General features: G+C 43.8%; 1 protein-coding gene across 1 annotated transcript; it reads left to right on the forward strand.

Annotated features, from left to right (window-relative positions):
- The first annotated feature begins 6,394 nt into the window (after positions 1–6,394).
- LOC116938487 (inactive phospholipase C-like protein 2) lies at positions 6,395–97,163 on the forward strand. Its single transcript, XM_032945618.2, has 6 exons — positions 6,395–7,169; positions 58,113–60,605; positions 62,519–62,722; positions 80,436–80,511; positions 84,662–84,771; positions 91,194–97,163. Exons 1-6 carry the CDS (start codon positions 6,819–6,821, stop codon positions 91,458–91,460), a joined length of 3,501 nt encoding a protein of 1,166 aa, XP_032801509.2. The 5' UTR covers positions 6,395–6,818; the 3' UTR covers positions 91,461–97,163.
- The last annotated feature ends 47,016 nt before the right edge of the window (positions 97,164–144,179 follow it).

Genomic DNA, 144,179 nt, shown 5'->3' on the forward strand with positions numbered 1-144,179 from the left:
CACCTTTATTCAAGGCATCATGTTTGCAATGTCTGAGACAACTCTGATAATATTAGAGTTGTCTTTTTTGTTTGCATTTTGACTGCTTGTGTTGTGGTTATTGCAAACATGATGCCTTGAATAAAGGTGTCAGTTTTTGTGCCAGTTAAAAGGGTAAAACCTATTCCTATATCTTGTTACTGGCAAAGGAGGTCTCATAATGTAAAAAACCGTAGAACTATTAAAATGTTTCGCGAAGTAACACACAAGGGAGACACATTTCTTCCTAATTAATGAGTATGTATTTGTTTTAAAAATGGAAATAAATGATTGCTGAACGGAAATTGATGTGATCATGTTACTGTATCTTTGTTTTTTTGCAAGTACCCAAAACATAATCAACCGTCTTTAAAACGTCTGAGAAAATTGTATGAAAGGCTCAGATGCTAAGATGCAAGCTCCAGTATGCAACTGGAATGGCATCTCTAGATTTGAAGCTTTCGTGACTGCAAGGATCCATACTCTTTGGTTTTATTCGGTAAAGTCACGTGACTTTACCGAATAAAACCAAAGAGTATGGAATGGCATCCATTGTATGTTCATTAATAGGTCCATGAACAAAGACATGCAGACTAAATTTTGATTTAAAGCTTTCGTGACTACAGGGATTCATATTCTTGGTTCTTTCGGTAAAGTCACGTAGAAGGGAAATAATAAAATATTGTTTCCCTTCTACGTGACAATAAAATATTGTTTCCCTTCTACGTGACAGTAAAAATATTGTTTCCCTTCTACGTGACTTTACCGAAATAACCAAGAACATGCAGACTACTTTCACCTCTTCACCCATGGGGTTTGATGAACTATGGCAGTTGGAGTTTTGCAACAGAATGTAAAAAAAGCACTTGATGTAATTTATGTGTGAATTCCACGTATAATCTGTACATTCCAATGCGTATCATTTAGTAACCTTATTGTCACAATCTTTAATATGAATTGGAAAATGTGAAAAGGTAATACCAGAAATTTTAAGTGTAGCCTTTGAAATCTTTGTCGCAAGATATGCATATCCGTTTTGAAAACTGATAACCCAGTAATTGTGCATTTAGTTTAACAATTGCAGATCCAATTGCAAGTATTGATAATCTTTTTGTCCTATGAACTCTAACCTCTTGTCCATCTGTGTATTTCAGCATTTTGAATCTTTATAAAGGTATTCTTTGGGTTAGATTGCGTAAATATAAATGTGTTGTTCAATTCGCCACCACCGCGAAAGCCTACGTGATAAACTGATTTGATCCTTGTCTGCCTTATATAATTGTGTTTCTCATATGTTGAACTTCTTTTGCACCATACGTAGCCAACCGTGCTAATCGGCCTCAATAATTTTTAATTAAATTTTGATTTAAAGCTTTCGTGACTGCAGTGATTCATATTCTTGGTTCTTTCGGTAAAGTCATGTTGAAGGGAAACAATAAAATAATAAAATATATATAAAACAAAATTCTCACGACGTTTCGACTGCAACACAAGCAGTCATCATCAGGTGTGAAAACCAACGGCAAGAACATTTGAAATGTTTTCTAATAGTGAATATTCTACTCTGCAACATACCATTGTAGCTGAAGAATAATTTTTTCATCACTGTATAATACCTACTATAGCAATGATTTATTTAAAACATAGAAAACTAGAAAGAAAATTGAGCAAAAGGTGAAATGTGCACAAACAAGTGTGGAGAGATGCATGCTTGAAATTACCTCGAGAGACAGGGAGGAACACATGAATTAGTCGAACGTATTCAAGTTAGAGAAATCATGTTTACTGTCAAGAACAAAATTGATTGTAACAATCTGGCCAAATGCAAGATTGTTGCATCGTAAGACCTTGAGAGATGATGATGGTTGGGGGAGGTCTTCATCCAGCAGTGAATTGATATTGGACAATGAATGATGCTTATTTGAAAATTGGTGGGTCAGCTGTTTTCCTGTATATCCTCCTTCCTCCACAGGTTTCCGATCGCCATCAGTCAGCTACAATATTACCTGCTTGTGCCACCGCACCTGTACTTTTGGTCATCCATTGTATCTCTCTTCGCTCCTGTGATACTAAAATACAGCCCATGGTAGAAATCTCCCCAGGATGACTCACAACCTCATCTCTATATTAAGGACCAGGACTGTCACTGCCAGGTGTTGTTTCTCCACGGCAGCCCCCGTTGTCTGGAACGCCACTCCGCTGCAAATTCGCAGCATGCAATCTACAAATACTTTTCAGAGACCTAAAGGTCCACTTTGTTTGGTTGGCAACACTGTGCTTGGCTCCGTGCCTCAGAGTCACGGTCATTTATGTCTGTGAAATATTGCACGTGCTATAAATTGCACTGTTATATGTATTGAATAGTATTTATGTGTTTTTTTTTCTATTGCACAAACAGCACAAAGAGGGAACAGTGAAAATAAAGGTACAGCATGGTCTCACTAATCTCGATGAATTTGGGCCGGACCCCAACTGGAATAATGAAAAATAAACTATTGCATGGTGGACGAGCATGATTCTTGCCAAACGAAAAAATATGTATGATAACAGAAATATGAGAAACATTCCAACGTCAAAGATGTAATGGACAGAAGTTGGCTACCTTGGAGCAAACCTATTTTCTAGGGTATAGTAAGCTGTATTAAGCATAGTTACTTGATAATTTTATAAAGTGATGTAAATAGCAGTTTTGGAGGGGTTTTGGAGCATGGATAATAAGCGTGTTGGAATCATTTTGGATAAAATATCACACGATTTGTGAATGAACAAAACGTTGCCGAAACTGAACAGTGACATGTCAAAATATATACTGTAAATCATGCTGAGCCTATATTAGACTTGGGTGGCAGGGTGATGCAATGATAACGCTTGCGCCTCACTGTAAGATGCACCTGAGTTCCATTTTCGATTTGTGTGCCTTTCCATGTGGAGTTTGTATATTCTCCTACTGTTGTTCATGTCTTTCCTCTGGGTTCTCTGCTTTCCTCCCAAAAGCTAAAACAAATAATAAAATTAGTGTTGGTCCAACATCTCAATGCTGAAAGGTGACTGGGAAATTACTCTATTGGAATTACATATAACGATATTATCCCCATTCTTAATCTATTGATCGATAACAGTCCCTCCATACCATGTTGGAAATGGTGACTGACCATGATTCACCATACTGATGCTAGCTGTGGGTGGGAGTTGAACGCAGGTCAGAGAGCAGGGACGGAGCCGGGGGGGGGGGACAGGGGTGACATTCTGCGTATAAGTGTACGACACTCGGTCTGACGGACTCCGTGCAACTGCATTGTCAGAGTGTGTCGCCAACCGATGGCGTCTAGTTCAACAGCCTGACTCTCTAATCATTTTTTAAATTAAAATTTGTTGAATGTCACCCCGGCCTGAAATCCTGGCTCCGCCCCTGTCAGAGAGTGTATATCTGGTGTGCCACTGTGCTACCCCAACAATACAGCACTACAATACTGGTCTGGATACAGTAATTTTGTTTAAAATTTTATTCATGGAAACACATTAACAGTTTTTTTTTAAATTCTTTAAGATTTTAACTGTGGTCATGGAGTTGCAATCTTATACATGTACTTAGGGTTTTGAGTACAATAAACTTGAAACCGTATTCTTGTCTGCAATTTTTGGATTTCTCTTGGTGGTAACCCTTTTCTAGATATTCCATCAGGAGCTTGCCTATCCATTTTAATCCATTATATGCATTTTCAAAGTTTGTTGCACAATACAATAGTTTTGATTTATATGACTTCACTATCAAAATTCTGTACAGTACAGTGGAACATGGGTATCCTGGGGAAAGAGGGGACACGTATTTAGTATGGAGAAATAGACCAGTCTTGAACCTACATTTGAACAGGCGCAGGGATTAGTCACCGACGGCTGTGGAAAGAGAGTTGCAGACATTGGGGGTATTAGAGGGGAAAAAGTGAACTCCTATTGAGTGACGGTTGACAGGGGGCTTTTACAGAGTGCTTGGTGGGGGTGGGGGGAGGGGTTTGAGTTAGATGAGGGACAAGTCCATGGATAATCTTAAAGATGCTGATTGTGAGCTCGAAGTTGATCCTGGATTGGATTAGAACCAGTTGTGTTTTCGAGGGATTTGCTCATGTTCATTCGTGTTACTAAGAGGTCTGGCAGTGGCATTTCGGAGCAACTCGAGTATGGAGATAAGGGATTGGGGAAGGCTGTAGAGGCAAACGTTGCAATAGTCGAGTTTAAATGTAATGAAGGCATGGTTGAGGGACTCGGCGGCAGATGGTAAAAGGAAACGGTGGATGTGGGAGATGTGCAATGGAGGGATAACGTCCTGCAGACTTGTGTTATGTGGGAAGAGAACGAGAGCTCATTCTCAATGTCAATTATAAGTACTGAACACCGTTTGCCAGAGTTTAAGAGGTCCACGTGTTGTTTGAGCTATGCTTTTGTAACCTAAAGTTGCAGTATCAATTGTCGCTTACCTGGTTGTAAGTAAAACATATATACAAATGACTCTCCTTCTAAAGTCAATTACTTTGGAATTTGACTCTTTATCACAGTTTAACTTTCTAAATGTTCACTTTCTTCCAGTGATTGAACATTAATTTGCATGGCTCTGGTTCACCTGATCAGCATATGAACACACGTAATGTTTATGTAGTAGTTTCCACAATGATCTTGCAATATTAACAGCTTTTTAGTCAGGCGAGATAAAACGAATTAAATACGGGAAGAATGTGAATATTAATATGTTGAATGTATGCTTTTGTGTGCTCTTTTTCATCACGTATTTTTTTATCTTATGCAGCGTATTGATAATTATAATTTGTGGTGACCAATATGCACTGCCACATGGTGCATGTAAATATGTCACAAGGTTATACAATATTTTATTTAAATTCAAAGCACGTGTTTTTTGAGCCATTTTATGAAAATACAATTAAATATTCTCAAGAGATGTATTTGTACTATACAGTGACCTCTGATAAGCACGGTTGGCTACGTACGAAAGAAGTTAAACATACAATGCCAAATGATGATGCAAGCACTCTGACAAAAGTATTCATGACTCACAAATCACAGCTGTGATAATTTATGTATGTTGAACTTACTTCACGCCGTACGTACCCAACCGTGCTAATAACAATAATGATGTAGGAAGTCTCCCAAAGCATACAGGACTAAAATCGCAGTCGTGATGATGATGACAATACATGGTGTACTTATATCTAAAGGTGGTTCAGTTTTTTTCTGTTTCATTTATTTGGTATAGCCCTTGAGCCATTCGGCTCTTGAATCGCCGAGCAAGAAAAACATCTTAAAGTGACTACGCGCAACAGAAAAATCCAGGAAAAAACAGCAAAGTCCTCCAGAAAAAGCACCGAATATCAATGCTGTGTGCAAAAATCCCAGTGGGATGCAAGTCAAACAATAACAACCATAAGACAATTTAGATTAGAGTTATCAGTCTAACACTGTACTACAACAAACAAACATGGCTAAACCATAGAGTCTGCCACTAGCATGCAGAACTTATATCACATCTGTGATTTACAGCACATCTGTGATATAAGTTGCCACAAGTGTGCAAGACCCATATCGTCACAACTCCAAATATGATGCAAGGAGTCTGCTACAAGGGTGCAGGACTTGCACCTTTACGATTGTGATGATGGCGATGATTACATCTGAACGAATAATATGGTGAACGATTGATGATGATTATGAATATCTAATGATTAGATGGTTATTAATGATTAGCTGACGATGATTTATTCCTGATGCTGATGGTGATATATTCTGGTGATGGAATGGCAGTCAAAGGTGGTAAAGCGCCCAAGAGCAAGACTTCCGAGATGTAATGATGATATAATCTCAAGTGCAGGAGCGAATTAGCTTGTGGCATCGCAAGACCGTAAGGGATGGTGATGACGTGTGGAATTATATATCAAGCAGTGGATAGATCATGGATGACGAGAGACGCCGTTTTATGCTGATGAAATGATTCATGCTTCATTGATGATGAACAATGGATTAAATTCCTGATTGTATGATTAATGATTGATGCTGAATGATGCATAAAACGAACGATTGTCTGACGATTATGAAATGAACGATCGGACGATGATTATGACGAATGATGAAATTCATGGGCGAATTATTACATGTATTCCTTGATAATGATGATGAAATAAATTATTTGTTGAATTCTGAAATCATGTGATGACGAATGAAGATTGTTTTGACGACGACGACGATGAAATTCACGATCTTATAATAACGAATGATTGGATGTGGATGATGATGATGATTGCCATATTCTGGTAGATAACAATCCCACCCACCACCGCTCCGCCCCCTTAGCACGATCGAGGAGCAGGAGGGGGAGGGGCGAGAGGCGGGTCTCGGACTGCCTCCCGCTCCCTCCCGGCCGCTCCCCCGGTACCCCTGCATCACCCAACCCGGTCCCGTACCCGGGTCCCGCTCGCCTCCTCCTCCTCACCCACCCCGCCTCGCTCCGCGCCTTGTTCCTCCCCGAAGCAGCAGCAGCAGCAGCAACAGCGAGCGGTGGGGGTAAGGGGGGGTGGTGGTGGTGGGATGCGCGCTGTTGGCTTTGGGTCGAGAGAGGGGACTCTGCTTCAGCTGTCGGTGCCGCTGACCGCCGCGCGCACACGGGCATCGTAAGCATCCTCACAACATCACCATCTCATCATTGTCAGCACCACCAACACCAACACCGCCACCACCACCTCCTCAACCGCCGTCGTCGTGGTTGCAACCGCGAGGAGTTGCGTGGCCCCGCTGGGCACATGGAGGAGGAGGGAGCCACGCAGGAGCGCGGCCCGGCCTCGGGTGCCCTCGCGCGACGGAAGCCCTCGCCACCGACGGCTCAGCCGGACCGGGAAGCCGCGGCCCTCGAGGCCACCGTCGCGGCCGCCGCCGCCGCCGCCTCCGCCGCCTCCTCCCCCGAGCACCCTCGGGCGGTGGCCAACGGCTGCTGCGGGGGCCCCGAGGAGGCGAGCGCCGGGGATGCGGTGCCCCTCAGTCCCCTGAGTCTCCGGGACGCTCCGAGCCCCGTGAGTCCCGACGCAGAGGGATGCGAGAGCCCTGCCGAGCTCGGCGGCAGCCTGGGTCTGCCGAGGAGGAGCAGCATCATCAAGGTGAGAGGAGGACCTGTTCGCTTTCGTGTGTTGCGGTGCCCCCGTAGCCCAACAGCATTCCAAGGATGGGATGGGATGGGGGGGGAGACGGGGGGTAGAAGACGCCTGCCATGCGCAGGGCCGAGCGCGTTCAGCGGACGTTGAGCCTCGCTGCTGCTCATCTCGCGCTCGGGTTGTTCCACGAGTGCCGAGGAGCAATCTTCCACACATTAGCCCACTTCATTTAAGCACCGTGCACTTCACACACGGATCATCAACCTGCCATTGTTCTGCAACCCCATCCTTCGTATTCCCAACCGCGGGCGGTGTTCAAGATTTTAACGACGTTTGTCCATCACTACTGCCAGGCTGAGAACACCTCGCATCAATCATCGTTATCGTCTTCGTCACTGGCGTTCTCCTACACCTCGTCACCCTTTCGACATTTAGCGTTGATCTAGTTTGTGATCATCATCGTCACTGTCATCTTCATCACTTAGCATTCTTACGCCTGTGTCGTCATCCTCGTAGCCCAAGTCGCCTGCTGGATCTCGCGTGCTCCGGAATCTTCATCATCACCATCACCTAATATCCTACAACCTCGCGTCATTCATCCCCACGCATTCCCTTACATTTCGTAGCCATCGTTGTGTCGTCTAGCTATCTCATAAATATGTCATCGATTATCCTAGCCATCATCTTCACTAGTTAGCGTCCTTTAACTTCATCGCCCGATGTCCATCATATCCACAACATAGTTGGCATCTTTTACGCCTCCCACGCTAATTCATCATTAGCCAAACATTTGCATAAACGTCTTCATTAACAGACCTATCTTTGGACACTTAACATTAATAATTTAACGTCATTCTCTACCAGTGCTTCATCATAAATGTGATTGACGTTTAAAAAAAAAATAGTGACACATTATAAGCTTCGTTCGGAACTACATTTCAAAGACCACACCCATTAAAGGACTTCGGTGTACAGTACATGGCTTTGATGTTAGTGAATAGTTAGTTGGCTAGCGTATTGTGGGAACCTCCTCTTATTGATTATGGTTGCAGGCTGCTAGAGCAAAATGTCAAAGCCGGCAGTTGTGGAGACTTTCGGTGGGTGGGTTTAGTGTGTCTCTTACTGGGCCAGATTATCAATGACATGCACATTCAAAAGCCCCCTTTTGGCAATTCACTGCTAGATGAGGGTCGTACTCGCACCTTTTTCGGGTGGTTGTGGGGGGGTATATGCCCATTGCCCATGCTTCTCATCATGCTCCGCTGCGTGTTTAATGACAACGGTGATCCAAATACATTGGGTGCATGGTACAGCACAATTAATGTTGTTCCAGTTGCTCACTGTTGGTCGCAACGTAGCCAAACATCCCCCCACGCTTGTTCTACGCACGCAACACCACACTATCCAGGCTAAAACGTATTGCTTTTAACTTCTGATATCTGACGAAATTGGGGGCATTTATTTCAGGTCATTTGGTCGTAGGACGTCATTCTAGGTAATTTGGTTGTAGGCCATCATTAAAACTCCCTTCTGCAGTAATTTGAAAACCCCATAATAAGGTCACTTTTGGCCAAAAGGGGGGGGGGGATCCTCGTTCTGCAGAGCCCTCGGCTCATTTGGGGCTGGCCACGGCCAAATCTGCATGCATCACACCGCAGCCAAGGCGCTCGGTCGGTGAAGTTTATTTGACATTGCCACCGAGGCAGTTCGCAAAGTCAACACCTGCCTGTGTGCTGTGTGGGAAGGAAAAGTATGTGCTCCTCGCCACCGAGTCACACAGGCGCACATTGATCCATGCACGTGGGAAGCACCCTGGTACTGGCGTGAGGATACATTGCCGATGCTGGCATCAGGAATGTACAGTTACAAAGGAAAGCCATTAGGAATGTATTTATGTAAGTGCACAAGAGCTCCCTGATGTTGGCGCAGACTGGTGTTGGCCACTGATGTTACCATAAATAATAATGATAGTTACACAATTACCAATTACTATCAATAGTACACTGATAAGAGTGTGAGTATATACGGATGTGAGCCACGCAATGGTTATTTGACGTTGGCACACACTGTTGTGAATAATTTACAACGTTGGTGTGCATCATCACTTGCCGAGCACGTTCGGTCAGAATTCACGTGGGCATAGAGGACCCAAAATAAGCAATGTCGAGCAGATTAGATGGTGATATATTGCGTGTGCGGTGGTGCACAAGCTAAAAACAACAAGACACTACACACATTTGTCAATAACCACTGCCTTAAAAGTAAAACAATATACGGTGGCTTTTTGGGCTATGAACAAGGATCAAGTCATTGCCGAAAATGTCACCTATTATATTTTCCCCTTTAAGTCCACAAGTGTCATTGACAAAATGTCTTCAGTTGTACGTTGAGTGGGCTTTTATGACTTCGTAATTTTATTGTTACATGTTTATCGCTTATTCGATTAAAATTTTTATTTTAGACGTCTGTTGTAAGGTGTGCATGCACACCAGTAAGTTTCCAGTGAGCGGGGCTCAATTTTTTTAATTAAGCGCTCGAACTGCGCCGTTTTACATTCGGAAAGCACGCTGATTTACAAAAAAAACAGATGCGGTAGAATAGCTGCCGTGCAACGTGGCGTAACGAGGCTTCTTGTAAGGTGTGCCTGGAGGTGCATGCGTATTCAGCGTTGGAGGCTGCTTGAGTACCTATTGCTTTGACGAGCCGTTAACAGCTGTATAGGTATACACCGCTTTTTTTCATCAAGTGCCTCTTTGCTGGTAGAAGGCGAAGACCTTTTGCTAAATTGTGCCCGAGGCAATCTACGCTGAGGAGTGTGTGTGTGTGTGCACGTGGTTTGCAGTTTTACACATGCGCAGCAATGTGTATTAAATTAATATATAAGCACAAATACTGTAAATAAGAAGTCGGTTCGATTTCATGCAAGTGCCTGCATGAGTCCATCCCGTGACACACGTTCATAAACCAGAATAAGTTTCATTTTATGGCTTTTCGTGTTCTTCCCGTTAAAGTCACGATTTTACGGTCCTGTACTTCTAAATGGTGCATTGAAATATATCCGCGTTGTTAATACAGTGCATGCTATAATTTGAGCTGGAGTCGTACGTAAATGTAAATGGATACGAACAGAACACCGTCTTGATGTGACCATTGCTACATGCGACGTGCATGCTCCGGCAAATAAAACCTTACTAAACTGGAGAAAAGAACTGACGGTGAACGTCGACGGAGTTGTGACGCTCCTATTTCAAACAAAATTTGTACAGTCCCAGTACTACGGTGATAGCGGAGCGCAAGTGAAATGCCATACATTCTCTCGTTTGCCTCTTTTAGGTGCCAGAGAGGAATTAACCCTCAGCCCTTCGCACTCACATTGCTTCACACGCACCACTTGTTGTTCTGCTGGTGCAGTTTTATTTACCATGACGGTGAACCGTCTCAAGGTGATTAAGCCTTTATCTAGAAGCTACAAGTCCCCCCTTGCACAAAACCAGTTCTCGGCATCTCTGTTAAAGAATTTCGCCAAGATTTCTTAGTAGAAAGCCGCGGGATGCATTGATCACAGGTCACAACACCAGTTTGATCGTGTTTTGAAGCAGACATCGTGAAACAAAACTGTCAAGAGAGTTGTAGAGAACAGTGTGGATGCAATGAGGCCACATTCATCATCAGATGAGCCCTTGGTGAGCCGTGTCTGTGTTTCTCACTTTTCTATTAATTTTCATGATTGTGCCTCGTACTTTTGATATGTTAATAGATCAGCCCATGGGCCATGAGGGCCACGTGACATTTCTCCAATCCTATTCTATCACCACGTACTGTTCATGTACACATTTTGGTTGGAATTGGAGCGTCACATTGCCTTAACGTTCCTTGTGAGAAAGATACATTGGGACATAGTTGGACTCTGGAGATAATGGGAAAAGAAGAGAACATACATTTAGATAGTGGCAAACCTCACAATCATAATTGCAGATATCAAAAGGGCAGTAAAATCGGTTGAATAAAAACAAATTGCTGATCAGTTTATAAAATGTATACACAAATGAAATACTTTTAATCGTGAAACAATGCTGCCTCCATCACTCATCTATGTAAAAAAAACAAGCCAGAGCTGTCTGAGAATTAGACCCATTCTCCTCTTGTCACATATATAATTTGTTCACGGAGATCATAGAGATTCAAATAATGGACAATTTAAAGGTCAATCAACAAGGTGAGAGCTGGATTTAGAACGGTTTTACTACATTAACCACATACCCACTATCGATCATATGCTAGAAAAGACAAATGAATATGAAAAGCTATTATGCCTGGCTTTTGTAATCTATGAAAAGACATTTGATTGAGTAGAAATTGATGCCGTCAAGTAAGCTGTCACAGATCAGGACCTCAAAAAAAGTTAGAGAATTTCTGGAAACATCTATATAAAGGTGAGATAGCCACACTGAGAATGAATTCAGAAATCAACAGAATACACATCAGAAGAGCAGTTCGACAATGAGATACTCTCTCCAAAGCTATTTAAAGTGAAATTTGAAAGGAAAGGGTATATTGAATAAATAAACCCCAAAACATACACGAGGAAAGTATTAATGATCTCAGATTTGACAATAACAATATCATAACGATCGACGGAAATGACCTACGCGAAATTATGTAATAACTTTACACAGAAAGTAGCCAAGTTGGGAAGTAGATGAGGAAATCACAAGTCCCATGCAACAAGTTCACAACTGGAAAACATAACAGTGTGTTTATATCGATATGTTGAAATAATGTAGAAAGAAAGAGATCAGCATAAGCACGTTTGGAAAACGAAATGTGATGGAAAAAAGTAACATAGCAGCATGCCTAAAGAGGAGAGTGCTTGCCCAATGCCTTTTGCCCACTGACACATGTACCCTTGCAAAGAAAATGGAACAAAAAAATGTTAAGTACAGTAAAACCTTGGATTGTGAGTAACTTGGTCTGCGAGTGTTTTGCAAGACGAGCTAAATTTTTAAAATAAATATAAATTTGATAAACGAGCGAGGTCTCGCAATACGAGTAGTACGTATACGCTTTGTCTGCCGAGCGTCACGTGATCACAACTGATATGCGAGTGCTTTGATATACGAGTGCTTTGGATTACAAACACGTTTCCAGAACGAATTATGCTCGCAATCCAAGGTTTTACTGTGTTCAAAGAAGCACGGAGGGATGCTTGCTTGGATTGGGTAAATGAAAAAAAACGATTGGTGCTGACCCCCAAATGATTCGTCTGTGTAATAACGATACTCTTTTTGGATTATCTGCACAGACCAGCCATTAGGCAGCGTTAAAGAAGATCTCGACATTAAAAGCTTAAAAGATCATGTTGGTAGAGTACTTCAAATAATTTCCAAAACACCTGTCTTGCCGTGTACAGTGAATAGTGAATATAAATGCAATGCAATGTAACATTCACATGATAAAAAGAGAAGTGCATTCCTATTATCTACAACTATTACAACAAAACTGGCGTAACTTACTTACCTCATGTCAGTGCTGTGGGTGTGCGTTCTCGCGAAAGCATTGCGTATTCATGTCATAGCAGGCATATTTATTTTGAATTCCTCTCTCCAATGTGGATGATTTTTATTTGTTGTGTAACTCACTGCACAAAATCAGACTTGGCCAGACCAAACCCCTGTTGTCCACATACCATTTCACATACCCACAGAACAGGCATTGATGGCTGTTCCATGAATGATAATAACCCCTAATGTACAATTGTAGAGGGCATATTTTGTACTTGGGGCTTGGAACATGTTGTGGGAAGTGGCACACTGTTTACTGTTTTCTCACACATCTTCCTGTGCTCATGGTCGAACCAAGGACATCCTTGAGGCACATTCTCTAATCACAAGGCCACTACAACTAAGGCTAACCATGCTGTCTCCGTTCTCCCAACTTATGTGATGTCTTCTACGGCTGTTAATGTTTATGATATTTTCGAAGTATCCATTCCAACAACAGGGCAGTACCTTCGTTTTTGGTATTGCACTTGTTCCCAATTTTACAGTGAGTTTTTGCCTCTAGCTTGAGTCAAAATTCGGTCCTGTCACTGATCCTGATCGGGAGTAATCCGTAATACCTTCATACCTGATTTTTTTCCCCCCCGTCATCTCCGCGTGCAGGGAATACGTAATGTGCAGGGAATACAGTACGTGGGGTGGCATTAAATGTCAGTATTCCAAACGTATGCTTATATTTAATAACAATTTTTTGCAGATATAGGTTGGAGGAACCTGTATGATGTAGTCAAATTAAGTGTGCGAAACGACACTGAATGAACCAGTGGCATATATTGTAGAATTTTTGGGACACACTTAAATAGGATAAGCAATAAGTCGGTATCAAGAAACATTTCTTTTTTTACCCCTCATTCCTGAATAACTTCTCTTCTAATATTTCATATGACGTTGAAGTGAAAAACAAAATTTGTTTTTTTTCTCGACTTTATTCATGCATAAAATAACCATAATCTGGCATTTCACTGCCTAAAACGGGGAGTTTATAAGTGTAAATATACGAGTCTGTTTACTGTGGTAAGATAATTGGATCTCGTGCTTTAGGGATTTTGCACTGCAGAGGTGGTTAGATTTTTGGGTTGTCATTTAACCAGGTGAAACCCCATTGAGATTCGTTTCATATTTGAGGAAGGGGAGACCGCTGTAACCATAGCTACTGAGTGGTAGATGGCATTTTTTGCAATTGAGTTTCACTTTGCTATTGTAACTAGGACAGCCATGCACAATAGATTGCTCTTTCAAGTAGTATTGCTAACTTTGTTCTATTGTGTTTTTAAGCAGACTGTGAGCTTTGGTGATTGTGCAGAATTAGTAGGTAGCTGCTGGAAGAGATATCTAAGCTTTAAAGAAAAGTGGCTTACTGTTGATCATGGTAACCAATCGGGCTATTTATTAAGGGTCTAACGATTGGATCGATTAAGCCCACGATACATGCATTGAACTACACATGCAAAAACATTATTTTGCAATTCCTGCGTGTTGAATGAATATAATCGGATGACGTGACCCCCTCCAGCCACTGGAGGCCGCTACATTAAGCACGGCGTTAAAAAAAAAAATATTCTGAATAGTGAAAATGTAATCACTCATAAGGTTTGGCCAATCTTTGCACCCATGCATGCGCATGGGCCCTCCTGTCAATCCACTTCTAAGTGAGGGTATCCCCACGCGGTGCCATATCCTGACCAAACTTCACGACGCTGATTAGCGCGGGTTGATGTAGGTGGAGCATAGACGTGGGATCGTAGCACGGTATACTTCATTTGTGCACTGCTCTACTGTCCATAACGTGGCCCCCACCGTGGGACATACAGTGAGGGGAAACAAAGTATTTGATCCCCTGCTGATTTTGTACGTTTGCCCACTGACAAAGAAATGATCAGTCTATAATTTTAATGGTAGGTTTATTTGAACGGTGAGAGACAGGATAACAACACAAAAATCCAGAAAAACGCATGTCAAAAAAGTTATAAATTGATTTGCATTTTAATGAGGGAAATAAGTATTTGACCCCCTCTCAATCAGAAAGATTTCTGGCTCCCAGGTGTCTTTTAAAGGCAACAAGCTGAGATTAGGAGCACACTCTTAAAGGGAAGCAATCAATTAATCAGATTCCAAACTCTCCACTATGGCCAAGACCAAAGAGCTCTCCAAGGATGTCAGGGACAAGATTGTAGACCTACACAAGGCTGGAATCGGCTACAAGACCATTGCCAAGCAGCTTGGTGAGAAGGTGATAACAGTTGGTGCGATTATTCGCAAATGGAAGAAACACAAAAAACTGTCAATCTCCCTCGGCCTGGGGCTCCATGCAAGATCACCTCGTGGAGTTGCAATGATCATGAGAACGGTGAGGAATCAGCCCAGAACTACACGGGAGGATCTTGCAAATGATCTCAAGGCAGCTGGGACCATAGTCACCAAGAAAACAATTGGTAACACTACGCCGTGAAGGACTGAAATCCTGCAGCGCCCGCAAGGTCCCCCTGCTCAAGAAAGCACATATACATGCCCGTCTGAAGTTTGCCAATTAACATTTGAATGATTCAGAGGACAACTGGGTGAAAGTGTTGTGGTCAGATGAGACCAAAATGGAGCTCTTTGGCATCAACTCAACTCGCCGTGTTTGGAAGAGGACGAATGCTGCCTATGACCCCAAGAACACTATCCCCACCGTCACACATGGAGGGGGAAACATTATGCTTTGGGGGTGTTTTTCTGCTAAGGGTACAGGACAACTTCACCGCATCAAAGGGACGATGGACGGGGCCATGTACCGTTAAATCTTGGGTGAGAACCTCCTTCCCTCAGTCAGGGCATTGAAAATGGATCATGGATGGGTATTCCAGCATGACAATGACCCAAAACACATGGCCAAGGCAACAAAGGAGTGGCTCAAGAAGAAGCACATTAAGGTCCTGGAGTGGCCTAGCCAGTCTCCAGACCTTAATCCCATAGATAATCTGTGGAGGGAGCTGAAGGTTCGAGTTGCCAAACGTCAGCCTCGAAACCTTAATGACTTGGAGAAGATCTGCAAAGAGGAGTGGGACAAAATCCCTCCTGAGATGTGTGCAAACCTGGTGGCCAACTACAAGAAACGTCTGAACTCTGATTGCCAACAAGGGTTTTGCCACCAAGTACTAAGTCATATTTTGCAGAGGGGTCAAATACTTATTTCCCTCATTAAAATGCAAATCAATTTATAACATTTTTGACATGCGTTTTTCTGGATTGTGTTGTTGTTATTCTGTCTCTCACTGTTCAAATAAACCTACCATTAAAATTATAGACTGATCATTTCCTTGTCAGTGGGCAAACGTACAAAATCAGCAGGGGATCAAATACTTTTTTCCCTCACTGTACAGTACGACAACGCATACCTAACTCAACCGCCTAAAAGTAGAGTTAATTTTGAGGCAGAGCACATTTACTCCCATAGACGTCTTTAAGGTTGGACACTTTGCAAACAGAATGGCATTACATCCGATCTCCTCCACTTGAAAATCATGCGCCCTCGGCACTACACGTAGCTTGTTTGCACCTGGTGGCCAGGTGATCTGCAAGGGGCTGAGCGATTGCACAGCACCTACACAGAGAACACAGCTGCAGTCGCATCAGCACTTTTTTTTCCAGCAAGTCGTGCTCCGTACCCACACAGTTGGAAGAAGATTCGCCGACTTTGTATGTGTGCATCTGCAATGCGTCTCACTTGTCAGGTTTACATTTTTGTAGGCACAGTGATGTATTACTATCAGATAATTGGCTAATATATGGCACATGATGAATTATTTTACTGTATAAATGAGACGCAGCATTTTGGTTTTGTGTGTCATTGATTTGCTGTACTGTATATATATTTATATTAAGACAGCCTGCTCTGTTGTCTTGAGATGGGTCCAAGACCTGTTAGTTCTCCATATGGCCTTTGGCCTTTCAACACCGGTTGCGTTTTTGGAACACCGTCGTTTCCCAGTCTGCCCGCGTTGTTGCGAGAAAACTCAATTCTTTTCCAGGAATTGGTGGCACACCCTTCATTGTCTACGATTGATCCTGCGGAGCGTTTTCCTCCGCTGGCAAGCATGGCTTAAACAGACATGGCATGAAAACGTCCCCTTGATTCCTTCATCTTGGAACACATTGCACGTAATGTAACCCGACTGCTTCTGATTTATGCAGATTGCAAAACAAATGGCAGTTTGTTTTTTTGGCTTTGGGCAATGAATAATCCATCAAACTCATGACATTGGCCATGAAGCCAACTTTGTGCCAGAAAATGGCATTGGGTTTTCAATATTTAATCCACTCTGCACATCAAATACGGTACATTGCAGTTGCCAGTATGTGATATTGACTTAAATAGTGTATAAACGTCCTCTTCGTAAATTTGCTAAATACAAATATACTCTTTGAAACCGATTTAAATACCATTTGTTTTATATTCTGGTTTAAAATGGTCAGCTCATTTATGTTTCACAGACTGTGAAACTGCTATACAGAGCTGGCCGAGTGTCCACAAGCTGGGCTGTTACAAGGCGTAAAATACGGTAATGTCATTGGCACACTGATGTGATTAAAAAAAGCATAAGTTGAGAATAAGGGCACTGGCTCTTGTTTTGAAAATGATTGAGCTTCCATGAGGACATGTTCTTTGAATTTAAGATTAAACTGACACGTAGCTCAGATTAACTTTCCTTAATGTCATTATGTTGTTCAACTCCGCTCCATTTCACCTTTAAAATAAGGGCTTTGGCAAAGTCAACTTGTCAAAAATTATTGGCAGTACTCATCTCCATGGAAGGAAAACAAATCAAGAGTAATTCCTGCTCAAATGACGATTGGTGCAAAGATAATCTCCTGTTTATAGCCCTGAGCCAGTCCTGGATATTCTAATTTTCTATGGTAGGGGCTCATAATACATGGGACAACAACTCTCGTCTTTTTCACAAAGTGGTAAAATTGTATTTACCGTGTAGAGATGATGGGCTGAGTCAACCCCCAACCAGGATTTGAACTCGCCACCTTCTGATTGCGAGCCGCTCGTTAATGTTGAGCCACCTGGTACTTATCTGCATTGGGAGTAATAAACCAGTGTAGCACATTCCATACTTCCACCGATTTTGTCATTCGACAACTGCTTACCAGGTGGTACTAATATCAGTTATGGAGGGATGTTGGGCTGACAGAACTATAGATGGGATTTCAACTTACATGTTTATGATTGAGATTCTGCCATTCTGTCACGTGAAATATATCCTGGATTTCTAGCAGGATATGCTTAAACATGTCTGCGAATCAGATTTTCACTGTTATAGGTACACGCCCAATAATCCAAAGTCATTGACAATCAATGGATGTTAAGTTTGAAGTGTAATTATATTCGTAATTATACATTTTCCAATGGCTGCATGAGTTTAGAATAAAAAAAAACACTCTGGCAGTTTTTCTTTCAGGGGGTCATATTGTGTGCATCCAATGGTGGAGCCAGGATTTTCAGGTAGGGGTGGGCAACCCCTCCAGCAATGAAAAATGATAGGAGTTGTTAGTAAGTAAGGAGTTGTTAGTAAGTAAGGAGTTGTTAGTAAGTAAGGAGTTGTTGGTAAGTAAGGACTTGTCCCTTGCTTTTTATTCGACGCGTGTGCGGCGATGGCGCAGCCATCGATCGAGGGTCGAATTCGAACCGCGTGGTGTGGTCGGCATCGCACTCGCTGAAGGTGAATGCCTTCAGGGAAGTCGTGGACTGTATACGCAACTGCGCACAATTCTGAGTCACTTATAACTGCTTTGCCAGAGAGTCCCTGGCACGTAATAATATGCTACTTAGTGGCAGTGGGGGTCGCAAAATGCCGATTTATTACTAATAAACCCCAAATGATCCGATCGAAATTAGGGATTTCGATCGGATCATTAGGGGGGGGGGGCACGTGCCATTTTCACTCCAAAATGTATTGAGTCAAACGACATTTTTTTGGAAGAATAATTCCAATCAGTGGCTTTACCTGTGTTTGCCATTTCATTGAATCTTTTGAGTTATTAATGGAAGCTCGCTCATGCATTCCTTGTATGGTCTCCACGTGTTTACGTCAGGCAATTTTGAAATAGCGCGTTAGATGAATTTACATTTTTATTTTCGTTATGTTCAGTACGACAACCACAAGCGCAGACAGCATCAGCATCTCCTCGCGTACCAGTTTGAAGTTCTTGTCCGCGTGAACTTTGTCTTGTTTAAATTATGTTTGATTTACGTGATTTTTGATTTACTCGTCGTTTTTCAAGAACACAACTCCAGCGTAAAACGAGAGGTAACTGTTTCGGTTCAACTTGATATTGTACTTGTATCCCACCCACAGTGGCCACTTGAGGCTTCCTCATAGACTGGGTCAAGGGCAAACCGTGAATTTGGTGGGAGGCAATGCCGAAGCTTTCTCATACTTTTGAAGGTCGGAGTGCTGTGCCGGCACCACTGACATTCTGGGTTAAAATCGAGGTAGTCGCCCGTAACTAAACTGCGTTCTCAAGTGTGGTGAGTTGATGGTCTCAGCCGGGGTCACCCAATCAGGGGCGGAGCCAGGATTTCAGGCCGGGGTACCATTCAACAAATTTTAATTTCAAGAATGATTAGAGAGTCAGGCTGTTGAACTAGACGCCATCGGATGGCGACACACTCTGACAATGCAGTTGCACGGAGTTCGTCAGACCGAGTGTCGTACACTTATACGCAGAATGTCACCCCTGTCACCCCCCCCCCCCCCCTGGCTCCGCCCCTGCACCCAATGACTGCTCAATGAATAAATACTATAAATTTATAGTCGGTTACAGCTCTGCACAATGGCAGCAATCTCTTGGCATGGGTATATGGAAAAAGGTGTGCTCCCTACTATGTAGAGGAAGAAAGGTCACTTGAAATCCAGTTGAAATCCCTCTGATACATGGGGTCCTACTATAACACACAGGGTGCACTTTTCTGACATGTCAGGAACATAATTGCAATGAATTGAGAAAACAAATACAGCTACTACTGCATCTACGGTTTATTGGTCCATATCTGATTAACATGTATAGTCATTTGGCAAATGCTTTTGGAAATATGCAGAACATAGCGTGACTGAAATTAACGCACATAGCCCTCGCTCTGCGAACGGCAATAATCTTTTGGCACCTCCCAATGTATTTGTACTCAAAAGCTGAATATGACCAATTTAGGCAGAAACGTGCATTTATGGCAGTTTTCCATGGTGACTGGGATGAGAGATTACATTTTCTGCTTAACAGAATCCTTCAAAACTGCACCAGAGGATTGCATACACTACAAAATGCAGGAGTACTCCACGTGGACGCAGGAGTTCTGCACGTGATTGCTTGTGCTGTCCTCAAGATCTTCTAAAGTTTCTTTTTCGGAGGTCCTGGCTTGGAATGTATTCATGATTACTGCATCGTTATGCCTGTGGCCACCATCTGTCATTGAGTCATTAAACTTCAAGCGATGCCCTGTGGATGTAGTGGTTCTCAAAAAATATACAATTCTTTATTTTTCTTCAATTTATTATGATTGAGCCATTAGCATTGTGCCGTTAGACAAATAACTCATTCATGACAGTCAACCCGATATTTTTAATTCTCGGAACTGATATTTGGCCAAATTTAGTGCAAAACCAAATCTAGTACGGTTTTTTTGTTTCTTGCGTGCAGTCGTTGGTGACCAGGTTGAGTCACATCGATTCGCTACGAATCAGAACCTGATTTAATCACAGCCTGCTGAAATCTGCATGCAAAAAACAGAATGTCAGTGATGCTGGATCAGTGTTCCTGACCTCTGAGTCAACTGGCCACCACCTTCATTAAGTTTTGCATGAATATATATATTTCTTGTTTACGCAGCCAAACATGTAATTCATAGGCAGCACATGGAAATCATTGACAACTATCAGAAACAGATTAGCACCATGTAAATTGAAGGCAATCGCGCTACCTATTTGTTGTTACCCAAAGAAGAAGGCCACTTGACAAGCAGCGATAATGTACGAGCGAGTGCGAAATGTTTAAGCCTCATTAAAAATGAGTCGCTTGAAATCTCTTGCCAGCTTTACGTCAGATGAACGCTTGGCTCCTGCTCGCACTATTCGGGTGCAATCATAGCCTGAAATAAGCGCAGCTTTTTTTTTCATGCCGCATGCTGGGTAATGCATCTGCTGTTTACGCGAGATGTGGTGGCCTTTGAAATCGCTCAAGTAGAAGGGGCCATTGCCCGCAGTCAAAGTAATGCACCGTCGCTGGGTCAAAATTCACTGGCCGTGCTGCGACTTGATTCGGGTTGGAGACGTCGTAACACTGCGCGCACTTCAGAGAACATGCGTGCATTTTGGTGTCCGTTCACGTGGAAGCAGTTTGGTTCTGTAGTAAATCGTGCGCAAAAGCTGGGTTGATGCTGCCAGGGTATGACAAATAGCATTATCGGTTATTAGTGAGGTTCTTTGGTTAAATCAAGTCCAAATGGGTAATCAATTGTACACAATAGTCCTGCTATGCCATTTAATCATTCAAAAATGAATAGGCAATTAGTAAAATTGCATACATCAATTACATTAACAAAATGTTTTTATACACTGATAAAAACAAACATTTTTTTTGGTCTCGATGCTCTGCATGGGCGCAGTATATACACGTGTGATCGACTTTTGTGTGCTTATGCATGTTGTTAATGTATTTGGAGGTCTTGATGATCCATCTGTGTTTTATTTGCCGTGAAGACTTTGCTCAGGAACGTTTTTTTTTGCAGCGTGGTTTGCTTTTATGCAGAACAGAAGAACAAAACGGTCCATGTAATGTGGAAAAAAAAAGCGTTCTTTAATTTACATTGGGTGATATTTAAAACTCGGCCCATAAACTGATTGTTAGCCATCTTCTTTGGCATGGAGTCTCACTGACATGTACCACTAGTAACACTACTATTTAAGAAACGGGAACCTGGCGCATTCAGTGGTTGCATGGTGTTAGTCCGGGTCCAACAATTCTTACCTCTCCTGATTCAACTCTTGGTCACAATTAAGGGTCACAGAGAATCGATACATTTTTAACACTGCAGTGAATATAACCACCCCTAGTGTCTGGAGACCTCACATTAACTAATCACCATCTGCATGGGACTCAAACTGGTCACATGAATCGAAAGCATCAAGACTCTCACCGAGCCCCGATGCGTGCCCACGGCCACCAGTACAGAAACAGCACATTCGCCACGAAGCGACGGTGAAATCACCACAACACTTGTGCCAGGCTTGGTGTACTTTGAGACCATGTGAGGTATCAAAGGCTCACTGTTAGGAGTGTCACAGAGGAAACCCTCCAGGTGTTATGGGTTAACAGACTGAGATGGCTTGCAGATGCACGATGCTCCCCACTGTACCGACATGTGGTACACACATGTAATTCAGGACAGAACACGAACATTCTGGATTTACAGCCTACAAGAACTGGTGCACACGTATTCACACGTCCATCCACATTCAAACAAAGATAAACATCTCCCGTATGAATTTTGATTTAAAGCTTTCGTGACTGCAGGGATTCATATTCTTGGTTCTTTCGGTAAAGTCACGTAGAAGGGAAACAATAAAATAATAAAAATATAAAACAATAAAATTCTCACGACGTTTCGACTGCAACACAAGCAATCATCATCAGGTGTGAAAACCACAGCAGTGCTGTATTCTAACCGCGACACCACCACTTCTCACTGTTTAAACAAACAACACAAACAAAGATCCCCCGTGTAGCCTTAACAGACTGGAGGGGCAAGTGCTGTTAGCGAGCGCCTATGAATGCCGGAACGGTACACGAGGGGGTGGGTGGCCAGCACCACGCCCGGCCGCCTTTGTTTCCCCAGTGGCGATGTTTACACACCGCACCAGGTACTCATTTAAGGCTGAGTCGACCTAGGGGAGGCCCAGGACCGTTTCAGATTATCGTCACTGGTGTTGACCGTGAGCGGGAATCGAACCCGGGTCGCCAGGTTCGTAGCGCAGCGCGCTAACCGCTACACCACCGCTCCCCCAAACACACACATGCTTACATACATGAACCATATCCATATCTACACATGTCCCCACCTGCCCTCGTCCCCTCACTGTCTCCTGGGGTAATGTTTCAAACCGTGTTGCTGCTTACATGCCGGTGTATGACGTTAAGCACTCTTTAGACCGAACTCTATTGGATATTTAGCTCTGTACTGCCATCACAAATTCACAGCCAAGGTGTTTTTCTTTCTGGAGTTCCCGAGGTGATGCTCTCGCTGGGAGCATGTCCACACGAGGCGGAACTTCTTCCGTAAGCGAAGCTTCGTCGTGTGGTTCCAGGGATAATGGGGAGACTATTTCGGTGTCCGATTTGATTTCCCGCCTTATTTCTTCTGTCCAGCCGTCCGTAACGCAGTCGTCACTGGGGACTGTCTTCTCATGCTCGGTGCTTTACCCGTCTGCTTTTCTATTAGAATGACGTCCGCTTTTCTCGTGTCCGCTCGCCGATATATATATGTGGGCATGTTTGTACAGTCGTCCCTCAGTTAAGTGACATCGGTTTATGGTGTTTCAGTTCACGTTTTGCCTCGCATAGGACACCATGGTTTCAACTAACGTGTAAACTGTGATTAAATGTATGTTTTTTGGCAGTGGAAAGAGCTCTCTTGCAGACTCAGTGATTTTTTTTGTACTTATTTTTCAATTTATTAGTGAATTCGATTTAACAGTTATTTCGGTTAACAGTAGTTGTTGTGGAACAGATTAAAAACGTTTACCGAGGGGCTACTGCATACCAGTTGAGTTTGACCAAATCGTTACCATATTTCAGTCAGCACGGATGGCTCTGGAAGGGAATTTTGCTTTGGGAAAGGCAGAAGTGAATGAGTGACTGTCTGCACAGCCTAGGTTCATTTTCCCAATGTTTCTCTTTTTCAGGTGGCCTGTAGAGCTTGCACGACTTCCAGAACATCAGTCTGGCCATGGCATTAGTTACGCCTGCGAGTGTAGAATCCTGCCATTAATACTTTACACCCAACTGTCATGTGTGACATGGTCTCAAATCATCATCTTCACTACTACGATCCATGGGCAGATAGCCCTTGGTGTCAATTGCACATTTTGTCTTGGCTTCTGCCAATATGCTCAAGTAGTGGACATCTTTATGCCACCAATGTCACTTATTTTCATCTGTTGTTTTGTGACCTATGTTGCACGATATGTATTGTCAATGAAGGGTACTTGACACATTACCCAGGCCCATTGGAATTCTTGTCCAAAGTCGATTATTGAAGTGGATGGTGATGTTTTCCTTGGGTGGTTGCAGATATAAATGTAGCTGTGATCAATTTCATTGAACCCCAGGCCCCTTATCATCATGGGGCACACACAGACAGCCTTGGGACGTGCTGTATTTCGCGAATGACTCCGAGCATGTAGACGTTTTCTTATCCCCGAGTGTCCGAGTGATTTACAGCGTTGTGGCCAGTCCTATAGTCTATTATCACAAAGGTTTGCAAAGCTATTGCAGTGCCCAACTCTGTGAATTGCGTGTGTATTCTTTAAGGCTGTTGTAGAACTTTCCAGGACAATCTTTCCTCTCCTGATCTATTCCTTGCTTCCTTTCCACCTCGCGTCTGTGTGCCTGATCGCCACTCCCTATGTCACTCTCTCCATACCCTTCCGCCAATGTCGTCCACCGGCTTTGGCTGGACACTTGTGACAAAGAACCTGGTACCTCGATCGGGCTTTTTCAGCTTAAATAACACCTCTTTGTCAATATCTACACATATATATTTATATGTCAACCTGTACCGGAGTTAAAAAAAAGTAATTTTTTATGCTCGAGTTCCGTTACACTGCACTTGGCATCCAGATGAATGCCCCCCCCCTGTTAGTTAGCTTGCCCTTTGGCAAGTCTGACCTCGTTGCATTCCTGCAGTAAAATTTCCGTTGTTCTATCATCAGAGAATGAGCTTGCTGTCTTGATTTGCTCCGATTGTACTTTTTGATTTCAATTGTGCAGTTTAAGACTGCGTGTCGAAACACTCGGTTTTGGTCTTCTTTGGGGTAATTCTCCCCCTCGTGCATTAAAGTAGAATGCATCTCATTAATAAGTTTGCCTAGTGGGCTGAGGCGAGGACGAAGCAGTAGGTCAAACAGTGAATCACCTTGGAAAATTCCTCTTCTGGTATATACATCTTTTGGTGTTGATTTGCCCGTCACCGCCCCCACCCACCATGTAAGATCGGTGTGGTGTTACAGCTCTTCGTAGTTTCACGCTGAGAAGTTAATAATCCCCGAGTAAATTTTGCTTATTTTTTAAGGCATTCAATAGGCCACAAATGTGGATCACTGTCAAATGTGTTTTTTTTTCCTCATCTATTCAAAACAAAAGGTTGGTGCCGTGTCAATATTTCATGTGCTTGCAAAGCATCAGTTGTTTTTGTGAGCCTTAGCATCAGTATGAATAAATTCATTAATGCATGCTTCCACTTGTTTGTATTCGAGTCGGACGACATTTTTTTGGTTAAAGCACTCCCCTCACACAAGGTTGCGAGTTGAAATCCTCGTTGAAGGCTCGGTTAGGCTTTCCATGACGCTATCGATTCTACGGCATCGATAAAATTAACGCAACTTCGTGGAAAAGTCAGCAGTGCTTATCTTATGTGAACAGGCCCCCTTGCCACAGCAATGTTTGGAGAGCCCTTGTCGATCGAGCCCGTCCAAAGGAGAGTCGCGTGCCACAGCAACAACAACAGTGCTCCTTTTGAGCACGAAGCACCCTTGAGATTTTTTTTTTTACACCTCCAAAACAAAAAAAAATGTGGATGCCCAATGCATTTGTCACCTGTTTGACAATGGTAGGCTTGCTTTTTAGCTTTGCGCCGCATGCCATTCGCGAGTTCTGGCAGGAATGCATGCACGCAGGAACTCCCGAGCGGGGTGAACGGCATCGCTAGCGAGCGACGCATCGGCCGAGCTTCTCGCTGCACCTACACTTGCTCGGGGTTTTTTTTTCTTCCGCCCCGACGCCAAGGAGACCTTGTGAGATCGGCGGCGCTCGTGATAATGCAATCTGAAAGGGACCTATTTTCAAATGCAAAGGCTTTCCCTGTGCAGGAATTACATGCACGTGATGCGGGAAACGGTCGTTTTATTCATTCGCGCAGAGTACAGTACTCCACTGCTCGATACCGCGTGGCATAGAAAATGACAATGATGCGTCTACATGAATGGGATATATGGATTATTTCCGGCTTCCTGTTTTGGGTTCGATGCCAACCCTGACGCCTGCATATAGGAGTTTGCGTGTCTCTCTCCCCGTGGTCGTGTGGATTTTTCTCCTTGGTCCCCCGGTTTTTCCCTCCACATTTAGAATCAACGTGCGCTCAGAGCATTTGGCTCCTGCCTTACATTTCCACGTGATAAGCCACTTCGTCGAGCAATCATTTGTGACCAGGTCACTTCTGAAAAAGAGATTACTGTATATACAGTGAGGGGAAAAAAGTATTTGATCCCCTGCTGATTTTGTACGTTTGCCCACTGACAAAGAAATGATCAGTCCATAATTTTAATGGTAGGTTTATTTGAACAGTGAGAGACAGAATAACAACAAAAAAATCCGGAAAAACGCATGTCAAAAATGTTATAATTTGATTTGCATTTTAATGAGGGAAATAAGTATTTGACCCCTCTGCAAAACATGACTTAGTACTTGGTGGCAAAACCCTTTTTGCCTATCACAGAGATCAGACGTTTCTTGGAGTTGGCCACCAGGTTTGCACACATCTCAGGAGGGATTTTGTCCCACTCCTCTTTGCAGATCTTCTCCAAGTCATTAAGGTTTCGAGGCTGACGTTTGGCAACTCGAACCTTCAGCTCCCTCCACAGATTTTCTATGGGATTAAGGTCTGGAGACTGGCTAGGCCACTCCAGGACCATAATGTGCTTCTTCTTGAGCCACTCCTTTGTTGCCTTGGCCGTGTGTTTTGGGTCATTGTCATGCTGGAATACCCATCCACGACCTATTTTCAATGCCCTGGCTGAGGGAAGGAGGTTCTCACCCAAGATTTGACAGTACATGGCCCCGTCCATCGCCCCTTTGATGCGGTGAAGTTGTCCTGTCCCCTTAGCAGAAAAACACCCCCAAAGCATAATGTTTCCACCTCCATGTTTGACGGTGGGGATGGTGTTCTTGGTGTCATAGGCAGCATTGCTCCTCCTCCAAACACGGCGAGTTGAGTTGATGCCAAAGAGCTTCATTTTGGTCTCATCTAACCACAACACTTTCACCCTGTTGTCCTCTGAATCATTCAGATGTTCATTGGCAAACTTCAGACGGGCATGTATATGTGCTTTCTTGAGCAGAGGGACCTTGCGGGCGCTGCAGGATTTCAGTCCTTCACGGCGTAGTGTGTTACCAATTGTTTTCTTGGTGACGATGTTCCCAGCTGCCTTGAGATCATTGACAAGGTCCTTCCGTGTAGCCCTGGGCTGATTCCTCACCGCTCTCATGATGATTGCAATTCCACGAGGTGAGATCTTACATGGAGCCCCAGGCCGAGGGAGATTGACAGTTCTTTCGTGTTTTTTCCATTTGCGAATAATCGCACCAACTGTTGTCACCTTCTCACCCAGTTATTTGGCAATGGTCTTGTAGCCCATTCCAGCCTTGTGTAGGTCTACAATCTTGTCCCTGACATCTTTGGAGAGCTCTTTGGTCTTGGCCATGGTGGAGAGTTTGGAATCTGATTGATTGATTGCTTCTGTGGACATGTGCCTTTTATACAGGTAACAAGCTGAGATTTGGAGCACTCCCTCTAAGAGTGTGCTCCTAATCTCAGCTCGTTACCTATATAAAAGACACCTGGGAGCCAGAAATGTTTCTGATTGAGAAGGGGTCAAATACTTATTTCCCTCATTAAAATGCAAATCAATTATAACATTTTTGACATTGTTTTTCTGGATTTTTTGGTTGTTATTCTGTCTCTCACTGTTAAAATAAACCTACCATTAAAATTATAGACTGATCATTTATTTGTCAGTAGGCAAATGTACAAAATCAGTAGGGGATCAAATACTTTTTTCCCCTCACTGTAGCTCAGTGGGCCTTACCTGGTAAAATAAAAAAAAAAGCTGAGTAAGTTTCTTATCATCCTCAGGTTATGACTGCAGGAGCCTGTTGCTCCCTGCAGAGAACGGCATGCCCAGCGGTGCAAGGAGACGCCGCTTGGCCCAGGGGGGGGGGGCATAGATTGGGTTTAGAGCCCAGTGAATCCGGAGGCCTGGAGATGAGCATTCTCTCTCATCCTCTCTCGCTCTCTCTCGCTCTCTCTGGGTCTATCCGAGTGCTCCAAGGGCGTACAGTTGCATTATTAGCACTCTCATTTTGCATTTAAGAAGGTTGATTTCCTCATCGTAGAACACAGCAGCGGAACCCGCCTTAATGTCACTGCTCGTGCACAACCGTTGCGTAACCAACTTCAAGGCCTGTCAATCCGATGTGGATTCGTGTGCGGATGTTACTTTTCTGGCCGATTACGTTTGCGGGCTGCTTAGGGAGTCAGATTCCCAAGGGCCATTGTTTCAAAGGTATCCTGAGCAAAGTTCACAAGGTAGTGATGGATTTGGAGGACGATAGTAATGGGTATGGTAGAAACCAAACTGCAGGAAAAATGCAAAAAAATATTTTTACATTTAAGTTCAACTGGCTGAAACTGAACCCATTGAAATGTGACTTGATTTGGGGTGCACATTGCTCGTCGCCAACAGCATCTGAGCAGAGCCTCGCAAATGTTCAGAGGCACATCTATCGTGCCGCGCTTTTCTTCTGTGACCTCGAAGTCAGAACGTTAGCAGACGCTTCTTTCAGCTGCGGCGAATCAAGAGTTGTGAGAAAGCGCGCTACCCTTTGAAGTCGACAAGACTATAGACTATAGTTAACAGCCTTGTAGTCTCCAGAATTGGAAACTGCAACTGTCTGCTGGCCCCAGGCACTTCAACGCCTACTTTCAACACTTCAGCACCCAAAAAAAAAAACTTGATCGCCTACAGTAAGTCTATGAACGCTGCCGCGGAGTTGATCAACGACGGTCAGAAGCATGACCATGTTTACCTGTCTCCTGCGCGACAATCTACGTTGGTTTGCGAGTCCCGCTGAATGTCCAGGTCAAACTTTGTCTGCTGACCTACAAGGCACTGCATACTAACGAGTCCAGACGTCGCCCCGAGGATCTGCTGCACACGGTGACCTCCATGTGCCAAAGATGAAAAGCGATGTTCGACGGCCACAGCTTTGCCATCGCCGGCCCTCGTGCCTTGAACAGTCCTTGCCACTGAACGTCCAAGCCGCTGAGGTCCCTGCTGTTATTTCCAAAGCTCACTCCCAACTCAACCTTGTCAATAGCCATGTGTGACGCTCCATCTATTTCTCACTGCAATGTACTAATGACTCATATTGAATGTTTTTTTGCCATTTGTTTGGCGCCATGGTGATTGCATGCCATGATGCGGCACGATAAAAATTGTTATTTATAATTATTTTTAATAATAATCAAGCTGGTTACTTCTGACTTTATTTTCCTTTTTTTATACATAGCACTCTGAGATGCATTGATTAAGGGCACCTTATAAATCCAAATTATTATCCATGAGGCATTTTTCTAAAATACTAGAGCTTTAAATTGCAGCTGGAATGTTTACTTTATCTGGGTGTAGAATTTTCTGAGACAATGTTACGATGTAGCACCGATAATTGGCAGTGATTATGCATCATGGATTTAAATTGCATAACTAAAAGGCGAATAGTTGTGGCAGTGTGTATCATCAGAGTAAAACGTTGTGGCTATTTCCCATAGTTCTGACAGTGCACATTGCGAACAAGTATTGGCAGCATCAGGGGGATGCTTTCAGAAAGCAAGTGCTTTTGTTTACCATCAAGAAGATAAAATAACACAGCATAAACTTACATCTTATATTTGACTCAGATCAGAGATTACATCTTAATAGATGTATTGTTTCTGAGAGTGGAATGAAGATGAGGGAATTCTTATGATCTGCGATTTTGTGGAAATATTGCATGATTATTAAGGCTACGTATATTCCTCATCTGCCATATTTGCTGCACACAGTTGAGCATTAAAAAAAGCACAATTTAATGGTTTTTGTAACCATAATTTTAAAGTATTTTTTGTTATGGGCACAATGTTCTCTTTGCTATATACGACAATGCATTTTTACATATTGTTTTTCTATACTCGTTTTTCTATACGACGTTTCGGCCACAACACAAGCGCTTGTGTTGTGGCCGAAACGTCGTGATTTTTGTTATTTAATTTTTTTACCTACGTGACTTTACCCAATAGAACGAAAGAGTATGGGTCCTTGCAGTCACGAATGCTTTAAATCTAGAATTTCTTTTTCTGTTAACAACTTCTAAATATTCAGCAGCTACAAAGAATGTGAAAATATATTTTTTTCTCAGCAATAATTTAGCACACCGGAGTTATACAGTGAGGGAAAAAAATATTTGACCCCCTGCTGATTTTGTACGTTTGCCCACTGACAAAGAAATGATCTGTCTATAATTTTAATGGTAGTTTATTTGAACAGTGAGAGATAATAACAACAACAAAATCCAGAAAAACGCATGTCAAAAATGTTATGAATTTATTGGCATTTTAATGAGGGAAATAAGTATTTGACCCCTCTGCAAAACATGACTTAGTACTTGGTGGCAAAACCCTTGTTGGCAATCACAGAGGTCAGACGTTTCTTGTAGTTGGCCAACAGGTTTGCACACATCTCAGGAGGGATTTTGTCCCACTCCTCTTTGCAGATCTTCTCCAAGTCATTAAGGTTTCGAGGCTGACGTTTGGCAACTCGAACCTTCAGCTCCCTCCACAGATTTTCTATGGGATTAAGGTCTGGAGATTGGCTAGGCCACTCCAGAATCTTTATGTGCTTCTTCTTGAGCCACTCCTTTGTTGCCTTGGCCGTGTGTTTTGGGTCATTGTCATGCTGGAATACCCATCCACGACCTATTTTCAATGCCCTGGCTGAGGGAAGGAGGTTCTCACCCAAGATTTGACGGTACATGGCCCCTTCCATCGCCCCTTTGATGCGGTGAAGTTGTCCTGTCCCCTTAGCAGAAAAATACCCCCAAAGCATAATGTTTCCACCTCCATGTTTGACGGTGGGGATGGTGTTCTTGGGGTCATAGGCAGCATTCCTCCTCCTCCAAACACGGCGAGTTGAGTTGATGCCAAAGAGCTCCATTTTGGTCTCATCTGACCACAACACTTTCACCCAGTTGTCCTCTGAATCATTCAGATGTTCATTGGCAAACTTCAGACGGGCATGTATATGTGCTTTCTTGAGCAGGGGGACCTTGCGGGCGCTGCAGGATTTCAGTCCTTCACGGTGTAGTGTGTTACCATTTGTTATTTGGTAACGATGGTCCCAGCTGCCTTGAGATCATTGACAAGATCCTCCCGTGTAGTTCTGGGCTGATTCCTCACCGTTCTTATGATCATTGCAACTCCACGAGGTGAGATCTTGCATGGAGCCCCAGGCTGAGGGAGATTGACAGTTCTTTTGTGTATCTTCCATTTGCGAATAATCGCACCAACTGTTGTCACCTTCTTACCAAGCTGCTTTGCAATGGTCTTGTAGCCCATTCCAGCCTTGTGTAGGTCTATAATCTTGTCCCTGACATCCTTGGAGAGCGCTTTGGTCTTGGCCATGGTGGAGAGTTTGGAATCTGATTGATTGATTGCTTCTGTGGACAGGTGTCTTTTATACAGGTAACAAGCTGAGATTTGGAGCACTCCCTTTAAGAGTGTGCTCCTAATCTCAGCTCGTTACCTGTATAAAAGACACCTGGGAGCCAGAAATCTTTCTGATTGAGAGGGGGTCAAATACTTCTTTCCCTCATTGAAATGCAAATCAATTTGTAACATTTTTGACATGCGTTTTTCTGGATCTTTTTGTTGTTATTTTGTCTCTCACTGTTCAAATAAACCTACCATTAAAATTATAGTCCAATAATTTCTTTGTCAGTAGGCAAACGTACAAAATCAGCAGGGGATCAAATACTTTTTCCCTCACTGTAAGCAGTGTATCACCAGTTTCCTTCACATGGAGTCAATTATGGCTCTCTCTTTTCAAAGCTCAGCCAAGTGGCTTATCACGTGGGAATTTTTAGCAGCCAAATATTATATACGCGTGCTTCTAAACGTGGAGTAAAGAAAACCGGAGGACTCTGTATACCAGGAGAGGTGGTTAACATCTCACCACCGCGGATCTTTGTGGGATGGGGGGCGTGGAACAGCATACGGAGTTGAGCTTGGTAAAATTAAAAGTTGTTTAGGGAAACTGCTTTTCTGCAAGGTAATCCGATTGAAATAGTTGAGTTTCACCGAGCGGTTGACATTTGTCATAATTTACCAATGCCGCAGAAACCGAATGTGGATTATTTAGTAGAATCCCAAGAATCTCCATTCTAATGTCAAACAGATGAAATCTTCCACTGAGAACCTGTCGGATTCGGGACATGCCGATCTTGACATTCCACCTTAACTGCCAGATTTTTTTTTATATACATTCACTCCACTGTATTATGATCAGCTCAATGTATGATGTGGTTCTTTCCCCTTTGGGGTATCATGCTCTTGAAAATATATTCAGAGGCAGGCAGACAGGTTAAGCATTAGCATTTATCGGGACTATCTCACCAGACCTCCCAAGTGTACTGCATATCACAACTGTGTATTTATTAAAGGAGCAATGATAGTCTTCGGATTCTTAATTTCCATCAAGAAGTGAAAATTCTCACTACCTGTGAATATTTATTCGTCGACAAAACACTGCATCATGTTAGATTCGTATGCTGTGCTTGAGGTCATGGAACATAACGGTGACGCATATTAATTGAAGAGTTTTTCTCGTATGCCAAATATGTACACAGGCAACAGGGCTTACAGTGAGGGAAAAAAGTATTTGATCCCCTGCTGATTTTGTACGTTTGCCCATTGACAAAGAAATGATCAGTCTATAATTTTAATGGTAGGTTTAGTTCAACAGTAAGAGACAGAATAACAAGAAAAAAAATCCAGAAAAACGCATGTCAAAAATGTTATAAATTGATTTGCATTTTAATGAGGGAAATAAGTATTTGACCCCTTCTCAATCAGAAACATTTCTGGCTCCCAGATATCTTTTATACAGGTAACGAGCTGAGATTAGGAGCACACTCTTAAAAGGAGTGCTCTTAATCTCAGCTTGTTACCTGTATAAAAACACCTGTCCACAGAAACAATCAATCAATCAGATTCCAAACTCTCCACCATGGCCAAGACCAAAGAGCTCTCCAAGGATGTCAGGGACAAGATTGTAGACCTACACAAGGCTGGAATGGGCTGCAAGACCATTGCCAAGCAGCTTGGTGAGAAGGTGACAACAGTTGGTGCGATTATTCACAAATGGAAGAAACACAAAAAAACTGTCAATCTCCCTCGGCCTGGGGCTCCATGCAAGATCTCACCTCGTGGAATTGCAATGATCATGAGAGCGGTGAGGAATCAGCCCAGAACTACACGGGAGGATCTTGTCAATGATCTCAAGGCAGCTGGGACCATAGTCACCAAGAAAACAATTGGTAACACACTACGCCGTGAAGGACTGAAATCCTGCAGCGCCCGCAAGGTCCCCCTGCTCAAGAAAGCACATATACATGCCCGTGTGAAGTTTACCAATGAACATCTGAATGATTCAGAGGACAACTGGGTGAAAGTATTGTGGTCAGATGAGACCAAAATGGAGCTCTTTGGCATCAACTCAACTCGCCCTGTTTGGAGGAGGAGGAATGCTGCCTATGACCCCAAGAACACCATCCCCACCGTCACACATGGAGGTGGAAAGATTATGCTTTGGGGGTGTTTTTCTGCTAAGGGGACAGGACAACTTCACCGCATCAAAGGGACGATAGACGGGGCCATGTACCGTCAAATCTTGGGTGAAAACCTCCTTCCCTTAGCCAGGGCATTGAAAATGGGTCGTGGATGAGTATTCCAGCATGACAATGACCCAAAACACACGGCCAAGGTAACAAAGGAATGGCTCAAAAAGAAGCATATTAAGGTCCTGGAGTGGCCTAGCTAGTCTCCAGACCTTAATCCCATAGAAAATCTGTGGAGGGAGCTGAAGGTTCGAGTTGCCAAATGTCAGCCTCGAAACCTTAATGACTTGGAGAAGATCTGCAAAGAGGAGTGGGACAAAATCCCTCCTGAGATGTGTGCAAACCTGGTGGCCAACTACAAGAAACGTCTGACCTCTGTGATTGCCAACACGGGTTTTGCCACCAAGTACTAAGTCATGTTTTGCAGAGGGGTCAAATACTTATTTCCCTCATTAAAATGCAAATCAATTTATAACATTTTTGACATGCGTTTTTCTGGATTTTTTGTTGTTATTCTGTCTCTCACTGTTCAAATAAACCTACCATTAAAATTATAGACTGATCATTTCTTTGTCAGTGGGCAAACGTACAAAATCAGCAGGGGATCAAATACTTTTTTTCCCTCACTGTATTTTGACCCACGCATTAATGCCGAAGTTTACAGATTCACGTGCATGGAATTATCCCATTCAGCTTATGACATATGCTGTATATCGATGTATTCACGACCAAATTATGTTGAGATTCTTAATCACCACCGAACACAGGCTTTCAAATTTCGATTTAAAGCTTTCGTGACTGTAGGGATTCATATTCTTGGTTCTTTCGGTAAAGTCACGTAGAAGGGAAATAATAAAATAATAAAAATAAAAGAATAAAATTCTCACGACGGCTGCTTGCGTTGTGGCCGAAACGTCGCGATTATTTTATTATTATTTTATTATTTTCCTTCTACGTGACTTTGCCAAAAGAACCAAGAATAAGAGATGGCTTTTATATCTGAGTTTGTGGTCTTTCTTCTTGCTGCACTGCTTGCCATCCTCCAGTTGATGCAAATGTTTTCCTGACTTTTTTTGTAGGAAATCACATTTCCCAATCCTCAAGCAGGTGGTTATCCATAATATTGCCTTTTTTGAAGTACTTGCATTCAAGATTTTGCCCATTTGCAATTGTTGTTGTGATTGGTATCTTTTATGCTACTGTGTCATGAAGGTACATTCATTTGTTGGTAAATGTTGTTCAGTTTACTGCAGATGTCAATGACCACTTGACTTTATTAGAGACTTTAACTGGTGGGTGTTACCAGGAATTAAGCATATTCTAGTCCTCATTTAATCTTCTCAAAAAACGGTGCCCTGTTTCATTTTGATCATGTAGTGTTTGTGGAAGCATCACTTATATCAGGCAGTGGTGGTCTCGGGGGAGGGGTCAGAGGTAGTCAGATAGCAGAGCCACAGATCAACTCGAGCACAGTCTTCTGTATGTATAACGACGCAATACCAGATCCACAAATACGAAAGAGACATTGCAGTGATACTACTCCGCTACTCCTGACGCCGTTATCTGTGGCTTGACCACCTGAATGTTAAAGTGTAGTTGTTGCTCTGCATCTACATCGGCCGTATCAAAGAAGGTAGAGAGTTTAACCACGAGGTGGGGCCCACAATAATACAGTATTGCCTCGCTATTCATCAACTTGATTTCCGCGATTTTTGGATATCCACAAATCGCATCTTGAGCTCCTCCTGCACGACTGCATGGAGAGCGAGAGAGAGAAAAAGAAAGTGATGATACAAAGTGATGAGAGAATGTGGTGCCAAAAAGTGATGCGATAAAGTGATGAGATAAAATTCATAATGTAAAATTTAGGTTTTTGTCGGCTGATATCATTATTGAGAAATTTGCTATTTATGAGCATCTCCAGAACTTATCCCTCGCAAATAACGAGGGAATACTGTAATTGAAAAGTTTATTTGTGTTGTAATTATTACGTTTATCTACAAGGCTCGTTGGCTTAATATTTTTTATATTCAACATGAAGGGACACTGAGAACTAGGTCATAACTGCCCCTGCTATTTCATACCGAAGTTCCTGCTGCCAGCTCATATTTATAAGTTCACCCTTGTAAAAGCCAAAGTAAACACATGCCTAATGCTGGAATTAGGCTCACAACAGACGAATGTTGTATGGCAGTAGGCCCCAAGCAAAACAGGCAGAAAGCCTAGCAATGGCAGCAAAGAAACACAGCTGTGAAGTGCAAGGCCAATATTTGTGTTTTAGAATTTGTCATAATTTATGTAACTGTGTTAAGTATACAAATGTTAATCGCATAAACAAAATACAGTGTACGTTATCCAGTGTTGTTTGTAGTTAAAAGTCAATTTTTGTAAACACTGGTTTAAAAGTGATTTCCCCAGTCACAAATTAAAAATAGCTTTTTAAACTGCTACCTACTGTATACTTTGTGCCTAAAAATGTTAACACTTTAAAAGAGACAAAGTAAAGGGGGGGGTGGGGGAGTGTATGTGATGTTCAGGAAAGGCTGTTTAAGCCATCATGATTACACAGCCCGGGCAGACACCACACACTCCCTTGCAGTGCGTCTCTCTCCCGTGCAGTGCGTGTTTGGGTGTGCGACATCGTGGCAAGCGGCGGAACTTCCCCCCACCCAACCCCCGCTGCCCCAAAGTCTCACACGGGCCATCTTTTCCACGCACATTGCACACCTGTGGTGCAACACAGGGCACAGTGAAATCAGCGGAGTTTCAGGCTTCTGTGCCAGTCAAATCAACACAGCCCTGCTGCTTGGCAATCCAGCCTTTCTGCGCCCTGATGCAACCACAGATACGCAACTGCAGGAAACGCAGACCACTGCTGCGGTGACCGCTGCTCAAGGACTGCAGTAGCCATGGCAGCTGACATTTCCCCCCCCCCCCCCCATCCTTCTTAACAGAGCCGCAATTTGCACAAAAAATTAGTGCACTTGAAGCTTCTTGCTGTGCAGCGTAACAACTCGTTGGCTGTAAAATGGAAAATTGGCTTGAGCCGTTGCACAGCAGCTGTATTTAGCACATGCTTAGTGTTGCTGTGAAAAGTAAGCATTGATGTTTTTTTTTTGCCAGAACGATGAGAATTCTGAAGCTCTCACGTGGATGCACATTTGTGTTGAGTGCACGCACTTCAAACCGCAGCAGGAAATTTGCAATACGCACGATTGGTAATCCAGCAGGCTCGGTTCAGACACCGAGTCTGTGTTTTTCTGTACGGCCTAATTAAATCACAATAACATTCGTTGTGACATCCCGCTGATGGAGGCCATTCGAACGGGTTTGGGGAAAGTCGTTTGGCAGAAAGGCAAATGGGAAGCAAGCTCATTGTTATCCAACATTGGAATGTCGGTCGAGCAGCATGTTGACCTTATCGTTTTGACATCACATGTTGTGATGCATTTAATAAATCGGGTTGTCTCAGTGAAATAGACGTGGACATTCTAATTTCAAATGTGCAATTGCAATACTGTAATTGCACTTGCTAGCTGTCGTGTCTTTCTTGAGTACCGTACTTCAAAGGTCCGAGTTTGCTTTGGTCCATGTTGAGAAAATGTGCTGGTGAAGCCCACAAAATATTTGAAAGCGAAGCTTTGAAAACATAAAAAAGGGTCATTGGTAAATATTTCAAATGCCAACGGATGGTTCTTCAAAACGTTTCCATGAGGTGGCTTCTGACGCCAGATTGTATTTACTTGTTATCAGTGTTGTTGGTGTTTTGGGAGGTTTAAAATAAGACGACCGTGTTCGTGCTCTCACATGGAGATCATGACTCCTGCAAGAGGAAAGTGTGATTTCGACCACAAGGTCACGGCCGTCAATGACGATGAACATCACCGCATGCTTGTTTTGAGCACAAGGGGGGAGTGGGGGACGGGACGGGACACTGTGACTTTGAGCGTACTACTCTAAACACTCGTGCTCTGCTTTGTGTGTAAATCGGACGAAGAGAGCCGCATTCAACTATTCACATTTTCTGAGCAGGGTAATCGTGCATGGACGGATGCGAGTTTTTTTGTTTGTTTAAGAGTCGGTGCTAATGCTGAGTTCTTCTCGGTCCTTGTCACGGTGTGACGGAGCCTGTGCAAGGAGGAACTGACCGTCGCATTTCCTTGTTCGCAGAACGAGCCCCTTCGCCTTGAGTTTAGCCAAAAAACCTGAGAGCTCTCATTCGCCAAAACCGTTTGACTGCTCATCACATCGCTGATGCCCGTTTGCACCGTCTGACTTACGACTGAACCTGTCACCCTGAGCGTACATTCCACGCAATTGCAGTCAATTTGTTTTCTCGCTGATATTTCAATGTGGGTCAGAAGGCTTAGATTTGTTTGTTTTCAAATAGGCAGGGGAAACATCGGACGTTGTTCAAAATACAGGATGCAGAGTTGTTTTCCTTTGTGGTGAGAAGGCGGCTCTTTGTGTATTAGTTTTAAATGGGGTTTTCTCTCAATAATGTTCTTTATATGTCTTTACAGCAGTTCTGTATTGTGCAATAAGAGATATTCCAAAACTTTAAACTCATGAAGATTTATTTATTAAATATAGAAGATTGCTTCTACCTCGTGCATTATAGAGCAACATGACCTCTGTGGCATTTTCATTTTGTGCTTTTGTAGGTACCAATTTTTGCTATTATTTACGTGGTGGAAAAGCAATTCAGTGCGGTAATTATTAATTTAACGTGTGAGACCTTGGCATTTTTTTGTTCATCAAAAAGTCTTCGCTACTTAATACTGCCTTATGAGATATCCCATAAAAAAATAAAGAATGCATATCAGACGGTTTTTACTTGGTTAAATATAGGACGTTGAATTTCGTTTTTTTATTCAAACGGAACACGTTGCACTGTTGTGGGCATCCAATGACTTATGTCATAATTAGATTTTTTGTCGTTTTTGACATTGAAAATATGTATATATAGATGACCCAATGTCTGCGTTTTTGTGTGCCTGATTCGTATTAAGCCATAATAATTTGAGCTTTCATCTTGATGTAGTACATTCTGGTTTACTTGCACTTACAGAGATTGTCAATATAAACCCTGAATTCCTCCAAATGCACAAGTACTGTGAATCGTAGTTGCATTGTGCAGATCAACAATAGTATGATGACATTACATCGCATGTAGACATAAGGAAGTATAAGAAATGGCACAGCTGTTGCGCTGGCAGTCTGCAACTGCACCAGGGCTCATCGGAACTCGGAATATTTATCTACATTGGAGGAATCTGATGAGCTACAAAGCTCTTTTTTTCAGAGATGTCCAGTAAAATGGGTTGGAATGGCTCAGGCATCGGCCTACGGAAGAGGGGAGGGGAGGCAGAAATTGGGCAGGGGAGGTGGGTGGGGGGGGGCGATTTAATTCCTTGCACCCGGGCCCCATGCCAACCACACAATGCCACCGGCCATTGGCTTCGCATTCTGACACTCAACTGTCGTGACAGGACATTAAGTTTGGTTTGTTTCATTCCCGCGTTTGCAATTGTGTCCGTACAACTTTTAAGTAGTTGCTACATATGTAGGCTATCTGCCAAATTGTATTAGTTTTGAACTCGTCACTCTCTTCCATAAGGCATCACTTGGCATCTGACAATGAGGCTTGATGGACATCTTTTCTGCTCCTTCCTTTCTTTTGTCACGGCGATTGCTTCTCGTAGACCCACGCTCTCTTTTATATACCGGACATCTTTGAAAAAGAGCTTCATAGCTCATCAGATTACTCCAGTATAAATACATATTCTGATTCTAAGTCGTCATCCTCTATGCCGTCGGTCCACCTGTTGGGTCAACAGCCTCCATTTGTTGGCTCCTTCCACATGGCAGTGCAAGGCCGTTGATGGCAGTAATTTGTGTGCATTTTTGGAGTTTACTTTATGATAATACATCAAGAAAAACGGAATCGAATCCAAGTAATCTTTGACAAGGAAATGCCAATCTGCGGTGATGCTGTTGATGAGTTTGAAATTTTCACTCCGCTTTTAACTTGTAATGCAATATGTAATGCTCAAAACAGATCACTCGCAAAACATATAATTAGAAAGATAAACAGAAAATTGCACTTCGCAACCTATTACTCGGTAAACGTGTAACAATATTTGTAAATCCTTTCTGTTTTGTTCCATGAAGAGGCTCCCAGAATGTGGAATGAACCGTCGAACATCATGCCGACCAATGGGCTTTTTAAGCCAAAATAATCTCCCAAGAGCTATACAGTACCTCTGTAAAAACCCACGCAGTGGGCGTTTTATTTCAGCGTTCTGTTATTAAATTGGTATAAAGAGCATTAAAAAAATTATGTTGTAGGCTTTATCTCTTTGATTACGATCACAAAGAACGTGCATTGATGTGGCTGCTGCATTGTCCTGGTTTTGTGTGTATGTATTCAACCTTTAATCCTTTTCCTATACATAGCCAGATATGCCGAAGTGTGGTCTGAATCACCATTCTTCTGGGCTGCTGGGCAGATTCTACAACACCAGTGGCTTTTTATGGATAAACGCAGTGAGGCCTCCTTGAGGTGGAATGTTACAAGCATGTTCCGTATCCATTTCAAACCCTTGAGCTGTAAATGTTTAATTTAATTGATGCGTGTGTAGCTGATCAGGACAGGCCAATGTAGTAACAGCCAGGCTATTATGAATCAGCCAAGTACACGCCTCGACTGAGTTGTGAAAGAGAAAGGAGAAAATTATAGTGGGTGAAGGGAGGCGTGGGATGGGTGGTTTGGCTTGGTTGAGGTGACCTGGAGATTTCATGGTCTTGCTTGGATATCCATGGTGCTAGTTGAGGATGGTAGGAGGCTGTGAGCAACCAGTGATGATTTGCGTAACACTGCATTGCAATAAGCAGAGTGGAGAATGTGGGGGTTGTGCTATTTTTTTTTGCAATGATTCAGTGTGGTTTGGTTAAAAAAAAACCCAACAAAACTTATCGTTCGTGTGCAACCCAGCCGGGTGTCTCTACGGCAAAGTGCACTTTGACGTACAGTAGGCAGTTTTGCGTGGACCAGATCTTGGCAGGGGGCTCAACTCGGCCGTTATTCCTCTGGTGTTGATCTTAAAATGAGTACCACTTTTGTGGAAAGTCAACTGCGGGTTATCCAATGGAGATTTTGGTTTCCACGCACAGGAGTGGCATTTCCACTAGTGGCTCAGGGCTGCTGATGGAGATGAACACTTTTCACTTCTCGTTTGACACCAAGTATGCAGTTTAATATTTCAGAGTTGCAAAAGTTGCGTGGCACGTTTTAAATGTTTGCTCAAGATCCCAATTGTGTATAATCCCACACACGGACAATATAAATTGGATTGACTCATGTTAAATGCAATTGTACACTTCTAAGCAATCTATTTAGCAATAAACAGAGCCTCAAAATGGAAAATATATTGGGCAGAAAATGTAAGCATTGATTGAGAAGAAAACCATTTATATCATTGCTGCTGTGCACATTAAGTAACATTATCCGTTGGTGAAAACTGAAAGCAATTTTCTCCATGGAAACTTCAATAGCTTTTACCATACAATTACCATACTTAGTAGATTGCCATGAGAATGATGCTGCTGTCTGCTGGATACGTGGGATGTTTATTATTTTACTTGATCTCTGCGGAGATTTGAAAAAGCTTCTGCCCTGCCGAAAATTGAAGGTTGGGTGAAGTGGGCGGTGTTGCGGAGAGGGAGGTGCAGTTTTGAAGGTAAATATTTTCTCAGCCATGCCCCATGTGAACTTGGTTAACCTAGGAAAATGATTCCTTATGGCGTTATGGAATATCAGTTCCTGAGAGCTAAAATCGGCCCGCACACGTAGGTGTGCGCTGGGGCGAAAGGCAGATGTGCCGTTTGTATCGACGGTGCAAAACGAGATGTGTGGGGCTGTTTGTTTTCGCCCCCCCCCCCCCCCCCTCGATAAATGTACGAGTTGTAAATGTCAACTGAAAACATGGCAGTGCTGAGATACAAACTGGGACTAATTGTCTTAACTAATCAGTCCAAGTGCTGTTAATTTGATGGCATGGCGCAATCAACATGTGAGGCTGCCCAATAATCAAGTGCCAAGTGCTACAAAGGCAGCCATGCTGACCGGCTGGTGAATAGCATTGGGGCACATGTTGAGAATTTATTCCATGTTCTTGCATGCATTAGTCATGTTATTTATTTTATCTCTAATTGCTTTAAGAGCTTATAATTTCATATTTATAATTTTCTGCATAAGTGTAATTATTATAAAAAATATAACAACATGCATAAATGTTATTTGTGTTTTTTTTTCTTCACATTTTAACCCCCAAAAAACCCCCTTTCCCTTAAACCAGCTATGAATCTTTAGATGATCTACTTGGTCACTGAGTGACATAATTAGATAGATACATTTACGGATAGTAAATGTGTATATCTAATGGATGGAGGGCCTATCCACACCGTGCGGGTCGCGGGGGTTATTTGGCCATACTACGCTGGTCTGTTTGGGTTGGTGAAAGTGAGGAACATAGAAGTACAGTACTACAGCAGATTTTTCTACACTGCTGTTTGCTGCCCATAATGCTTATAACACATGTTTTTTGTTAATACCCGGCAGTTGCCCATCCAACCCAAGCACTACCTAAGCCTCAACTTGCTCAGCTTTTTAGCTCTGATGATATGGGTTGCATTTGAAGTGATTTGGTCAAAAGGAATTGGCAATAAATGGTACAGTATAACAAAATGTCTTCATTTGGTACCCAAAAACCCACTTCCCTTGCCCATCTCAACATGTGCCCCCAGTAAACTTGCATCTTTGGGCCAACGGAATATGGTCGGAATCTTTGCTACAGCATTGGTCCAACGGTTGGACCAACGTTCCACGTTTACTGAGTGGGGGAATTACGTTGAGGCTACCGTTTTGCGAGGTCCTTATTTGCGCTGTGCGAGTTTAATTTGGGGTGGCAGCTTTTCGCCCTAAGTAGCTAGGGGGTGTTGGTTTGGCAGCGGGTGAATCATGAGCGCTGAGCAGTCCCTTGTGCATTATTAAAGAGGTCATTGCAGCATCAGCATTTCATTAGCAGCAACTATGTGAGGATTAGATAACGCTGAGGATCACAAATAACATTCCAGCAGCATAGATGGGGGGCCTTTTGCATACATTTATGCTGAGCCACTAAATTGTAAACATATTGTTCATTGTTGTTGAGTACTCAATGCACAGTATCGACAGTCCTCGACTTACGATCGGGTTACGTTCCTGAGACGCGTTCGTAAGTCAATTTGTTCGTATCCCTGAACTCAATGTTAACTTGCACATAAAATGTGTTATGGTTCAACAAGAAAGGGAAGCATTGTTAAACTCCTAAATAAGATTAAATATTGTACATTTCCATGTAATACAGTAATACATACCATATAGTAAATAAAACTAAAGAAAGTAACATGTTCACTTGCCTTGAGCCAAACAGTTCACTGTCGTGCATAACACGGAATGCTGGGACTCAATGCAGCCAAACGTTCGCAAGTCAGATGGCGGTTCGTTCTTATGTGCGGATGTTCGTAAGTCAAGACGTTCATATCTCGCGGGTCCGCCTGCGCATACGTAATTGATGCATTGTGGCAATACACGTGAAGGGGAATTCATTTTTTATCGTAAGGCAAAATGCTTGAAGGATAAGAATTGTGTTGGTGCATGAGATTTTGCGGCCGTGCCGCGAAGCTCTCCGCGTGGTTGCGGGTTGTGACGTCCGACGTTTCGGTTCCACATTGCTGAAGAGGTACCCAGCACGTGGAGCAAAACGTTGACTCTCACGCCAAACAACCCGACGACGACGACATATCGGGAGTGCGCTAGGAATTTATATTTCTTCCACAGTGGCTCTTTTACTTTTCCACCGTTGCTTTCCCTTTCATTGTTTTTTTTTTCGCCCAAGAGCTCAAAAGGCAGGTTTTGGCTTTCTGGCTCGACTCTGTCACAGCATGGTTTCCAACGCCACCTTCGCATGTCGTCTATATGTATTCTTGGTTCTTTCGGTAAAGTCACGTAGAAGGGAAACAATAAAATAAAAAATATATAAAACAATGAAATTCTGATGATGATTGCTTGTGTTGCAGTCGAAACGTTGTGAGAATTTCATTTTTTCTATATTTTTATTATTTTGTTTCCCTTCTACGTGACTTTACCGAAAGAACCAAGAATATGAATCCCTGCAGTCACGAAAGCTTTAAATCAAAATGTCGCGTATATGTTCCCAATCCTGCTTTTCTCAAAATTTGCATTCTGCCAATCCCGTTGTAGAGACGCACTCGGTGATGTGCCATGAAATGGAACTACTCTTAAAAATCTCGCTTTTTGTTTTCTATTTGGTGTATGCACTGTAGCTGCTTGAATGAACGCCTCCCTTGCAAGTTGGTGAAATAAGTATTTCATAGCTCGTGCTTTTGTTAGGTACACCCGTGTGCAAGTCTAACGTGAGCTTGCGTCGGCACTTATTCACAGCTTTACGTACTTGCTTGTGTGCAGGCAGTGCAGTCAAGCTAATATCATGCCTGCCTCCATATGTATACATCTGCTTATCATAAGGGCTTTGCTTGTATGCGCTTTATTTATTTGCGTTCAGGACAATCATAGGTAGCTGTGAGTCAGGTTGTAAAAAAAACTTTGGGAGCCTTCAGTGCTGGGCACATGCATCTGTCTTCTCTGCTCTGGGTACATTGATTATATTGAGGGGTGTGGTTTTTTTTATAGAGCATTTGTTTAATGTCAACATTTTCATGAAATCAATACCTCCAGCTACAGTGTTCATACTAAGCATCATGGTTTCCTTGTTATTATTAACAGCCTTGGTCTAAGAGTAGCTGTAGTCAATTTGTGATTCACAGGAACATTGAGCATGAGAAAAAAAATCTACCAACATTTTTTTCTCTCCTTAAAAGAAGACATTGCATTCCTGGGAAGATTTGAACACAAGTCGGTGCACAAAGGCATGACATTTTCTGGATTCATTTTAAATAGGTTATTATATTTACACCAAAGCCTTCTCAGTGGCTCTTTGCCCATTATATGTAAACTAACAGTTGTGATGTGAACAATAGTCCCCAGAAGGAAAAAAAAAGCATTTCTGGATTAAAATGTTTCCAGAACCTCGGCATGTTTCCTCAACGCGTGTCGCTCAGGAAGTGACTCGTGCAATATGCTGATGTGCATCGTTTTTCTGTGCTGGAAAATAGCCAATGGCACTTTTTGTCGTGGTTTGGGGAATAATGGCGCACAAAATTCCCTTTTTGGGGTGTTTGTCATATGGGGTTGAAATCTGAAGGTCACGTGCCTTTCATCGGCGATTAGGGCCTTCCAATGTTCGGCAGACGGGAGAGAGTGCCTTTTGAGATGTTGTGTTCCCTACGCTCGGTGTGCTCATGAGAGAGCGCCTTGTTGGATTCTGATCTCGGCAGGTCGTCATGGCCCTAAATGTCATTGGTGCTTGTCGATGGGCGAGAGTGAGCGATGCAACGGGATGGCCTTTGTGTGACGATCATCCAGCGATCGCAGCATTGTGTTGTAGGTGCTCATACTTGCTTAGCTTGCCATACTCTACGTGTGCGTTTGTTAAATGCTGTGCTCGGTGGTTAGGTGAAGGAATATCATGAAGGCACTTGCCGAGGGTAGCTCGGGTCACCGTCATTAAAGGTGACAGCATTCTGTAATGTTAAGTGGTGTGGGTTTGGTACCGTGGAGAAATGGTAATTGTTATGGGTTTGGCACCACTGATGAATACCACACACCTTATATTATGACTGTATTATTTCAAAATTTATAGCTGTGCTGCTAACGGCTTTGAATTATAGGAGTGTCAACCGCAAGGAAATGTTGATGCATGCAGCTTACTTGCTGGGTCTGTGTGGGAGTCGGTGGGACCACGGCTGTCCTAACCGTGCAATAGTTAGACCTCTAGTAAACACACATTCCTGATTTAGCATCAAAGTAAATTGAGGATTCCATCGTGATTATATAAACCACCCCGAAAAATGTCAGAGTAGGACATAATGACCACGATTACGTGGGTTATTAAAGAACAGCACTGGCTTTGGAACCCAACAGTGTTTGCCTTGCCACCAGGAACTATGTGTGTGTGTGTTGTGTAAACTGTGTTGCGACATATTCATTCATCCGGCCCGTGCCACAACGGCACTGCTGGCGAATTGTCGGTGGATATGACCGGGTACACGGTGGCAAGATGTTACCTACCTCGCCCGGTATACAGAAGGTCGTGGGTTCGATCACAACACTGATGCCTGCATATTTGGAGTTTGCATGTCCCCCTCTCCCCGTGATCGCGTAGGATTTTTCTCCGGTTCCTCCAGTTTCTCCCCCACCCCCCCCCCCCCCCACATTTAGAATCAACATGCGTTTAGAGTATTTGACAGCGTTGATTAGCCATTTGTGGCCGGGTCTCTTCTGAAGAAGTGCTGCATAGCTCAGTGGGCCTTTACCTGGTAAAATAAAAAGTTTCGTTTCATAGTTGGTACTTTACACGCGGATCGACCGCGCGGGTTTGGCATCGCCGCTATTTCCGCCGTCTTCATAACGTGTCGCGTGTCTCGCGGGTTGCTGCGCTTGTGCCTGCAAGGGCCGGTGGGTGGATTTTTTTTTTGTCCCAGAAATGTGACCTCTTGCCATCTTTACTGTCAGCTATTAACACCGCACTGTGCACTGCCTCTGGGAGGCCGGGGGGAACGGGACCACCAGTTGCATTAAACCAACAGCAGTAAACTTTGTGAGCTGCTGGCTGTTGCTGGCCGCGGCTGTTCCGTGGCTGTGTTATTAGGAAGCAATGGACGCGTCCTAAGGGGGGCAATTATGGGTGTTTTCGTTGTTTTGGAGGGTGGTTGTCGAGTCATAAAATGAGGGTGTCCCAGGTTTTTTTTTCTTCTCCTATGAGTAATGTATGCAAACATGCCGTTCGGGCATTTGAATCCGCTCACTGCAAATATGCAGTGCACGCAAATAGGCGCACTGGAGTTGGAACACATTCGAACCTGGCAGCCATGTGGCTGGTTCTTAAGCCAGAAAACTAGACCGTAATGTCAACGTCTTGAGTTTATCCAACAACAGCAACAGAGTTGCTCACACTCTTTATTTTTATGCAGGTAAATAGAATAGGTATGTGACCCGCTGCAGGCAGTGTGTGCACAAGCTTGCACACACACAAACACGCTTGTACGTTTAGTGAGTATGCAAATTTGCAATCTCCTCGATCTCTGCCTCCTACACTCCTTTTTTTCTTCCAGTGGCCACATCCCCATTCTTTTCCCTCTCTCGCCTGGCACATGTGCTGTTTAATTCATGAAAAAATGAGCAGTTGTTGAAAACATTGTAAATACATACAGCAGGGTTACGTAAATTGTCAGCAAGTGTACATATGTGTGTAGCGCTTTTTGTTGTTGTTTGCTTGAGCCATAATTTCTGTATGTGCAGTGGCAGAAAATAATCTGCGGGATCGTGAGAGATAGCGGTGGCTTGATGAGGCCTTCATCCAGCAGTGGATTGACAATGGCTTATGGAGATGACGATGCACTCTTGTATTTTGCTCATCGACGTAGTTCTTTTTAAAATATCCCATTCAATAAAAAAAGAAAGGACTCGTCAGCAGTCAATGAAAAACTGTATCATTTGGGTCAAGAATCGCTTTCCATCGATGCATTGCAATGGATCTCATGATGTTCTCTTACTCACTTTGCAAACGACACATCACTGCTGTGCACTTGCAGGATGTTGCTTTGAGCCAACGCTTGCCATGTACGTCAATGACGTAAATTAAAATTAGCGACATTCAAATCATATTTGTGTAGACCGGAATACAACATGAACAAAACAAGATTAGACCTGAAATGAAAAAAAACCGTGTCCTAGGGCTGTCCATTTTGCGTAATGTTCCGAAAAATAGTGTCCTGATATCAACTGTGACCTCTTTGGAAGCAACAGCGAGCTTTGAAAGCCGTCTGCTCGCAAAGCTTTCATCCGGAACGCAAACGCATCCTCTCAAAGCCACTGGTGTCACTGCACGGGCATGTGGGCAGGCAGACCACGTGACACAAGGTGAAAGTTCGCACTGTGCCATGTGGCAGATTTGCTGATTGATGTTTTGTAGATGTTCTAGCACTCGTATATCGTAACCCGATACGAAGCACATATGCTGCTTTTGTGCTCGTACAAAAAAAAGGGAAATGTATAGTTCCAAGTATTTGTGCAAAAAAACATTGCTTGACATTTTCTGTATTTATACTTTGCTCGGATTGACGCGCAAAAAGAATGGGCCACGTGCATTTCACATATTTGATGTTTAAATGCACATGTTGAGAAAATTACGTTAAATGTTTAACTCATTGATGGAGTCTCCGTGGCGATGATTGCATCTGTCAAGCGAGCCGCTGATCTGTGCATTGATCGGGTGATGTTTGGGCCTATTCTGAGAGATGGGCACGCGGATTTAGTTTCTCCTCCATCTCTCAAGGACAAACGCTGACAGCTGGAAATCCGGCATATGGACAGAAAGCGCCACACCCAGCTGCAACACATGATCCTTTAATCAAAGGACTTGTTAATGGTAAAACGGGAAGTAAAGTTGTTCGTGGAAATAGTGGCACGCTATTTTTTACGTGTGTGTGCTACAGTATGCATATTGGCCTGTGCTAATTTGTAGAAAAAAATCTGAAGGTTTCACCTATATGCTTTAAATATCAATTCTTAAAATATAGTTTCATTGGATATAATCTTAAATCTAGTTTTGGCCACATATGAGGATGGCCTCCGCTTGCTTGAATGTCACGGTTTTTATCTCGAGAGCCAGATTGTGGGCATATGCGGATTTGTTTCATGTATTTAGGGTACTGTGATGGCGAGATCTTAGCTACCTTTCCTGGTATACAGGAGGCCATGGGTTTGATCCGACCCTGATGTCTGTATAGTTGGAGTTTGTATGTTCTCCCCGTCGCCGTGTGGACTTTTCTCCGGGTCCTCCAATTTTCCCTCCACATTTAGAATCAACGTCCGTTTAGAGAATTTGGCGTCTATACATTTCCATGTGATAAGCCACTTCGTTGAGCTATAATTTGTGGCCAGGTCGATTCTGAAAAAGAGCTATATATGACAGTGGGTCTTACCTGGTAAAATAAACATAGTTTTATCGTTTTTAATACAGAGATTCAAGAGGTATGGGGCCGTAATGATCCCTGCAGCATGCATTGTCAAATGTGACTTCATCAACAACACCACCGCCATTATCATCATCATCATCATTAATCCACAGCGAAAGTACCCAGATTATCACGAATATTAGAATGAATATGCCACACAACTCCTCTGACCAGTGAAATAGCTGCGGATGACATAAGTCGCCTCCACTTTCCCGTGACTTGGCTTGCCCGAGAAGTAGCCGTGGCACAATAACAATCTATATCCTTTCGATTTAAAGCTTTCGTGACTGCAAGGATTCATCTTCATTGGTTCTTTCGGTAAAGTCACGTAGAATGAGAATAAAATAATAAATTAATAAAATAAAATGACACAATAAAATTATCACGATGTTTCGGCCACAACACAGGGATGACAGGTCTGTTCCTTTCACCTGAAGAAGGCCACTTGTGTTGTGGCCGAAACGTCGTGAGAATTTTATTGTGGCATTTTATTTTATTATTTTATTATTTTATTCTCATTCTACGTGACTTTACCGAAAGAACCAAAGAAGATTAATCTATATCCTGTGCATAATAGCAGTTTTTGCAGATCGATTCTGGTCATGGATTCCAGGAGTTGGGGTTAGGGGGTTAATCAGGTCACGGGTAAGAGGATAGACGCATCCTCTTGTGGACAGACAAGGCCCCCACAAGTACTGGTGTTCTTTACAGGGAGTAATTGTGAAGAGCAACCTCGTTTTGAGAAATCAAAATACTTCCTGGCCAGTTTTGATTTTCACATATGGTTTCCACACTGCGTGACTGTATGTTAATACATTTACATTAAAATAAATGTTGCCCAAATTGTGAAGAAAGAGTGTTTATAAACCTCTGGTTTATTATAATCACCATGGTATGCAGTATAACTTCGGCCCTCCTCGTGTAATTATCTCCGAAAAGGTCACTGGTCTTAAAATAAGTAATATTAAAAAACTGTTTTAAAAACACGCTTTAATGAAATGTACCATCCTAGTAATGGAAGAACTCCACGACTCCAGGAAGTGGCCCCGAAGCTTGCCACAAAGTAAGGGACCTTGGTGATTTACAGCCAACGTCAGTTGATTGTGGACAATTAGACCCAAGCCGAAACATAACATATAAAAAATAATGTTAAAAATATATATTGTATTTTTTATGGTAGAATATAGTATTGTCATCAGTATGACATAAGTATACTAAGTTTGCAGTCGATACCACATTGGGAAGTGTGTAAAAATTGAGTTACATGATTTGAGGATACAACAACAGACAGTGAGTTAATAAAATCGTGTAAAAAAAGCTTCAGAGCGGCCATACATTTAAATCTATACATTTTTACAATACTATCTTTGCAATAGATCACTAGGAGCGAACGCTCAAAGGCGTGATAATTTATTATTATTTTGACATGATAATTTTTCAAATGAAGCCCGTACACAATAGGAACATTCGTTGCAACACATACAGGAAATACAAACAATTATGAGATAGTTAAAAAAAGGATGCCTATTTACATTGAACTGCTTTTTGCTGAGACTTCAACGAGGTCATTGATTGTATTTCACGAGCGAGCAAGCGAGCAAGCCCTCAGTGGGCAGCGTTGGCAGATCGGTTGGTGTCCCTGTGACCCCTGGGTCGTGCCAGCTTGCGAACCGGCTCGTATGTCGGCCCCAACGTAGGGTTTTGAAGTAAAATAAATAAAAGTACAGTAAATTGTGATTCGTGACAGTAAAGACACCAATACAACAATGAACTGAACATTATTTTAACATGTCGTATATAAATAATGAAAATGTCAAAATGTTTCTATAGTCAATTGCATGTATGTTTATTGAACTTTTTTCACAGCCGTACATAGGCCAACCATGATAATCGGAGGAGCGGGGGAAGGACAACAAACGAAATACCAAAAGCAATTCTAAAGAAGTCAGCTTTCAATCTAGATTAAAAATTCTAAATTTGAGCAGGGGGAGGTTATCAAGTCAGTTGAGACAGCCCTTACTGAGCCGGTAGTAGAAAGTCTACATTCCTTTGGTAAAAGCCCTGTCTCTTCTTTGGACAACCACTATTAACACACCACAGTGTGGCATTAATTTTATTTGCCCCAGAGGGATAATGGATGGAATTAACACATAAGTAGGGATTTGAGCTAGCAGCTTTACAATTGTAAGTCAAGTACTTTGCTGAAATTCCACTGCCAGATGAAAAGATAATGGAAAGCAAACATTAATGCTGATCGTACATAGTTGTTACATTGGAGAACTACAAGAGTTGGTGACGACTTGGGCAGGTCATCCATTCAGCAGTAGATTGATTATGATTGGCGATGGTGAACATTCTACAAATCGCTCATTCTTATATTTACTTATTATTCGGGCACTTGAACATGCGGACCTCGGGACCTGCACGTAATTGAGCATCCAGCCACCTGCTCTCAAGTCTGCGTGTGATGACAAAGCAGCAATTCCATCAGGAAAGAAGCACACGTATCCGGACTAATTAAAAAAAGGTGCACGTGGGGCGCAGAAACGGTAATGTGTGGCCGAAGAAGCAGGTGAGGGCGTGGTGGGCGATTCATTGCATACGTCTGGCTTCTGGCTAGCCATCAAACAAAGACGGTAACCCACATCATCGCGTTCTTTCAGATGCCCTTCTGCGGCCGTCTGGAATGCTCTTGCTTCCGATGCTGGGAAACCACTGGCGCCGTGCACTTTTAAATCCTCTGGATTGAAAACTCAATTCTTTGGAACTGCTTTTTGTGTTTAGTTTGTTGTCCCCCCCCCCCCCGTGCACCTCCGATTAGCACGTTTAGCTACGTACGGTGTGAAAGAAAAAAATCAACATATGTACGTAGAACAGTGTTTCTCAAACTTTTGTGGCCCGCGGACCACCCAGCCCCCCCCCCCCACCCCTGGTGGCAAAACGCATTCACTTATCTCTAAATAGCAGTGAGACAAAATGATTCATATTACCGGAATATAACAATTATATATATTTTAACACGGCTATACGTTTTTTTAGGGGGTGGTGGGTGGGGTGGAATTTCGATTTCAAAGTTAGGGTAGTTTAATCAGGAGTAGTTTGCTGAACTTCATTATGAAATTGAATATCATGAGTGAAATGTTAATGAATGTCCAAAACAAAAGGTTGTTGTAATTATTGTCCGGATCAACCTGCATTTACATCACAGCCCCGCGGGGACCACCTGGAGGACTGTCGCGGACCACCTGGTGGTACCGGGGACCACACTAAGAACCACAGCTCTTGGGTATTAAAGCCGGAAACCTACAGCCGGTTTTAATCATTCATATGGTATTTACATTCCCAGTACAACAGCACCTGTTGAGCGATTCCCAGTGTAGTGGGACACTGGGCATTTATTCATTCCAATAGCAATCCGTGCTCCCGTCTTTTTGGTGGGTGAGTAATTTTTGCCAGCGTTAATTCGGTTGATCGCAGTCGCTCGTGGGTGGCCATGCTGCACCTTCGGAATGGATTTGACTGCCCAAATAGGGGAGGTGTGCAAAATACACGATACGTACAATTTGTCTTGTGCGCCCCCTCAACATCATTGCAACGTTGTTGTGAGATACGATTACATAGCCACTTTAGAGCTACGTTGTGTGTACCTTATGTGTACCATACATAGATTTATTTCGGTCCATATAATAGAATGGAAAGCAGCGATAATTCCCAACTTTTAAATGTGAGCTGTGTGACAAATTGTAAACGTGCAATTTCTTGAGGACTTTGATATATTTGCATTAATTATCATCATCAGCCATGGTCAATCTACTGCTGAATTAAGGCTTCCTCAAGCTGGCTCTATCTCATGAACCTGCGATGTACTTATTCACCTAACATCTGCACACGAGTTGATTTCATCCCTCCAGGTTCTTGGTGATCAAAACAAACATGTGCCCAGATTTGTCATTGTTGCGAGGTGCATTTTGAGTGCAATGAGTAATGTGTGCACTCTAAATCACATGGGCACGCGTGCGCGGTGCCGATGGCTTCTCGCTTCGCCCGACATGTGCCACGCTCACTCATATTCATCTTTAATTTGCTGGCTTTCAGACCCGCAGGAGTAGAATACGGTGCAATAGGACCCCCCCCCCCAATTCCAGGGCCACGTTTAGACGGTTTGACGGTTTTATTCATGACCAGGTAAGAGCTTATTTAATTCGGGAGTTTCTATTTCAAGGGAGGGACGTGTTTAATAAAATACATCCAAACAACTTCCGATCTCGGATTCCAATTTTCATGCTAATTTTCACCCGTGGCACTGACGTATTTTTTTTTTATCAACCGCATCGTCATAGCAAGCAACTAAATGCTAATTATTTTACAAGGTCAAATTAATTAGTTTTTTTCTGTCTTCCAGAAGAATGCCTCCAAAAAAAACCCCAGCCACTTCTTGAAGCACAAGCCTTGAATGAAAAATGGAACTGTTTGCAAATGAGCCTCGAGTCATAGGTCTGCCTTGCCATGGGGGTTTACTCAGCATGTGACATTATCACGGTCCGCTGAAACCTGTCCACGGCATGTTCTGACGGCCAATTATCATGGAAAGGAGCTGCAACAAATTAAGCATTCTAGAAGAGTGCCTGAACTTTTTTAAACGCGCCACGTGATGAGTTTTCGGCAAACGACTTCATGCGATGTATTTCATATTGTCGCCCGTTTTGAAATAAAGCGTCAATCGATTCCGTTCTCCGCGCGACGAATACAAATGCACGCTCCCTACGCTGAAGCCCTCGGGTTTGATTATCATAGTGCACTGTCCGTACGTGTGTGTAATCACATTTGGCACACGTCCGAAGGCGGAACTCTTGGGAAAACGTGCGCTTTGGCCAACGTTTGCGTGGCCTTGGATGTCCCCGACGCTCCGCACAAACATCAACTGTGCCGTCTCGTCTCGCTCCTCTTCCTTGACAGGTTTAGGAGGTTTGTGCACACACCTCTTTCCCCTGGCTCCGTATTTGCATCGAACTGTTTTGCACTCTTTGTATGCGTCTCTAAATGTTTCCTGTTCCTCCAACTTTAGATGTCTTACGGTGCACCTTGCTGCATTGGAACATAATTTATACTTGTCAAGCATACCATAAATGACAAATAATTACCATGATGCTATTTAACTTTGTTCTTTTGGTGAGGTTGCCAAATTGCTCATAACGTTTTCACTGTTTATAGTGTGCCTTGGTGCCCTTCACGTTTATGTTGTTTAACCAGGTGAGAACTCAAGAGATCAGGGTGAGTCTCGTTTGCAACAGTGCAGTGGTGTACACGAACTAAATGGGAATTACCTCTGTCCACGATAACACCGAATATCTTCACGTATTACGGATCCAGCCAGAGCACCCTGACGTGTGCATAGCCCAGTGCAGCCCCAGGGGGTTGAGTTGTACAAAGCTGTGCCCCATAGCCGGAGCAACGTGCAAAGGAAGGGTGGTGCAAGCAAATGAGACTCTGCATCACGATGCATTACCAAGGGGGTGGGGGTTCGAGCTGATAAGTTAAAAGTTTCCTATGGTTCAAAGATATTTTGTATTTATGATCGTGCTCTCGTCTTACGAGCCAGCAACATGCTGCTCAGTTTGCAGTGTGGAGGGGGGAGGTGCCTTGAGTCCACTGTTGGGTTTGGTGAGGGGACCCTCTCGTCGACAGCGTTTGTGTGTGTGCCACATGGCCTATAGCCGACGAGACGCTCGTTCGCGTCGTTGTGGAGAATATAAATGACAAAATAAATAAGCACACACTTTTTTGTCCCTCCACGTAAAAAGAACACTCTTTTTTTACACTTATTTGTGAAAAGTGTGAAAGAAAATTACGTTTATTTTTTTTAAGTGGAGGGGCCTGAAAGACATATTGTTGGCTTACTTATCTGCTAATGATTAAAATACATATCTACCCATCCCAGAGGATAACAGCACAAAAAAGTACATGATATGCAGTGAGGGAAAAAAGTATTTGATCCCCTGCTGATTTTGTACGTTTGCCCACTGACAAAGAAATGATCAATCTATAATTTTAATGGTAGGTTTATTTGAACAGTGAGAAACAGAATAACAACAAAAGAATCCAGAAAAACGCATGTCAAAAATGTTATAAATTGATTTGCAATTTAATGAGGGAAATAAGTATTTGACCCCCTCTCAATCAGAGAGATTTCTGGATCCCAGGTGTCTTATATACAGGTAAAGAGCTGAGATTAGGAGCACACTCTTAAAGGGAGTGCTCCTAATCTCAGCTTGTTACCTGTATAAAAGGCACCTGTCCACAGAAGCAATCAATCAATCAGATTCCAAACTCTCCACCATGGCCAAGACCAATGAGCTCTCCAAGGATGTCAGGGACAAGATTGTAGACCTATACAAGGCTGGAATGGGCTACAAGACCATTGCCAAGCAGCTTGGTGAGAAGGTGACAACAGTTGGTGTGATTATTCACAAATGGAAGAAACACAAAAGAACTGTCAATCTCTCTCGGCCTGGGGCTCCATGGAAGATCTCACAGTGTGGAGTTGTAATGATCATGAGAACGGTGAGGAATCAGCCCAGAACTACACAGGAGGATCTTGTCAATGATCTCAAGGCAGCTGGGACCATAGTCACCAAGAAAACAATTGGTAACACACTACGCCGTGAAGAACTGAAATCCTGCAGCGCCCGCAAGGTCCCCCTGCTTAAGAAAGCACATACACATGCCCGTCTGAAGTTTGCCAATGAACATCTGAATGATTCAGAGGACAACAGGGTGAAAGTGTTGTGGTCAGATGAGACCAAAATGGAGCTCTTTGGCATCAACTCAACTCGCCGTGTTTGGAGGAGGACGAATGCTGCCTATGATCCAAGAACACCATCCCCACCGTCAAACATGGAGGTGGAAACATTATGCTTTGGGGGTGTTTTTCTGCTAAGGGGACAGGACAACTTCACCGCATCAAAGGGACGATGGACGGGGCCATGTACCATCAGATTTTGGGCGAGAACCTCCTTCCCTCAGCCAGGTCATTGAAAATGGGTCGTGGATGGTATTCCAGCATGACAATGACCCAAAACACACGGCCAAGGCAACAAAGGAGTGGCTCAAGAAGAAGCACATTAAGGTCCTGGAGTGGCCTAGCCAGTCTCCAGACCATTAATCCCATAGAAAATCGGTGGAGGGAGCTGAAGGTTCGAGTTGCCAAACGTCAGCCTCGAAACCTTAATGACTTGGAGAAGATCTGCAAAGAGGAGTGGGACAAAATCCCTCCTGAGATGTGTGCAAACCTGGTGGCCAACTACAAGAAACGTCTGACTTCTGTGATTGCCAACAAGGGTTTTGCCACCAAGTACTAAGTCATGTTTCGCAGAGGGGTCAAATACTTATTTCCCTCATTAAAATGCAAATCAATTTATAAAATTTTTGACATGCGTTTTTCTGGATTTTTTTGTTGTTATTCCGTCTCTCACTGTTCAAATAAACCTGCCATTAAAATTATAGACTGATAATTTCTTTGTCAGTGGGCAAACGTACAAAATCAGCAGGGGATCAAATACTTTTTTCGCTCACTGTAATTGCCTTCTTTTTTTTACGCAAGTAGAATAATAAGGCCCCTTGCAATATTAAACTAATTTTAGGTCAACAGGGCTAAAAAAAAACCCACGGTGGTGCAGCTGCAGTTGCTTGGTAACTTGTCTCTGGGATGCTAATGACAGGGCTTTAGTTGACCCATGGTATAACATCAAATCGTCCATCTGGATTTTGATGGGTACATTTTAAAATCTTTTTATATCCTTGATGTCTTGATGGTCTTGATGAATTTAATAGTGACTGCGTCAGGTGGACAAGATCTGAATGATTACGATGTCTGCCGGCAAGAGATAATGATGCCTATCCAGAGGCAGAGGTTAAGTTCAAGTAGTTACGAGGTTAATGGGAGGTCCTAGTGTTTCTTTAATGGAAAATTAATGTCTTGACATTTTTGGGGAGGAAATTTGCCATTAGCTGCCATTACAGAGAGCATTACACCACTGTTGTGCCTGCTGCTAGAATCGCATTTCACAGCATTCTGGGATGTAATCCGTGCAGCTTTGGTATCCCATGGCCTATTCAGGGCCTTCCACCAGATCTCATTCTCCATGCCACTCGTATAGCCTCTTATGTGAAATATATATTTACAGAGTCTTAAGCATATTCAGGCTGTTACTTTGAGATGTTTTTCTTTAAACCGACTTGAGAGACGCTTCATGTGGTGTAAACCAATGTGTGCCAGTTGCCTTTAATGTCTGCCTTAATTGGTAGTTACGTATCAAGCAAGTCATTCCGTGTCCTTTTTTTTCAAAGATCAGCTCAGCATGCCAATAAAACTGAAAAGATGAATCATTAGCTGGTAACTTTGATTTCAAAATCAGTCCTTCCATTTTATACTCAAATAACTGCAACTAGTTTTGCTTAGTGGCATGGACGTGGGTTTTTTTTCTCAAACAGCAGTTGTTTGTGACCTAAGTAGACACCTGCTGATTACGGAATAATGTTAATGATTTAAACGGTCTAAAAAAAGAGTCCCATTTGTACTGCATTGGTGTGTATAATGAGGTCTCTTTTATGTCGTGTGTTTCCCTGAGGCCATTTGTTCAGTGACCAGACTGGATACTGGCATTACCAGTGTGAGACCTGACCTGTGAACTATGTGCCCACACTAGTGCTGGTTTATGGTTGATGATGCACCCACATTTAAACGGTGACTTTGCCCAGCTGTGGTGCTCTGTCGATGATTCTCATTGTTACCAGCTACATTTCATTAAATCCTTGGTGTAGTCTGTGTGGTGGGGCGGGTGGTGATGTAGCAGGAACTCTAGGGCATTATTGTGTAATTATGAATGCACATATTTACCACAAACTTGTGTTGATAACTGCTCGGGTTTTTCTCCAGTCATCAAATCAAAACCGTATAGTCTCGCTGCTACGGCATGTCAGAGTTGGGTTTTTTATTGTGTTTGGAACTGTGGCTGGCAGACAGTGCCTCCTTTGAAATGTAGCACCTTCGTGCTATAAAAATGGTGCAAATGCCTAATGTGCTCTATTATCATTTGTGTGGGTACAGGTAGCACGTGGCATTTAATTCACCGTTCTTCATTTGTAGCCCGACCTGTGCGCGTGTATTTGTGGAGCGCGTGGGGCCTTGCATCTGCTCACGCCGTTACCCTGCCCCGTGCGATTGCAGGACTCGACCCGGCAGAAGCGCGAGCGAAAGAAGACGGTGTCCTTTGGCAGCATGCCCACCGACCGGCGCGTGAGCAGCGCCAGCGACTGCATTAACCTCATGCTCGAGGGCTGCGAGCTGCGCAAGATCCGGCCAAACTCGCGTGTTTACCAGCGCTATTTCCTGCTCGAGTCCGACCTGCAGTGGCTTCGCTGGGAGCCGTCCAAGAAGGACTCGGAGCGTGCCCGTCTGGAGATTGTCGCCATCAGGGAGGTGCGCGTTGGCAAAAACACGGAGACCTTTCGCAACCACGGCTTCGCGGAGCACATCTCGGCCGACTGCGCATTCTCCATCATCTACGGCGAGGGATACGAGTCGCTCGACCTCGTGGCGTCCGCGCCGGATATCGCCAACGCTTGGGTCACGGGGCTGCGGTACCTCCTTTCCTTCGGCTCGCACTCGCTCGACATGCTCGAGAGCAGTCACAACTCGCTGCGTCACTGCTGGCTGCTGCCGCTCTTCACGCGAGCGGACGGCGGCGGCAAAGGTTGCCTGCCCGCCGAGGTGGCCTGCCAGCTTTTGCAGGGCTTGAACCCGGCCCTGAAGGGCATCGCCATCAGACTCAAGCTGAAAGAGCTGCAGAAGAGCAGGGTCTCCCCAATAGATGGCATCTCATTTCCCGAATTTGTCGACATGTACCACGAGTTGTGCACTCGGGCAGAGATCTATTTTCTGCTGGTGCAGTTTTCCAGCAGTAAAGAGTATCTGGACAGCAGGGATCTAACCATGTTTTTGGAAGCAGAGCAGGGCATGACTGATATTACTGAGCAGATGTGTTTGGACATTATCCGGCGGTACGAGCCCTCCACCGAAGGGCAGGAAAGGGGCTTTTTAGGAATTGACGGTTTCACGGGGTACCTCATCTCTGCGGAATGTGACCTCTTTGACCCGGCGCACAGGAGGGTTTGCCAGGACATGAGCCAGCCAATCTCCCATTACTACATCAACTCGTCCCACAACACGTACCTAATCGAGGACCAGTTCCGCGGCCCCTGCGACGTCAGCGGCTACGTGCGGGCCTTGCGGATGGGCTGCCGCTGCGTGGAGATGGACGTTTGGGACGGGCCGGACGGCGAGCCCATCGTCTACAATGGCCATACAATGACCCTGCCCATCACCTTTCACAGCGCGCTGGAGGCCATTAACAAGTACGCTTTTGTGGCCTCCGAATACCCGCTGATCATCTGCTTGGAGAACCACAATTGCATTATGCAACAGAAGGTTTTGGTGCAGCACATAAAGAAGGTTTTGGGCGATAAGCTGTACATCAAGCCCGTGGACATCAATGAGAGCTACCTGCCTTCGCCCGAGTCTCTGAAACTGAAGATAATCCTCAAAGGGAAAAAGTTACCTTTTGAGGAACCGGGGCCAGAGGGAGAGGTCACAGATGAAGATGAAGCCTCGGAGATTGCGCAGAGGACAGAGATGTCCCAGGACATTTTCTTACAGCCAGACGAAATCGACGTGAAGAAACAAAAGTTGTGCCCCGAGCTCTCCGACCTGATAACCCTGTGCAAATCTGTGCGTTTCCGGGACTTTGACTCATCGCAGCAGTGCCAGAAGTACTGGGAGATGTGTTCGTTCACCGAGGCCCTGGCGAGCCGATTTTCCAACGAGTTCTCGGAGGACTTTGTCAACCACAATAAGAGATTCCTTTCTCGAATCTTCCCCAGCCCCATGCGCATCGATTCCAGCAATCTCAACCCACAGGACTTCTGGAACTGTGGCTGTCAAGTGGTGGGCATGAACTACCAGACGCCAGGGCTCATGATGGACCTCAATGTGGGCTGGTTCCGGCAAAACGGCGGCTGCGGCTACGTCCTGCGCCCGTCGGTCATGCGGGACGAGGTGTCGTACTTCAGTGCCAACGTGCGCGACGGGCTGCCCGGCATCTCCCCGCAGCTGCTGCACATCAAGGTGATCAGCGGGCAGCACCTACCCAAGCCACGGGGCTCCGGCTCCAAGGGCGACGTGGTAGACCCGTACGTGTACGTCGAGGTGCACGGCATCCCAGCCGACTGCGCCGAGCAGAGGACCAAGACGATCGGTCAGAACGGCGGCAGCCCCGTCTTCGACGAGAGCTTCGTGTTCCAGGTGAACCTCCCCGAGCTGGCCATCGTGCGCTTCGTCGTGCTCGACGACGACTACATCGGGGACGAGTTCATCGGGCAGTACACGATCCCGTTCGAGTGCCTGCAGCCGGGCTACCGCCACGTGCCGCTGCACGCGCTCACGGGGGAGTGCATCGAACATGCCAACCTCTTCCTGCACGTGGCCATCACCAACCGCAGGGGCGGCGGCAAGGCACAGAAGAGGGGCCTCTCTGTCCGCAAGGGCAAGAAGACGCGCGAGTATGCCGCCATGAGGCTGCTGGGAGTGCGCGCACCGGACGAGGTGTTCCGCATGGCTGCGCAGCCCCTGCACGAGGCCACCGATCTGCGCGAGAACATGCAGGTACGGGGGCAGTCCCGTGGCGTTGCGTGAGAGCGTGCAGGTACGGGGGCAGTCCCGTGGCGGTGTGTGAGAGCGTGCAGATGTTGTTGCTGATGATTATTAGGGTTGCAGATTTGCATAGCTTTGTTGGTTTTTCAGCAGAATTTATTGACGTGTCACTGAAAAACGCAGATCGTTGAATGTAATTATGACTCGCTGTTTATTTTTCGCCCCGTTCGCTGCGAATTGGCATCGCCAAAATGAAAATTCCATTGCCTCCCCCGTTTAGTCACACGGCAAGGAGTGATTTTTGTTTTGTCTTAATTCACACGCGGTCGTGCAGCACGCGCGGTCTTAAGGATGCCTCGCTCCACACAACTGTGGGGGGGAATTGCAGGTGACACGCATTTAGCGCAGCGCCAGAGCCCTTGAGAGGTCGGCAGTGCGCACCGCGGACGGCAATGTACTACCACCGCCATCACCACGCTCCTGTGGGAACGCTACATCTCACAAATGCGCAGACACCCGCTTCTCTGTTTTGTTCCTACAGATGCGGAGCTAAATTGTGCCGAGGTCCTCCGTATTATTTATCGGCCGGACGTCGCTGGGGGGGGGGGGGGGTGCATTTTACTGCGTGTGTCAGTGTACCCATTGCTATTTACTAAGCTGGACGTGTGTGTGTATTGACGTCTGTTTATTGACGTTTTGCGTGCCTATGGATCTGCATTGTGCCTTCGGTAGGGTTCGAGTCGGTGTATAAAATTCGAGTGCAGAAGTTGTTTGGTTTCTGCGGGACACCTGAAGGGTGCTGCCAACTCATGCGTGTAATTGAAAGTTTATGGCATAGTATTTCTGAAATTGGATACTTAAATCTGTGATAACCTACGGACCGTTAAATAGCATCATATATTTAAATATATTGTCAAGTCAAACTGTAATATTTCTGAGTGTAGCTTCGTTCATATGGTTTGTGCATTTCACAAAAATTCAGAAAAATATATATTTTTAATGGATTTGATATCTATAAATTTGAAAGCGCATGGGTAATATTCTTTTATGTTCTGTTCAGCCATTCATGATTGATTGTGTTCTTTTTCTTTAGAATTGGCCAAGAATCCTCTGTAATACAATGTGGTGGAGGTCAGGCGCATTGCATGACCTTTGCAGACATTAGTTTCTGCGTTTGAACGCCTCTGCGTATGGTGTTCCACAGAAAGAGTTATTGTATTTCTGAAAATAAAATAAAAAGATCAACAAAAACACGACGTTTTTTTCTGTCACTGTAATTTTAGGTGCAACTGTTGTTCGATCTTAATAGGTAATCTTGCGGCTTTGTCAATTGATGTATGTGATTGGAGATGAAAGATTAAATTGCCCTGAGGTTTTGTCTAAATAAATAAAATGACCCCAAAGCCATTGCTCTTCATGCCACATTCCAGTTAGCGATGTGTAAATTGTAATGCTCCAGCGGCTTGTTGTGCCGTCACATTTTGTGAAGTCCGCAGGGGTTGCAGAGCAGTGCTAATGATGGTAATTAGACTTGGGGGGGAAAAGCGTGACTTTTTTTTTCCTGTGTCCTTTAATATCACCAGGTGAGACCAATATATTGATATTTCACACTAATTGCACAGGCACCCGTCGGAAGCCGTTGGGTACAATTGAAATTTTCATGGCTTACATTCGCTTACTACTGAGTTTCTAATCAGCTGTGGACCCGTTATGTGTACGTGCTGTGCATTGTATGTTGGATTCTAACAATGCGCTAAAGCTAGTACAGATGTACACTGTTTCTAACTAGAATTTAGGTTTGTTTTTTTATTTAAAAAAAGGGAGCCATTTCATTTTGCAAAAATAAATTCAAACAAACCTTTTTATACTCGCACACTCGGGTGCACGCGTACGCTTGCTCATTTGTAATTCTCTTTTGCTGGCAGAATGCGGTGATGTCCTTTAAGGAGGTCTGCGGGCTGCCACCCGCAGCCTGCCTAAAGCAGTGCATGCTGGGAATGTGTGCGCGCCTGCTGAGCTCGGACGCGTCGGCGTGCATGGTACTGCAGCAGCGCGAGGGCTACCCGGCGCTGGAGAGCCCGAGCCCTCTGCCCGAGAGTCTCAAGAAGCTCGTGCAGGCCTTCAACATGGTACCGGCTCCCGCGCTTGTGCACACCCATGTGGGCAAATCAAATCATTAGCACATTTGGTGTTCACGCCATCCCCAAAGCGAAATGCAATCTCGAAGGTGCTGTGTTTTACAGACGATTATCGTCTGCCGTAGTTTCACCGTCGGGGTTGATGTGACTATGTGGTTTAACCTAATTTGGCGATTTCCGAGTAATTATTAAATTTGGACCATGACTCTGGGATACATGGCCTATTATTTTTTTGAACAATGCGAGTACTGTACACGTAAAGACAAACATCCTCTGTATATTCTCTTTGGGCAATTGCTGCTAACATGCACCGATCGAGACCACAATGGCACACGGGGGGCATTGGCATCGGCACCACCCCAGATTCCTTTGTATCCCCAGTTTTGATGTTCATGTAATAAACAGGTACACATTTTTATGCCGGAGAGATTCTAATACCACGTGCCGCTCATGTTGTCCGAGGCCGGGAATTGAAACCAGGTCGGTCAGTTTCACAATGTAGTTTGGGTCACCACTGCGATAGCTGCTCCCCATGCGCACACACACACGCACACAATCTCATACTCCAGAGGCATGACTTTGCTTTTGTGCATTCATGTCCACAGCAATGTAGGCCTTTGGGCACTCGCCAGACTATACACGGTGTGTAATGTTTTTTTGCTTTTCTATTTTGACAAATACATGCACATCACTAATGGAAAATTAAGTAGTTTTGAGTATTTGTCTTTATCAATATCAGCAATTGTGATAATATTGTATTACCACGGAGATGTAGCAAATAAATAACACCTGTTTTAAAGCCACGTGCTGAGTCACCTTGTGGCCCACATGAACAACTGAACTGCTGGTGGTACCCTTCCAAATGTGTCAAGATGAGATGCGGTGCAAGTCACTTTTCGTGTTTAAAGCGCTCTAAGTCACCTCGGCATAAAGGGCTGAACTTCAAAATAAGCCCTTGTTTATCTACTCAATTCATGCATGCGCTTGAGACCGGCATTTCTCGAGGTGGAACTTGGAGTATTCGCTCCCATGTGTAAATCATTCGCTTCTCCGGTTGGGGTGGGGGGTGGGGATGGGTAATGACAGGGGCACAACAAAAATGCTGAATCCATAGCCCCCCCCCAAATCATTGTCATTATTAACTATGATGATAAATATTGTGTTATTTTAAAATTGCACAACATTGCATACTCCTGAAAAATAAAGTGGAACATGTACAAATGTTGATAACGGCAACAATTATTTATCCATTGCCTCAAAGTCTGAATTCTAAAATGCAATTTTTGCCTTTCAACACTTGCTCTGTGATAGCTAGTTGGGGGAAGCAGAGAGGTTTGCAGTAAACACCTTTGCTGGACGTTAGGGTGGACTGGATATTAAAATAATCTTTCATACATAAAATAAAGCCTGGGTCCGTGTAGGGCGCAGCAACATGTATGTGCCGTAGTATTGCCTTGTTTGCTTGGCTACCGGATACTGCAAGTTATCATATTCCTATGTGGGGTTGTAAACGATGCCTCTGAGATGACTCATGAATGGTCTTCTCTTTATTTGTTTGGTATGGTTTGTAGTAAACGTTATTTACTGTACAGAGTCGTTTAAATCTGTAGATAGGTTTACCCTGCAGCCTATTGTTTTCTAATCGCAGTGATGTGTACCTCACGTTGATATGCTGATAGCAGGGCCAGAATTCTCGGACGGTGACATTTGCTGGCTACGGTGGCAAGCTGGCTTATTCGCAATCATCCATTCGATGCTTAGATTAACCAGAGAAACCTTGGGATTGTTTTCTGGAGAGCAAAATCACGGAAATCCATTCGCATGCGTGGAAGATAGAATGCTGCTCCCAGGCCTTCCTGCATCGTTCTTTTATTTTCAAGAAGTGCCGATCCACTCGGAGCGATCTGTATCTCGCCAGAAGGGTAAAGGTGACGAGGCTTATCCGATTTCTTTGCCGGCTTTTCATTCTCATAATGCGACGGTCACGACAATATTGTGAAAGGACGGCACAAAAACAAAACACACTGTGGTCGTTAGTGGTAACCAATAGCCCGCTGCTGGAACCGTGTTTATTGTAAGATGTTCGCTTAAATGAGAGAGTCTTTAAGGAAATCCGGAGCACCTCGAGTCACATCTTGCTGCTACGTGATTAAACGATAACTATGATTTATATTCTTGGTTCTTTCGGTAAAGTCACGTAGAAGGGAAACGTGACTTTACCGAAAGAACCAAGAATATTAATCCCTGCAGTCACGAAAGCTTTAAATGAAAATTTAACTATGATTTAATTAGCATAAAAACAATCGTACATTACAGAAGCACACTACTCCTTTTCACCTAATTTCTTCTCCATTATCTGCAACTCGGAGCTTAAAAATAGAACATTGATTGCCTCCTTTAAGACGAGCTTTATTTTAATTGTTGAGATGTGCCGAGTTTCACCCGTGTATCGATAGTTTAATGTGTATGTGCCATTTTATTGAAGGATTGTCTTGGTGTGTTCTGGTACTATTGTTGTTGTTGTTCTTATGCCTTGCCCAAGCTTGCATTTAGTGTTGAAAAATATGCAGGAATGTATGCACTTGTGCAATTTGTACTAGTAATTTGTACAATTTGTATTTTCTTTATCTATTTCTGCGTCGTTATTTTGGACGTTTTTATGTTGAACTTCTTTCGCACCATAGTGACTCTCTTAAGCCTTCTCCTTTTTTCACTCCTGTCGTGATTTTGTGTTGTTTGTTGTTGTAACTTGCTGACCTACCCTTACTGGACATCTGTTCAGAAGAGCTTCATAGCTCATCGAATTCCTGCAGCCTTAATAAAGATTCCTATTCTGATCAGCAGCAGCAGCAGCCATTTCCTCTTCAGTGTTGGATGAGGGTCTCTTCGACTGTATGAGGAATATCTTTCCATTACAGTACATACAAAGTAAAATCATACAACATTACATATGACATAAAAAAGGTAAAGTGGATGTCACTGCTTTAAATGAGTTCATAACATTATTAATGGCCGGTGTGCAATGAAATTGGGGAACAAAACAAAATGATGACAAGTTACCTGGTAGAAAAATGGATGAAAATGGAAAAAAATAGGACTGCACGTCCCGTGAAACTATAACGATGAGGGAAGAAATTATAGAACACAACACGGTAATAATAATAATGACGACAACTTATCTAGCGCCGTAACATTGCAAGCCATTACATGGGCTGTTTGAACGTGGCATAACAACAATAGGGGCGTAAAAGAAGCAAAGAGGAAGATGATGATAGGTATACTCTTTGGTTCTATTGGGTAAAGTCACGTAGGTGAAAATTTTGTTATTTTATTTTCACCTACGTGACTTTACCCAATAGAACCAAAGAGTATGGATCTTAGCAGTCATGAAAGCTTTAAATCTAGAAATGATGATAGGTAAAATTGCAAATCCTAACCTTTATGGGGCAAGATAGAGTTGCACAACACAGCGTTTGAGTTTACTGCATATTTCAATTGGGATTAGTGTTATTTTTTATATACCCCAGAAAACAATGATTCTTTTCAGGCGGCTAGAATGTTCCAGATGTCATGCCCCCTTTAAACAGATGGAATAGCTGTGGACACCATAGCAGCAGAATGAGAGTGAACATATCAGGCAAATTATATCAGATGGAACAGCAACAAAACGATGAAATTAAGAGGTGAGCGTGCGTAGAATGATGGAGTGGTTTTGGATTTTTTTAATTTGATGATGAAAACTATCGTACCATTGTGCTGAAATAATAAAGTTTGGAATCGCTGCATAGTATGCACCTTGACATGGATTGGAATCGCGGACTCTTGACAAGGAACATGGAACCAATAGCTGTGAGATGCATGTAGAAGCATGGAGAGATGCATGCTGGGAATGAACACTTAAGAGACAGCCAGAGGAACATTGCGGAGATTTAACACAAATTAGAGACGTCTTGTTCACTGTTGAGAAAAGTAAAGTGTGCTGCGGTTAGAAGGGAATGACGGTTGATGATGATGGAATGGAAGTCCAAGGAGGATGACAGCTACAGGCATGGAAGGATGATGTCAGCTCACAGGAGAGTGAGATGGGTTATTTCGTCGTAGGACCTTTGGGGATTGTTGATGAGGTGTGAGGCCTATATCCAGCAGTAGACAGAACATGGTCGATGACGAAAAACCCATTTCAGCTTTCAGGTTACCGTTTGAATCGAAATGAAATATAAACAGTGTGGCAACAAGGGCATGGATTTTTTTTATAAAAAAATAAATAAATGCAATAAAAATGCATAATGCATTTGTTAAGCTTTTGGTTTTGATGGGTGTGGAAGCCAATAACTAAAACATGAGGAGAGAGTACCAGCGGACTATAAATAGAGGAGAGGTTAATGAAAGGGGAAGATATTGAATTCACAGGTTTGTGTTGGCCCCGTCACCCTGCGTACATTATGTAAGCATTACCATTATTCATTCCATCCACCATGCTCACAGTTGCACACCGCCACGGATTGCCGTACGGTTTTGCTGGCGCAACGCGCGTTTGCTCACTCGCTTCGCCAGTGTCCGTGCAGAGGATTCTTCAGTTGGAAGCGGAATTTCTCTGAGAAACCGTAACGTTTTGATGACGGTTATATTCAGCATTATACCAAGCATTTGTGTAATCGTTATTATTTGCAATTTATTTCGTAGTTCATAAGTTGTTCCGTTTGGCTAAAAATTAACGGGACTTTTATTGTGCGTGTGTGAGCTGTGCACAGGCTACCACGCTCAGCGGAAGTGCGGGTGAATAAACACAAATAGCAATTCTCAAGAAATGTATTTTCAATCTAATGCCCCATGAGGGTTATATCAGCCATATCTTAATCAGGTGCATCTTAATTGTATATGCTCACAAACAACATTGAGTCTTCTGTGTGCTGCACGATAGGCCCTTCAATGTCCAGCGACAGTAGCCAGGTTTTTGCAGCAGTGGTCAGTCACATTAAACGTCTGCAACAGTTTTCCCCTCCCCTTTCCTCTCCCAATAAATTATATGATGCAGAAATAGGTTACAAAAACGGACGCTGCCGTCGTGTTAATGGTCAGCACGCTGTATTCGAAATCCAGAGTTCACCGGTTCAGTCTCTTGGTGCAGCAGCGGAAACGATTGGTGATTGTCTCAAATCCGCACTTCCGCTGTCTCCCCCGGCAGTACAAATGGGCACATCGCGGTTAGCCGAGCAGCAGGTCACGCATGGTGGGGTAAGGAGTGGTTACTGCCACCTTCTTCAAGAGTTCTCGCCAGCGTGGAAGAGTAGGCCAAAATTCCACGCGAGGGGCTTTCGAAAGCTCCCTCTAGTTCCACCAGCAGAAGCATGCGCAATACATTTCAGAGTTGCACCTTGAAGTTTGCGTGGGAAAAACGAAGAGCTGTCATACAATTCGAAAAGTATTAACTTTTAAACTTGATTTGGCGCTTTCCTGACTGCAGGAATTATTCTTTGGTTCTTTCGGTAAAGTCACGTAGAAATAGAAAATAATAAATTACATAATAACATACGACGTTTCGATTGCAAAGCAAGCAATCATCATCAGGTACAAATGAAAGAGAAAGACACCTAGTAAACTTAGATATATAATGCAACACAGCGCAGAAAGTCGGCTGACACAACAGTCAACACCCTACCTGGTTGATTACGTCCAAGAGAGAGACAAGACACAGATTGCTCAATTAGAAGTTAAGTGTGAAATTTGGGAGAGAGACAAGGCACCTCTACGGGGAGGTTTTAAGTTTGTTTTTTCCTCTCTCTCTGTGTCTCGTTGTTGTCTCTCTCTGCTTGTGTGTCTGTCTTTGTGTCTCCATGTCTGTGCCTTGTCTCTCTCCCAAATTTCTCTGTCTCATTGTTGTCTCTCTCTGCTTGTGTGTCTGTCCTTGTGTCTCCATGTCTGTGCCTTGTCTCTCTCACAAATTTCACACTTAACGTCTAATTGAGCAATCTTTGGAGTGGCGTAATCGACCAGGCCATGTGTTAATTGTGTGTTGACCGACTCTGTGTCGCATTACATTACATTTCCAAATTTTACTAAGTTAGTTTGATTTAGTGTTGCCTTCGTCTCTGTCTCCCCTCGGTTGTTGCTCTCTCCTCCAGCGTTGGCGGTGGATCTCTCATTGCGGGATCTCCCATTGACATGCTAATTATTCTAACCCTCTCTCTCTGTACCCCCTTTCTAGCTATTTAAGGCTTCGACACAGAGACATTGTTTCTCTGTGTGCCCATGCGTGTGTCTCTCTCTCTGTATCTCTGTGTTAACTCTTTCCGCTTGTGCGTCTGTGTATGTGTCTCCGGTTCTGTGTCTTGTCTCTCTCTTGGACGTAATCAACCAGGTAGGGTGTTGACTGTTGTGTCAGCCGACTTTCTGCGCTGTGTTGCATTATATATCTAAGTTTACTAGGTGTGTTTCTCTTTCATTTGTAACTGATGATGATTGCTTGCTTTGCAATCGAAACTTCGTATGTTATAATGTAATTTATTATTTTCTATTTCAACGTGACTTTACCGAAATAACCAAAGAGTATTAACTTTTATTCATAGTCTTTGTCATGCTTGCTTGCCAAGAGTGCATGTAGGCTAATGAAAAACTGAGTTGTTTTAGTGTGAGTGATTTAATATAAAAGTTGCACTTGTGCATTGAGTGCTCCAAAAAGCAGATGTCATAGTCGCCACAATTTACTACTTTGGCTGCTTCGTGCTGAATTCTTGTGATTGTGTGGAGACCAAAATAACGTTCAATCAAAGCATAAATCACACATTCTATTGAAGCTGCAAGTGTTAAATACCAATGATTCAAAGGGATATAGTCTGTTATAGTCTGATTAGGGCTGTTAAGATCGTTTTTTACATACTGGTAACCGAATGGAAATAAAAAAACGGTTATCGGTTTGCCACACATAGAAATGTCTCGCTCAATATCCATGACATTTATCTTTTTAACTGAGTAATGTAGGGAGCTGCCGTGGTTTAATGGTCGGCACAATGGACTTGCTAGGGCATTGCACTATGTTACACAATTTTTGTTTCTGGGTACTAAGTGTTCTTTTTTAATTGCTTATGCCTAAAAAGTATAGAAAATGGCTATTATTCCCCACAGACTTTGCTTTTGTGACCAGGACTTTACGTGAAGTAATGACACAAATGCACACATTTTCTCATTGAAAATAGGTCAATTTCAAAATATCACTGTCTTGGGTCACAAAAGCAAAGTTTGTGGGGAATAATAGCCATTTTTTTTACTTTTGAGACATAACCAATTAGGAAATAACACTACCCATGAACAAATGGTTTTTGTTACACAGTGTTATTACCTACCCCCCCCACCTCCTCCCCCACCTCTGTCCACCCAGCGGTGTAAATGGGTTCACCACAGCCACAGTTCGTCGATTTAGTCAGCGTGGAAAAGTAGACCAAATTCCCCCTCATAGCTCTCTCTGGTGGAAGCCCTCCCACCCGCAATCGGTGCGAGCAAACACCTCTACGTCCTTAATGAGAAACGAGGGCAAATGTCCCCTGCGGTGACTTAGGCCCGCCGCGCGGTTTTTGTACGATAAATAAGAATAGGTTTTACCCTTTCTGGTTATACAACACGTGTTGGAGACGTTCAAACGCCAAATAGAAACCTTTTGCAAGGCATAAAGTGTGCATTAACCACACACAGTACTTGTGGTGAACATGCAAACAAAAACCTTGATAATATTTGGGCATTGTCTTTGAAACTGTTTGGCCTACACCAGAGAAAGCCTTCTTTATAGCCTAGTCTCACGAGTGTCAGACCAGAGAACGCCAAAAGGCGACCAGTACAAAGACAATGCACGTATCAAAGCATTTAGAGCTCGGGGTGAGCAGTTATATCATGGGACCTCATTGCCAGTATAAAGTAGGAAAACTTTGAATTGGTTTTACCCTTTTTGTACGTTTGCGCCTCCGCCAATCAGAGAAGTCGTTCAGAAAATTTCACTGGAATCCATCACCGATCTGTTCCTAACTTTTGGAATTGCTCGTCGATTCTGAACATGGTCCCAGATTTTGCCATTTGCCGTGAACAAAACTGAATTCTGACGAGCTGCTTGTATAATTGTGCTCTTAAAAAAAAACACTTTACCCATTGTATTCTATAATTTAAAAAAAAAGCTATCGGTCCTTCACGAGTGCTTGCCGTTATTGCACATTATGGATGACCTAGGGGGCGACCGTTGGAGGGAGTGTGCTGCCTGTCATATGCTGGAAACCTTTGTGATGCAATATAAATGTGTGTTGTGCGTGGGTGTACCGCACACGCCAGAGCTCTCACGAGGCCCCTGTATTGTTGGTGCGGACAAGGGCACTGGCTCCTTATCTCAGGGAAGGGACGCTGCTGGCTCTATGTGATCGTGTAGACCCCAAGGTCACAAGCGTGCCAGAATGTAGGGCCGTTAATGTCGTCTCCTGCTCACAGCCCCTCCTCCATCCTTCCCTGCCACATCACTCACACTTTGCATCAACATTCACGAGTCCGTCTTGAATAAATTTGCATGTGTGAGCCTTATCGGTATTGGTTAGTTTCATGCTCTTTTTTTAACACCTTAAGAACATTGTGACAGATAATGCTTTTTAATTAATATAGGTGTCCATAAATCATATTTATATATATTTTTTTGCTGTGGCCAGTTTGCACGATTTGCAATATAAAGATGGCATAGCAGTTCATTCGGCACGTTATTTTCATCTCTCCTGGGTTGATCAAGTCAATAGTGGCCCTCGCCAAAGGAATGTGGAATTTCCACAACTGACTCAGGATTGTCAAAGGAAGTGTGAGCACTGTGCAGTGTACAGAAACACTGTGAGCGGCCGCAGACGTTCTTGACTTGTTTTTTTCCGTGCTCTAATGTTCATTTTTATCATTTGTCTTTCGTTCTCACTGTTTGAAGTTTTCAGATCAGCCCATATCCTGGTTCGTACAAGCACCGCGCGGTTTTGTGTGTGCGTACGACCTTCCTAGTAATATCTTTAACACATGTGATTTGGGAAAGAAAACTGAAACGTGTTCCTAGAATCCAAATTTGACTTACAATGTCTTTAAAAGGGCATGACGATGATTGACAAATGCACTTTCATTTTATTTATACATCTTCGTTTGGATTTTATGATGAGAAACTAACCGAATGGAGAGTAGATATAAAAAACTCTGCACGACCTATCTGTTATGATCGTAAACATCACGGCCTTTGCTAAACGCTGCTCTGGGAGCCTGATTTAAATGGTAGCGTAAACAAACGTGAGTCACTTCTTTCCCACAATGCTTCTTGATTCAGCCGTGTATGGCCATGAGAGTATTGATGAACCCTGTCTGAAGGAACTGTTTGGACACTTTGCCAAAACAAACCGAGAACAACATTTCTTTACAGTTGCCACAAGTCTGACAACCTACTTCATCTCAACGAAATATGCTCGGTTGTGACTCACCTTGTGGTCTCTGTTTATACCTGCTTCACAACTAAAAGGGCACACATTCACGGATCGCAACATATAAATAGCACACGTTTCATGTATCAGGTATGTGTCTTTGTTTTCTGTCTGGGGAGCGGCAGTGTAGCGGTTACCAACCATGCGATCTGAATTCTATTGCCGGTCACAGCCAATATTTGAGAACTGCTTTTTGTGCTTAGTTTGTCCTTTGCCCGCAACCTCTGATTAGCACGGTTAGCTACATACGGTGTGAAAGAAGTTCAATATACATGCGTACATACATGATGACCTGAACCAGTCCTGGGACCTCCTCTAGGCCGACTCCCCCTCAAATTAGTCGCCGGTGCAATGTGTAAACATTGCCACTGAGAGAGAGAAAGGTGGCCAGGTGCGGTGCTGACCACCACACCCCCCTTGCATGCCGTGCCGGCCTTCATGGGTGCCGGCCTTCATAGGTGCTCGCTAACAGCACAACAAGTCTTAAGGCTAAATTGGGTGGGGGGGGGGGGGGAATGTTTGTTTTTGTCTGTTGCAAGATTTGGGGAAAGGGTCGGTGGGTGCCAGAGAGGTCCTAACGTCAGTGGGGAGTGATATATGACCTGTCCCTTCACCAACCAACACTGACCAGCCTGGTGAAGTATACTCAATGAACCCCCCTTGACTGGCACGGCATTGATTGATAAAGGTCTGTAAAGGACGAAGGCCTCCCGGGGGTGGGGGGTGGGGGAGGCGTGTTAATGGCAATGAATAAAGTGAACGCATGTACAGAGACAAAGGCCACTTTCAGAAAGAATCGATCGCTAGAGGTGACAAAGACAGCTGTTCCTGTAGGTCCCCATGCAGAGACCCGTAAAGGACAACGGAGCGCTTTCCTTTCAGCTCTGTTCTCTTTGGAGTTCTCAATCTTGATGCAGATTTAAAAAAAAATGCACATAAAATAAAGCTGTATTTTGCTTTTTGCAGAGGTCGTTCAGGATAAGCACCCGATAATCCGTACTGTTTTATTTTAACATTTGACAAGTGTCGAGTTCACTACTGCATGCAGTCCAGGCACGTTTAAAAGCATTATTAATGTTAAAATATAATTGTTGTTGCAGTACTGCATACGTATCGCGATTCTCAACAATAAATACACATTTTAACTTATAAACAATGTGTTGATTAATGGCATGTTTATGAGTTTCACACATAGGCTTTCGTGACCAATATAAAACATAATATAGGTTTTTGTGGGTTAGATCGCTTAAATATAAATGTGTCGTTAAACCCGCCACTACCTGACGCAGCCAGTTCGTAAGGGTTGTCAAATAAACAGAACGTGCCAATTCGTTACTCGTGTAGTGAGTCACTTCTGAGACACTATTATAGGAGGCAACCATATTTATTCTACACTATATATGTTACACTGTTCACACACGGGATAACTAATTACGAGTCAGAGCAGCCAACCCACGACGCCGGAGACGAATAAGTAGCACCTCGGGTTCCATTCCACCTGTAGCAGCCCTGACTCAGCCTCGGGGCTTCGCTTTTATGCCCCTTAGCATGGCCTGGCTCCGCCCTCGGCCATGCCCCCTTCTAGAACCTTCCAGGAGGTCCTGGGCCTACCTCCACGTGCCACCTGCGCAGCTCCGCCTTAACCACGCCCCCTTCTGGAACCCTCCGGAGGTCCTGGGCCATGCTCCTCGTGTCCCTCGGTCACCTTTGCCCTACCTCAGCTGGCTTTGCTAGCCAGCTGAGGTGACATGCCCCTCTCCGTCAGCGGCCAGTACCTCGCCCCCTAGTGACCCACTACGTGGCATTACCTGCTGTGCTGGCTGGATAGCTGCTTTACCATGCTTTGTCTTTAGGACTCGTATGCCCCTCTCTGCCAGCAGCCAGCACCACCGCACCCTAGCGACCCACTGCATGCTGTGCTGGCTGCTACACCCATATTTGCTTATTCTATTGTACCAAGCGCTACGCGCCGTAGTGATCCATTCTATGTCACCACTAGTACAGGTCACCGTTGTGTTGGAGAGCAAATCCACAAAATTTACAGTCTCAGTGACATTTTGCTAGTAATCATCAGGTGCCTGATGATGCCGGTCATGTCAATCCACTGCTGAGGGCCTGCCTACGCAGTGTCAGTCATGGGGTTGTTTGACCATACTTCGCCACACAAGGAACTACGACTTGGATTTTTAATTTCAAAGTGCAATGCGCACCCCCCCCCCTCCCCACCATCCCTTACAGTCATCATTTGCTCAGTAAAGCAAGGAAAATTTATTTAATAAGAACCGTTGCAGTATTCACTACCACCGTGTGAATGTGGAATTTCCACCAATCGCTTCAGGCCAGCAGTGCAGATGCGTGCTGTACCATTTCCCCATGCTGGCTTTTTACCATGGTTCACATGGCGGATCCTGCGTTGTCTTACATGTTTAATGATATTATTAAATAAAAGTACATTTTGATTTACAGTGAGGGAAAACAGTATTTGATCCCCTGCTGATTTTGGACGTTTGCCCACTGACAAAGAAATGATCAGTCTATAATTTTAATGGTAGGTTTATTTGAACAGTGAGAGACAGAATAACAACAACAAAATCCAGAAAAGCACATGTCAAAACGTGCATAAATTGATTTGCATTTTAATGAGGGGAATAAGTATTTGACCCCCTCTCAATCAGAAAGATTTCTGGCTCCCAGGTGTCTTTTATAAGGTAACGAGCTGAGATTAGGAGCACATTCTTAAAGGGAGTGCTCCTAATCTCAGCTTGTTACCTGTATAAAAGACACCTGTCCACAGAAGCAATCAATCAGATTCCAAACTCTCCACCATGGCCAAGACCAAAGAGCTCTCCAAGGATGTCAGGAACAAGATTGTAGACCTACACAAGGCTGGAATGGGCTAGAAGACCATTGCCAAGCAGCTTGGTGAGAAGGTGACAACAGTTGGTGCGATTATTCGCAAATGGAAGAAACAAAAGAACTGTCAATCTCCCTCGGCCTGGGGCTCCATGCAAGATCTCACCTCGTGGAGTTGCAATGATCATGAGCACGGTGAGGAATCAGCCCAGAACTACACGGTAGGATCTTGTCAATGATCTCAAATCAGCTGGGACCATAGGCACCAATAAACAATTGGTAACACTATACGCCATGAAGGACTGAAATCCTGCAGCGCCCGCAAGGTCCCCCTGCTTAAGAAAGCACATATACATGCCCGTCTGAAGTTTGCAAATGAACATCTGAATGATTCAGAGGACAACTGGGTGAAAGTGTTGTGGTCAGATGAGACCAAAATGGAGCTCTTTGGCATCAACTCAACTCGCCGTGTTTGGAGGAAGAGGAATGCTGCCTATGACCCCAAGAACACCATCCCCACCGTCAAACATGGAGGTGGAAACATTATGCTTTGGGGGTGTTTTTCTGCTAAGGGGACAGGACAACTTCACCGCATCAAAAGGACGATGGACGGGGCCATATACCGTCAAATCTTTGGTGAGAACCTCCTTCCCTCAGCCAGGGCATTGAAAATGGGTCGTGGATGGGTATTCCAGCATGACAATGACCCAAACACACACGACCAAGGCAATAAACGAGTGGCTCAAGAAGAAGCACATTAAGATTCTGGAGTGGCCTAGCCAGTCTCCAGACCTTAATCCCATAGAAAATCTGTGGAGGGAGCTGAAGGTTCGAGTTGCCAAACGTCAGCCTCGAAACCTTAATGACTTGGAGAAGATCTGCAAAGAGGAGTGGGACAAAATCCCTCCTGAGATGTGTGCAAACCTGGTGGCCAACTACAAGAAACGTCTGACCTCTGTGATTGCCAACAAGGGTTTTGCCACCAAGTACTAAGTCATGTTTTGCAGAGGGGTCAAATACTTATTTCCCTCATTAAAATGCAAATAAATTTATAACATTTTTGATATGCGTTTTTCTGGATTTTTTTATTGTTATTCTGTCTCTCACTGTTCAAATAAACCTACCATTAAAATTATAGACTGATCATTTCTTTATTCTTGGTTCTTTCGGTAAAGTCACGTAGAAGGGAAACAATAAAATAATAAAAATATAAAACAATAAAATTCTCACGACGTTTCGACTGCAACACAAGCAATCATCATCAGGTGTGAAAATCACAGCAAGAAAACCGCCACTTTTTTCAAATTTTCTTGCTGTGGTTTTCACACCTGATGATGATTGCTTGTGTTGCAGTCGAAACGTCGTGAGAATTTTATTGTTTTATATTTTTATTATTTTATTGTTTCCCTTCTACGTGACTTTACCGAAAGAACAAAGAATATGAATCCCTGCAGTCACGAAAGCTTTAAATCAAAATTTGGTCATTTCTTTGTCAGTGGGCAAACGTACAAAATCAGCAGGGGATCAAATACTTTTTTCCTTCACTGTATTGTACCCTGGCAAGGATAAAATTCAGTTTGTCTGAATTTATGGGCACAGAGATGTGGCACAGAGGCTTATCCCACTGAGCCAGCCAGCGCTGTGACACTTTGCACCCGTGGCTTTGCCAGCCACTGATGATGTGCGTCTTCAGGGCACAGTCAACATCGAGGAGATCGGCCTGAAAGGGAAATGGAATGTGACGTATGTAATGAACGTGAAGTATGGTTACCGTGACACGGGACACTCAGGCAGCGCTTCCCAATAACCAATTGTAACCGAGCCAGCAACAACAAAAAACAGGTTCGTTTTGCTGTCTGTTCATTTACCGTTTGAAATGTATGTTTTATGTAAATTGACACCATGGTGATGTGGAGCCCTGTGTCAATCCACTGCTGTTTGAAGACCCCCTCCCCATGCTGTGTCAGTTGTGGGGAGGGTGGGAGGTGTTGTTTGACCATGCTTCACCATGAGGTAGTGTAGTTGGGTGAAGGGGGCACCACCAACTGGTGCATATCTCTATTTTATATAGTTTTTTTTATTCAAATATTTAACCTGCAAAAGCCCTTCAGATGGAACGTCTCGTTTGGAAAGGTGTATATCACCAGCCACTGATGTTAGCTGTGGCAGGGAATTGAGCTCGGGTTGTTCAGTTTACTGTGTAGTGCATTAAATCACTGCACCACCACCGCTCTAACCCTAACAATATGTTGACGCCAAAGTAAATGATACATTCTGTGAACATATTTACGTTCGGCATGACATATTGACACACAGCTGAGTCATTACATTTGTATTATAAATGTAAACCGATGTTCTTAACCAAATAAAAGAGCTGGTTGATTATGCAATTAGCGGAGAGGTGGTAGAGTTCTTCACAGGGGAAAAATTATAAAACATAACTCTCTGGTGGCATAACAGGCATGTCTGCGATCATCACAGTCTGCGTGTCTTGGGATGATTCATATTTCACACCAAAAGAGCTCTTAAAAAAACATTAATCGTAAGCCAGCCAGGCATGGATGAGGGCTGGCTACAGGAGAGGGGGATATGTTGGTAAGATTGCTCGCACGTCCCAGCTGTTTGTACTTTAGCTTGTTTGGAGGAGCACGAGGTTTTTTAGTGCTGACGATTACAATCTTGTCTGATCTGCCTTGTAATGGTATCCCAGTGTGCAGGCTTTCGGTGCATAAGGCCACAAAAAATAGAATATCTAATTTGAGCTTTAATAGATGTGGGCTGTTAGGTAATGCAACGGACAAAGTATATTTATGAGCTCATTATTATGGTAAATCCCAAAATCCATCATAGGCCAGTTAGTTGGTCGTAATTCATCCATGCAGCTGGGAAATTCACAAATGTCTGGAATAAAATTTTGGGAGTAGCAGATGTCAGATTTGAGGTCAAACCACCTACACTGCCTGTGCTGCAGTGTAGGACGCTGCTGTGAAGTTGGAAACAGTCGCCCTCCAACAGGAATGTAGAGTAGAGGAGCGATGCTCACAACAACGAGCCCCAGGTGGCTAAAACGCAGCAATTTGGCACAGTAGGAGGGGCACAGCTGGTGCATCTGCCAGTCATCTTAGACAGGCAACTCATGGCACCTGGGTCTGTCCCGTGACCCCCTGTCAGCGAGCCCTTCGACACTTCACGTAGCCTCAAAGTGCACCTGGACTGGCACAGGCGCCGTGGTGACGTCGCCACCACTTAGTGGCGGATGGCGGCTGTTGTTGTTGTCCTCGGTACTGATGCAGAGCAGCAGGCATGTGTGTTCCAGCTCTCGGGTCTGTTCACAGCCACCCGTCTCTGCCATTGACCCTTAAAACAATACGTCTAGAATGCAGTGAATGTGTGGAGGAGTGAAATACGCGGTGTGCACAGTTGACCGACGTCATCTGACGCGCTGCCGCTCCAGCCGTCAACGGGACCTCAACCCTCACGCCGTCGCCGGGCGGGTGTTGGCTGATCCCCCCGCCCGGAACAGACGGGTGAGCGGCTCTCAGAGGGAGCGTAGGTGGGGGCAGCGCTGGAGATGTAGAGACGCTGTGTGCGGAGTCGCTGTGTGCGGAGTCGCTGTGTGCGGAGTCGCTGTGTGCGAAGACGCTGTGTGTGAAGTCGCTGTGTGCGGAGACGCTGTGTGCGGAGTCGCTGCGTGCGGAGTCGCTGCGTGCGGAGTCGCTGAGAGCAAAGCTGCTTAGTGCAGAATAAGCGAGGTGGAATGTAGATAAGAGTGGGGAGAAGTGACCGTATAGATAGTTAAAGGAGTGCCTACAACTGGTGCACGAATAGGTGAATAAAGTGTAAGCAGGTGACTTGTTACGTGTTGGTGTGAGTGATTTTAGAAGACGCTACATATGTACTGTTGTGCAGTATTTACCATTCCCCGCACCCTGATGAATTTAGGTATTTTGCAAAACATGTGTTGACGGTGTGTTATCTGTATCCTGCTGTCAATGCCATTTGTTCTGCTGCGATTAAACCCTGCCACTTCATTGGCCGAACGATGCGTGTTGGCGATGCCTCCGAGGGTCATTAAAAGTATCTCCAGAAGTCTACCAAAAACCTTTTGTCGTCTGGCATCCTAGGGAACAGAGTTTCAAGCCATTGATGCAGCCCACGGTGCTGTCAAGTGCTGGAGCCGTACATCGACTTTATGGGCCCTCCTTCAGTGGAGGGATCAGTTACCCCTGTCGGTTGCACCAATGTATAAAGGAAGTAAATATAAATCTAATGTCAGTGTCTCCCGGTCAGTTGACATGGGATGTGCTTATCTCGCTCTTGGTGGCCCTGAGCCATTAGGGGGAAGTTTTGCAATCCTGTGGCAAGTGTCGGTCTCCCCAAAGGACAACCAGGGAAGTGACTTGTGTGGTTACTGCTCATACTTGATATGAATTCGTGTAAGGCGTTTGCGTGCATTGTGGTGGTTGGTAGTTACACTGTCTCTCTAAATTAAATGTAATGCCCAACAATGTGGTTCGTTAGCATGCTTACAAATATCTTACTATGTTCTGTGCGTACGTGTTTGTTATTATTTTCATTTTTAACGTACGAGACCAGGCAAAAGTAGTAAAAATAGCATTCTGCAAGCGGCAGTTAACCTATTCAGGGGCTTTTGATTGAATTCCGGGCAGCAGACGGGGTTGTTGCCGTGATGTGTCTGTACCCGTGTGCTATGCTCGGCTATTTTTGGAAATGGCCCAGTGGGAGGGAATTTGAGTGTCTTACTAGAGTGACCATAATGAATAATAAGTCAGTACCATGTTTGCCTGCAAACGCGCGTACACACGCGCACATACGTACCTTTGTATGTGCACTGTCTTATTTAATTACATCACTTTATTTGAGCCAATTTTCTCATGACTTGAAATAAGCAGCCAATAAAACAAGAGCATAATTATTAAGGCGATTCATTTTTACCTTCACAATTTATTCACAAATATCACTACATCACACGGTTTGATATTTTTTCGTGGAATAAAAAACACCTTTTCCCGAGGCTTTAGCCCAAAATCTGATTTGTCTGAAGAGACCTCAACATTTTAGAGTCGGATGAATGATTTATACATAAAGATGAGCATTTTGCGTGTTTAATGCATTGCACGAGATTGCAGCTCATCGCTTTTTTAACATCGGTCGACCTGAAACTCAGCCGGTGGATTTTTCTCATGAAATTCTGAGCGAATAAATGGCCATGGGAAGGTGTTGAATGACATCCTGCGCGAGTGACGGACGCACTAAATTCGGGTTTCTGCCTGGTTGTAATAGTTAATGTATGCTCCCGAGTGTTTCGATGCACACGGTCGCCTCGGTGATTCCCCTGATGATGTTTTCTTCCGCCGCAGATGGTGAACGAGACGAAGAACCTGATTGAAAGTTCCGAGTCCCTGTACAACAAAATCATCCACTGCCAGAAGGCAGGTGAGAAATTATCCGTCGATCGTCTCCGACAAAAGAGATTGCTCTGTGAATAAATAGAGCTGGTCACCGAGAGCTCTATGTATTCACAGGAAACGCCATCCCCTGGCTTCTTGCTCTGAAGAGGCTTGAGGTGGTGGACAGGTGACTCCCCAAGATCAATATCGGCTCAAAATGATAGCCACTGTTGTCTGGCACGTATTGTTAGAACACAACACGTTTGTGTGTGTACGTGTGTGGAGATGTGGGAGAATGGTGACGCAGTGGTTAGCGCGCTGCACTATGAGCCTGGCAACCCGAGTTTGATTTCCACTCGTGGCTCGTGACGGTTATCTTTACCGGTCCTGGGCCTCCCCAAGGTTTACTCAACCTCAAATGTGTACCTGGTGTGATGTGCAAACATTGGGACTGGTAAGACAGCCGGGCGTGGTGCTGGCCACCCTCCCCCTCTTGTGTCGTGGCTGGCCTTCACAGGTGCTACTCGCTTACAGCACTTGTCTGTTAAGGCCATACGGGGGATATTTGCCTTTGCACGCGGAGATAGAAAGAGTAAGTCTAGCTGGCATTTCATGCCGGCACCCGTGATCCTTCCACTTGGCCGTGAACGGTGACGTCCGAGTGAAGCCTGCAATGTTGCTCGCCGCTCCTCAGGGGCACAGTTTATCACTCGGCCTGGCAAGGTTGTTTATTTGTGAACCTATTTTTTTGATGTCGCCAGTTTAGAATTTTCATGCGTTGATATGTTATTTTTTTTTAAAGGTGTGCTATCTAACAATTTTTTGCGCATCGTTATTTCCGTGGCTTGGCTACATTTTGCACAACTGTAACGCGATGGCACCCCGCGAATTACATCTCCCCCACCCCCCCCATTTTTTTAAAGACCGAATGCTGTTTTTCCTCCTGTGCGTTGGTCACTTTGCCATACTGTACAATGAACATGTTCGGGGGAAGCTTTGCAAAGCGTGTCTTTTTTTCTCTCGCAGCTGCGTAGAGCACACGCCGATCCCAATGCGCGTGAACCCAGGTGCGCCCGCATGGGCGACTGATTGCGGCACTGTCAAACCCCTTGCCACTCGCTGCACTCCATGCGAGGCCCTTCGCACTGATGTGATCTGATAACTGTTGTTGTGCCAACCAGGGGCAGCAGGTGCCCAGAGCCCGGAGAGTTTTTTTGCGATGCCGTTTGTGGACATTTTTTTGGGTCGATGGTAATCGACCCAAAACCCCACCTCGTTACTAGCCATTGTTGCACCGACATTAAACCAGAGAGGTTTGTCGCAGTAATTACTCCAAATTGTAAAGCTTACATTTAGAAGCCGCTGCTTTTAAGTTATTTTCAAAAATGTTGTTTGCGATGCAAACAATGCTAACCTAATTCGGAACATTTGTACATCATTTCCAGCGTGGTCAAGATGAAGGTGAGAGAATGGATGTCTGATTCCATGGCTTAGAAGGGTTGTTAGCAAAGCAAAAAGTGTTGTTTGCAAAGCAAACAATTATAACCTGATTTTAAATTAATTTACATAATTAATTGCGTGGTGAAGATGAGAGGTTAGATTTCCGATTCCATGGCTCAGAATGGTTGCATTGGCTGCAGGGTCCTGGTGTCCCTGGCAAAAGAGGCTCAGTGTCTCAGTGGGCTGTTGTTGCCTGGCTTAAATAAGATGAATAATGGCAGGAATGTGTGCTATACATGGCTCACGTCAAAAATAAGACCCTGGAGACTGTAGAAGTTAAAGTCGGTGTTTTGGACCATTCACGTTTACCAAATATAGTGCTGCAGATTTTGCATGTCCAGAAAATTCTGATTGCTCTCAAGTAGAATAAAGCGATGTCAGAAGAAATATTTACACAAGAGTAGGCTTTCTTATCACTTGCCAAGATTATATAATGCCACAAATATGAGAAAGTGGGGACTCATTCTCTAATTAATGATACATTCTTGTATATAATCACTCTGTAGACTGCAAGCCGGAACAGTGCAAATTGCACTCTTGGTATAAGCGACAATGTTTGTTCCCCATTGTCATGGAATGATATAAGCTCGCGAGCCGATCTATTCTATTGATGAGAAACATCTCGGTAGATTTGTTGCTTTAAAAGTGACCACGATAGATCTGACAATGACCAGAAACGACACATTCGTTCATTCTCATAGAGAGGGACACAAGCAACTGCTTTAGGTACAGCGCTGCCAAATGCGAGAGTTTTAATGCCTCCCATTTATCCACTGAGCTGTTGTTCATTCACGTTGGCTGTCAATAACACAATTCCATGCTCTCTACTTCCATTGGCACTTGCACAACGGGCTCTTAAAGTAATTTTCCCAAACGTGTTTCCAAATGCCCATGCAATCACTATGATTTCTGTTTGTTGTGTTTAGTTTGTTGTCCTTCCCCCGCACCTCCGATTAGCACGGTTGGCTACGTATGGTGCGAAAGAAGCTCAACATACACACATACATTTTGCCGATATGTTTATTGATTAATGCACATTCCATTATCGTCATCATCATCAGTCATGATCGATTTACTGCTGAATGAAGGCATCCTCAAGCTGTTGCCAACTAAATTAATTCGTTATGAAAATAATTAACAATGACAAAAATTTATTGCACAAAGCCTTGCCGGTATGCCTCGGAAGAATGATCTTTATACCCCTTGGGTGACTTTTTTTTTGCGCCAGAATAGCATCGAAGAAACTGTTATGCCATTGCACACAGAAAAATACTCAGTTGGACAAAATTAAGCCCCAGTAAAATTTGAAATGCTCATCTTGGACCTCGTAAATGTGCCATTGGTGTAGTCAATGCTGTTTTATATTTTTTTATTTGCCACTCGTAGGCTCGCTGTCAGTAAGAGAACACTCTGCGAGATATCTCTGTACTTTACTTTTGTTGTAAAGCTGTGGGATTGTCTACAAGCTTTTTACTCACCGCAGGATGACGAAACTGCTCTGAGTAATTCTGAGTTAACAGCCCTTTGTTAATCCACTAACGAATGAGAGCCTCTCCATGCTATGTTGTTAATAGGAGTTTCTTGATTATACATAATACGTTTTTTTTAGTTAGATCACGTAAATATATTAAACCCACCACCGCCCGACACAGCCAATTGCTTGATTTTACTTCACTACCCTGGTCAGTTTGGGGTTGATGCAGTGGGAGTCAATGACCGGTTCATATATTTCTCGCTACCGATGTTAACCACAGCTGGGAATCAAACCCAGGTCAACAGGATTGATAGAACAGTGTGCGGACCACTGGAACCAGTCTATCCCATTCAAGCATGTCTTTGTTTCAACATGTGTGAACTGCAAATTTGCAAATATTTATTCTTGTATAGACTTGCATCTTGGTCACTGCAAGTGGTGGCATCTTGTCGCAGTGATATGTGCTGGATTTGTTATTGAGGCTTAATTTGTCACACACACACACTGCACCCACTTGCCCACAGGTAATTGTCACGTGAAGGTGGCACACCACCACCGCTACCTGCCCCATCCACTGCATGCGAGTTGTTAATAGAGGCACTTTGTATAGATCTTCGTAGTTCTAAAAGGACAAAAAAATGATAATGCTGCGTTGACATTGGCGCACAGTCAGAAAAAACGCAATACTGTCAAGAACACTGCCTTAAGATACATGTACTCAATAGCTACTATTAGGTAACTATTTATATGCCTATTTAAAAAAAAATGGTCATCAAAATCATGATTTTAAGTAAAGTGCCGTCTCTCCAACCCTTATTTACTCTATCTCTGGCCCCTCTCTATTTGTGTTCTGAAGAAGGTCCATTGCCCAAAACGTTCTGGATATATCTTTCTTTCAATGCGATATTATTTCTGAATGTGAGTTTTTTTTTCACCAATTGTGTACAAAATCGTTTTTGGATTTAATTAACGCACCAATTTAGATAGTAATACGAATGCAATTCTTTTCTCAATTTGTCAAGAGTCGGGGGGCCACCACAGAGTTCTTTGGAAGAATATAAAACACACACACACACACACACGAGCAAAACCTGTTTTGCGAGAACTCTTGTCGTGAAAACTTGTGTATTCTCATGTGTGCCGCGTTGAGTTTGCGTCAACTTGTCTGTGCGCGCAGTTGTATCGGGTGTGTGTGTGCGCGCGCGCCTCTGTGCTTGAGCAGGTCTGGAGCTGCACGAAGACCTCCCTAATGCGGGAGCCAAGGATGGCCTCAAGGGCCGTAAGCTGAGCAAGGCGTTGGAGAGCTTCGCTTGGAACATCACCGTGCTGAAGGTATAAAGCACTCCCACACAAAGGCAGTGAACAGCAGCAGCACCTAGGCGTTGACTTTTGCGACTGCAGGCAGGGAACGCGCAAGTCCAGGGTAGACCTCCGTCGTACACGTGACACTGTGTGTGAGCAGCTTTGTTGTGTCTTTTGGGTAATGTGCTGGTTAAGGTGTACAGGTTTTGCCGACAGTAAATTGTCAACTGACAGCATTGCCGGCCCGTTCCAAGATTTTGTTTCCTTCCTTTCCTCCAGCGCACGGCAACCAATTTATTATCATTAACGCCACCAGGCTGCTTCGCAGAGAGAGAGAGAGAGAGACAGTCTGTCAGCTAGGGTTTAGATAAAGAGACGAGTGGGTGGCAGCCATGAAGTAGAATCAATGGAATCCCTGAGCTGATTAATCCAGCGAGGGTGTTTCCCAGGGAAGGGATTTCGAACATTTGTAATGTCAAGTCATGGGCTAGGCACACGTGGTTAGCAGATTCCGCTGGTTGTAGTGGCCATTGAGGCATCCTACATGTAGTGGTATTCATTGTACGTATGTAGACCACCTTTCGCACCGTACGTAGTCAACCTTGCTCATCGGAGGTGCGGGAATTACGCACATTTTCATCGTGTGCGGAATCGCCACGCCATGCAATAACACCCTTGGTGGGCATGTGTAGTTCTCGTAGACCTCCACTGTGCTTCGTCAGTGGACAGTCCATCAACAATATGCGACATTGTTTGTTTATGAAGCCACAGTCACATTTAGTGGCAACGATAAATCTAGAACTTAGCTCGACTGTGGTTTTGTAACTAGAATTTATGATTCATAATTAACTTTTAAGTCAGATCGCACAAGTAAATCTTCCTCCACCCGAAACAGCCAATTAATAAAGTTGCCACATAAACAAACGTGCCAATTTATTTCTGCTTCGGCACCCCAGTTGCGTTGGAGGGCAATGTCACAACATTTAACATTTGGGTGCAAAGTTTCATTGATGGTTACAACCAGCATCATCAGGCAGAAGCCGTGATTGTGAAAATGTCCGAGTCTTTTGGCTTTAAATCGGGGGTGTGATGTCGTCAATGTGCACCCACAAGGGAGGAGGAAGTGATCCTTCGCAGTTAATGTAACATCACATATTACAATGTGGTTGCATACCCGATGATGTTTTAGTTTACGTTGAACTACTTCAGATATGGAATTTATTAAAATGTGGAGTCATTACGTAACATCTCCGTCTGTAAAGCATCTAAATGCAACCGCATTTAAAGACACTGCACAAAAAACAGTGGGATGTGCTTCATTGGGAAAATGACGGCATCGATATCTTGAAGAATAATTTCAGCGTAGTAAGGCGCACAGTATTTGGCCACGCTCGCCTCCGCAGTGGTAGACTACAGGCATGCATAGCCACCGCTTCCCGGTTATATAAGACCCACATGAGCCTCGCTCTGCACAGTTTCTGTTTGCACGGATTCACAGCTGGTACGCTGTTTTGTTCACCACCAAAAATTCGGAAAAGCACCACAGGGTGCGGTTCGCAGCTGCTTCGGTTGAGGAGCAGGAGTTGCAAGGCAGTGCCAGGGTGCACGCCTGGTATGCAGGAGGTAATAGGTTTGATCCCGACCCTGACGCCTATATATTTGGAGTTTGCATGTTCTCCCCGTAGTCACGTGGATTTTTCTCTGGATCCTCTGGTTTTTACCTCCACATTTAGAAACATGTGTAGAGAGTATTTGGCCGTGATACATTTCCACATTGATGAGCCACTTCGTTGAGCTATCATTTGTCACCAGGTCGCTTTCTGAAAAAGAGTTATATAGCACAAGTGGGCCTTACCTGGTAAAACAAAAATACACCTTATAGTTTTAATCGTTTTTACACTTTTAATAGAACATCTTCAGCAGAAACTCCCTGCAGGTTATTTTTGTGGAGACAATACACTGGGAGAGGAAGCGCGGGAGAGCACACCGTGAAGCCGCTGCCAAGGTCGTGAACTCCAGGCTTCCACCCCCCCCCCCCCCATATCGAAACAAACACAACTCGACGGGGGTGTTTTGAACGGCTCTCTCTCCTTCGCATGGTATTCAAACACCAACAGGCTGAGTGTAGAACTATATTTTTTACTTTTGAAAGCCATTCGAAGGTGTATGTGGGTCACAAGATTGATTCCGTTTTGTAGCCCTCTGCAAAAGCATACATTGGAGTTGCGCTTGAACACCCCCCCCCCCCCCGTCCTCCTGGCAGAGGTGAGAGCTGGCAGCAGGGCGAGTTGCCACGTGATGCATCTGAAACTAACAGTGGCCAAAGGTGCGCCACGGTCGCGAGATGTTAACTATCTCGCCTGGTGTACAGGAGGTCGTGGGTTCGATCCCGACCCTGACGCCTGCTGTATATTTGGAGTTTGCCTGGCTCTCTCTGTGGTGGAAGGGATTTTTCTCCGGGTCCTCCGGTTTTTCCCTCCACCTTTAGAAAAAATGCATTTAGAATATTAGGCTGCTATAAATTTCCACATGAGCCACTTCGTTGAGCTATCATTTTTGGTCAGTTCGCTTCTAGCTGTATAGTTCAGTGTACCTTACCTGGTAAAATAAAAATTGTTTATAGTTCAGTTCTCTCACGAGCCGATGGGTAAATCTCACAGGCAGCACGGATCCTATCGATGGAGCCTGTTGAGCATAACTCCTTGAGGATTCTGCCAATCTTGGGGTCATCCTTGATTCAAAACTGACTTTTCAAGATCACATTGATTATATTGGTAAAAAGACAAAAGTAAAAATTGGTTTTCTGTATCGAGACAAGCACTGCTTCCCCCCTATGCTCCGCTTGGAATTGATAAAAGCTACCGTACTGCCTCTACTTGATTACTGTGACATCGTATATAAATCAGCCCCCAGTACTTTACTGAAGAAGCTTGACTCAATTTATCACTCGGCCTTAAGATTTGCATTGAACTGCCCATATAGGACCCACCACTGCGATCTCTACATTGGGTCAAACTTAACATCTCTTAATGATCGACGGCTTGTGCATCAGATTTGATTTATTCACGATGTACTTACAAAAAATCCGCAGACTACCTGCTGGATCTCCTCACTTTTTCGAAGAACAAATGTGACCTAAGGTTTTCGCTCATTTACCAGCTTCACGTTCCTAATTGCCGTACAAATACTGGAGGAAGGGCCTTTGCTATTGATGCCCCCAGGGCCTGGAACGCTATCGCCAATAAACTGCAACTTGGATTTACTACCTGTGAGATCTTCACTCAAAACTGCTCTAGAGGAGTTGTATACCCCTAGCTGCAACTGCTATTCAGTGGCCTGAAATAAAATGTATCGCTCCGGATAACCGCTACAAAGTATGATCTTGAGTTTTGATTATAGTGTGCTGATCTTTAAAGGTGCATTGAAAATGTTTGATACTCCTACTGATACTCCTGCTGTTATGGAGTGACTCATGCTGCCAGCTATGGCTGCAAAGTTTGGTCGTACATGTTATATATATCGTTTCTTGTTAAATTTGAATCACAGTTCCTATTATCACTGTTACATTGTTTTTATAGCTTTATTTTGGTGATTTCGAAAAGTTTTGGTTTAGCCATGTTTGTTTGTTGTAGTGCAGAGTTAGACTGATAACTTTATTCTAAATTGTCTTATGGTTGTTATTGTTTGACTTGCATCCCACTGGGACTGTTGCACACAGCATTGATATACGGTGCTTTTTCTGGAAGACTTTGCTGTTTTTATCCTGGATTTTTCTGTTGCGCGTAGTCACTTTAAGATGTTTATTGTTCATGTTTTTGTTTGTTGCGGTTGCTCCCGATTCAAGAGCCGAATGAACTGAACTGAACAATCGGCAGACTCGTGGAAATCCCTCGTAAATTTGCCAAGCCACCGGAAAGTCGAGGCCCATAAGGTGGCTACCGATGGCCGATTTGTGGAAATCGCTGAAGCTCATACGACGTCAAAGTGACCGAGTGGGTCGTCATGCCCGCTCGGTGTGCTGCTAAAGCCATTATTGTTTCAAGCTGGAGGGGGGGCGGGGGGTGGTGGAAGCTTGAATCGTAACCTTCACAGCTTAGCGTGTATGCTGTGAAGATATCCGTGGTCGTGTCCAGTTAAGTTCTTCCAAATGCTGATTAAAGAAGTTTTGCATGCATACATTTCGCCTATACATTTATTGATTATCATAGACATCATCATCATCATTGTCAGCCATGATGATCTACTGCTGGATGAAGGCATCCTCAAGCTGTTGCCAACTACATACATACAGTGAGGGAAAAAAGTATTTGATCCCCTGCTGATTTTGTACGTTTGCCCACTGACAAAGAAATGATCAGTCTATAATTTTAATGGTAGGTTTATTTGAACAGTGAGAGACAGAATAACAAAAACAAATCCAGAAAAGCGCATGTCAAAAATGTTATGAATTGATTTGCATTTTAATGAGGGAAATAAATATTTGACCCCTCTGCAAAACATGGCTTAGTACTTGGTGGCAAAACCCTTGTTGGCAATCACAGAGGTCAGACGTTTATTGTAGTTGGCCACCAGGTTTGCACACATCTCAGGAGGGATTTTGTCCCACTCCTCTTTGCAGATCTTCTCCAAGTCATTAAGGTTTCGAGGCTGACGTTTGGCAACTCGAACCTTCAGCTCCCTCCACCGATTTTATATGGGATTAAGGTCTGGAGACTGGCTAGGCCACTCCAGGACCTTAATGTGCTTCTTCTTGAGCCACTCCTTTGTTGCCTTGGCCGTGTGTTTTGGGTCATTGTCATGCTGGAATACCCATCCACGACCCATTTTCAATACCCTGGCTGAGGGAAGGAGGTTCTCACCCAAGATTTGACGGTACATGGCCCCATCCATCGTCCCTTTGATGTGGTGAAGTTGTCCTGTCCCCTTAGCAGAAAAACACCCCCAAAGCATAATGTTTCCACCTCCATGTTTGACGGTGGGGATGGTGTTCTTGGGGTCATAGGCAGCATTCGCCCTCCTCCAAACACGGCGAGTTGAGTTGATGCCAAAGAGCTCCATTTTGGTCTCATCTGACCACAACACTTTCACCCAGTTGTCCTCTGAATCATTCAGATGTTCATTGGCAAACTTCAGACGGGCATGTATACGTGCTTTCTTAAGCAGGGGGACCTTGCGGGCGCTGCAGGATTTCAGTCCTTCACGGCGTAGTGTGTTACGAATTGTTTCTTGGTGACTATGGTCCCAGCTGCCTTGAGATCATTGACAAGATCCTCCCGTGTAGTTCTGGGCTGATTTCTCACCGTTCTCATGATCATTGCAACTCCACGAGGTGAGATCTTGCATGGAGCCCCAGGCCGAGGGAGATTGACAGTTCTTTTGTGTTTCTTCCATTTGCGAATAATCGCGCCAACTGTTGTCACCTTCTCACCAAGCTGCTTGGCAATGGTCTTGTAGCCCATTCCAGCCTTGTGTAGGTCTACAATCTTGTTCCTGACATCCTTGGAGAGCTCTTTGGTCTTAGCCATGGTGGAGAGTTTGGAATCTGATTGATTGATTGCTTCTGTGGACAGGTGCCTTTTATACAGGTAACAAGCTGAGATTAGGAGCACTCCCTTTAAGAGTGTGCTCCTAATCTCAGCTCGTTACCTGTATAAAAGACACCTGGGAGCCAGAAATCTTTCTGATTGAGAGGGGTCAAATACTTATTCCCCTCATTAAAATGCAAATCAATTTATAAAAATTTTGACATGCGTTTTTCTGGATTGTTTTGTTGTTATTCTGTCTCTCACTGTTCAAATAAATCTACCATTAAAATTATAGACTGATCATTTCTTTGTCAGTGGGCAAACGTCCAAAATCAGCAGGGGATCAAATACTTTTTTCCTCACTGTACATGCTCATCGGGTTGTGTGGCAAGTATGTATCTATGTACGTTGAACTTCTTTCGCACTGTACGTGGCCAACTGTACAACAATCGGAGGCACTATTGATGCCACATCAATGATCAGTTTCATTTGTAAAAAAATAAATCATCATATTTCTACTTCAGTTATGAAGAAACTTTAGAATTTTCCATCATTTATTTGGATGTCTATGAGAGTAAAATTGTACAAGGTTAAACCAGTATTACAAGACGGCTATCACAAAGGGCACCCCATAGACCTTGGACATATCATTTTACTGACATGTTTATGCCACGTATGTAGGTCATGGAATAAAACTCGCGTAAAAAATACTGAAAGTTTATACAGTGCACAAGTATTTAACTCGCCAGATGCATTTGCACGTTACGTGTTCCGATGCCAATTCGCGACCACGATATTTCATTCCTCCATCGAGGCCCACGATTACCGCGTAATTGCTTTTCGACTCGGCGCGCGTATCTGTGTAAAAGTCGTCGCACACCTTGGCTCATCCTGCTTTGCCTGACTCTGCTTCGCGGGAACACCCAGGGCCAGGCTGACCTCCTGCGCAAGGCCAAGGCGGAGGCGCTGGAGAACCTGCGGCAGATCCACCTCGGGGCGCTGTCGTTCGGCCTCGACCAGCCGGCCGGCACAGGCGTGAGCGTGGGAACCGGCTCCCGACGCTCCCGGCACGGCACGGGTTCCGGCTCGGGTTCAGGTTCAGGTTCGGGCTCGTGCTCGGAGGCGGCCCTGTCCCGCCAGGGCACCGGCGGCTCTCTTCAAGACCACGAGGGCAGAATGCCGAGCAAGCAGTGAACGCTTGCCCCCCCCCCCCCATTGCAAGAGCCACGTCCCTCGATCTCAGCAGCGTTCCCACGTCCGTGCTATGTTTTGTAACCACCGAGTGGATGAGGTCAGTGGGTGGAACCAGCAGAGTTTAGCTGTGAACATTGCAATACGATCAAAACCTGTGCTTTGTGCTTTCACCTTTTTTTGCAAAAAGCAGCTAAGCTTAAGCAGTCAATGAATTTCGCGTCGGCGGGTAAATGCAGTGGGTTTCTTTAGCGGCCCAAATAGTGTCAGACATTTTTATTGCAATTTTATTTTAATATACTTGATTCAAAAAGGAAATCTATTCTTTCCTTTTATTTGAAATGTTTCCTCCTTCCTTGTAGCTTCTAACAGAAAGCATAGAAAGGCTGTTTTAATTAACTTCCCATCACTTCGCACACCACGCAACTTTGGACATTTCATCAGTGTGGACTCTGTACAGACACCCCAAAGGGCCTATCCTGGGACTGGGCCTGAATCCAGCCAGGGGGACTCAACTTCCCTGTGCATTCACCCACATTGCACACCGTCGACTCCCAACGTGACCCCCCCCCCCTCCTCCTGAGCTGGGTCATTGAACAAATATCATAGAATACCAATTCACAGCCCCCCCCCCCCAAGCAGCACGGTAAGTGACCAGATTCAATCCCTTCAAGACGTACGTTGCGGGCCATATCTTTTAGATGGTAACAGAAGGACTTTATTTACTTCCTTGATCTCTTTTAACTGTAATAAGTACATAAATTGTACAAGGTGTTGAGGAGCATTGGCACAGTGGCCAAAGCTTCACTGGGGATGTAGATGTGTTGGGCTGAAAGTGGCGGCTTTTGCTTGCACAATCAGCAACACTTAACATCAAAGCAGAATGTTACAGCAATGGGTGGATTATTGCAAATTACTTTGTAGCGTACTTTGGTTTTCGGTATGCGTGTTTGATTTGGTTGTGAATTATGTCATGCAAAGTTGATGGATCCAAACCCAGTCCCTACCTCAAGCCGCTGTCAAAGTTTATGTCCATGCATAACTGAGGCTGAGTTTCATCATGCAATTTGAATAGCAGGAAAACCAAGGTGTTAAACGGTAGGAAAATGTACCGAAGAGCGGTGATCAGAGACATTTCGCAGGAGGATGCATCAGCCTAAGTAGACGATGACCGTACGACACGAACATAATATTACATGCCTCACTTAAATGATCATAGTGTACGGTCGAAAACACGGAAAATTAAGTACGGCGGTTTAATTGCCGCAACATAACAAAGAGTAAACTTGATGCTTGGTAAATTTGCGCAGTGCGGAAATGGTTACACGGAGTGAATTTCAAATGGAAACCTTCCGAGATGAGTCATTTAAAGAAACACTTGTAAAGTCTTTTGTTATTGTTTCCCCACGTAGCTTATATAATGGGCAATGGTACGGAAGAACTGCAAAGTGCAGCTTGCTTATTTCACGTTGATCTATTTCAAAATATATATATACATTGATTATCAACTCGACTGTCATGTTGTTTGCAGGCTAATGGCTTGTGTCGCATTTGTGAAACTTTTATCGCTGTTTGTTTGCAGTTCGTACTAAGAAGATATGTTTGTGTTTGGTCATGATCATGCATATGACCCCACATGGACCTGTGTGCATTAGAAACCTTCACCGTTTATGATCCCAGAGGTGTAAAACTGTCTCGTCCACACAAACCCCTGCCCCTCTTGGTGTGCGTGTGGGCCCCTTAAGTAGGTGAATGGGAAGGAACAAAAACATTTAAAAGTTACTGATTTTAAGTTTAAGTAGGGCAGAGTGTTTCATGTTTTTGCCGTCACGTTGAAAGCAAAAATGAAATGGCTAGGGAGCATTTAATGTGTGCAGTATCCGGTTAAATCATGAATAAAATATCAAATGCAATTCTCAAAAAAGCATTTATAAGCGTTCTTAGCGCAACGTATTTTGTGTGGAAATGCATATGTAGTTGAACATCCAGTTGCAATTACAATCTAAACTTAAGAGGGAGACATTTGTTTAGTTAACATGTCCAGTGCAGTAGCCAAACAAGATTACCAGCCAAAACCAAAAACATACGATAACTGAGATCTACACTGTGGATTTGTGATCTAAGCAAGGTATTGAGCGAGCAAGCATGCATCATTTGCAGCAAGGTTGGAAGTTACATAATTAATTTCTCTAGAGTAGCTCTTTTCAGTTTTACATTTGCCCATGATGTGGTTTTGTCACCAAATATGAAAAAGTGTAATGTTTGAAAATGACCAATGGAGTTTTTTGGTTTTTAAACTGAACTCCATAACGCGACCAAATGCTACTGGTGTTTCTTTAAAGATAAGTCTTCAACCAGCAACGGATAGCAAGATTTGACATGTGATTAATGATAATAAAGTATATGCTAAGAGACCGTAAAAATAAAGCTGGGAGTTAATCTTGGTGGTTTTTTTCTGTGGGGTCCATGAAACGCGAGGGCTTAACTCATTGACCTTAATTCCCTCGTGAAGTCATAGGCACTTGAGAAAGATTCCCCCTGGGGCAACCGCATCTACAAAAACACCATGGAAAGGTTTTTGTTTCCTGGCAACCCATGAGTATTAAACCACCCCTTGGTGGCCACCAGATTGTTACTCCTGTTAACTTGCAGCGCGCTCCTCATCTTAAAATGTTACAAAGCTGGGTTTCTCATTCCCACACTGACATATTTAGGTCAGTGTATGGCTGCCTCTACCACTGCCTTTTTAGCATTGCTCTCTGACAGTCTGTGCCCCATGCCCATGCCAAATGAGCCCACACATGGAGAGAGGGTATTCGTAACACAGCATCACATTTGAGTATCTTGATTTGCTGTTTTCTGCTTGTTCTGACTTCTGTAATGCTTCAGGCTTTCACAATATATTGTTGCTGCATTCTGGCAAAATTCGTTTCTGTCCACATCTCACAGGTTTCGTGGCTACGTTTAATAGTCTCAGTGTGGCTTTAGGGCTCATTGTTTTACATACCATCAGTTGACTCTCCTAATTAATGTTTTGCCAAGCGTAGCACATGCCCTTTGGAGTACGCTTTAACTCGGTTTTTTTCCCTTTGGCACACCTCACTTTGGTGTGTTCCCTTTTAATGTTCGTGTCATATTTCTACCATTTTAGGAAATATAATTTTAAGGAATGAAATTGCTGCTTGTTCCAATTTGGCTGGGTGAGAGCGAACAATTCGTATCGATAATAAAATTTTACCATTTAGTGTTTTCACGTTTACCAAACCACATTCCGTACGTTTAGTTAGTGTCAAATGTGACTTTTGAAGCGATGCACGAATGAAAATCACGATTACCTAATTTTCTGGGTATCGGAATCTCTCAGGCATTGACCCAAATAATATTTTCTCTTCGGGATTTATTTTTTGCCGAGAGAAGTACTGAAGCAGCAACTGCGCACTACCGTAGACAGTACCTATGGGAAGAAAACAGTTATGTGGTTAAGATTATATAAGCTCTTAATTTCTTTCAACAGATGTCCATTAAATACATTACACGTACTGCTGTACATTCTAATTTCACACTCGGGGGGGACTACACAGCCATTTCCATATCTTAATTTTTTTAATTCCTGATTTCCCAACAAGCTGCGATTCGTGCGTTTGTGGTTTTAATGACTTATATCCCCTTGCGAATACACTTATTTGAAGCTATATTTGATTTTTTTTTAATTGTACTCATATGCCGGGCAACTCTCTTATTTTGCCCAGTATTACGTCATGAAGTCATGAATTCTGACCTCGGCGACATGTCAAGGTCATCAGAGGACAAATCATTATATTGAACTTGTTCTTCGTGTGGCTGATGTTGATGTAGAGCAGCACATTTGGTTGGCAGTCAAGCCAAGTTGATTGCGTCAGGAGTAGCGGAGTGTACCGCTGTGATGCCTCCTTTTGAATGAATCTGTTTTAAATTTGCAGGTGCAATCTAAAATATGCAGTGGGGGGGGGGGGGGGCTCCTTCCCTGCCGTGCGAGATTCATTGAACAGTCCCGAACAGAATAGTGACTGCTCGTTCATACGGCGAAGTTTGTAGCTGAGCTTTTGAAATGATTAGCAATTGTGAATAGCACACAAAAAATGACTGCCTTTCAGCACAATGAAGACTGTTCCAGAACACATTAAAGTTAGCACTTTAACGTGACATATAGCGTGGGCTGTGCTGAATGTCATGCTTTGCGATCGCAAAATGGTATTGTTCGTGTATGTTCAATCAAAATTGTTAAGCTGAAGGAGTTTAAGCGTGTCTGTCGGTTGTTTTCGTCCGGCAATTGCAGCGTCTTTGTAAATGTATTTCAAAGCTTTGTCGTATATTGCTCATGATATTTACACTGTGAGGTTTGGTGGACCATGTATTTTTTGGTAACAAAAAGAAAGAAATCTGCATTATCTTGGCTCATCTTAATTGTCGTGGTTTTTGGAGACTTGCTAAAGGCCATACATCGCTAAAAGTGTGTGTCATATTGGCAGCCATAATGTTAGCCAGCCCTGTAAACTTTGTGGCATAATATGTAGCGGCGAAGTGGGCGTGTCGATGGTATTTATATTGTAATTAACTTACCAGCACTTGGCTAATATACAAACAAGGTTATAATAAGTAAAAAAAATCAGCTTAGTGTGTACCTTTTTTCCTGCCATAAATGATGTTGTACTCGATGTGCCTCAAGCTTCACAGATTTTAGTATAAATTTTTAATAGACTACTTTGTATTTTTGTAGGATCACTGCTTTGTGTATATTGCCAATAAGGTCATACTGTATGTTGAAGTGTATACAATGTGTGTGTATATACATAACAAGTATACATGTAGTAGTTCATATAAAATGGGTCGCAAAGAAATATGATTATAACTAAAGGTGAACGTTTTCTTTGCAACAGTCCTTTTTCCTATGAACACACCCACAAAATATATAGTATTATCTACAGTACCGTGCTAACATGTGTGTAAGTGCGTGCTTTTACGTCCGTTAACCATGTTGATGGAACGTTGTTGACTTCTGTTCTTGCCTTGGTTGGTTAGTGGCACTGTTTGAAACCGACTTGCATTAATTTGCGTAACATTCTGGATGGGAAAGGACTATTGAACTTCGTAAATTTACGCTTCTTTGTGGCGAGACTCCCCCAATGCGCGAGCTGGGAAATATTCCCTGGGCTAAACGGCTCAAGGCAATACTTGGCCTTTGCATAATGACGGTGTAAATGATGATATAGTACAGTGGCATTTTCATGGGGGGGGGGGGGCACAGCGCTAATCCCATTTGGCGATGGTGCCAATATAGGTTTAGTACGATGCCAAATGTTAATACAGCAAGGTTTGACCTTGTGTTGACCCCCTTGTGGGTTGTGTAACGTTTTGGTCTGCCACTGTGTAAATAAAAAGGCGATTGACCTTTGGTATTTGCGTCAAACGCAGCAGCTTATGAAAGGAGGCAGTTGGAATGTGATCTATAGTTGTTGGAGCCAATAAAGTTTGTATGTATGTGCAGTTCTTTTCTGTTTTGTTTAATATAATGATCTGTTTTTTTTTGTAGTAAATTGATATTTGAATTATATTGATGCGGAGCTTCAGAGTTTTCTAGTCTAATATAATTTGAAGCATTTGTGATGAATACAAAAAATCCATATATAAAGTAATTGGTTAAAATAAACACAACCATGCCAAATGTGAGTTTTGTTTGCTTGTTACTTTTCCACAAATTGAATGTTAACAGATGTATCTGTTTTTCCATTTTGAAACGCCATGGTTCTAACCAATGATAGGAGAGCATGGGATGGAGAATCCTGTGCTAATACAACAGATAATATCTTTAACGCACATTTTTGGATTTTATCCATATCCCGCACCTCCGATTATCACGGTTGGCTACGTTTGGTGCGAAAGAAGTTAAATATGCGTGCAATGTGCTTGTAATGTATTGCAACTTGTTTCTTCAGTCTGGTTTGCACATTGAACAAGCCGGAATTGTGCAGGGGATAGATAACACGTGTGGTGGAGAGTGCCACGTGGACTGCATTTGTGTATGCGATTGATATTCCACGTGCTTTATAAAAAAATAAGTGTCTGGGTTTGAGACCAGCTCTGGCATTGTCTGAATATCTTGGTATTTTTGGATACAGGGAATAGAATATGGTGGGGGGTTTTTTTTCTTTCATATAGAGCAATCAATCCCCTTTCCTTACATTTGTCGTAAGAATTACGGGCAATATCACGCAGCAGCTAAAGAAGAGACTGGACATTGTATTCGCCTGCAAACGCTGAGTAAAAGCAAATTTGCACAACTGAGTGTGTGCAAACAGACTTGTATCTCTGCACTTAATGTAAGCAATGCTGGTGCATTCACCAGTGGTGAACGTCATTTTGATGAAGGCAGTAAGCTGTTCTTTTATAATAATGTTAAACAACTTAATATATCTTTATAGTAAATAGAACTCACGGTGAACAACATTATACTTCACTCAATGTGGGTTGCTGTACACGTGCTGGTCTAAGTTGTACAACTCACCCATTGCCGCTTGGGTTTAAGGTGATAATTTATTGAGAGCTACGTACAAATACAACGGGCTGCGGCTGTCTGGAACGCTCTTCCCGATATTAGGAAGCCACTGGGAAGCTATGCATTTTAAAATCTACGTTGGAAAGCTCCCTTGTTTTGAACGGATTTGTGTGTGTTTAATTCGTTGTCTTTTTCCACGCACCTTTGATTACCTGGGTTGGCTACCGTGTCGGTGCGAAAGAAGTTCAAGACAACACATCGGTGCCCGTGGTTCTTTGCAGAGAACGTTGCCATCGCGTTGTCTCCGCGCTCGACGCTTTGCAAACGCACGCGGGAGCGTTTTATCTGCCCGTGCCTCCGCCACATCCTCGACAACTGCTTTGCCTTGCCTGAGGCTGCCATGGGCAGATGACAAATGAGGAGGAGAACAAGAAAAACAATTGTCGGGAATGTGGATGCCTGTGAAATGGTGCAAAGACCCATCTCGTGAGAGAAGTTCTCAAATTGATCCCCCCCCTCTCCCCGCCGCTGTCAGAGGACTACGGGGAAAGGTTTTGCCTCTATCCCTAAGGTCGCGACAAAGTCGTGGTGGCAAGGATCTGTCCGCAACACCCGGCTCTGGTGAACCTGTGGACAGGGCAACCGAGACAAGGAGCTCTAGAACCGTTAACTCTGTGGCTCCTACAATGGTGACTTGCGTCGATTGCATCACACGCAGCCTAACACGTGAGCCAGGATAATCCTGGCCGCATCCACGCGCGCGCAGATTCACCTCGTGCCACCGCGGGATCAGGCGAGCTCGGAGATGGAAGTGGGCTTACGGGGGGGGGGGGGGGACGTGGCGGCTATTGGATGCCCTCGATGTTCCCGATGGAGGAGATTTTTTTTTTTAGCTGCATTGTTCCCGTCGGCGATGAATGTGGGAATCTCTACTGAAAACTCAACTTTTTTTTTTGTTTTACCAATTAAGGCCCATTGAGTCTCTATCGTTGCTATTTTTCATAAGCGACCTGGCTCTCACAAATGATAGCTCGACGAAGTGGCTTATCAATGTGGACATTTATAGCAGCCAAACGCTCTAAATGCACTTTTCTAAAAAAGATGAGGGGAAAAAAGCGGCGAAATCTCCACGACGACGGCGAGAACACGCAGACCCCAAATATACAACAGGCGTCGTGGTCGTGGATCGCACCCACGACATCCTGTATACCAGGCGAGGTAGTGAACATCTCCTAGCCACCGTGGCGCCGTTTGGCCTGCCTGGCCCATGTAAACCGCCGGGCCATCGCAGCTTTGAACCCTCTGGCCACACGTGCGATTGAGGTGACCGCCACGGAACCTACAATTAAGTGCTTGAGCGCCTCGCCCCAAAAAGACTATCGAGCCTTTGTGCTGCTTTGAAAATGAAATTCCTGACCTGGAAGCCAGCATTCCTCATTGCCTTAATGTCTGCGATGGCAATTGGGGAGCGGCTCGCCCTTTCATCATGAGGTCCTTCCCGAGTGCTTGGTCAGGATGAAGCCTTCATCTGCCTCCACGTGTCATGCCCAGGGTGGTCAAAACCACTCACAGCAGCGAATCTGTTTACCATGGTTCTGATCCCCCTCACTTTACAGAACAAACAATAAAAAAGGCAACGCACACAAGTACTCTTATGTAAACTTTTTTTTTATTTTACCAGGTAAGGCCCACTGCGAGATGTGTAGCTCTTTTCTCAGAAGCGACCTGACCACAATAGCGCAGCCAAGTGGCCTATTACGTGCAAATGTAGAGCAGCCAAATACTCCAAACCCCGCATGTTTCTCATGTGGAGGGAGAGGCCAGAGGACCCGGAGAAAAATCCACGCGACCACGGAGTGAGAGACAGGCAAACTCTAAATATACAACAGGCGTCAGGGTCGGGATCGAATCCACGACCTCCTGTATCACAGGCGAGGTCGTTAACATCTCCTGGCCACCGTGGCGCCCCACGGTGAACAGGGTCGTGGAGGAAGTCGGAACAGCTTTTCGTGTTGTGGGCAGAATGCACCAGGGAATGCTGGCCTTGAGCTTTTACTTAGCCGAGTTCGTTCAAGGATTGTACATCGCAATGCTACACTCTGGCAGGAAAAAAACAGCAGTAACCAAGAACGGCTCATTTCACCATTGCAAGGGCAACATCCTGAGCTGGCGTTTCCAAGCTTCTACTCGAGATGTCGGCAGACACCTTCATCAGGCATCAGTTGAAGTGTTTTTTTGAAGGGGAAGTTTTATCGACAGCGTGTGTTGAAGGTTGCTTGAGCCATCCCCATCGCCCTTCGTGCATCTCCGCCACTGATGAGTTGGCAGATAATCTATGAAAATGTTTTTATTTCGTTATTATCACAAACCTTTTTTTCATAATCATCCTCGACACCCACATCAAACTCTGCCTAGCCTCCCCATGATGGCCCTCTCAAGAATGTGCCACTTAATCAAACGCCACCTCCTCCACAAAGCATTGCCACTGGTTTAATTCAGAATCGTAAAGCTTATTTGTTAAAATGGGAGGACAATGAGACGTATAGCTGTCTGCCTAATTTTTCTTGGCAGGGCTTGATGTTACGGCAATTGTAGTTTAGCTTTGGAACGTTTAAATTCCGCGTCACACCGGTTGTGTCCCGTGACTCCGTCCAATGTTATTGTGGATGCGCCCACTCCCATTCAACAGTGCGGTGCACAACTTTCGCGACTAACACGGGCAGGCAGTGTTTGCGAGGGTGTCGCGAAGCTTCCGATGATGGCAGGATGTATCTGGGAGGGGAGGAGTCCGCTATATGTCCTGTATTGTTAATTTAGTGACGTTATCGTTGAAAAGCCTTTTGGTGCATGTATATTCGCGACCAATATACCGTACATAATACTGTACCGTTTTATTTTACGTACAGCATATTCTCAGATTAAGATAACCCATTGTAATGTATACCATTACATTAACCCCACCACCCTCTCTGATCTTCGCACCCGAAAGGCTCACCGTGATTACACCACCTTACTGAATTTAAGACGTGAAAGAGGATTTTTTTTATTTCTGGTTAATCGCCTGATGAAGCTGGTTGTAATCACCAGCGATGCGTTGTACTCAAATTGTAAATGTTGTGGGTTTACTCTCTAGCACACCGGTGCGCTGATGTCGTAACTGATTGGCACGTCTTGTTTACGTGACAAACTTTACTAATCGTCTGCGTCAGGTGGTGATGGTGGTTGAACGAAACATCTATATTTGCACCCGTACTTCTTACCAGTCAATACGAAGGTGTGCCATATATCAGGAAGAATGGCAAATGACAAAATGTGAAAAATGATCCCATGGGGAGGCATGAGGAAAGACACCTCGACAAACTACAGCGACTGCAAACAACCCGTGTCGCGCTGTCCTTGACATTAAGCGCAGCCATATAGCTTCCACAGTTTCGCGAACACTCTGCAATGCCCCCCCCCACCCCCATGAAATCAAGGATACAATGCAAACTCGCTATCCTGTAACACTGAGCTCTCGCGCTCTCTCTCTCAAGGTCTCCTGTCACACCTCTCCACCCTTCTCACTCCAACTGACCGCGTTTAATAATCTGCTCGCCGTCCCCGCAGAACGAGCACCGTCCCGGTTGAGCGGCGTTTGGTCGGAACTGCACAGGCAGCCGTGTAGCACTCTCTCCCACCGCACCCACCTTCAAACAGCGGCTGAGGGTGTTCATGTCCAGGCCCCCTCACCTGTCCAGGCACCCACTTGTTCAGGGAGCATAAACCATCACGCAAACGCCGGGCATTCTCGCAGCGGCTTTCGGATGTGGTCGTCGAACAAAGAACGCTCACTGCATCGTGCGGTTTCAGATGCGCTTCTTGGGCCGTCTGGAACACTCTTCCTTCAGATGTTAGGAAGCCACTCGAGCCATGCACTTTAAATCTAGATTGAAACTCATCGCTTAACAGCTGCTTTTTGTGTTTAGTTTGTTGTCCTTCCCCCACACCTCCGATTAGCACGGTTGGTTATGTACGGTGCGAAAGAAGTTCAACATACGTGCCTCCGAGTGCTCGAGTAAGCAATGTGTACGATTTGCACACGTAGCAATTTGCGTTCATTATTTTCATTATTCATTTGAAAACCTCTGCTGGGCAGCATTTGCGTTATATATTATTAATCCTTAGAAAAATCAGCATAATTTACATTCCAAATTTGGTTTTCAAAATGTACTCCAATAGATCATTGAAAATGTGTAAACAACATTATTCAAAAACGACCTGTATAATTTTGTCATTATTAAATTTTAAAACCGACTTTAAATATTGATTTTGACTTTTCAAACAAATTAATAATACATGGACTTTTGATGAAAAAAGATTACTGAGAATGGGCAAAAATATATAATGTAATGGAATAAAATTGTGTGGGCTATCTGCTGCTGAGAAAAGGTTCGTGGACTTAGGTTTTTTTTATTTTTCTTTAAACGACCCGTGCTGAAATTCCACCGTCGTGGTTTCACCGGTGAGCAGAATGCACTTTTGCTCTCCGTGAGTTCGCGACATCTCGCTAAGCCACTCGGCGGGCCGCATTACAGAGACCCCGGCAGGGACGTGCGAGAAAATTATCCAAACACATTCCATACCGAGACCATAATGCGTCTGCCGCGAGAGAAAGTGCACCCGAGGACAGCCGTGTCAATGCACCCATCATTTTTAGGCACGAGTTATGGGCCGGCCAATGGCCCCGGCGTACGGCCCCATTGCACATTCGTCGTGCAGATTAAAGTGCGCGTTGATATTAATTACATTTAAGTGATTGGGTATTTGTGTGGCTCTACAGTTCATTATGCGTCATTATTAACATTGTCGATGTGACACCCTCGTGCCAGTGCTCATCCCCTTCGGGCCTGTTTATGCATTCTGCAGTTGCGTTTTCTTAATCTGATCTAAGTATAGATTTATCTGAGATCTTTGGACCGTGACTGCTTTTCCAAATGCCTAGTCCACCTATCAGCTGTTGTCACCTGCTGCTCCCCGTTATCGTTATCCGTATATTACTCTCAGGCAGGTTGCTGTGACCCCGTTAGATGTTTTTTACAAGTAAATAATTGACACCACATTGCAAATGTAAACATATCTTGTGGTAAAAAAAATATATACAAAATTAAATATTGCCATGATGCTGGAATATAAGGAGAAAAGTAATTACAGTTTAGATAAAAAAAGTGGTCAACATTTAAAAGTTAAAGATGGCATACAATGCACACGTCACTTTAGTCTTCATTGTTGTGAATGCACCAATGTACTGTAATACGCATGTTTATTCATTCTGCAGTTGAGTTTTATTAAGATGAGGCTTCATATGTAATATAAACTTATAACGTGCACAATACTCGTTCACTCTTGTCGAACAACTCAGAGGCGCAGGGAGTAGGATCCACAGACAAGCAGGAGGGCAGCCACGTGATGAGCCAGCGCCAACAATTGCTCAAGCTCTGCGGTCCTCTTTAAAGGTCTCTTCGGCCAATTAATGAGTGTTTACATGTGGAGCACCTGGAGAAAATCCACGTGTGCAAGGGGAAACGGTCACACGGAAGGAACAAGTGGAGTCTACATTTTTTGTATGACGTCTCGACGCCCACGGGAATGGAGCTTCACAATATTTGGACCTTAAGGCGGGGTATCATAGTACCCCGGCTCTCGCATAATGTCCGTGATGCAGTCATTTTGAGTCTGTTGATGGTCGGCGATGCGGCAATCGACTCATCTCGACGAGCTGTACTCACGATGCACCACCACTACAGTGTGGCACCGATTTCGGATTGATTTGTACCCCAGTCGCGGAGTTAAGTTACACCCCTGGAAAAAATATTGTCCCAGAAATAAAATATTTAATTGCCTCGGCTATTTTGTATTATTTGGTACCCCGGATCATTTGTGAGATCCAACCAACCCTCGCTGCCTGCACACTGATGGATTGCAGCGTGCATAGTCACCACCACCACCCGGCTATGTCAGTTGGGATTACTTGAAATGTTTCCAAAAAAGTTTTTATTTATTTTCATCGTTGAGTCCTCATTAAGGCCTGATACGAATGATGGGGAAATTCTGCGATGTAAATTTACCGCAAAGATTAACATTAAAAATATACTCCTTGTACATCATCACAGTGTCTAATGCTGTTAGAAACCACCTTAAACTTATTCATATTCTTAGCTCTTTCGGTAAAGTCACGTTGAAGGGAAACAATAAAATAATAAAATATATAAAACAATTAATTTCACCTTAAACTTGCCATGAATACATTCCATATCATGTAAATAACATTTTTCTTTTATGAAATACAATTTTCAGAACCAAATTAAAACACTTCATCTTAAAATGTGATACCTTTAATTTGCATATTTTGTAATTAATAAATGAATAATATCTTCCGTACAATACATTTACTTAGCTTTGTAAATCCACTTCTGGAAGAACGCCACCTCGGGAGTGTGTAGCGGTGGCTTTTTTTTAGTGCAAAAAATACAAATGGAAGCAATACCAACTGGAATGTTCTGAAACGTCGATGCAAATGCATTGTCACATCTGCTATTTCTGTAAAATACGTCCTACCCTTTCGTGCTATTGGATAACCACGGACGGGTCACAAAGGCCACCGTGGAAACACATCCAGGAAATTGCTCACGAGCATGAATGCACATTGTCATTTCACGTGCTAAGATGCAAGGCGCTCAGGGCCTCGCCATGGCGAAATTGTTACGCTGCAAAATCGTAATTTATTGAATTGGTGTATGTGTGTGTGTGTGGATATGTAGAGCCCTTTTTGTTTATATCCACTGCTGCATGAGGGCCTCCCCTCATGCTTTGACTATAGTTATAGCTATCACTCATGGTCATGTGATACCCTTTTCTTCATGATTTTCCATAATTCGATCTGCTCTTTGTGGTTTCAAATAACGTGTCCTCTCTGTTTTTGTTTTGCTGCCACGTTCTGTAACAATTTTAAATTCTCATTATACATGGTCACTTCTATTTCTACATTCTGCTTCTCCGGAGATGTGAAATGTCTCTTAGAACGTCCCGGGGATCAGCCAATTCAACGACACAGCCTAAATGTCAACATTGCCAAAGAGAGGATGAAGCTAATAACAGCCAAATAAAAAAACAGGCAACATAAAAAAAAATCCACTTATAGGAGGTAGGGAATTTAGGCGGCTATCTCAGCAACAGATTGTTACATATTGTCGTGGTTGTTGTCACCTTGTAACTTTCCCCGCACCTCTGATTAGCACGATTGGCTACGTACGGTGCAACAGACGTTCAATATACATACAACTTCTCACTGCTGAGCAAACCACCTCCCCACCAATTTTATTCGATTCACTCCATCCCTCTGCTCTTGTCCAGAAGTGACCTCTGAACTCTTTGATTCCGTCTCACCATCCCTTCTGTGTTGTCCTCTACTTCTTTTGCCTCGCTCTTTGTAGTTAATCGTGTCATTTTCTCACCAGTTGGTCCCATGACCTGTGCTGATTATTTCAACTTTGTTCTTTTCCATGTGTCAACCATTCCCTTCCGTTCTTGCTGTCTGGACGGTGACGTGGCCCAGCGGTAGCACGTTCACCCGCCGCCTGTTTCAGAGGTCCGTAGTTTTTGACGGGCTGCCCCGGTTATTAATGCGAGCGCATTAACCATATATACGTAAAACCCTGGTACCGGCTTCAGGGTCGCTCCAACCGTTGCTGGTGAACTGCCAGATGTTTGTGACAAGCAAGGATGCTCTCCGTAAAGGCAAGGACGGTCAGGAGTTTGTTTGCGCTGAACCAATGCCGCTGACATGATGCCCTCCCAGAAGGCAGTGGAGCTGATGGGATGTGTAAAATGTATACTTTCGTGCGTGTGCGTGTGTGTGTGTATCTTTTACGTCAAGGGACAGATGTGTGCAGGAGGTGTGTGTTGTCTGCTCATTTATTTTGCTACTTCACAAATGATGTATGTGCACGTGTGTTGAACTTCTTTCGATACCGTACGTAGCCAACGGTGCTCATCAGCGGTGCGGGGAAGGACAATAAACTGAAAAGGACTAGCGGCTCTATGCCACGTGGGTGGAACCGTGGCGAAGCAGTGGGCACGCCGCAACGCGAACCCGGCAACCTCCGTTCGATCCCTGAGCGACATCAGAACCGGTCCCGAGCACCCCCCCCCCCCCCCCACATCCACTTTACCAACTTGCACCGACCAGCGTGGTGAAGTATGGTCAAATGCCCCCCATCACTGCCATAGCGTGAGGGGCTTTCTTCCACCGGTGGATTGACAATGGGCTGTGAGTGATTTTAACTATTATTTTATTTTCGTGTGCTTGGAGCACCCAGGATCTACTTGTGCTTTGTTCATCATTCACACACATATATATGACAGCCTTTAACCTTCATTCGCTGTGGTTTGTACATGTGTAAGTACCATGTAGATTAAACGGTACGGATTTGAGGTGTATGCTGTATTGATATCCATTTGCTTTTTCCATTGAGGGCACAGCTCACAAGCAATTTGGAATATAACCCACGGGAACCCTGACGCTCAAGGCTCATCCACCCATTATGAAATTGTTATAGTCATATAAGAAAAAAAATGTTGGTGCAAACGTGTACATTTAAGCGATGGGTGTCGCAGCCTTTCATATACATGAGCGGGTGGGGGGGTGAGCGAGCAGGATGTATGGTCGAAGCAAATCATAATGGTGTAATTGCTCGTTTTGTTACCCATTGAAGATTTGGTGAACGTTGAACATCGACTGTGGACTGTGCAGCGTGCTCCCACCCGAGTTGTATTTTATATACCCCCCCCCCCCGCCAGGCTTAAGCACCATCACATTCCAGGGTTTTCGCCGAGCATCCGTTTTGTGACGATAATAAAAATAGACTACTTTAGGAGAGCTAAATGATCAATATTCCTTTGGTCTTTTGTGACAGCAACTCCCAGACAAGATCTCAATTCCCGTTCAATATGTGTCCCTCCCCACCCTCGCTCTGCCCTGCATCAAGATAAACACGAATGGAATGAAATCATATCGCATAACGATACCGTGATTTAATTTCGATATTTGCAACAATGCTGCACACATTCGCTGCACCTGTGTTCATTTCATAAATATTTGATAATGTTAAGCGTAACCCCCCCCCACCCCCCATATAACCTTAGCTCGTGTGCAGCGCCGTTTAATTCTCTTAAATCCTGGTCCATTTTCCACACAAATGCGATGTCACTTGAAACCAATCAATGGGACAGGACCTTGGCTGTGGAGATGACCCCCCCTCCCCCTGCAGGGAGTTGGAGCGGTAGACGGAGGGTGAAATTACGCTCCATCAGCTCGCAGGAGAAGCCCGGTTATTTTCGCCGGGTGGTCAGACAGCCACATTCCAGCCTTCGTTATCAGCAGCGGTTGGCTCCCCGCGCCGACTGTGGCCCCCCCATCCCCCTCGACGTTTTGTGCAATCGGGGGCAGGGGGATGCAGTGGTCCTCGGCGCCACGAGCACGGTTGCCCAAGTTCAATGCCGGCAACATCGATGGCGAGTGAGATCTTAGAGCGCACCCGAGGCACTGGGCCTGCCTCCCCTGTTCAAACCAACCCAGCACAAGGCTCGCGTGGTTGAAGATTGGTTAAAAACAATCCCCACGACCGATATGGCGTGGGGGTGGTGGTGGTGGTGGGGGGAGGTCTTCATCCATTCGTCGTTTCCATTCGTCATGGGAGGAATTTATATGCATTGTATAAAGAATGTATATACAGAGTGGTTCAAAAAAATGTTAACACTTGGGAGAATTTGCAACAACACCACAAGAAATGTGCCCTCCGGGCTCTGGAGACCACCTGGAGAAGATTCCAAACGTGTGGTGTCAACGATGGCGAACAAGTAGAGACTCGTTGTTTTTTTGAAGCTATTAACATACATATGTCTTCATGTTACAGTGTATTATCAGTTATTTTCTATTAAAAGCGATAGTTTAACACATAACCCGTAAAAAACACCTCTATAATGAAAAACGATAGTCTCATGTAAGTGTTAACATTTTTTTGAAGCACTGTGTATAAAGAGGGGATGAAGTCCAACTACTTGAAATTTCATCTAAAATTGTCATCTGTTGGTTGGGGCTGCACTCTCTTCAAACCCGCTGGCGACGTCTATATTTTGAGACTCTCCGTGGCCACAGTAACAACACATTTTTTTTTATTGAGTTAGGTTTCACTCGCGTATCTTGAATGCTTAACAACTGAGAGAATCTCTTGACCCAATCCGTGGGAAACCATCAGTCTCTTCCACAGATTGTTGAAATATACATCGCAAATGTACAAAAAAAATGGGCCAAGCAGTTGTACTTTATGCAACGTGATAGATGCGATTGACAACATTAGGAGGTGGTTATTATTAAAATAACAAGAATATCCGTTTAACACGTAGGCTTTCGCGACCAATATTCATCATCAAGGTTTTTTTTGTTTGTGTTAGATTGCGTAAGTATACATGTGTCATAACCCTCCACCACCCGACACAGCCAACTAGTAAGGGATTTGTCACGTAAACAAAACGCCAAATAGTTACTACTTCAGCCCACCGGCGTGTTGGAGAGTAAATTCACAACATGCCCTTTGGATTGCACCCGTTGTGTTGCACTCCCTCGTCGAGGAGGCCACTCTCCTCCTATCTTACAGTTACATGCTAATCTCTCACATTAACATCATGCTAATTTCTCACATTAACATCACTAGCCCCGGTCACTTCTTTATGACCCTTGGGCAACACCCATTTAAAACCTTTTAAAACAGTTTGCCTCAGCAGCAGACCACGCTTTCCCACCTGATGACGGACGCTTGTGTTTTTATTTAATTTTATACCTACGTGACTTTACCGAAAGAACCAAAGAGTATATACAATTTGAGTACGACGTTTCGCTGGTAATTACATCCAGCGTCATCGGGCAATTTGCCTGTTTAGTGAAGCAATCCACTTGCTTGCGGTCTTAAATAGAGCAGGACGAATATGTTGCTAATTTTAAATGTGGTCTTTCAACCACGATGCTGGTGCACAATTGCTCGATAATACATTATTACATATTTTGCCACCTTGTCATATTCCAACGGCTTCTAATGGCCCAAACTGTGTTGCTGGAAACCTACAAACTGTAATGATTAACCTTTTAAATGTAAGTGCACTCACGACTTACTATCCTATTCACACCGACCATCCTACCCATCCAGTGCTGCCAAATCAAAACCAGCCTTTTTCACTGAAGGCGGGAGAAGCAATCACGACCAACAATTTATGATAAAAGCCCAATAAAGGGACAGGATATGTAAGTTAAAAGCAGTAATTTTAACATGCGCTTATGCACTTGAGTTATTTTGGAATAATTTTCCAAATATTGATTTATATATATTTGTAATAATGCCTTATATGTTTAACATGTGTATATGAGCAGAAAATTATGTAAGTGGCAGAGTTAAATATTTACTCTCAAGAGACAAAGACAAAGCCTTAACACACAGTTGGGGCAAGTGCTGTTAGCGAGCACCTATGAAGGCCGGAACAACACACGAGGGAGTGGGTGGCCAGCAACCACGCCCGGCCGCCTATGTCTCCCCAGTGGCGATGTTTACACATCGCACCAGGTACTCATTTGAGGCTGAGTCGTCCTAAGGGAGGCCCAGGACCGGTTCAGATAATCGTCACTGGTGTTGGTCGTGAGCGTGAAAGGAATTCAGATCGTAGCGCAGCGCGCTAACCGCCCCCCTGAAGAGAAAACACTGCCATACAAACAGTACTCTTTGGTTCTATTGGGTAAAGTCACGTAGGTAAAAAATAAAATAACAAAAATCACGACGTTTCGGCCACAACACAAGCGGCCTTCATCAGGTGAAGGGACGAGACTGTCTGGAGGACAGCGCTGGAGTGAAAAAAGCCACGCTCAGATCACGACCTTTAAGCTGTGTGAGAAGAAACAAAGCGCCTTGACAAAGGAATTAGCATATAATTTAGCATTGAAATGGCTCATTGAAATAGCTAAGTTAAAGTATACACATCCGCAGAGGCACCCCTTGACAAAGGAATTAGCATAGAATTTAGCATTGAAATAGCTGAGTGATTAGCTTGTAACTGGTCACAGAAATAGCTATGTTAAAGTCAGAGCATATACATTCACCGAGGCACCTAGTACAAATCAAACAGGATAATTTAGCGAAACACAACCACGCTCAGACCGCGGACCTTTAAACTGTGTGCGAGCAAACAAGGTGTCCTGACAAAGAAATTGTTTGCTCGCACACAGTTTAAAGGTCCGCGGTCTGAGCGTGGTTGTGTTTCGCTAAATTATCCTGTTTGATTTGTACTAGGTGCCTCGGTGAATGTATATGCTCTGACTTTAACATAGCTATTTCTGTGACCAGTTACAAGCTAATCACTCAGCTATTTCAATGCTAAATTCTATGCTAATTCCTTTGTCAAGGGGTGCCTCTGCGGATGTGTATACTTTAACTTAGCTATTTCAATGAGCCATTTCAATGCTAAATTATATGCTAATTCCTTTGTCAAGGCGTTTTGTTTCTTCTCACACAGCTTAAAGGTCGTGATCTGAGCGTGGCTTTTTTCACTCCAGCGCTGTCCTCCAGACAGTCTCGTCCCTTCACCTAATGAAGGCCGCTTGTGTTGTGGCCGAAACGTCGTGATTTTTGTTATTTTATTTTTTACCTACGTGACTTTACCCAATAGAACCAAAGAGTATGGATCCTAGCAGTCACGAAAGCTTTAAATCTAGAATACAAACAGTAATTGGTGAATATTATTGTGTGTACCGATGCGTTCGCAGCTAAAACGTTTTCAAAGTGCCTTCCCACTCGAATGGGCGTTGGTCGGTGACGCCCATCACCATTTCTGGCCCTGAACCAGTGGTGGAAATTCCACATTCTAATGGTGTGGACCAGTCTTTTTCCAGAAGACAATCTTTCACAGAGTGGTCATTATGTTCGTGAGCTCAGAGGGGAGGGATGGCGGGTGCCTTACTTGTGGCCTCAATGTTTATTCAGCGTGGTGAGGTGGTAACATCACCTGTGCGGCCTGTTTTGGACATGGTGCTAATTTGAAATATTTTGTAAATAAAGGAAAATATATAAACCAGAGACGCGCAGATTTGTCAAGCGCTGTAACCTCTCCAAAACGAAAGAAAGATGAATCGTGTTTTTTTCCCCCTCTCTTCCTGTTGAGTCTAAGCATTCAATTAGCTCTGGAAATACCGCTGTACAATTGAATGAATAACTCGCCGTGATGTATAATCAATTCCGCATTGTTGTCACGCCGTATTTAGCCGCAAGGCTCGAGACCTGCTTCGTGATCGTCAATAGGTTAATAGGCGGCTGCCAAGGAAGACGCGTGGTTGACAATGTTGCCACGAGGGGCTCTATAATTTGAACGTTTTTTTCGTCCTTCTTCAAATGATTCACTTGATTCAAATTTTGGCAATTTTACGGATGTTAGCTATGGCACGCGTAACATTATTTTTTTACGTACAGAAAGCCGAAAAAAATGTATATACTGATTTGAAGCTTTCATGACTGCAGGAATCCATACCCTTTCGGTTATTTCGGTAAAGTCACGTAGGAAGAAAAAATAATAGATCACTATTACCTACGTGACTTTACCGAAATAACCAAATGGAATGTATTAACTGTATATATAAAACAATGTATTATTAATTTAAGTTGTGATAAATGCCCTGCTGGATTAAATAATGTATATACTGTGTATATTAAAAAATATATATAATAATTATTAATATGATTAGTTATGATAAATGCCCTGCTGGATGAAATAATGTATATATTGTGCATATAATAATTATTATTATCAGTTATGATAAATACGCTGCTGAATGAAGGCCTTCTCAAAGCTGTTGCCATCTCTCACGGTCCTGCGATTTAAACATTTTCACAAACTCGAATGTAATACTGCAGACCGGGTGAGGTTACCGCCGTCGAAAGTGTATTTGTGCTCCAGCTATTTGCTAAACTGTGCAGTTATGCACAAATATAATGATAGTATGGTGCGTAAATACATTAATGAGGTGGTGATTGAGCGAGGGGGTCGTGGACATTGATGTTGCTTTAAAATGCGAAACGCGGGGTGCCTGGGTTCACTAATCAAGTTACCGTGAAATGTTTCATTGAGGCAAAGTCAAATTGGGGTCAGGTCAATGAATGACTTAAAATACATGTAATGAGGTTAATAATAGCAACAATTTAGAAGACGTTAGTTAAAACACATTTTAATTGATTATGCGTTATCATTAAGAAATTGTTATGTAGCCTGCCTTTGACCAATCTCATCATAGAGCTAAGCAGAACTGATCCTGGATAGTGCTCGGATGGGCGACCAGCATGCCTAACACAGGTGTTGTAGTCTGCTACATTTTCATTAAAGGGCAGTGCAATAAAATAAACGTTTATGCAGGCGATCCTCGGTGTACGCGCTTTTGTGGTGAGCAATTTTTTTAGAATAACGCGCGTTCTGTATGTAGACCTTTTTATTGACGTACACGGCAGCAATTTTCGCAATAACCTCGTCCGCAAAGCGACATGCACCACCCGAGCCTAGCACCGCGACCCAGCGGGGTTTGACAGCAGCCAGTGCGGCAGGATGACGAGCGTGCGAAACCGCGCGGCATCTCGCCGCGAGTGGACCAGCTCATTTCTCTTTGTCTCCACAACGCAACTCCGGTGAGGTTGCAAGTAAGCAATCCTGTATGATTTGAAGCTTTCGTGACTGCTCGACCGCTTGTGTTGCGATCGAAACGTCGTGATATATTGTATTTAATTTTTCTACCTACTTGACTTTACCGAAAGAACCAAAGAGTAAGTAATACTGTATCTCTTTATTTTTTTATTTTATACGAAGTATATTCGAGTTTACATGATTTCCCTTTTTTCAATTTAAAGCATGATATTGTGTGTACATGCATTGTATTGATATCGGCTAGGATGATATAGGCGATTATGTCTGTGAGTGAAATCCCCTAACCCCCTCCTTTACCATTACTTATTATGGGAAAATTGCTTTTGACATGTGCGCGTTTCCAGGAACGCATCTTTCGCGTATGCCAAGGAGTGCCTGTACTGTAACATGCTCCAATGTATATATATTCCCCACCTTCAACTGCCCATATTGACCAGTATGGTCAAATAATCTTCACCACCCACAGTAGTGGATTGACCAAGCCCCATCCATGTCACCTGTAAGTCTCATATGTATTACAGCGTGGAGGAGCTATGTCTGTATTATTGAAAAAATGGAGCAAAATGCCCACTTGGGAATTGAACCTGGGGCAGAGGATTCTGGCCGTTTCAAGGCCGTGACACGATCATCATCGAGTCACATTCCGATCCATGCGGGATGGTCCGATTATTCAATCAGATGCAGTTTTATTTTGTCTCTCGCACTAAAATCAGATTGGATTCTGATGCAAACCACGCCTGCACCCTGGAGTGCGGTGCATTGATAAAAAAAATATTTCCTGGGATAATTCCTTGAGACGAAACATCTTGTTTTCAGAGTGTCCGTGGTATTCATGGTACCGTAAAGCCACTGAAACTCATTCCCTAAGAATCATGGACGTGTTTTAAGGACCCGTGTATTACTCTTGATTCAAAGATTCCTGGATGAAATGGTGGCCTTCCCTTTGAGAGTAAATATTTTGCACACCACCGCGTACGCTTTCACGGTTGCCCTGGATATAGCTCTCCACTGTGATGTTGGGTTTGCACTGCGTGCGTTCAGCAGCGTTGTTTGACATTTTTCGCTTTTCGCCTGGGAACTTTTTTTAGGAAATGAAGCATGTGAAGCGAAACATCGGACAATGTGCCGAACAACACGTGGTACAACCCGAAAATTCATTGGAGCGTTATTTCAGACATCGCTTGTGAGTTTTGCTTAATTATAAAAGATAGGCACCGACTTCACGTCCCCTACCTATGTTAATGTTTTTTTTGGATATTAAATGCTGAAGATGTTAATGTTAAACACAATACTCAGATGGCCTTCGTCTGTCAAGGCATTATCGTTTGCGAAGAGTTGTAGGACAGTCGCCCTAGAAAAAGGATGAGTGGAACCTTCAAAACAATAGAGATTTCAAAAAAAAAATCAGTTTTCATCGTTGTGCAGATATTCTCACATTGCAGTCAAATGTGCCCAGAATGGTGAGCAATTAATGCAATAAATTAATTTAATCAGAGCTGAACTCTATTGACTGTTGTGTAGAGACAAAACTATTAATAATCTAGATTTGAAGCTTTCGTGACTGCAGGAATCCATACTCTTTGGTTCTTTCGGCAAAGTCACGGAGGTAGAAAAAATAATACATTGGTTACTTGTGTGGCGATCGAAATGTCGTGATCTATTATTTTTTCTACCTACGTGACTTTATCGAAAGAACCAACGAGTACTATTAATAATGTTTTATATATTAAATGTATGTGTATATATATCTAGAATAGTGCGCATGGGGTCTTTTCTAATAACCTGATGAAGCTCAATAACATCCTGGTAAATTATCAAAGATGAATGTATTGGATTATCATTAGCCTTCGTTTTGGCACTGTGCGATTGGCACGATTTGGCTCGTCATTTGGGAATTATATTCTTGGTTCTTTCGGTAAAGTCACGTTGAAGGGAAACAATAAAAAATAAGATATATATAAAACAATAAAACTCTCACGACGTTTCGACTGCAACACAAGCAGTCATCATCAGGTGTGAAAACCAACGGCAAGAACATTTGAAAGAAGTGGCGGTTTGTATTTATTTATTTTTAAACGTTAGCACCACGGATAGCGATTTGGCAGTTTGTTTAGATGGACGAGTCCATCTATGTTCGGAAAAGAGGAGGAGGGAGACGAAAAATTGATGTATGCTGTCTGAAAGCCATTTGTATATGTGGATAGCCTCATGAACGAATCTCTCATGGGAATTGTTCTTGTAATGTGTTTAAGAGTTGGAGGCTTTGGTAAACAACATATGACGCATGCAGCCATTGGCAGTGCTTCATTTCAGTTGGAACAATCCAGAACGCTGCTACAGCAGGGATTATTTTGGCACGCCACATCCATCTCACGTTATACACCTGCTCATAGGACTCGAGATATATAGAGAATTGACAATGATATATTATTTTTGTGGATAAGCTCAAGGTGCACCGTATTCCAAGCCAGCCTCGAAGAATTCCTGACAAGTCGGGTGGGGAAGCGAGCCCCTTGCCCTACGTGACATGGGACCACAGGGGTGCAATAGCTACACTTCGCCACCTCAATCTGTGCTTGGTTGTTTTTTGACCCATATAAACTGACTCCCTGTTGCGAATGGACCATGGTTGTTACTCGATCCAATTGAAGTACACGTGAAGACAGTGCAGTGTGTGTTGTGGTGGTGGTCTCACAGTGGGAAGGAGTCGCGGAGTAGTTAGGGCACTGCGCTATGAGCACGTCAACCCGAGTTCGTTTTCCGCTCGTGGCCAACATCGGTGGCGATTATCTGATCCGGTCCTGGGCATCCCTTAGGTCGACTCAACCTTAAATGAGTACCTGATGCGGTGTGTAATACATCGGCACTGGGGAGACAAAGGCGGCCGGGCGTCGTGCTGGCTGGCCACCCACCCCCTCGTGTGCCGTGGCGGCCTTCATAGGTGCTCGCTAACAGCACTTGCCCCAACTGTGTCATAGGATATACGGATCATCTTTATTTTGGTAGTAGTCTCAAAGGGCAAGTCGCCTGGCGGAAGCAGTGCATCGCTTAGTGATGAACAGCGGCTGCTATTGTGTTATAAATGAACAGTTGACCGTGTGATATATTGACTCATTTAAGTATTTGAAATAAATAATGAAGAGCTTAGCAGCATTGATACGGCTATAATCTGTATGAAATATGAGATGTGACGAATGACGGAGGAGGGAAGATATAATAAGGGGCAGTAACAAACAATATATAATGAAGCTATAAAAAAACAATTCTGAAAAAAAAGTTATCTCAAGGGCAATTTATCTCGCGTGTCCTGGTCACGAGCAGAGCGGAGGGATAAAAGGGCAGACCGGTGCGAGGTTGCACCTGACAACAAATACCGCCGGCGACAAAATAACATGTTGACCCGTGAGGTAGGACGGTGAATAAATGCAACGTTCCGGCTTCAGAATTTGTCCAGGAGAAATCCGCTGAACTATGAAGCTCTTTTCCACAGACGTTTCAGTACGCACCCTTTTGCATTTAACTGCTGCTTTCAACTCGATGGAACTTTTTAAAATTTGAATTCACTAGCCTCAGTCTTTCCTGTCCTTGCAAATATTATTGACGAAACACCACCCTGGTGTGTTTCCCTAATTGCCTTGAGCGGAAGACAACCGATCCTCCCTCTTGCTTTGCCAGTCCCCTGCCTTTGTGCATCAATGCTATGAGCTCGGTCAATCCATCCTCCTGTAAAGGGGAGGCACAATGTAAATATCTCATAAACCTGATCCAGTGTGAGCTCAACTTTAATATAACGCGTGTTGCTCTTAGGAACTTAACCGCTTGAAAATTGATTAAATTGTCAAAGGATTACACTCCCCACTTATGTCAGCCGTAGACATGTTGTCCTTCCCCCAAGCACTTCTGATTGGCACGGTTGGCTACGTACGGTGCGAAATAAGTTTAACATACCAACATACAAACACAGTTTGCCCTGACATCTATCCGTCGGCTTCCGAACTGTTAGTGAAACACATCAGAGGACAAACGCACGTTGATAATGTATGCTATATTCTAATTGTTTTACTACCAAGTGAGAAAAGCCATTTTTCCTCGACATTATGTTTATTGGGAATTGATAGCATTGCTATGATTGTGTTTGCTGAGGATTCAGCACTCAGATGTCAATGCTGGTGTAGTGACATCGCGGATGTCACTGTGCAATGCCGGCCATAGAGAGGCACGGCGTGCGGTGTTAGCGGCATCGCGGGCACCACGTGGATGTGGGTGCAGTACCGGCCCTCGAGGGGCTCGGTGAGCGCTGACTGACAGCGCTGGATGGCACCACGCTCTGCGTGCAGTGCCGACCCCTACAGGATAGGGTGTGAGAGTGCCGGCCATGGGAATGGGGTTAATTCGGGCCATGGCACTCTGGTTGACCCCGAAGGACACGTGACCGGTAAAGTCTACACAGGGCCCCCAGGTGGGGGCTAGGGGTGGTCACGTGTCAGGGCCGAGATCCTGCTCGAGGGTTCTCGAAGGTGGTCATGGCTAAGGGCGGAGCCAGCCACGACCACGGAGGATATAAGCCGGGTCCCCGAGAGGAACCGGCTGCTGTTGTTCATCCTGAATAATTCTACGTTCTATGTCCTACAGAGTCTCCAATACGTGGACCTGGACCCGAGTTGTGGTCTGGTCCGTTGTAGCTAGTTACGGTGTCATTAATGCAGTTAGCCTGGTGGTCCACCACCATAGCTTGTCATCTGGTAAAGGGGCAGTTACCCCGTTTGTGTTGGTATTAATAAATGTGTTGCCTCCAAAGAGTACGTCTGCGACTCAGTTGAGCTCACTACACTGGTTTAAGGGCGTCAGCCATCGCTTGTGCCTTGTGTGCCAAAGCTAATAGCTCAGTGGGCTTTACCTGGAAAGTAAAAAAAATGTTTGGTGTTATACGTATTTTGTTCAAGTGACCTTCTTACCTTTCCCATAATTTGCACTGCTATCGTGTTTTTGTATTGTTGTTGTAACGTTCTGACTTGCCCCTTACAGGACGTCTGTGTAAAAGAGCTTCATAGCTCATCGAATTCTTCCTGCAGTATAAATATGGTGACATCACCGACATTTAGTGGTGCAAGGTTGTTGTTGTATGCTGATTAGGTCAGGATGGTGAATGGTGGTGGTTGTATGCTGATTAGGTCAGGATGGTGAATGGTGGTGGTTGTTGTTGTATGCTTGTCAGGGCAGGATGTTAAAGGGGATGCTCAGAACAGGTTCGGATATCACGTGCCACTGATGTTAGCCGTGGCTTATAATAAATATCAGGCTGCTAGGTGCGCTAATCCTCCGTACCACCACTTCACAGGTCTACAAAGCACACCATGCAATCCTATAATGGGTGGGCAAACTCGAGCAACATTTTTCGATTTAAAGCTTTCGTGACTGCAAGGATTCATCTTCTTTGGTTCTTTAGGTAAAGTCACGTAGAATGAGAATAAAATAATAAATTGATCAAATAAAATAACACAATAAAATTCTCACGACGTTTCGGCCACAACACAAGCGGCCTTCATCAGATGAAGGGACGAGACTGTCTGGAGGACAGCGCTGGAGCGAACACAGCCAAGCTCAGACCGCGACCTTTAAGTTGTGTGAGAAGAAACAGAGCGCCTTGACAAAGGAATTAGCATAGAATTTAGCATTGAAATAGCTGAGTGATTAGCTTGTGACTGGTCACATGTTAACAGCGCCTCACAGCTGTCTCTCTCCCCCTCCTCCGTTCCGACCATGGATGAACTCGTCCGTCTGAACGGGACCCGTAGCTATCCGTGTTGCTAAAGTTGAGGGTAAGAATCCACCCATTTTTTCGCCATATAGCATTGTGATATATAACGACTTATTGTTGGTAGCTTAGCTGATTGGAGAATATATAGAGTTTATTGATAACATTGAGGTCATTTATATTTTAGTTTTTAATTGGTTTACTATATAGTATTCATTATATAGTGTAGTGTATACCCAGTTACTGTTAATAGCTCAGCTTATTGAAGAATATATTGAATACATTTATTATATTGATGTAATTTAGACTTAGGTTTTTTCACATCGGTTTACTATATGACAGTCGAGTTGTTGCAGCCCCTTTGGCGTCCATGTACTAGGTGCCTCTGTAGATGTGTAGGCTTTGACTTTAACATAGCTATTTCTATGACCAGTCACAAGCTAATCCTTCAGTTATTTCAATGCTAAATTCTCCTGTTTGATTTATACTAGGTGCCTCTGTGGATGTGTAGGCTTGGACTTTAACATAGCCATTTCTGTGACCAGTCACAAGCTAATCACTCAGCTATTTCAATGCTAAATTCTCTTGTTTGATTTGTACTAGGTGCCTCTGTAGATGTGTAGGCTTTGACTTTAACATAACTATTTCTATGACCAGTCACAAGCTAATCTCTCAGTTATTTAAATGCGAAATTCTCCTGTTTGATTTGTACTAGGTGCCTCTGTGGATGTGTATGCTTTGACTTTAACATATCTATTTCTGTGACCAGTCACAAGCGAATCACTCAGCTACTTCAATGCTAAATTCTATGCTAATTCCTTTGTCAAGGGGTGCCTCTGTGGATGTGTATGCTTTGACTTTAACATAGCCATTCCTGTGACCAGTCACAAGCTAATCACTCAGCTATTTCAATGCTAAATTCTATGCTAATTCCTTTGTCAAGGCGCTCTGTTTCTTCTCACACAGCTTAAAGGTCGCGGTCTGAGCTTGGCTGTGTTCGCTCCAGCGCTGTCCTCCAGACAGTCTCGTCCCTTCACCTGATGAAGGCCGCTTGTGTTGTGGCCGAAACGTCGTGAGAATTTTATTGTGCTATTTTATTTTATCAATTTATTATTTTATTCTCATTCTACGTGACTTTACCAAAATAACCAAAGAAGATCGAGCAACAACATTGCTTTGCAAAATAAGATATATTTACTCTGAGTAAAGTAACGAAGGCTAAAATCACTAATCTCATCTCTGTGATGAAATCTCTTTAAAGTCAATGTAGCCCTTATATATTGACCTTTAACTACGTTTTGGACAGGCACTTGTAAAACAGTGTGAGATATTAAGAGAGTGCCTTCGTGTCGCAAATATTCTCGGGATTAACAGCGTGGCACGAAAATGAAGTGACTTCATAAAGTGAGTGTATTACCTGCTGCGACATACGGCTTGAAAACATCAACACGGATGAAGAAAATGGAACATAAGTTGAAAAGTGCACAGAGTCGTCGGGAGAGAGATGCACGCTTGGAGTGGCACTGAGAGACACAAAGTGGAACACAGGAATCAGAGAGCAGATGGAGGTCAGAGACACCGTATTGACTGCTTAACGAGTGGGGCTGGGCAGGACACTTCACTAGAAGTGATGAGGGCTGATAAATGACGCTGGTGGAAGACTAACAGCCAAATTAGGGGAGCATGTGCAAAAAGTACGTCAGGCTCTTGAGATCCGAGTTGGTGTTTGTATGCACGTTGAACTTATTTCGCACCGTACGTAGCCAACCGTGCTAATCAGAGGTGCGGGGGGTGGGGACAACAGACTGAACATAAAAAAGAATTTTTAAAGAAATGAGTTTTCAAGCTAGACTTAAAAGTGCACAGCTCCCAGTGACTTCCCAATATATCAGAAGGAAGAGAGCGTTCCAGACGGCCGCAGAAGCGCATCTGGTGTGCAGGAGCATGACCGTGAGTGATGGCTATGGCTGAGGAGGCATTGATCCAGCAGTGGATATACCATGGCTGATGACTATTACTATCGCACCGGATGTAGCCAACCCCGCTTATCGGAGGTGTGGAGGGGGGGGTGAAGGACAACAACATAAACACACGCAACATATAAGAATACGGCAGTCAGTGAGCATTGACATGGATTATGAACTCGCGTCACGGCCTCCCAGTGTTTGTTGTCGAGTGCTGGTTTTGCTGCTGCTGCTGCTGTATAAGGATTGGGGGGTGGGGGGGGCTCTAAACTTGGGCTAAACCAACCGACAGATGGATCGCTGCAATTAAGCCCCAATAAATAAACCCCCAGTAAATAAACCCCCAATTCCGATAAATTATGCAAAGCTGGATTTTTTTCTTGGTCACAATTTCCACTCTTTACGTTATGTACGAACAGATACAGACGAGGTGGTTACTTAATGGGTGATTGGGATTTATTGACGGGGGAAACAACATAAATTAAGTGAATATCCCTCAACAGGCCACGTTCTGGCAATGAAGTGTTCACAACACAAACGTGCCGGTGCCATCGTGTTCCATATCACCCATGCAACCTTTTTCCCACCGTCTGCATTGGCGTTCTGAAATTAACACGCATCAGGGCCATCCTTGTCAATGCCCTAATCTGTGTTTTGTTTTATTTATATATAAAACCACATTCGTGTTTTATTAGTAATCGCAATACTAAACTGTTCTACACGACACGTCTTTTTTTAAAAAAGTTGTTTTTAGCTGTGTAGCTGTTAAAATAGCCTATTTTTATTTTATTTGGGGAGGGGGGGAGCAGATGTTTGAACGCCTCGTATTGGATATTTGCAATAAGTCATAATCATAACAACCGTACAGCTGCCATTCATTTCGGACGCCCGAATTTACTTTGTGCTCTGCTTGGAACACACGTTCTTTGTCAACAGTTCAAATACGGGTCCTCGGGTGAATAAAATGAGTGCCGTCACGTGTGTCTCTGTGTGCATGGGATTAACACACACACAGAGGGACGGTAGCGTGGCGGTTAGCGCTACGCTGCGCTATGAACCCGCCGACACGGGTTCGATTCCCGCTCACGGCCAACACCAGTGACGATTATCGAAACCGGTCCCGGTCCTCCCCTAGGTCGACTCAGCTTCAAATGAGCACCTGGTGCGGTGTGTAAACATTGCCACTGGGGAGACAAAGGCGGTCGGGCGTGGTGCTGGCCAACCCACCCCCTCGTGTACCGTTCCGGCCTTCATAGGTGCTGCTCGCTAACAGCACTTGCCCCTACAGTCTGTTAAGGCTATACGGGGGATCTTTGTCTTTGTGGGATTAACAATGGATGTGCTCCGAATAGACTTCCCCCTGGCAGCAGTGATGAACAACCTCCCAGCGTTTATTTAGCAGAGAGACATTTTAACTTGTAATATGCTGTCATTGAGGCTTTGAAGCTCATGCTTTAGACGTGAGACGTACGTTGATCATTCGCTATTTAAGTTATTTATTTTAAAACGATATATATTTTATTTATTTTAACATGGAAGGTTCACTGAGCTATATAGGTTTCTTTTTCAGAAGCGACCCGGCCACAAATTTCAACTCAACGAAGTGGCTTATGTGGAAATGTAATACAGCCAAATAGTCGAAACGCGTGACGTTGATTCTAAAAATGTTGAGCGTTCGGGATCGAACCCACGACTTCCTGTATGCCAGGCGAAGTTATCCAGTTATCTTGAAAATCGAACTTTACTTTTTGTTAAAAGTAGCTCTTCTGTACGCACTGTACTAATATCTATCGGCAGTCTTGCTGGATTAAACTATACGTGTAATAGTAGTTATATAACGATGCATTACAAACGATATGCTAAAGTCACAATTAGGCTTGTGAACATAACATGTACAAATGAGCTCTGTGCAACAGAGCAACAATACACGCCAGATTGCATAAGCAAAAAAAATAAGTCTTTGAATCAAATCACAATGTCAAATTGTGGCGACGTTTAATTGACTAACTTAAAAGGGGTAAAATTACACGCGACCAATACGCAGTGTACAATACAGAATGCTTAAAATTTTTTTAACACTTATATAGGACTATAGTTTTGAATGGAAAAAGAACGGATAATACACTGTAACATGAAAACAAATGTATGTTAATAGTTTCAAAAAGTCAAAGAGTCTCCACTTGTTCGCCATCATTGTCAACACATGCCTGGAATCTAATCCAGGTGGTCTCCAGATCCCGGAGGCACATTTCTTGTGGAATTGTTGCAACTTCTCAGAAGTGTTAACATTTTTTTTAAAGCAACCTGCACGTACACACACATGTACGATGAACGTCTTTCGCACCGCAAGTAGCCAACCGTGTCAATCGGAGGTGCAAATATGTTAATGTTAACGAATGTGCTATGTGTATTATTATATTTTTATTATAGGGTTTGGATGGGAGATGAACGTCCACGTGCGATTGAGCTGTCCGTGCTAGCACGTGATCCTCCCCCCCCCCAGGTCCGTGGCACCGCTGAGACTGCAAAACTGCGTGGCCATGTCAACAAAGCGCACGCGGGACACACACACACAATCTCATCACAAATAGCTCTCTCTCTACAGTAATTTTGCTGCGCTATTTACACCTGATGAAGGAAGCTTGTGTTGCCTACGAAACGTCGTGCTTTCATTTAGTTGTTTTCATTTATTTATTTTTGACCTACGTGACTTTACCGAAAGAACCAAAGAGTATGGATCCTTGCAGTCACGAAAACTTCAAATCTAGAATTCTGCAACTCCGCGAGCAATGGACGTGGTACAAATGTTACGCTTTCTAACTTGCCTAGGCGTGACAAAATTTATTTGACATTTGTTGGGGCGACATGTAGAGCACGCTCTTGACACATTTTAGTTTGTTTCTATACGTTTCATCTGCGGTATCTATTGATATGGAATGTTTCATTTGCCATGGTGTCCAGTTCATGGACGTGACATAAGATGTTGACCTGGTTGTCATGAATATGATTAAAATACTGTATTGTGAAATGTTCCTTTTATGCAGAAGGAATATGGGCTAAAAATAAATCAACGTGGCTTCATATTCTGCGTGACTGCACATAGGGGCAGTCTAATTGCTCTGTTGATATGTCAGATTGCACTCTTAAAAGGGTCATATTAACGGTAAGCGCTGCAACAAAATCTCAATAAACCATTGTCCTCTTGCACGAGCGAGTGAGTGAGACCGGTCACTCAAGAGTCCAGCCGTGCATTATTGGGCCTTCATTATGAGTTCCCACAAACACCACGTTCACATGTGGGAACATTCCTTATTACGGGAGAATAAATAGATTTTTGGTGTGGAAATTGTTCCAATAAGATTTTGTTGAATAGTAAACAGTATCTCGTAAAAAAAACCTGACATCTTCATACATTTTTTTGCCCGTTTTCACGTATACATACATCCAGTACGGTGTTTTACTTTTTAAAGTAATCATTCGAAGCTCTTCAGAAATAGTTTGAGCTGCGAAGCCTTTACAGTTGCATCAAGTAGAGCAAGAGTATGTATGTTTACCATTATATTTAAGTGACTAACATATTGTAAACATTCAGCAAATGAGAACATAGATTTTTGTTTAGGGCCTTTGCTGGAATTTGAGCGTGTTACATGAGCAAATCATGGCTGTTGGTCAAGACAAATGGTAGAGGGGTAGCTAAAGGAGGGAACACATAAGGGAGGATTGTCCACTGTCAAGATAGATTGATAATTATATCATCAAATGTATCGCAAAACTAACAGACGGTGACGGATTGGGAAGGCCTTTCTCCAATGGTGGACTTATCATGGAAGACGATGACGATCACGATGACGTCAGTGAAGACTCTATGAACGGAAATGATTGATGATGATGATGATGACCATGATCGATAGTCAGAATCTTTATTCAGACTGGAGAAATCCGATGAGCTATAAAGCTCCTTTTCACATATGTCCAGTAGGGGCGGGTCAGAAAGTTATGACAACAAACACTACAAAAACGCGATAGGAGTGAAAAGTATACGAAAGCTAAGCAAATCCCTAAAAAATACAAATAAACTATTTCTAATGGAGCAGGTAAAATCCACGGACCTATTAGCTTATTTTCAGAAGCGACCTGGCCACAAATGATAGCTCAACAAAGTGGCTTATCATGCGGAAATTTAAAGCAGCCAAACAACCTAAATCATCTACTGTAATTATGATGATTGATAGTGATTATGATGATTGGTTTTTATGACGATAGTTTAGGAAACACTTTCTCTAATCTGATAAAGATCTCCTGACCGATGTCTTGGGATGGTGACAACACATGGCACGGTCATTTTGTTACATTGCAAATCCATACATATGACGCTGAATGTTGCAGTACACCAAGCTTGACTGACAACCACACGTGCTTTTGAGTGAGGAAAGTCACGCTGCCTACGTGTTTCTTAATATCTCTGCATCGGAGCAGCAGGGGGCTCAACGTTTACCATTTCACAGCCAATTTGACCAATCCATACTGAGATGTGATGTTCCGTTATATTATAGGGTTGCACTCATTAGACACAAAGTGCTGCTTGCCACAAAATGAAACCAGAATACCTGGCTCATTTCCTCAAGGAGCATAAACCATCATGCAAACCTCGGTCATTCTCGCAGCGGCGTTTGGCTGGCTATCTAGCAAAGAAAGTCATTGCATCGCGCTCTTACAGATTAGCCACTGCGGCCGCCTGGAATGCTCTTCATTCTGATATCACCAAGCCACTGGAGCTATGCACTTTAAGTCTAGATTGAAAACTCATTTCTTTAGAACTTCTTTTTGTGTTTGGTTTGCTGTCCTCACCCCGCACCTCCGTTTAGCACGGTTGGCTACGTACGGTGTGATAGAAGTTGAACTTCTATGGTTCTAACAAGGTAAAGTCATAACTTGCTGCGATGTTCCCATCCTTCCTGCCGTTGTTTAGCAAGTTATTTCCGACTCTCTGAATTACATCACCTTGTCAAATGTCTTTACATTAATAGACTAAGGTATCACGAACAAAGCCACCCCTGCTCCCTTTTGCCTCGATGTAACACGGTGGCTCTCGCTGTTTAATAGGCTGTATGTCTCACTGGCACGGCCACCGTTACGGTGATTCTCTTGCGTTGATACGCTGGCCTCTCACTGTGAAGCAGCCCACGAGGTGGCGCTATGCCCGGTCCTCTGACACAGACACGCTATCTTCCCATTAAACTCGTTCACACTGACATGCCAATCTCTCCCTTTAATGCAGCTGCTGTGCGTGCGTGCGGCGACGGGACTCCTTTCCATATCTGACCCCGCCTACTTACCCTTGGTTGACGCCCACCTCTAACCTCGACATAACCTCGTGTTGCAACAGCCCTTTCTTGTTCAGCAGTTCGACTGCTGTATCTTTCCACCTGATGACGATTGCTTGTGTTGCGATTGAAACTTCGTGATTTATTATTTATTTTTTCTACCTACGTGACTTTACCGAAAGAACCAAAGAGTAAGTTCAACATACATACATATATGTGATCTTTCAGCTTAGAAACACCTTAGAGGCACAAAACGATTATATTGCAATTCATGTTTTCCTCTATTTGATAGATTATAATATAACCAAGAGCACGAGGATTAACTAACGATAATTGTTTTCATGAGAATGCCATGCAAATGTGAATTTTTATTTATTAATAAGCTTGAAGTTACTTAATACACCACTGTATGAGGGCGTTGCCATCATACCCGGGTGTGTCATGGCAGGTACTTGACCATACTTCACCACGCTGAGCCAGCGTAGATTTAGCAGCATGGATGTGGGGGGCACGGAAGTGCAGTACAGCAACTAATTTAGCCGAATTTCCCACTATGTAAAAACAAATACATTCATCGGACACCTTTATAAAGTTAATACAGAACTGCGAATACTGCACTGTAACCTTCCGTAATACATGTCGGCGATTTGTGTTGTTGCTGTAGTATAATAAGAAAATGCACCAACTAATGGGAACCTATCACAATTGAGGGTGCAGTTGACTGCTGCGTGCGGTAGGTTTTACACCGTGTTTTGATTTTACATCAACTGAAGCCGGCTTTGGCGCGACCTCTCACGACCAGGCTGTTGGAGCACATTGTAGAGGACCATGCCTTTCACTTTCGTCCAATTAAGGGCAATATACTACACGGTGCCCCTAAAGCAATCACCGCATCGCGTATGCAAATGAACGGACACAGGGTGGTGATCTCGGTTAAACCTCTCGGTGAAGCGCACCTCCGATTAGCACGGTTGGCTACGTACGCTGCGAAAGAAGTTCAACACACACGCATACAACTCCGTTCGAAATAGTTGCACAGACAGAAAGTAGTGTGGTAAGTCCAATACCATTCGATTGAATATTTTGCTGTCTTGTACTAATTCGTATTGGTCTTCGTATATTTATTTCTCTTAGCTTATTTCTCTTAGCTGGACTCTTCTGATGATCTGAATTGTGTTGCTTTCTTTTATAAATCCTCAATGTGACTGGGTTAATCTCTCGACATGACTGTGCACATATCTACATTTTCATTCAACAGTGTTCTTGATTCGGGCGACTGCTTCAATTTCCTTGCGACTGAATTACTGCTTAAATACCCCTTTGTATATTTAACAGTTATCAGGCAGGTGGTGTAATGTGTTTCACATAAACACGTGACAAAGTAGTTTTTTTTATTTTACCACGTGCTCATGGTCAGAGAGCAATTTCAAACGGGGAGCGATGGGTGCTGTGCTTTGAACCCGACCTTGAGTTCGATTTCCTGGCCACAGCCCCACGAGTGGTTATTGATATCTGCACAAATCCTTGGCACGTGCCCCAATAATCACCCCACACTGACCAGCGTGGCAAATTTACCACACGGCCAAAACAATCCCCATGACTGACTGGCACGGCCTGCCTGGTTATGCGTTCTATTTATCAAGCAGTGGATGAGCAATTGCATTTTGCTAATATTTTTGGAATCTAATTTTTTTTTAAATGCCTTGCTCTTTGTGGTAATGCTGCTGTCCCAAAGGGGATAGAGTTATCTTAGAGCAGATATTACCACTGGTGATTTACCTCGGCATCTAAATGTCTACTTTCCATTAGTAAACCAAAACCAGGCCAGATGCAAAAAAGGACTAATTAACTTGGATTTCTGTTCCAATCAATAAGATGCCAGACAGATTCTGTTCCACATTTCTCAAAGGTTAAACGTGCATTCATCATGCTGAATCTTAACCATTGCCTCCCCATACTGTTTTGCATTTGCGAATGCAAATAAACTATACAAATAAAAGCAGGAATATTGAATGCAGACAGGTGGAATCATTGACAGGTAGATACATAAACATGTGGATACATAGACAGACAGATGGCTATCGATTATGATCAAGGATTACGACTCTTTTGTAAGGAAGAACTGAATCAAAATTCGTTAAACAAAACAGAAAATCCCAGTATGTAAACAACATTTGACTACATAAATAAAAATAAAATAATGAAATGTGAAACAAATGTAATGTTAACGTGAAAATATATCACGTATAATGTGTGTCAGAATCAATTAAGTAATATTATGTATCTTAGGTCTTAATTTGCTGTTTGTGCCTAAACAGTTAAAATGTTTGAGTAATCTCGGACGTATAAATATATTTTTCTGTATTCACGAGTTTCTAATTTAATTAATTTAGATTTGTTTGTACTGAGTATCAATACAAGTACTGTATGTTTTGAGACCGATAATATCTCTGGGCTAAACATTAGCAAAGAACTGAACACATGGTTTATTTCTTGGCACTGCTAAATACAGCAAATGTCCTATAGATAGCAATCGGATTGAAATGTTCTGTTCTTGCGTACAACTTGTCAAATGCATAATGTCGTGTTGTGGATTTGAAGCACCAGAAACATGAATTAGATATGTTTTTAAATGCAGTAGGGGTACTGTATTGCTTTCTCCAAAGAGCTGCGTTTGAAGCATGTCTGGCCTTATCACTTGAGAGCCTGAGAACATGAATATGCCTCGTTGGTGTTGCTAGGCACACAACAGTTCACGTGCATGTTTTGTAATTTGGTAACACCACTTTACTTACAATTAAGTGATGAATAATAGTTGGGAGTTATGTTCCATGGCCATTGCTTGATGCAATTCGAACCAAAATGCCCACTCATTCACGCCGCTGCAAAGGTGTCGTGTGGCCTCGTGTCTAAGGTGATAGCAACGAATTACATTGTCGTGAAGACAACAATACTGCACACACTCCGCAACTAATCACTTGAACACCTGAGTCAGGTAATGTTTTAAGTTCTTCTTCTTCTCCTCCTCCTCCTCTGTACCCCCTCTTGTGAGTTTGAAAACACCGCGAAACGTACAATGTTTCTCGGGTAATGTTTGAGTTCCAAAGCGGGCATTCCCTTGTTCCAAACGTTTAATAGTGTGAGACATCTCAGGAACCCTGCAGGAGCTGCTATGGCATGCCTAACGACACCCTTCAGAGGTAGCGATTATGGAAATAAGACCGCAGCTATAAACTCCCAAAAAGTGGCCGATACATTTCCCCAAGTTGTTAACTACATTTTTTGTCTGACTCTTGGAAATGTCATCTCCCCTTTGCCCCACTAGGGGTTAAGCACTACTCTGTTGTGGTGGAACATTTAACTGGTGTCCAAAATTATTCAGCCTTGCCTCGTACATTTTCAAAGGCGTGTTGCGGTCGATTTGTATGACTACAAAATAGTCTTTGAAGCGTCAATTGTGTCTTCATGCAATCTTGGGAGCTAACCGAGTTGCACATCTGTGTGTTGTGGTTTATTAATGGGAGAAGCAGTGCCCGTCGGTGGTTAATTTGTGCCACATCAGGGTGCCTCATACATGGCGTCCCTCAAAGCAATGAGAACAGCATATTCACCGACGTCTAATCCAATCAGAAGTGGTCTATTGAGAGAAATGTTTTGGCACACGAATGGCGTATTAAAGTATTCCGTCTTGAAAGAATGGAAATGAGAAAATCCTAAGCCTCATTATTTTGTTTTATATTGTTACCTTAAAGAGGACATTAAACCAATTTCAAACGATGCCCTAAAAGTGAATAATTTACGGAAGTGCGTATCTCTTAGCACCGTGATAATGCCTGTTGCTTAAAATACTTTTTGAGTAAATGGGGCGGTGAGTTTTAAGTGCTGCACATGTACAGCCCATTTGTCAGCTGAGTGCTGGACAAGAGCCTGGCCACGGTGGCGTGCGGGTTCAAGGGGTTTATTGCGATAACGCCGCACTGTGCTTGTCCATTGCGGGTTGGTGACGGCGGACAGCGTGGACGCGTGAGCATGGAAATGCAGTACAACAACGAACTTCACTGAATTTGCCTTCTGCTGCCCATCACGTACACCCACAGCCTATAACCCCTGTTGTGCACGATGGTCGCCCATTCAAGCATTATCCAGGCTCCGAAACCTGCTTTAGCTTCTGGGATCTCGTGAGATGGCGAGCATTCCAGGTTATTCAAAAATAGGGTTCAGGTTATCATTCATATCTTACTGTGCACACAGGATTGACTGACAGGCAGGCAAAACAAATTTCAAGTTTAAGACCAGCCCTGAGATTCTCTTGATAAAAAAAATAATAATAATCCAGGAATGATCAGACCTGCAGTCCTCGTTTGATTTTAATTACATTGGAAGTAAATGTATGTGTGTATATACTGTACAAATGTACAACTAGTATGCACACTTTTAAATTGGGCAAATCTGAGACAGAAACACATCACGATGATAACAATAAAACAACTTGTAATGTGCACAATTTCGCATCGGAGGTGAGTAAGGCCCATTGAGCTCAGCAGCTACAGTATTTAAACTAAACTACAGTAAAACCTTGGATTGCGAGCATAATTCGTTCCGCAAACGTGCTTGTAATCCAAAGCACTCGTATATCAAAGCACTCGTATATCAGTTGTGATCACGTGACGCTCGGCAGACAAAGCGTATACGTACACTACTCGTATTGCAAGACCCTCGCTCGTTTATCAAATTAATATTTATTTAAAAAATTTGCTCGTCTTGCAAAACACTCGCAGACTAAGTTACTCGCAATCCAAGGTTTTACTGTATATATATTTTACCAGGTAAGGCCCACTGAGCTCTTGTTCAGAAGCGACCTGGCCACACATGATAGCTCAACGAAGCGGCTTATCACGCGGACATTTATAGCACCCAATTACTGTAATCGCATGTTTCTAAATGCGGAGGGAAGAACCGGAGGGCCCCGGAGAAAAATCCACGCGACCACGGGGGAGAGAGACAAGCAAACTCCAATTATATACAGCAGGCTCTAGGCTCGCGATCGAACCCACGACCTCCTGTAAACGAGGCAACGTAGTTAACATCTCCTAGCCATCGTGGCGTTTTCAAGGGCAACCTTCCCATACAGGCAGCGATGGCGGAACGTCACAAGGGATGATACACTACACAAAAAATATTGAGAATTATATACGATTGGTGACCACATTTTAAAAATAAAAAAAAAACTTTACATTCTCAAACATCTTGATTGTCATAATTCCGATACTTCTGCCATATACGTGAACAGTGTATCAGTTTTCTCAGCCATTCTCAATCCCAGATTAATAATTTAATAATTAACTTTAACCATTGAATCAGCCATTAACAATCCAAGCATGTCTTAGTAACGTTTTCATCCAAGCTTTCTGTTTTTTTTTTAATCCGTGACTTTGAATGCCATTCATTGATTTGTCTTCATGTGCTGAATACAATAAAACATTAACTTGCCCTTTGTCAATCCACTGCTGGACTTCGATGCCGTAGCAGTCATCGGGGTTGTTTGCCCGGAGTTTTCCACCCTGGCGTTGTTGAAGGGCATCGGTGGTGTCACAAGCGGTTAAGGTGCCATTATTTGTACCACTGATGCAAGCCATGTCCTGGAATCAAACTCAAGTTTTCTGGGTTCCACGGCTGAATGCGCTATGCACTGCGCACCACTGTTCCACCTATTCGACAGTTAATGCATATCAATCAGTCATTGATGTTCAATGACTACGGTATTTGCCATCCTCTTGACTTGTGGACCCATTACTCTGCAGACCCATGCAATCAATCACTTGAACAAATAAGGTTGTAGTGACGTCATTCCAAAGATAAACTACCATTACAGCACTTGTATTATATATAAAACACATTGCTTTGATATGATGGTTTCATCTGAATTGATGATGTTGGCTCACTGTGTGTGTGTTGAACTTCCTTCGCACCATACGTAGCCAACCGTGCTAATGGGAGGTGCACTCTAATTGGTTGTCAATGTTTGACTCGGGGTCACCCTCGCAAAGTAAACTACTTTGTAATCTCTGGGTTCTCACCAGGGCGAAATTTAGTACAAAAAATACGATACTGATATTTCATACACTGGTGGACAGTACTCGCTGACTATGCAATACGTAAGGCATTGCATAGTCAGCTATGACTAGTGTGGATAAAAAAATAATTATCTGAAGTTACCTTGAAACGACACCAAACACACATTTACGCAGCCTAGTTTGTGACGTGATTTATTTCTTGGCTCCTGCATGCAGCTTCACCTGAAGCACTTGCGACATTGCACGGGCAGCCTCGGTATCGCAGTGTCGTCACATGTCAACGATGTTCCGCAATGCCGACGCAAATCTACCTTAACGATATAAGATCCGCGGTGGTTGTAAGATATCGCTCATTTTTGAGTGTTTAGGTTTGTCGTCCTTCACACCCGCGCCACCGATTAGCGCGGTTGGCTACGTACGGTGCGAAAGAAGTTGAACATACGTTGCGGCGATTTAAGATCTCAACTCATCATCGCAGCGCGTCAACGCGATGTACACCCAAGGTCGAGACAATCGGACGTGGCCATGGTATTCTTTGGGGGGGGGGGGTATGAGTCGTGCCACAAGTTTAGAAGGAGGCAGCGTTAACAAAGCTGTGATTCTGCCACTCGTGGCAAGCAGAGGTGGCCACGACCAAGAACTTAACCTTGACAAATTGACTCATTCGCCGTTCTCAAGTCACACTTAAGTATACAACCTTCACACGACGCATCTCCCGAATGTGGGGGGCGGGGGGGGGCTGCAGCTTGGCCCAGATGTCTTGTGACACCCATTTGATTCTCAAAAAATATTCTCTAATTGTTTTAAGCAATGTTTATTTAAGACAGAAATGAATATGCAACGGAAAAATACATGTTAGGGGTCAATTAATTGGGGGTCACAGGACATCTGGATCACTCTGTACACAGTCGAGTGACCTAAATTTCACGTAATTGCCATAAGTGGTTCAGGAGCTCAACTTTTTTTTGGACTAAATATTGCTAGACTAATTAGCGTCATCAGTGCCTGTAATACAGCAGCAGCAGCAGCGGCACGACGGGGAATATCTGTGGACTACTCTGTACGGCAATGACTATTCTGTTGAGCAATCACATCGCCCTGTAGCACAGGGCGAACCAGTTTGAACCTCGACGATGAAGCCCCGCGTCACATTTTTGTTCAATGAACATTTGCTGTCCACGGCATGTACAGAATATGAATATTGATATATATAAAAACCCCTACATACGTATACCTATACCGCGCTAAATTGTCTAATTTATATATAAAAAAACAATATTAAATAACCCCGTCAATCCACTGCACGATGTAATCCTCCCGACGTGGTGTGGGCCATGGGGGGTTGTTTGGCCTTACTTCGTGCTTGGTACGCATCGATCGTTTGAGGACGTATGTGAATAAAAAAAGCGCTTCATAGCTCATCGGATTCCTCCAGGCTAAACAAAGATTCCGATTCTAAAGATTCTTATTCTGACCGTGCACGTAGGGTACAACAATGGATTTGGCTGTACTGCCCTCTGCTGCTTACACGGTAGCCCTGTAGCAGCGACAGCCCAGTGTCTGCGTGCGTGGTGGTGGGATCCCATTCGAGAATTATATTATTCGAGCTCAACCCTGGTGAAGAGATCGGGCACATTCACATTCTGGGTGATTTTGTATTTTGGCATTCATAAAATTATTTGGTGGGAAATCAACAGCGGTCACCGTATGGAGAGACTGATCCCTACCGTAGAAATGTGGAATTTCCACTACTGGCTAATGGGTGTCATCAAACTAAAATAACTATTTTTGTCACTTTACCAGGTAAGGCCCGCTTGAGTAATATATCTTTTTTTTAGAAGCGACCTGGCCACAAATTATATCTCCGTTCCTCGTGTGAGCAAGGAGCATTACCTCGACTTTTGCCCGCACTACAGGAATGAATTGCGCGTTTGCTCTCATTCTTGACTGATGTAAATGTCCCCTAGGTGGCAGCCGAGGGCTTTAGCATCGCGGAGCTGCGTTACGAGCGAGCACTCCCCTCATTGAGCGTACCCGCAAAACCCTGCTGCATTTCATTGCGACTCCAGAGATGATGCTATGTTTCTCAGGGAAACTATTTTAACCATTTGGGTTTCCATGCCTTATTTGCAATATGTTATGAAATCATAATCCTCACTTTAGTTAACTATGAAAAAAATATTGTTAAAATTGTTTTCCTCCATTATGTAATTATTTGTATTTCTATTTTTCTTGCGACCTGTTATGTGTGTGATGTTTGCCAGGGAGCCGATGCTTTTGTTGATGAGCTTCTTGGCTCACAGCGTACTTCAAAATAAACTTAACTGATGCCCAGAGCTCTCTCAAATATGTCGCTCGTTTCAGGACTGACACGATGGCCTCCCATTTGTCAGCAGGACTGCTGGGATTATACAGGAGGCCCTCCCTCTCCCCAACTTTCCCATTTGAGACAATTGTGTGCCCCTTTCTTCCCTTCCTAAGTCTGGGCCTTCCGAGCTGAACACAGTCGTAACCCGTGGCTCCGAGACTGGTTCCCCCCTCCCACCCCTCCTCTGTGTTCGGGATAATTGCGCGTCGAATGTAAACGTTAAAGGTTCAACCCTGCAATGATCTTGCTCAGGCCACTGATAGCAGAAGGTCCTCCGCGAGAGGGGCTTCTGAAGGGAACTCGACATTACTCCTCCAAAGTTGGCCAAACGTCGAGGGATGATGTGCGGAGTAGCTGTGCATCACCCTGCCTGCCGCGGTCGACTGTGCCGTACCTATATTTAGACGTGTTTATGGTTCTCATTGTACACAATAAGACATATACGATCAATGCTACAGTAAGTTAATAATTTACAGTGTTATGTAAATATACCGCTGTGCTTAATGAAGGCCTCCCCACGCTGCATCGGACTACACGTGTTGGACCATACTTCACCACGCTGGTCAGTGTGGCCGAGTCAAGGAGTTTGAGGGTGGTCGCTCAGGTTTGGTTCGGATTCTCACTCGCCGCTGATGTCCATAGCCCTGGCCCGGAATCAAACTCACGTGGCATGTGCTTGAAGACAGCAGTCACCGCTGCACCCCACCATAACACGTAATGCCAAGTTTTAATTTGCTCGAATCACAGCGCATTAGTGAGCACTGGGCCAGTGCGAATTATGAGGCTTCAAAGGGTTCATTAGCACCGAGGCAGTGAATGTGCATCTGACAGCCCAGAATGAGTCATCAGCTAGGACCCCTGATATTTTACGCTACTCATTGACGCTATTCATGAACAGGTAATCTCAGTAGCTCTGCGGTGTAAACATGACCGTATCCATACACGGTAAGTAATAACGCATTATATACCGTGGGTAGAGTTTACTCTTTTAATGCCTTCCCGCTGAGGTTGAAAGCTTGAGCTCTGCCTGTCGTTTGCATCATGGGGTCACGACAATGGAATTAAATGAGACCCGATATAATTAAATTACATTTTAGAATAACGTTGTATTAGCCGCTAAGTACTTACCCTAGGGTGAAAGGGTTGACCAAAAATGTGCGATTAAAAACACCCCGCGTGCAAATTTATTTCTAAAGCCTTTTTCGGCCAAGACTGTGACGTCTTCTCGCGTGGCTTGGACGTGATTGCTATGATTGCTAACTAGCCCTTTGCCCGTCCAAGGACGGGTGTACTACAGTAAATGTGAAGCTTGCAAGCGAAAAGCAGACCGCGACGTGATATGTTCATTGCATCAATTCGTGTGCAATTTGTAAGGCCGCGGTGACACAGACTTAAAGGTTTACAATCCCTTGTTCATCACGACGTCCTTTTTACTTCGATGTCTCAACAACAGCGTTACGGAGATCACGTGATGACGTGATGGTTCTGTAGTGAGGGTTGTGAGTTGACGCTGAGGAGGGGGGAGGAGGCGCCTCGCCAGCCCCATGTGGAGTGACGTCACCCGCTAATTATTATTAATGGCGGGGGAGTGTCCATTTGGAAGACGTCACCTCTTCATGATTAATAATGAGGGGGGCTGTTCGATGTGGAGTGACGTCACCTCCTCATGATTATTAATGAGGGGGGGGGGGTGGCCGACGTGGATTTACGTCACGCGCGGGGCACACAGACATTATTGGCTCATTATAGTAGTAAATACAATATTTGGGACAGCGCTTACAGAATCCATGCATGGTTTGTGTTTCTCTATATTTTTTATGATCACACATTATATACGTATAGCCAACTGGCTTGTAATGTATAGCACATACATGTATAGCCCTTCGCAGTGCCGGATTAAGCTAGTGCGGGGCCTGTAGCATATGCTATAAAGGGGCCCTAAATAAATAAATATTGAAACACATACATTTTTACTTGCATAGCAAAGTAATTGTATTTTTCATTTGCTATACAGTCAGATAATACGACAAATCGCTAACCTTAAACACGCAGTCGTTAATATAAAGTTGAAGGCGGTATAGTACTATAGTAATAGAGCAAGTGCAGAATCACTGAACCGGAATTGATAGCTTGAAAGCATTTAGCGCGGGGCCCTTGAAAGTGCGGAGTCTGTAGCTACTACATATGACTAGGATAATCCGGCACTGGGGTGAGGCCAATGCACTTTTGGATGAAGTCCTCCCTATGTAGCCATGCGTCGTGGGGAAACATTGACGTAGGAGCACATGAGTTGCAATGCAACAGTTAATTTTGCTGCATTGCAACATGTGTGTGATCACGAGACTGCAGTGGTGGGGGAGCGATAGCGTAGCAGTTATCGCGCTGTGCTAGTAACCTGGCGACCCAAGTTTGAGTCAAGCTCACGGCCAACACCGGTGACGATTATCTGAGCCTGGTCTTGGGCATCCCCGAGGTTGACTCGGCCTCAAATGAGTACCGAGCGCGACGTGTAAAAACGTCGCCACTAGGGGCGTGGTGCTGGCCACCCATCCCCTCGTGTGCCGTACCGGCTTTCATCGGTGCTCGCTAAGGGGCCGTCCATAAATGACGTCACGCACCCGGGGGGGGGGGGGGGGTCAGACATTTGTGACGATGTGTGACGAGGGGGGGGGGTTGAGAAATGTGACGTCACATCAAAATGCGCAACTTTAAATAAATATAGAATTGTTATAACAGTAATTATTATTAATTTTCATTATTAACTATTTGATTCATCTTCTTTGGTTCTTTCGGTAAAGTCACGTAGAATGAGAATAAAATAATAAATTGATAAAATAAAATAACACAATAATAACAAAATAATATTTTATCAATTTATTATTTTATTCTCATTCCACGTGACTTTACCGAAAGAACCAAAGAAGATGAATCATTGCAGTCACGAAAGCTTTAAATCGAAATAAAACTATTTGATTATTAAAATTTACTAAGGTCACCTTTTTTCTATTCCATGAAGGGGCATTTTGCTTCTCCATGGGAGACTGGAGAAGCATATATTTTGAACATTTTTTAATGATTGTTATTAAACATTTTGATTCTAATGATTCTACCAGGGCTTTTCATTACGTGGAATGAATATGATTGTAATAATAGTACTCTCATTTTGCTTCGTTCTACTACAAAGTTTCAAGTATGTTTTATAGTTATAATTACTTTTAATATTTTATAATTATAAGATAATTTCAATATAATATTCTGAAGATCTGCAGTTTTAGTTAGACGTTGAATATTTTCAAGTGAATTTTACGCTAAATTTAAGCTTTCCAACGCCTCTGACTTTGTGTGACGCCGTGTGACGAGGGGGGGGGGGGCAAAAATCGCCCAAAATCAAGTGACGTCATTTATGGACGGCCCCTAATAACACTTGCCCCAACAGTCTGTTAAGGCTATACGGGGGATCTTTGTCTTTGCATACATATACCTACTGTCAAATGTAAAAGCATGATTGTAGTTTACTTAATAATAATGCATTTATACCCGTCCCATTCGTTAATAACACTGCTCTAAAAGGAAAAAGTATATGATAGCAATTGCTCAAATAGCAATTTTTTTTTTGCAAATTGACATCGCTCTTTCTGCCTTTCTTTACTGTTACTGGAGCAGCCTTCATCAGCTGTCTATATTTCCAATCAACTCAAATGGTTTCAATAGTGCATGTGTACAGTAGTCTGATATTTGTCACATCTGCCGTTATACTTGTCATTGTGTTCACGCCATATCTAGTGATGTCGTGTTAAAATATCTGAATTCCTTATCTAATCCTCTTCATCTTAGCATTACGATGGACAACTTCAGCGTTTTCCGTATTCTCTTGCTTACGGAGGAAATGATTAACGTCGCAGTTTGACTCGACACGCAGCATCGGCTGTCGTATGATTTGGGGAATTAATAATACGCTGCATGAGATTTATATAAAAAAAGAATAGCCTATTGAAAGAAGACCACTGGCAAACAGGTTAATTGTGTTTGTCATCGTCATCATCAGCAGCAGCAGACATGCTCAATCCACTGCTGGATTGACGGCCTCCCCAAGCCACGGCTATCTCTCACGATCCTGCTATATTAAATCGACTCGATAGCGCCTCCACACAAGCCGAGGTCATCCGTCTACGTACATAGCTTGATTCTTACCCTTGTTGAACTGTTCATTGAGAATAATAAAATACAATTACATTGGCATTGAATGACAACAACAAAAACGACCACACCATCACAAATATTGCACGGGGGTTCGAAGTGATGTGGCCACGGAAAGTCGATGGACATTGACGAAATATTCAGGAGGGTCTCTCAAACTATATTAGATCACCTGTGCGAAGACGATAGAGCCGTGGCGGAAAAAAAATAGGTGCTGCAACAATGCGTTCATTAAAGAAATGCAAGTATATTACGGGCCAAATTGGGCAGCCTGATTTAAATAAATGTGGGTATTATACAAGAGCTGATTCCAGGTTGTTGCGGGGGGCGGGAGGGGGAATTTGTCCAGGAAATGCACAGAAGCACAGCATGCGCCCAGCGCGCGCGTGTCCTGTCGCCGCTCCGCACACACGCATTATATATTGTCACAGCTAACTGCTCCGACTGCCTCTTGCTTACTAATAGCAGCTCCAGCTCTCACTGCGTGAAATCATGGCCGGAGTGTTTAGCGAGATAATGGGGAGGCTAACCAGTTAATCAGATTGGCCGCCTTTGTCTTCGTGCAGCACCCTGTAATTTGACACATCTGCTGGTACTGAAAAGGCGCCTCGCGTGGATGTGCCCGTCATCTCACCAACCCCTCGCTGAGACTCCCCTGCTGTTCGGAAATCAATTAGCTGGGAGTGCTGCGGTCCGATGGGAAGCTAATTAGCCTAATGCAGCCCGAGCAGTGTCTCACCGTTTCCGTAATCTCTCAATGAGCACTTTATAAGATTGTTCACAGTGTGAAAAGCTTAATTTGAGTTTCCATCCTAAGAGCTTCACCTACAGTTCTGTTCATCTCTTTGTCGAGGCAAAGTGCAGCATATTAGTCGAACAATCGCTGTAATGGTAAGGAAGCCTCCTGAATACGGGAAATGCACTTACAGGATGCCAAATATGAAGGGCTCCAACTTCCTGCAGAGTCATACTTATGGCCACTTATTGCAATTTTGAAGATTTTAGCTGCAAGGATTGCAGAAAAGCTGCACACAGCATGAGTAGCGGGTTCAATTTAATAAATGTGTATATTCATACATGAGGGCCAGTGAATTTTTTTTGAGAACGTGATTCTGAACTCACATTTATTTTTCTGCCCTCTTTTTTTTGAAAATGAAAAATCATAAAATGCACCCTACTTTACTGTATTAAAATGTATTTCTGTTCTAATTAACACAAGAGAAAAGGTGAGTAATAAGCACGGGAGTGTGTAGATTTATTATCCAATGTTAACCACCGACTTTGGATGTACCGTTAAAAACAAAGAACTTATGAAGTGTATAATTCGAAACAATATTGATATGTACACACATATGGCCTAGAGAATGAGCAGTTTAGAGTTTGAAATTTATGTAGTTTATCGTGGACGAATAAGGATAGACACATCAGTTTATTGCTTCGTAAAGTGAAGCCCTGTGTACCAGAAGTAAATAATGAGCTCAACGGTTGTGGATGAGTAGTGAAGATTGATTTGCCTTTTCCTGTGTACTGCCAAGATGTATGTTTTAGATTGTGGATAATGAATAGATGAATCAAATGAATGCTCCCCAGAGTAAACAGTCCTTTACTGACCAAACTGACAAAGGGGAAATTGTCATCTTACCAATGATAAGTGAATGAATAATAGAATCCGATGAACTGTGAAGCTCTTGTTCACAGGATGTCCAGTAAGGGCGGGTCAGCAAGGTACATCATTATCAGCAGCCATGGCAAATTCACTGCTGGATGAAAGCCTCTCCAAGCTGCCAGAATAACTCATGATCCTGCGATATAATAATTGAACACCTGCACATGGGCTGATCACATCGCTCCATCTCCTTGGTAAACATTCCCTTGACCGCATCCATTTCTTGACCGCCACTCCGTTGTTAAACTTGATCATTGGTCATCATAGACACAGACGTTTTATTTGAGTTGGAAGAACCCCATGAGACATGAAGATCTTTTTCACAGATGTGCAGCCCAAGCTGGGGTCGGTAACGGCAGAGAATTGCAGATGACGTTACGTAGGTAAATATAATAAACAATCATCTATAAACTCTAGCATAACATAATGATGTAAAGAAAATAACAGCAATTATAAAAATATATACTGTGTATATATTAGGGATAAATGACACTTGCAAATATACACTTGTCAAATCGTCATTGCAAAACACAGTTGCAAGTCACGGTTGCAAGTGACGGTTGCAAGTCACAGTTGCAACTGTGGCTGTAGCTGAGATGAGCACGTGAGTTGATGAAGGCCCAAGTCGTTATGGTTAATTCACCAAATTGAGAGAGCACGCCCCAAGGGCATTCCACAGAGTGGGTGTTGCAACAGCAAAAGCTTTGGTACCAAGTGCAATTCTTCTTACACGGATGGTCCTCTTAAGATTCCTCGGCTTTGCCATGAGTGTTAAAAGATCAATTGGATGACAAATGTGAGTCATTCCTTCCAGCTCCGTGGCCTGCCCAGGCCTACTTGCCAGTTTGAATGATGTATTAATTTTGCCTGCATATGTTCTTTGTCTCTCTGTCTCTCTGTAATTCCCAACATATATCTCTCTTTGCACATTTGTACTGAGTTCAGTTTTTGTAAAAAAACAAATCAGTCGTCATGTTTCTGAACCATATGTATGACAGCAGATAGTTTGCACTAATGAAAATATTTCATTAGTATGTTCCATTTCATAATCAATAAAAACATTTATTTTCATGATAATGTCAAAAGGGCCTCTCCTTGCTCGTGTCCGCCTCTTTATTTCATTATTTAAAATGTATCTGCCTTTCATAGCTGTCCGAAATTCACATTATCCAGTTTTCTCTCTTCGACAGATATCTGCGATTGTTTTGCGAACCTGTCACTCATATTAACCCCGAGACCAACGTTTCGCTTTATTTGTTCGTCTAGCATCCACTGCAGTTCATTCCCGTTGCATATAAGCTATTTAATATTCTATCCATGGGATTTGCCTCTCCTCAATCCGATGTTTGGAAGAAACAAATATCCTCCGCCGCTGTGTCACACAACTCCAAGTTAATGCGAGCAAGGGGGAGGGAATACTCGATCCTCAGTCAGAGTTGGCTCGGATAACTGATCTACTCCTGCCTCTCTATACTTTGAACGCGGCATCCCGCTCATTAAGGACACTGACTAGCCGCACTAATGCAGCACGTTAATGGCAGCTGAGCGTGCCCACACCCCAAATGCTGTGCTTCGCGTTTGTTTGGATGTTCGCAAGACAGCGGGCGTCTGTGCCGGAACGTCGGGGGGGGGGGGGGGGGGGGTCCCGTCCCACCCACCCAAGTCGAGTTGCCGCACCAACACACGGTGACTATGCCTAACCAAACCGTACAGACACGGGAATACCCTCTCACACTCGCATCTAGCACAGTTAACGCGCAATAACGTCCACCAACACAAAACACCGGCAACCGCCACGCGGAGCACACCTGACCCGATACAAGCGGCCTTGCAACAACACCCGGCGTCCATCACTCAGTGGCGGTGACGTCACCACCGGACACCTGTGCCAGGCCAGGTGCACTCCGAGGCCACGCGAAGCATCAAAGGCTCGCTGACAAGGAGGTCACGGAACAGACCCAGGCGCCGTGGGTCGACTGACTGAGACTGCTGGCAGATGCACCACCTGTTCCCCCTTACTGTGCCAACTTGCTGTGGTTATTGTTGTGAGCACTGCTCCTCCGCCCTCCACTGTTGCTGGAGGTCGACTGCCTCCAACTGCCCAGTAGCTTCCTTCGTGAGCCCGCTCCACAGAGGCCGATCTTGACACCACTGGTCCCAGTAATTGGCAAGTCCACTCAGCTCCATATCCTCCTATAACACAACGGACCATGTCTTCTTTAGCCCGTGCTATTCCCGTTTAGCCCCATTTATCCGGCTAAACAAAATCTGGGCATGCGGTAGCTGGGCATGCGGGCTACATGCCCCAACCAATGCAGCTTTGCCTGCCAGAGGAGCTCACCGATGAGACTTTGTCCAGATCTGGAAAGTATTTGTCAGCTCCGTACACAATCCAGCCTGGTTAAACCGATGATGGATCATTGGCAGGCCAGCCTGAATGTTTCCAACCGGCGCAGATGTTGCATTAGGGGGGTCCACGACTCGAAAGCGCGGAAAAAGGGAGAGCGTGACTGTGGCCAAGAAGACCCGAAGCTTCGTGTGGAGCTTCGGGTCTGTAGGAGCTAGAGGACATTCCTGTTACACTCCAAGGTGAACAGGGAATGGCTCTGACTCCCGGCCACATAGCTTTACCCCGGCCTGCCCACTATCATGAAGGTCTTAATTATTTTGAGCAGAGAGTCAGGGACTCCAAAAGCACAGAGAACAACGTAGAGCTCTGGCGTATTGTTTGTATGTAGGTCCTGTTGGAATTCGCTACACCTCTGATGTAGCAGATGGACAGAGAATATGGAAAATGTGCAGGGCCGCCCTGGCCTGGAACCACATTGGTGCTCCACAAGCCTCTCCTCAGCATGCCTGGCAAGGTGATGTTGAATAATCCTTATCAGGACATTTCCCGGCACACTGAGGAGGGAGATACCCCTGTAGTTGTTACGGTCTGTGCGGTCCCCCATTCTTCCAATCCTGCGGAACCCATCCAGTGGTCCAGATTGTTGCAGTGCTGTCAAATAGGGCAGTCTGCCACCACAAACGTCAACCTCCCCGCAGCAGTTGGCTTGGTAGATCATCTGAGCCAGACACTTCCACAGTCGGGACTTTCAGAAGGATCAGAAGGATTGTGTTTGCCACGTCCATAGCCGCCAAACGATTCCATCCAGCGAGTGCCGGCGATTTTATCTTCGGCTGATAGAGCGGACGTGCTTAAATTAGAGAAAGCTCTCTTCGATTTCAGCCGATGGCGTTGGAGGTGGGGGGGGGGGGGTTCTTTAAGGACAGTGTTCTTCATTTGCGAGGCCACTGGCGGCCACTGGCGGCCGCTCGTGGCCTTTAGAGCTGCCCCCGACGATGCACAGCGCCTGAAAGCAGTCCCCTTGCAGGCGGCGTGGCGGCCCACGTGCACCGATGTCTTATCGGCGAAAGTGGCTGTCCACGGAAAATGAGTGAAGAACACTGCTTTCAAGGTCGCGTTAGAGCGGCAGAGCGATGTCCTCCACAATATTTGGACCCCCGGCTTATCGCGACAGCGCGTTTGGACGTTGTCTGGGGGTGATGATAACCATCGCGAGTAGAGAAACCTTTCCAAAGTCCTGCCTGCTTCCGCAATTGGCTGGCCTCTAATTTGTTCGTTATTCTCTTCACAATGATCTTCGTGAGTAATTTATATACATATGCACACATATGTGTGCGCACTGTATACAGCAGTGGTCGGCATGGACTGGTGTACAAAGGCTTTATATATATAATTCTCAGAACACCAAAACGTGTTCATAGGCGTTCTTATTCCTATACGACAATGTTCCCGCGGGGTGAGGGGGGGGGGAGCTGCAGTTAACATCGGATGCAGATGAGAATTTATTTCATCTCGGGACATCTAGATTCCCACTGTTCATGTTAACAATACGGTTGTGAAATATGCTCCTATATAAAAAAGCTCTACCTTTTACAAAAAAAATACGTTCAAAAGCGAAACTTGGTGGGATAACACAACAGCACATCAGCCCCGCAGAGAGAGTAAGGGATAGAACCTCCACGGGATCTCTTGGTGGTGTTTGCCATTCGCAAGAGTACAGAATGCACCCAGT

The sequence above is a fragment of the Petromyzon marinus genome, chromosome 4 (assembly GCF_048934315.1).
Source record: "Petromyzon marinus isolate PM22_M1 ecotype Great Lakes invasive population chromosome 4, UKy_Petmar_22M1.pri1.0, whole genome shotgun sequence".
In the NCBI taxonomy this organism is placed as follows: Eukaryota; Metazoa; Chordata; class Hyperoartia; order Petromyzontiformes; family Petromyzontidae; genus Petromyzon; species Petromyzon marinus.

Bases quoted from the DNA above. Each gene is read 5' to 3' on its own strand.
- LOC116938487 (XM_032945618.2), top strand. From the start codon at position 6,819: ATGGAGGAGGAGGGAGCCACGCAGGAGCGCGGCCCGGCCTCGGGTGCC. The intron at 7,170-58,112 runs GTGAGAGGAGGA...GTGCGATTGCAG, and splicing joins GGAGGAGCAGCATCATCAAG to GACTCGACCCGGCAGAAGCG. The intron at 60,606-62,518 runs GTACGGGGGCAG...TTTTGCTGGCAG, and splicing joins ATCTGCGCGAGAACATGCAG to AATGCGGTGATGTCCTTTAA.